The sequence below is a fragment of the Scyliorhinus torazame genome, chromosome 13 (assembly GCF_047496885.1).
Source record: "Scyliorhinus torazame isolate Kashiwa2021f chromosome 13, sScyTor2.1, whole genome shotgun sequence".
Lineage (NCBI taxonomy): Eukaryota > Metazoa > Chordata > Chondrichthyes > Carcharhiniformes > Scyliorhinidae > Scyliorhinus > Scyliorhinus torazame.
Genome location: NC_092719.1, coordinates 81265431 through 81409609, shown reverse-complemented (window position 1 = coordinate 81409609; position 144179 = coordinate 81265431). Strand labels below are relative to the sequence as shown.

The following is a 144179-nucleotide window of genomic DNA, read 5'->3' as shown; positions in this document are numbered from 1 at the left end:
GATTGAGGGAGAACTATGGAATAAGGCCAGTATGGCTCTGAGTAAGAGCAGACGGAGATGTTGCTGAAAACAGCGGGACCAGTGGCCTGAAGTGCATATGTTTTAATGCAAGAAGTATAACAGGTAAGGCAGATGAACTTAGAGCTTGGATTAGTACTTGGAACTATGATGTTGTTGCCATTACAGAGACTTGGTTGAGGGAAGGACAGGATTGGCAGCTAAACGTTCCAGGATTTAGATGTCTCAGGCGGGTTAGAGGGGGATGTAAAAGGGGTGGAGGAGTTTCGCTACTGGTTAGGGAGAATATCACAGCTGTACTGCAGGAGGACACCTCAGAGGGCAGCGAGGCTTCATGGGTAGAGATCAGGAATAAGAAGGGTGCAGTCACAATGTTGGGGGCTTACTACAGGCCACCCACCAGCCAGCGGGGGATAGAGGAGCAGATAGGTAGACAGATTTTGGAAAGGAGTAATAGCAACAGGGGGCGAGATTCTCCGACCCCCCCGCCGGGTCGGAGAATCGCCGGGGGCTGGCGTGACTCCCGCCCTCGCCGGTTGCCGAATTCTCCGACACTGGAGATTCGGCGGGGGCGGGAATCGCGCCGCGCCGGTTGGCGGCCCCCCCCACCCCCGCGATTCTCCGGCCCAGAAGGGCCGAAGTCCCGCTGCTAGGATGCCTGTCCCGCCGGCGTGGATTAACCAGGACAAGGCGGCACGGGCAGGCTCCGGCGAGGCAATCTGGTCCCAGGGGGGTGCCCCCACGGTGGCCTGGCCCGCGATCGGGGCCCACCGATCCGCGGGCGGGCCTGTGCCGTGGGGGCACTCTTTTCCTTCCGCCTTCGCCGCGGTCTCCACCATGGCGAAGGCGGAAGTGACTCCTTCCACAGCGCATGCGCGGGGATGCCGTGAGCGGCCGCTAACGCTCCCGCGCATGTGCCGGCCGGCAATGTCATTTCTGCGCCAGCTGGCGGGGCACTTCCGCCAGCTGGCGGGGCGGAAATCAGTCCGGCGCGGCCTAGCCCCTCAAGGTTAGGACGCGCCGGTCAAGGGGCGGAGGATTCTGCACCTTTGGGGCGGCGCGATGCCGGATGGATTTGCACCGTTTTTGGCGCCGGTCGGCGGACATCGCGCCGATACCGGAGAATTTCGCCCAGGGTTGTTGTGATGGGAGACTTTAACTTCCCCAATATTGACTTGGACTCACTGAGTGCTCGGGGCTTGGGTGGGGCAGAGATTGTAAGGAGCATCCAGGAGGGCTTCTTAAAACAATTTGTAGACAGTCCAACTAGGGAAGGGCTGTACTGGACCTGGTATTGGGGAATGAGCCCGGCCAGGTGGTAGAAGTTTCAGTAGGGGAGCATTTCGGGAACACTGACCACAATTCAGTAAGTTTTAAAGTGCTGGTGGACAAGGATAAGAGTGGTCCTAGGGTGAATGTGCTAAATTGGGGGAAGGCTGATTATAACAATATTAGGCGGGAACTGAAGAACCTAAATTGGGGGCGGATGTTGAGGGTAAATCATCTGACATGTGGGAGGCTTTCCAATGTCAGTTGAAAGGAATTCAGGACCGGCATGTTCCTGTGAGGAAGAAGGATAAATACAGCAAATTTTGGGAACCTTGAATAACGAGAGATATTGTGGGCCTCGTCAAAAAGAAAAAGGAGGCATTTGTCAGGGCTAGAAGGCTGGGAACAGACAAAGCCTGTGTGGAATATAAGGAAAGTAGGAAGGAACTTAAGCAAGGAGTCAGGAGGGCTAAAACGGGTCACAAAAAGTTATTGGCAAAAAGGTTAAGGAAAATCCCAAGGCTTTTTACACGTACATAAAAAGGAAGAGGATAGCCAGGGAAAGGGTTGGCCCACTGAAGGACAGGGGAGGGAATCTATGTGTGGAGCCAGAGGAAATGGGCAAGGTACTAAATGAATACTTTACATCAGTATTCAACAAAGAGAAGGAATTGGTGGATGGTGAGTTTGGAGAAGGATGTGTAGATAGCCTGGGTCACATTGAGATCCAAAAAGACGAGGTGTTGGCCTTCTTGAGAAATGTCTCTCTCTCTCTCTCTCTCCCCCCCCCCCCCCCCCCCCCCCTTGTGCCTGTCTCTCTCCCCGTCTCTCTCTCTCTCTCTCTCCTCCTCCACAACAATCGATCCATTTGAATGGGACCCATTGTTTGCAGTTCGGGCCCAGATTTGGTGTTGGGCTTCTTGAAAAATATTAAGGTAATAAGTCCCCAGGGCCTGATGGGCTCTACCCCAGAATACTGAAGGAGGCTAGAGAGGAAATTGCTGAGGCCTTGACGGAAATCTTTGGATTCTCACTGTCTTCAGGTGATGTCCCGGAGGACTGGCGAATAGCCAATGTTGTTCCCTTGTTTAAGAAGGGTAGCAAGGATAATCCAGGGAACTACAGGCCGGTGAGCCCTACGTCAGTGGTAGGGAAATTATTGGAGAGAATTCTTCGAGACAGGATCTACTCCGATTTGGAAGTAAGCGGACGTATTAGCGAGGGGCAGCACGGTTTTGTGAAGGGGAGGTCATGTCTCACTAACTTGATAGAGTCTCGAGGAGGTCACAAAAATGATTGATGCAGGTAGGGCAGTGGATATTGTCTATATGAACTTCAGTAAGTCCTTTGACAAGGTCCCTCATGGCAGACTGGTACAAAAGGTGAAGTCACACGATTTCAGAGGTGAGCTGGCAAGATGGATACAGAACTGGCTAGGTCATAGAAGGCAGAGAGTAGCAATGGAAGGGTGCTTTTCTGATTGGAAGGCTGTGTCTAGTGGTGTCCCGCAGGGATCAGTGCTGGGACCTTTGCTGTTCGTAGTATATATAAATGATTTGGAGGCAAATGTTACTAGTCTGATTAGTAAGTTTGCGGATGACACCAAGGTTGGTGGAGTTGCGGATAGCGATGAGGACTGTCCGAGGATACAGCAGTATTTAGATAATCTGGAGACTTGGGCGGAGAGATGGCAGATGGAGTTTAATCCGGACAAATGTGAGGTAATGCATTTTAGAAGGTCTAATACAGGTAGGGAATATACAGTGAATGGTAGAACCCTCAAGAGTATTGACAGTCAGAGAGATCTAGGTGTACAGGTCCACAGATCACTGAAAGGGGCAACACAGGTGGGGAAGGTAGTCAAGAAGGTATACGGCATGCTTGCCTTTATTGGCCGCGGCATTGAGTATAAAAATTGGCAAGTCATGTTGCAGCTGTATAGAACCTTAGTTAGGCCACACTTGGAGTATAGTGTTCAATTCTGGTCGCCACACTACCAGAAGGATGTGGAGTCTTTAGAGAGGGTGCAGAAGAGATTTACCAGCATGTTGCCTGGTATGGAGGGCATTAGTTATGAGGAGAGGTTGAATAAATTTGGTTTGTTCTCACTGGAACAACGGAGGTTGACGGGCGACCTGATAGAGGTCTACAAAATTATGAGGGGCATAGACAAGGTGGATAGTCAGAGACTTTTTCCCAGGGTAAAGGGGTTAATTACTAGGGGGCATATGTTTAAGGTGCGAGGGGCAAGGTTTTTACAGAGGGTAGTGGGTGCCTGGAACTCGCTGCCGGAGGAGGTGGTTGAAGCAGGGACAATAGTGACATTTAAGGGGCATCTTGACAAATACATGAATAGGATGGGAATAGAGGGATACGGACACCGGAAGTGTAGAAGATTTTAGTTTAGACGGGCAGCATGGTCGGCGCAGGCCGAAGGGCATAATGGCCAGTTCCTGTGCTGTACTTTCTTTGTTCTTTGTTCACACCCCAATATACAAACAAACAGCCAAAAGGAGAACAGATACCCTTAACCTCTTCCCCCTTACACCAAACCCCAAACAAACAAGAACAAAAGTCCTAAACTCATTACTTAAAACTACCCTAAAATAATGAGCTGCAGATACCCCCACTACTCTGCTCCCATTAATTAACTCAACCGCTAGCAGGGTGACCCCTGCTGCTCGGAGTTAAAACAGAAAAATGCTCATGCCGACAACCAGGCCCCCGCCCACATCCAACTTTAATACACGAAGAGTGGGAAAAAAACCAGCCCATCCCACAAACAACCACATAAATACAAACACCAAACCTGACCAGGAAAAACCCCAGCAAATCCCCATAATCAAATGTCCTCCCCCACAATACCAATATCTCACACTAAATACAGATACAAATGCACATAACAGTTAACAATTAATTCGCTCCCAGCCCATATTTTTTTACAAACCTGTCTGCATCCTCCGGCGCTTCAAAATAATAGTCTTTCTTCTTATAAGTCACTCAAAGGCGTGTAGGGTACACCATCTGAAAACAACCACCGCTTTTGTACAACTTGGCCTTGTTGAACACCGCACATCTCCTAACCAATTCTGCTCCCACACCGTAATATATCATGATGACGTGGCCCTCCCTTCTGTCGTCTCGATGGTCCTTCATCCACCTCAGGACTCGTTCCTTCTCCTGGTTACTGTGGAACCTGGCCATGATCACCAGTGGTGGTTCCCCAAATCGGGGTTACTGCCTGGGCGACCAATAGGTCCGGTCCAACTCGGGAGGGGATGGCAATAATCCCTCCCCCACCATCTTCCCAAACATCTTGGACATATAGGGCACTCAAGCGTAATGAGGCTGGTGAATAGCGGGAGAGGCCAAAAACGGGAACCGCGCCAGGCGCCACACAGTTTGCGATGCAACCGTTCTGCTCTTGTAGGCAAATTTGGAATCCTGACAAGAACCAATTATCACCATTTAAATCCCATTTCCATACAATTATCGAGAGCCACCTGTCATCCAAAGGCCTACTGTCATTTACCGGCCTCCCCAGCATATGCTGGCGCCGATTGTTACTCCTTTTTAAAAACGTGAACCTGGCGGAAGGGCTTCTGTGGGGAGCCGAGGAGGGGGGTAGTAATCTTTGCGCACAGGCAAAGATACCGGGGGCGCTGGACTTGCCATCCCAGTGTTTGCTGGCGGTCCCTCCCCGGGAGTTTGCTGCCATGGGAGGGTGGGGAGGGAGGCGCTGGGGGGCACCATTGTGCCAACCCTTGGTTCCCAGCCCCATGCCGGGGCCAACCCTTGTCCCTGCCCGTCTACCCCACCAATCACCCGTAACCCCCACTGACTGCTGACGCCTCTAGCTGTGCGGCTGAAGGCTATGGCTAATAGGGAATTGGCAATCATGGTTAAGTGAGCTCTTGACACATGCCAAATGGGTTCCTGTTGGTAGACGGGCCATGTAGCATGCGGGAGCCATTGCCTAACATTCCAGTCAAACCTTGATGCCTGGACACTGTGTGGGAGTCAACACCACACACGCTGCAGCCAACATCCGAACACCCAGGTGATGGGCCACAGCTCCCCGGACATGACCACCGCCGAAGGATGGGTGGGTGCCAGGGGGAGGGGAGGTTGCCTGGAGAGACAGGCAAAGAGTCCGGGGATAAGCCTGCATTGCGGAAGAATGTGACAAGAGGCATCATAATGGTTGTGTAAAAAGTTGTTTAATGTGCTGTACAATACCTTATTCCCGATAATGCCCCCCATTCCCCCCCCACGTCATCCCCTCCCCACCCCCTACCTAACCCTTACCCCAGTGCCCTCAGTGATGCTCAACGTGCCTGGCCCTAATAGATCTACCACAATGTCTTGGTGTTTCCCCAGGATGCACATCTGAGCTGGGGGCGGCAAGCTGCTTACCTCGTCCCATGGCCGTCCATGTCCCTGGCGGGTATCCTCTGGGGCTTCTGATTCTCTTGGCAAGACAGGCACTGGCTCACCATGTTCTTGATGTCCGTGTAAAATCTGGGGCACCAGGCGTAGCTGCTTGCAAGCATCTTCATTTTTGAAACTCCTGGGTGGTTGCTATGTAGCTCTTGTAATATTGGGCGCTGACTGGAGCACGGGCCGATCACTCCAGCTCCCCACAGGATAATGCTGTCTTCCACACTTAATTCCTGCTGTCTTGTGAGCAGGGGTTTTAAGTCCTCTGTGGGTGTCTTTGTCGTCCACCGCGTAGGACAACGTAGCGTAAATTTGTCAGTGTAGGGTCCTTTTGGGTTCAATTTTGGATCATGTGGCAAATAGCGGAAGGGTGTCCCATGAAATTTAGAGTCATAATGACTTCGTCCATCACTGTTTGCAGAGGAGGGGGGGAGCGACAGGCTCTTGGGGAGTGGTCGGCGACCCAGGCCATCTGCATTTTTGTGCTCCTGGGTGATGCTCAAAAGTATACACATGCGCCGTCAATAACAGTGCCTCATATTGGATCGCGGCCAAGGCATGGGAGGGATTGCCTTGTCCTCTTTAAAGAACCCCAATAGAAGTTTGAGGTCTGTGATGGTGATAAAGTGTCATTTGTAGACATATTGCTGAAGCTTCTTTACTGCGCATATCACCTTTTTCAATCTGTGCATATCTCCTTTTTGCATCTGCCAGGAGCCTGGATGCCTAAGCGATTGGCCACTCGGTGCCATCGTCCCATCGATGATCGCACATTAATATGAGTAGTCTTGTGGGGTCATAATGTATCAATATGTTAGATGACAGTAATTGCTTCTTCACCCTCACAAAAGTTTGTTTGCCATGACCACTTCTGATTCTTTTATAACAGTGTGTGCAGGGGTGCCAGCGAGGTGGCTAGATTAGGTATGAATTTCCCATAATAATTTATGAGACCTATGAATGACTATAGTTCAGTTGTGGTTCTTGGTGTCGAGCTCCTTTTGTGGCCTTTACCTTGTCTTCTGTGGGGTGTAGGCTGTCCTTGTAGACATTGTGCCCTAGATACGTTACTTTGTTTGCCTGAAACGCCCATTTTTCTCTTTTAGGCAGACACCAGCGTTAGAGAAGCGCTGTAAAACTTCCTCCAAATTTTCCAGGTGTTCCTTCTCGGTGGCTCCTGAGATTAATACATCATCTGGTATATTACCACCCTTGTCAATCCTTGAAAGATATTTTCCATCACTCTCTGGAAAATACGCATGCCGATGATACTCCGAAAGGTAGGCGAGTATATTCATATAACCCCTTGTGGGTATTAATAGTGATGTATTTTCTAGATGCCACATCAAGCTCCAGCTGGAGGCATGCATAACTAATATCTAGTTTTGTAAATATGTCGCCTCCAGCCAGTTTTAAATATCGGTCCTCGATGTGAGGCATGGGGTACCAGTCGAGGCAGGAGGATCTGTTAACAGTCATCTTAAGGCAGACCGACTTGTCAGACTTCAATACTGGGGCCACTGGTGCAGCCCATTCTATGAATTGTACTGGTTCTTGCCTAGGTTCACCAGTCGCGTCAATTCGGTGTCTACTTTGGAGGTTAGGGTGTAGGAAACTGGACGTGCCCTGAAGTACTTGGGTACGGCCTCTGGGTTGACACATATTTTCACCCTAGCACCTTTAATTTTTCCACAGCTGTCGTGGAATACCTCAGGATACTTCCCTATAACTTCATATAAATTGCCGGTGCCCATCTTAAAAATCTGTTGCCAATCCAGGCAGATGTTTTCAACCAGTCTCTTCCCAGAAAGTCGGGTCCTGGTCATTGAACTACTGTTAAGGCCGTCTGCTGCCCATGTATGGATGGGGTCACTATTGTTCCTAAGATGCATAATGGCTCCCCTGTATACATGGCCAACCTGGCCCTGGTATCTCATAGTCCCAGGGGCACATTGCCCACTCAGAGTCACCTGAAAGTCTGTTCCCCTATAATGGAGATGGCAGCTCCTGTGTCTACTTCCATTTCCAGGGGACCATTGACCTGGAGTTTGATCCGGATTGGGGACACTTTGGGAGCAATGATGCAAGTCAATTCAATTGTATTAGCTCTTGCTGTTTGGGCTGGTTGATTTGTGAAGTCCTGGCCTGAGTTGACTTTGTCTTCTGGCCTAGGTGGTACCCATTCTGCCAATTCAACATTCGGTGCGTCAACTCTGCAATTGCTCCTTGTGGTCCGCCGGGAAGGTTTCCATTTGTTTCTGGGGCCTTTAACCCCTCTTCTTATATATTATGCCTAGTTGGTGACTTGGTGGTGGGTCGGTCATATGAGTACTGTCCATGAGGAACCGCTTCTCATGTATGGGTGCCGCTGGACGCTGTAATCCATGGAACCCTGGGCCAATATTTTGGCGTTTTTGCGAGGCAGTGCCAATTCTATGGCTCTTTTAAGGTGCAGTGTAGGTTCCACCAGCAGTTTCCTCTGGGTTGTGACATTATTTATCCCACAAACTAGTTGCTCCCAAAGCATCTCGGGGAGAAATGTACACAGTGTTCCGCCAGTTTCCAAAGTCTTGTCAGGAATTCTGTTACTGATTCTCCGGGGATTCTTCCGGCTGTGTTGATTCTATAATGTTGCAGTATCACAGATGGTTTAGGGTCATAGTGGTTTGCCACTCGATTCATCAGTTCATTGAAGGACTTCAAGTTCGGGGCTTCCAAGTAGGTCAGGCTTTTAATGATGCCGAACATTGGGGCAAGTGGTCAGGAAAATCGCCTTCTTTCTGTAATTACCTTCTGTACCATTTGCCCGAAAGAAGAATCACATTCTTTCAGCTTACTGGGGCCAATCTTCCCACATCATATGGCTCTATTTTACCCAATATTGGCATTTTTGGATTCTCTTCACCTTTTTCTTACCGCAATCATTTGACTTTGGAAAGGCTGTTCAGAATCTTGGGCGAAATTCTCCGTTATCGGCGGAAACTCCGCCGATCGGCGCAAAAAACGGCGCAAATCCCACTTGCATCACGTCATAAAAATGGGCCGATAGTCTGCGGCCCGAAATGGGCTAGCAGCGACGTAACGGGATCCGCGCTTGCGCAGTGGTTCACGCCGTGCAGCGTCATACGCGCTGCACGGCGTGACGGCTCATAAGGCCGCGCAGCTCCCCCCCACCCGACCGGAACAGCCGACCGCAACACCCGACTTGATGGCTGGCCGTCGCTCAGCCCCGAGGTTCGAGTCACGCGATGTGGAGGCGCTCCTGGATGCGGTGGAGCAGAGGAGGGACGCCCTGTATCCCGGGCACGGCCGCAGAGTTGCCCCACGCCACAGCCGGCGTCTGTGGAGGGAGGTGGCAGAGGCCGTCACCGCTGTGGCCCTAACACCACGGACAGGCACCCAGTGCCACAAGAAGGTGAACGACCTCGTCAGAGCAGGCAGGGTGAGCCTCCCCATATCCCCCATATCCCCTCTCCCCCAAATCCCCCCCTCCCCCATATCCCCCCTCCCCATATCCCCCCTCCCCCATATCCCCCATATCCCCCCTCCCCCATATCCCCCCTCCCCCATATCCCCCCTCCCCCATATCCCCCCTCCCCCATATCCCCCATATCCCCCCTCCCCCATATCCCCCACTCCCCCATATTCCCCATATCCTCCATATCCCCCATATCCCCCCTCCCCATATCCCCCATATTCCCCCCTCCCCCATATCCCCCCTCCCCCATATCCCCCATATCCCCCCTCCCCCATATCCCCCCCTCCCCCATATCCCCCCTCCCCCATATCCCCCATATTCCCCCCTCCCCCATATCCCCCCTCCCCCATATCCCCCCCTCCCCCATATCCCCCCTCCCCCATATCCCCCATATTCCCCCCTCCCCCATATCCCCCCTCCCCCATATCCCCCATATCCCCCCTCCCCCATATCCCCCATATTCCCCCCTCCCCCATATCCCCCCTCCCCCATATCCCCCATATCCCCCCTCCCCCATATCCCCCCCTCCCCCATATCCCCCATATCCCCCCTCCCCCATATCCCCCATATTCCCCCCTCCTCCATATCCCCCCTCCCCCATATCCCCCATATCCCCCCTCCCCCATATTCCCCATATCCCCCCTCCCCCATATCCCCCCTCCCACATATCCCCCCTCCCCCATATCCCCCATATCCCCCCTCCCCCATATCCCCCATATCCCCCCTCCCCCATATCCCCCCTCCCCATATCCCCCATATTCCCCCCTCCCCCATATCCCCTCCCCCATATTCCCCATATCCCCCCCATATCCCCCTCCCACATATCCCCCCTCCCCCATATCCCCCATATCCCCCCTCCCCCATATCCCCCCCTCCCCCATATCCCCCCTCCCCCATATCCCCCATATCCCCCCTCCACCATATCCCCCATATTCCCCCCTCCCCCATATCCCCATATCCCCCCTCCCCCATATCCCCCCTCCCCCATATCCCCCCTCCCCCATATCCCCCATATCCCCAAGTGAATCCAGCCCTAACCTTAACCTCTGCAATGCACGCGCAACCGATGGCGTGCATTCATATACCTGCCTAACACTGTTGCCTTTTACCCCTGCCACCCCCCCCCCCCCCCAGGAGAAGCGCGCACACAACAATAGGGAGCATGTGAGGACTGGAGGAGGGCCCGCTGATGAGAGGCCACTGACCGTACACGAGGAAAGGGCCCTGGAACTGGCTGGCGGACCTGAGGACCGGGAGGTTGCTGATGCAGAGCAAGTGAGCCACCAACAGCCCGTCCCCATATCCCCCCTCCCCTATATCCCCCTCTCCCGTATCACCTGATCACTGACCATGCATGCTTCATTGTGTATCGCAGGACCAAACGTCCAGGCACCCATCCCCGCAGATGCAGACCGCCCGCAGGATGCCCCTCGGAGACCACGGGAGACGGAGAGACCCGCACCCTCCAGCATGCGACGCCCGCAGGATGCCCCTCGGAGACCACGGGAGACGGAGAGACCCGAACCCTCCAGCATGCGACGCCCGCAGGATGCCCCTCGGAGACCACGGGAGACGGAGAGACCCGAACCCTCCAGCATGCGATGCCCGCAGGATGCCCCTCGGAGACCACGGGAGACGGAGAGACCTGGAGCAACAGGGAGACGACACCCCCGTCACGTGCGGGAGCGACCACCCAGCGATGAGGGGGGCAGCCACAGGCCCCCGTCACATCCGAGCCAGGACACCACTACCCAGGACACCACTATCCAGGACACCCCTACCCGGGACACCACTACCCAGGACACCCCTACCCGGGACACCACTACCCGGGACAGCACTACCCGGGACAGCACTACCCGGGACAGCACTACCCGGGACAGCACTACCCAGGACACCCCTACCCGGGAAGACGAAATACCGGACAGTGACTCAGAGTGGATGGGTGGAGACGAACCCCCACCCCAAAGTGCCATGGACTCAGAGTGGGACGAAGAGCACGACACAACGCCACTGCTGTCACCAACACCCTCCACCATCGCAGAAACACTCACCACGGTTGGGCACTTTAGTGATGAGGCGTCTGGTACACTCACTGGTGCGCACAACACAGCCGTCCCGGTACAGCAGGTGGAGGTAGGAGCAGCAGAGGGACCGGGCGGTCGGAGGGCAGCCCAGGCCAAGCGAACATCTGCCGCCCAGATGGATCCCGGGTTCCTGCAGTTACCACACCCACACATAGATCCGATGCAACCACCGACACGGAGACGAGCGAATAGGGTGACGGGTGGCTTGCGGCGGCTGCGGTCGCAGGTGGAGGAGTCCACCCGCGTCCAGGAGCTGGGAGTGGTCCCGGTCATGCGTGCCACCCAGGCTGACACCGCACGGGTGGCGTCCGCGGTGGAGGCAATGGGTGCGACGGTGTCAGACATGGGGAACGGTTTGCGAGGCCTGGGGCCTTCCGTGCAGGCGGCGTCTGTGGCCCAGGAAATGGCTGCCCTCTCACAGGAGGCCATGAGCCAGTGCCAGCGCCAGATGGCAGAGGCGCTCAACGCCATAGCCCAGTCTCAGCAGGCCATGGCCCAGTCTCAGCAGGCCATAGCCCAGTCTCTGCAGGCCATGGCCCAGTCTCTGCAGGCCATGGCTCAGTCTCAGCAGGCCATCGCTGAGGGCATCGGCGCCAGTGGCCATGTGCGAGCTGGCGTCGCACTGTCGCAGACAGGGTTCGACAACCCCCTGGGCTCCATGGCTGCAAACCTGCAGACCCCTGTCGATACCAGCACGGGCCTCCAGGACTGGCAGCGCCAGATGTCGGGGGCGCGTCGGATGGCCAGTCCGTTCGCATCCCCCACCCATGTAGAGGCCTGGGGGCCATCGGGCACCCCGAGGGAGGAGGAGGTGGTGTGGTCCGTCCCGGCTCCCTCTGTAGGGGAGGTCCCGGTACACCGCGACACCTCGGACTCCCCCCCTTCCGTCCCAGGTGCATCGGGTGGGCAACGGGCAGGACAGGCTGGCAGCTCGCCATCCCAGTCGCCCGGGCCGCAGCCTGGCCCATCTAGGCCAGGACGCCCCAGGAAACGGCCGCCAAAGGGATCCAGTGTCAGAGGGCAGGAATCACAGGAGTCCACCTCCAGTTCTGCTGTACCGTCTGGGGAACCACGTAGACGTAGTCAAAGGGCCCGTAAGGCCAAACAATTAGACACTGAGTAAGTTGGCACGGGTGCAGGGCACAGATGAGTTTTAGGCGCTAGGGCACGTGCATGAACTCCTTTGGTTATTAAAGTCAATGTTACACCTACCGAAGCTGCCTTTGTGCTCTGTCCAAAGTGTGCGGGGGTGTCATGTACGTTGAGCGCAAGTGTGTGTGTGAGGGGTGGTCTTACCTCAGCCCCAGGTGAGTCTGCCCCCTTCCCCCTGGGCCGCCATCAACATCCCCCGGGCAGAGGACGGGACCGTGCGCTGCAGTGTCACAGCCGCATGCAGGGATGGTCCGGGTGGATGGTGGTACTGTGGCCATGGGTCAGACATAGTCCAACGATGTAGAGCCAGGAGCTCATCGGAGGCGGGTTGTCATCATTCTCCATGGCCTGCGATAGACACGCGTCCACCCGCAACTGGGTGAGCCCGGCCCGTTGTGCCGCCGGTGGATCGGCAATTGGGAGTGGGGGGGTGGTGTGCATGCGGGTGGGGTGTGTGGGGTTGGGGAGGGGGGTGAGGGTGCTGGGTGGGTGGATGGGTGGGGGGTGTGGGTGGTCGGCTGTTGTCATGGTGTGCGGTCTGTGGCCATACTACCCGATTCCCACGCCCATCTAGTCAGTGAAGCGGGCGTCTATCAGTCTGTCCCGTGCCCGCTGGGCCAGCCGGTAACGGTGGACAGCCACCCGTCTGTGTCTACCCCGTCTGCCCTGACCATTGCCCCCATCCCCCTCATCTGGGGAGGACTGGGCCTCTTCCTGCTGCTCCTCCACTCCGCCCTCCTCTGCCTGCGGCACATCGCCCCTCTGCTGGGCTATGTTGTGCAGGACGCAGCACACCACAATGATGCGGCCGACCCTATCTGACCGATACTGGAGGGCGCCCCCAGAGAGGTCCAGGCACCTGAAACGCATCTTCAGCACGCCAAAGCACCTCTCGATCACTCCCCTTGTCGCTACATGGGCATCATTGTAGCGGTTCTCCGCCTCATTGCGTGGCCTCCGTATAGGCGTCATCAGCCACGATCGCAATGGGTAGCCCCTGTCGCCCAGCAACCAGCCCCTCAGCCGGGGATGGCGTCCCTCGTACATGCCGGGGATGGATGACCGCGACAACACGAATGAGTCGTGTACACTGCCTGGGTGACGGGCGCAGACGTGCAGGATCATCATGCGGTGGTCGCAGACCGCCTGTACGTTCATCGAATAGGTCCCCTTCCTATTAGTGAACACGGCCCTGTTATCTGCAGGTGGCCGCACGGCGACGTGCATCCCATCGATCGCGCCCTGGACCATGGGGAACCCGGCCACGGCAGAGAAGCCCACGGCCCGGGCATCTTGGCTGGCCCGGTCCACGGGGAAGCGGATGTAGCGGTGCGCCATGGCATAAAGGGCATCTGTCACTGCCCGGATGCACCGATGCACCGATGTCTGCGATATGCCGGACAGGTCCCCACTCGGTGCCTGGAATGACCCCGTTGCATAAAAGTTCAGGGCCACCGTAACCTTGACGGACACGGGGAGAGGGTGTCCCCCGCCAGTGCCACGCGGTGACAGGTGTGCCAGCAGGTGGCAGATGTGTGCCACGGTTTCCCGGCTCATCCGGAGTCTCCTCCTGCATTCCCGGTCCGTGAGGTCCTGGTATGACTGCCGGGGCCGGTGCACACGGGGCGCCCTCGGGTGCCTCCGTTGCCGTGGGGCCGCGAAGTCCTCCTCCCCCTCCTCGTCCTGTCGGTCAGGTGTCCCTCCAGCCTGGGCGGCTGCCGCCTGCCCCTCTGCGGCAGCCTGCGCCGCCTCTCTGGCACGCTCCTCCTCCTCCTCCTCCTCCTCCTCATCCAGGGCAACATAGACATGAGCGGCTGCCACCATGGCGGCCAACATCGCTGGATGGTCTGAAAACATGAAGGCCTGGTGGGGGGGAGGGGAACGACGACATGTCATCATTGCCCATATCCCCTCCTCCCCCCAGCCAGGTGGCATGGACCGCATGGGTCCAACTGTTGGAGGCTGGCACCTGGCCAGGTGGACCAACTCATTTGCCCTCCCATCACCCACCCCGGCACGGACCCCCCCCCCCCCCCCCAACCTCCACCCCAGCACGGACCCCCCCCCAACCTCCACCCCGGCACGGACCCCCTCCACAACCTCCACCCCGGCACGGACCCCCTCCACAACCCCCAACCTCCACCCCGGCACGGACCCCCTCCCCAACCTCCACCCCGGCATGGACCCCCTCCCCAACCTCCACCCCGGCACGGACCCCCTCCACAACCCCCAACCTCCACCCCGGCACGGACCCCCCCCAACCTCCACCCCGGCACGGACCCCCTCCACAACCCCCAACCTCCACCCCGGCACGGACCCCCTCCCCAACCTCCACCCCGGCACGGACCCCCTCCACAACCCCCAACCTCCACCCCGGCACGGACCCCCTCCCCAACCCCCAACCTCCACCCCAGCACGGACCCCCCCCCCCAACCTCCACCCCGGCACAGACCCCCTTCACAACCCCCAACCTCCACCCTGGCACGGACCCCCCCCCCAACCTCCACCCTAGCACGGACCCCCCCCAACCTCCACCCCGGCACGGACCCCCTCCCCAACCTCCACCCCGGCACGGACCCCCTCCCCAACCTCCACCCCGGCACGGACCCCCTCCCCAACCTCCACCCCGGCACGGACCCCCTCCCCAACCTCCACCCCGGCACGGACCCCCTCCCCAACCCCCAACCTCCACCCCAGCACGGACCCCCCCCCAACCTCCACCCCAGCACGGACCCCCCCCCAACCTCCACCCCGGCACGGACCCCCTCCCCAACCCCCAACCTCCACCCCGGCACGGACCCCCTCCCCAACCCCCAACCTCCACCCCAGCACGGACCCCCCCCCCCCAACCTCCACCCCGGCACGGACCCCCTCCACAACCCCCAACCTCCACCCCGGCACGGACCCCCCCCCAACCTCCACCCCAGCACGGACCCCCCCCCAACCTCCACCCCGGCACGGACCCCCTCCCCAACCCCCAACCTCCACCCCGGCACGGACCCCCTCCCCAACCCCCAACCTCCACCCCAGCACGGACCCCCCCCCAACCTCCACCCCGGCACGGACCCCCTCCACAACCCCCAACCTCCACCCCGGCACGGACCCCCTCCCCAACCTCCACCCCGGCACGGACCCCCTCCCCAACCTCCACCCCGGCACGGACCCCCTCCCCAACCTCCATCCCGGCACGGACCCCCTCCCCAACCCCCAACCTCCACCCCAGCACGGACCCCCCCCCTAACCTCCACCCCGGCACGGACCCCCTCCACAACCCCCAACCTCCACCCCGGCACGGACCCCCTTCCGGCACTCCCCCGGAGCCCAGCCTACTCTAACCACCCCCCCCCCCCGCCGCACACACACACAAGCCGAGACACACCTCTCCTCAGGCAATCAGTCTGCGGCCACGCCATTTCCTGCCCAGAGCCAACCCCCCAGGCCGTCACTCACCTCCTCGCTGGTCGGCGTGAGCCTGGAGCACCGGGTCACGCCGATGAAAAGGAGGTTTGATTCACGTCGACGTGAACGGTCATCACGTCGACGGGACTTCGGCCCATCCGGAAGGGAGACTATCGGCAGGCCGAAAATCGGCTGCCTTGCGCAGACCCGTGACATTCTCCGCGGCAGCGGCGCCATTAACGCCCCGCCGACTTTTCTCCCTTCGGAGACTTCGGCGGGGGCGGGGGCGGGATTCACGGCGGCCAACGGCCATTCTCCGACCCGGCGGGGGGTCGGAGAATGACGCCCCTTTTTCTTGCTCCTTGTCGCTATTGTGATAATCCAGGATCCATGAGCAGGAAGGCTGATGTAGTTTATTTACAATACAAAACTAAAGCTGTTACTGCGGGGTACAGCAATAGAGTCCCAATCCAGGAGTAGCAGAACTCCCGGTCCAGGATAGGGCCGGCATTTAAAGGGCTCAGTTAACGAGTCCCAAATTGGTGGGCCTCCACCTGCTACCAGGGAAACCCATATTCCACGAGTCCCACAAGAAGATCTATTAGTGATCCCCGTGCTCCTCATGGGGGTTATCACAGGTGGTTTCACAATTTCTGCAAATGTTCTGTGGGACAACACCCCAACACTGGTATCGTTCCTCCAATTTCTCCACAATCATGTCACTGTTCTGACATTTCTCATATGAGAGTACCTTTAAGAAATGGATGTTTAAGCAATGTACCTTTAAGAAATGGAGCTGATCATATTACTAAAGTGATGTCAGAGGGTGGGGGGAGCTGAGCTCACTTCTGCTTTTGGTTTCAGTTTGAGGAGGCAGCTGGGAGTGTCTGTGTGTTTTGCTGAGAGCTGCAGGAAGAAACAGAGCTGGTCTGTTGATGTCTGCAAATCCAAAGGCTATAAATATATTGAATGTAATCTCATGTCTATTTTTGAAGGCTTGAAGTGTTTTGGATGTTTAAAGGAACAGTTTGAAGGATTATTTAGTGTTGTAGTCTTTTGGGGTTATCTTTGAAATAATGGGTGTTAAGATATTCAATGGTTGTTTTTAAAAGGTTAAATTGAGTTCATAGAATAAACATTGTTTTGTTTTAAAAACCATTTTGTCCATAATTGCTGTTTCACACCTGGAGAGTACGCCGTGTGTTCCCACACCACAATCTGTTAAAAGTTGTGGGTCGGTTGAACTCCATGAAACACTTTTGGGTTCTGTAAACCCGGACCCATAACAATTGGGGGCTCGAGGGGGATAAAAGTCTATGTATTGGATTGGCTTAGTGAACTTAAGGAGGTGAAAAAATCCATCTTAGGTGCATATGAACGAGTGCCTGAAGCCTACAGACAAAGGTTTAGAAATTTAAGGAAAGAATTTGGTAAAACATACATGGAGTTTGAAAGGCTGAAGATTGAACTCCATGAAACACTTTGGGGTTCTGTCGGCCCGGACCCATAACACATTTCATTCATTTTTATTTAAATTATTTCTCAATACAATCCTTTTTTAAAATATTTTTATTAAAGTTTTCATTTTCTAAACACAAAACAAACAAATCCATACAAGCAAAATACTATTTACCCTTTAAAAAAAACAGCCATAAACCCCACCCCCCGCCAACCCACTGACTGTGACCAATTCCTGAAGATAAAAGACAAAGGTTGACACCTCAGGGCTATATGATGTGGGTGTGGAAGATTGGCCACAGTTTGCTGAAAGAATGCAATACTTCTTTCGGGAAAACGGTATAGAAGGTGATGACCGAAAGAAGGCAATTCTCCGGATCACTTAAAAGCCTGACCAACTTGGAAACCTCAAACTCGAAGTTCTCCGACCGGGCCCAGGACACACCCAAAACAGCCACAACCCCACCCCTAGGAAGAGTCACATAAAAGCCCTTCGTCCCAGTCAAATGCCCAGTTGCCCTACCACCCCCCCTCCCCCCAGATGCCCAGTCTCTCCACCCCCCCCCCCCCCCCCCCACCAATCACCTGAAAAAACTTTCCAGAAAAACTACTCCCTCCTTTCTCCCCACCAGACAAATACGCGAGGCTCACTGAACCTTGCTCAAGCAGGCCCAACAAGCTGCAGCCCCTCCCCCACCTCACTCCTGTTTGCTAGCTGAAACTTTACAGCCAGCAACGGTAACTCTCCACCCAGGATGTATGCTCAAAGAACAAAGAAAATTATGCGCCCCAATCCATATCGGCTATGGAAGAGTAACCAAAGCCCAGCACACTTACAATATTTAAACTGCCCCAGAGCCCATATATCCCCTATTACATTGCCCTGACCACAATCCCCCGACAGCCATAGCACCCTCAATTCCAAAATTACAACAGATACAAACTACAACTCCCCTCAAACCAACCAGTCACAATTGAGCACACTGGGCTAAATCGCTGGCTTTTAAAGCAGACCAAGGCAGGCCAGCAGCACGGTTCAATTCCCGTACCAGCCTCCCCGAACAGGCGCCGGAATGTGGTGACTAGGGGCTTTTCACAGTAACTTCATTTGAAGCCTACTTGTGACAATAAGCGATTTTCATTTCATTTCATTTCATCAATTATGACGAGATGAGAGTAGAGAGTAATCGAGGCTTTATTACGCAGAGATGTGTGGCCTCCTACAGCTGCTGCCGAAATGGCTGCCGTTCGGAGAGCACACACATTTATACTTTGCCTATTGGGCGGAGCCAGCAGGCAAGGATCTACCCCCGTGCCTGCAGTACAGGGGCCTTACCGTAATACGCTCGTATGCAGTGCAGTATATACAATATAATACCACATTCACCCCCTGTTAAAAATGAGTCCAGCGGGGGTGGTGGAAAACTATTTACATACAGGTTGTCATTAAAATTTCAGACAAGATTACAAATTTAGACAGTCGGGCACATTGATCCGTCGTTGAGAGCGCCGCAGTGCTGGTGGTGAGTCAGGCGTTGGCTTGGTCGTCGGTGACTCCGGGAGCGTGTCGACATCCTCTTCATCCCCGGGTGGGACCAAGGAGAGGACGGATTGTCCTGGAGTGGGGGCTGTGGTGGGGTGTGCCTGCGGAAGGCAGGGGGGTGCCGGGGCAGAGGGCGGGGGGGGGGGGGGCGGGGGACCCAGCTGGTACCAGATCCCTGAGGGAGACTGTGTCTTGGCGGCCTCAGGGTACGCTACGTAGGCGTACTGCGGGTTTGCATAGAGTAGCTGTACCCTCTCAACCAATGGGTCCGCCTTGTGGAGCCGCACGTGCTTGCGGAGGAGAACGGGTCCTGCAGCTGCCAGTCACGTTGTGAGCGAAACCCCGGAGGTGGACTTCCTGGGGAAGGCAAAGAGACGTTCATGGGGGGTTTCGTTAGTCGCCGTGCACAGGAGCGACCGAATGGAGTGAAGTGCGTCGGGGAGGACCTCCTGCCAGCGGGAGGCCGGGGGATTTCTGGACCGTAGGGCCAGCTGGACGGCCTTCCAGACCATACCATTCTCCCGCTCCACCTGCCCGTTTCCCCGGGGGTTGTAGCTGGTCGTCCTGCTCGAGGCAATGCCCCTATTGAGCAGGAACTGATACAGCTCATCACTCATTAATGAGGATCCCCGGTCGCTGTGGGCATATGCGGGGAAACCGAACAGAGCGAAGATGGTGTTGAGGGCTTTGATGACGGTGGCAGACGTCATATCGGGACATGGGACGGCGAAGGGGAAACTCGTCGACCACATTAAGAAAGTACATGTTGCGGTCGGTGGAGGGGAGGGGCCCTTTGAAGCCCACGCTGAGGCGTTCAAAGGGGCGGGAGGCCTTCACCAGACGCGCACGGTCTGGCCGGTCGAAGTGCGGTATACACTCCGCGCAGACCTGGCAGTCTCTGGTGACAGCCCTGACTTCCTCGATGGCGCAGTGCAGATTGCGGGCCTTAATGAAGTCGTAAAAGCGGGTGACCCCCGGGTGACAGAGGTCGTCGTGCAGGGTCCGGAGTTGGTCCACTTGTGCGCTGGCACATGTACCTCATGACAGGGCATCGGGGGGCTCGTTGAGCTTACCGGGCGATACAAAATCTCGTAATTGTAGGTGGAGATCACGATTCTCCACCTCAAGATTTTATCGTTTTTGATCTTACCCCGCTGTGTGTTAAACATGAAGGCAACCGACCGTTGGTCAGTGAGGAGAGTGAATCTCCTGCCGGCCAGGTAATGCCTCCAGAGCCGCACAGCTTCCACTATGGCTTGGGCCTCCTTTTTGACGGAGGAGTGTCGGATTTCGGATGTATGGAGGGTGCGGGAAAAGAATGCCACGGGCCTGTCTGCCTGATTGAAGGTGGCGGCCAGAGCGATGTCTGATGCATCACTCTCGACTTGGAAGGGGAGCGTCTCATCGACCGCGTGCATCGCGGCCGTGGTGATGTCGGCCTTGATACGGTTGAAGGCCTGGTGAGCCTCGATCGTCATTGGGAAAGCGGTGGATTGAATGAGTGGGCGGGCCTTGTACGCATAGTTTGGGACCCACTAGGCATAATACAAAAAGAACCCCAGGCATCGTTTGAGGGCGTTGGGGCAGTGCAGGAGGGGGATTTCCATGAGGGGGCGCATGCGATCAGGGTCGGGCCCTAGAACTCCGTTCTGAACCACATAGCCGAGGATGGCTAATTGGTTGGTGCTGGACACGCACTTCTCCTTGTTGTAAGTTAGGTTGAGGAGTGTGGCGGTGTGGAGAAATTTGGAAAGGTTAACGTCGTGGTCCTGCTGGTCGTGGCCGCAGATGGTGACGTTGTACAGGTACAGGAACGTGGCCCGCAGCCCGTACCGGTCAACCATTCGGTCCATCTCCCGTTGGAAGACCGAGACTACGTTGGTGACGCCGAAGGGAACCCTAAGTAAATGGTAAAGGCGGCCGTCTGCTTCAAACGCAGTGTATGGGCGGTCCGCCTTACGGATGGGGAGCTGGTGGTAGGCAGATTTCGGGTCCACTGTCGAGAAGACCCGGTACTGTGCAATCTGATTGACCATATCAGATATGCGTGGGAGGGGGTACGCGTCGAGCTGCGTGTACCGATTGAAGGTCTGACTGTAGTCAACGACCATCCTGTTTTTCTCCGCGGTTTTCACCACTACCACTTGGGCTCTCCAGGGGCTGTTGCTGGCCTCGATGATACCTTCCCGCAGCAGCCGCTGGACCTCAGGCCTGATGAAGGCCCTGTCCTGGACGCTGTACCGTCTGCTCCTGGTGGCGACGGGTTTGCAATCCGGGGTGAGGTTTGCAAACAGGGAAGGCAGGTCGACCTTAAGGGTCGCGAGGCCGCAAACATTAAGGGATTGTAGGGGCCCACCAAATTTCAGAGTTAGGCTCTGGAGGTTGCACTGGACATCCAGGCCGAGTAGCAAGGCAGCGCAGAGGTTGGGGAGGACGTAGAGCCGAAAGCCGCTGAACACTATGCCCTGGACGGTGAGGGAGGCGATGCAGTACCCCCGGATCGCCACGGAGTGGGATCCGGAGGCCAGGGAGATTCTTTGGTTAGCGGGGTGTACCGCGAGGGAGCAGCGCCTTACCGTATCGGGGTGGATGAAACTCTAGGTGCTCCCGGAGTCCAGAAGGCAGGATACCTCGTGCCCGTTGACCTTTACCTTTGCCGAAGCGGTCGTGAGGTTGTGCGGTCGAGACTGGTCGATCGTGACCGAGGCGAGATGCGGCTGGTCGGCGGCGGTTGCAGGTGATGAGCGGCCCGCTGAGGTGCCCGACGGGCAGGGGTCCTGAGGCGGGTAAGATGGCGCGCCCACGGGCCGCACGTGTCCTGGGGCAGGCAAGATGGTGGCACCCTCGGGCCGCACGTGTCCTGGGGCAGGCAAGATGGCGGCACCCTCGGGCCGCACGTGTCCTGGTGCAGGCAAGATGGCAATGCCCATTGGTTCTGAGGCAAGCAAGATGGCGGCGCCCACGGGCTGCACGTTGTCATAATATACACCAGTATATCTTGGTGCAGACACACACTGATGGACACCGCAGCCAATCACCAGTGAGAGCACACGCCCTATAAAGACAGGGGGCATCAGAGTTCCCGCTCATTTGAGTAGCAGCTAGCTAGGAGCACAGAGCTCACAGCCTGCAACACAGACATTCACCATGTGCTGAGATCTTTAGTTAAAGCTGGTATCGTATTTACCCACAGTTCAAGTATGTTTAAATAGTTAACCTTTTAATAAAATAGTGTTGCACTACTTCAAGTGTTGGTGACCTGTACGTGATCCAGAACACCCAACACAATACACGTGTTGTGAGTGGAGCAAGATGGCGGCGCCCACGGGCGGCACGTGGTCTGAGGAGAGGAAGGTGGCGGCACCCACTGGCCGCACGTGGGGTGGTGCCAGGACAATAGCGGCGATTGAGCGGGCCTGGCACAGTGCAGCAAAATGTCCCTTCTTGCCACAGGCCTTGCAGAGCGAGCTCCGTGCCGGGCAGCGCTGCTGGGCGTGTTTTGTCTGTCCGCAGAAGTAGCACATGTGTCCCCCGGGGTTGGTTGTCTGCCGTGCGGTGCAGGCGTGGGGTTGGCTGAGGGCGGTCGCTGATGGGGTCCACGATGGGGTGGCAGCTGGCAAAATGGCTGCTGGCTGGAGGACACGCATATTTATACAGGCAGGGACTACCGGCGAACCTGTAGTACAGGTCCTACCGTACATCACCTAATACAGGTGCAACGGTGATTTACCACATTCATCCGCTGTTAAAAATTGAGTCCGGCGGGGGTGGTGGATAACTATATACAACGATGAGTTAATATTTACAAGAATTGAGCAAACAAATGTCCTTTGATGTCCGGTGGAGCGGTCAGAGGTTTAGCCGGTCCGGGGCCTTGATGTTCCTCTGGGAGCGACGCAGTGGTGACGGCGATGTTGGTGCTGGTCTGGTCAATGGTGGCTGTGGGAACGTGCAAAAATTCTCTTCATCGTCGGGCGTGGGCAGGGGGGGGACGGATGGTCCTGGGGGGGGGGGGGGCTGCTGTTGGGAGCAACGAGAGAGGGGAGGGTGGTGCCGGGGGCGGAGGGGGTGTGGGTGTGGAACCTGCTGGTGCCAGGTCCCTGAAGGAGACCGTATCCTGGCGGCCGTCGGGGAATGCCACGAAGGCATACTGGGGGTTTGCGTGGAGCCAGTGCACCCTCTCCACCAACGGGTCCGCCTTGTGGATTCGGATGTGCCTACGGAGATGCACGGTTCCCGGATCTGCGAGCCAAGTCGGGAGCGACACCCCGGATGTGGACTCCCTGGGGAAGGCGAAAAGATGTTCATGCGGTGTATTGTTCGTGGCAGTGCAGAGTAACAAGCGAATGGAGTGTCGTGCATCAGGGAGGACCTCCTGCCAGCAGGAGGTTGGGAGGTTTCTGGTCCATAGGGCCAGCTGGATGGCCCTCCATACCGTCCCATTCTCCCTTTCTACCTGTCCATTTCCCCGGGGGTTCTGGCTTGTTGTTCTGCTGGAGGCGATACCCCTGCTGAGCAGGAACTGACGCAGCTCATCGTTCATGAATGAGGATCCCCTGTCACTGTGGATGTAGGCGGGGAAACTGAACAGAGTGAAGATTGTGTTGAGGGCTTTAATGGCGGTGGCAGGCGTCATGTCGGGGCATGGGATGGCAAAGGGGAATCTGGAGTATTCGTCGATCACACTGAGAAAATATGTGTGACGATCGGAGGAGGGGAGGGGGCCTTTGAAGTCCACGCTGAGGCGTTCTTAGGGGCGGGAGGCCTTCACCAGGCACACGCGGTCCGGCCGGTAGAAGTGCGGCTTGCACTCCGCACAGACCTGGCAGTCCCTGGTGATTGTCCTTACTTCCTCGACGGAGTAGGGCAGATTTTGTGCCTTATTGAAGTGGTACAACCGTGTGGCTCCTGGGTGACAAAGGCTGTTGTGCAGGGCCCGGAGTCGGTCTACCTGTGCGCTGGCACATGTACCTCGGGATAGGGCGTCTGGGGGCTCGTTGAGCTTACCGGGGCGATACATAATCTCGTAATTATAGGTGGAGAGCTCAATTCTCCACCGCAAGATTTTATCATTTTTGATCTTGCCCCGCTGTGTGTTGTTGAACATGAAGGCTACCGACCGTTGGTCAGTGAGGAGAGTGAATCTCCTGCTGGCCAGGTAATGCCTCCAATGTCGCACAGCTTCAACGATAGCTTGGGCCTCCTTTTCGACGGATGAGTGCCGGATTTCTGAGGCATGTGGTGTATGGGAAAAGGATGCCACGGGCTTGCCTGCCTGATTGAGGATGGCGGCAAGGGCGACGTCTGATGCGTCGCTTTCTACTTGGAAGGGCAGTGTCTCATCCACAGCGAGCATCACGGCCTTGACAATATCAGCTCTGATCCGGGCGAAGGCCTGTTGGGCCTTGGCCGTCAGGGGAAACTGGGTGGACTGTATGAGTGGGTGGACCTTGTCCGCATAGTTTGGGACTCACTGAGCGTAGTACAAAAAGAACCCAAGGCAGCGTTTGAGGGCCTAGAGGCTGTGGGGGAGGGGGGACTCCATGAGGGGGCGCATGCGGTCGGGATCGGGCCCCAGAAAGCCAAGGATGGCTAAGCGGTTTGTGCTGAACACGCACTTCTCCTTGTTGTAAGTGAGGTTTAGGAAAGTAGCGGTGTGGAGAAATTTAGCAAGTTTGGTGCCGTTGTCCTGCTGATCATGGCCGCAGAGGGTGACGTTGTCTAGGTACGGAAAGGTGGCCCGCAACCTGTACCGGTCGACCCCTCGGTCCATCTCCCTTTGGAAGACCGAGACTCCGTTTGTGACGCCGAAGAGGACCCTAAGGAAGTGGTGGCCGTCTGCCTCGAAGGTGGTGTATGGACGGTCCGATTTATGGATGGGGAGCTGGTGGTAAGCGGATTTCAGGTCCACCGTTGAGAAGACCCGGTACTGCGCAATCTGGTTAACCATGTCAGATATGCATGGGAGAGGGTATGCGTCGAGCTGTGTGTACCGGTTGATGGTCTGGCTGTAGTCCACGACCATTCGGTGTTTCTCCCCAGTTTTAACTACTACCACTTGAGCTCTCCTGGGGCTGTTGCTGGCCTCAATGATGTCTTCCCGAAGCAGCCGCTGGACTTCGGACCTGATGAAGGTCTTGTCCTGGGTGCTGTACTGTCTGCTCCTGGTGACGATGGGTTTACAATCTGGAGTTAGTTTCGCAAAGAGGGAAGGTGGGTCGACCTTTAGAGTCGCGAGGCCGCACACAGTAAGGGGTGGTAGGAGCCCGCCGAATTTCGGAGTTAGGCTCTGGAGGTTGCACTGGTAGTCCAGGCCGAGGATTAGTGCAGCGCAGAGGTTAGGGAGGACGTAGAGGCGGAAGCCGCTGAATTCTACACCCTGGACCGTGAGCGTGACCGTACAGTACCCCCGGATTGCTATTCAATGGGATCCGGAGGCCAGGGAGATATTTTTGGTTGGCAGGGTGTATCGTGAGGGAGCAGCGTCTTACCGTATCTGGGTGTATGAAGCTTTCGGTGCTCCCGGAGTCCAGCAGGCAGGACGTTACATGTCCGTCGACTTTCACGCTGGTGGATGCGTTGGTCAGGTTATGCGGACGAGATTGGTCGATTGACATGGAGGCGAGTCTTGGTCGGTCGTTGGGTAATGGGGCGGCTGGTGAGCCCGGGCCCTGGAACGCCCAAATAGCGAAAGCTCCTCTTCACCATCTTAAGCGGTAGCTCTCCCAGTCTCTTTTCCTGGCACCTCGCATGGATCACAAAAAGCTCTCTTTTCCCGACATTCAACTTGTACCCCGAAAAGTTCCCGAAATCTTTAAGGATCTGCATGACCTTCCCCCATCCCCTCCACCGGATCCAAAATGTACAGGAGCAGGTCATCCGCATACAGTGAAACCCGATGCTTCCCGCCCCCCCCCCCCCCCCGCCCCCCCCTCCCCCCGAATCAGCCCCCTCCAGTTTCTAGACTCCCTCAACGCCATGGCCAGCGGCTCAATCGCCAGGGCAAACAGCAGGGGGGACAGGGGGCACCCCTGCCTCGTTCCTTGATGTAGCCTAAAGTACTCCGACCGCAGCCGGTTCGTCGATACACTCGCTATAGGGGCCTGATACAGCAATTTGACCCACCCTATGAATTCCTCGCCAAATCCAAATCTGCCGAACATTTCCCACAGGTACTCCCACTCCACCCGATCGAAGGCTTTTTCCGCATCCATTGCCACTACCACTTCTGCATCCCCTCCTTCCGAGGGCATCATGATCACATTCAGGAGCCTCCGCACATTCGTATTCAACTGCCTGCCCTTCACAAACCCCGTCTGATCCTCATTAATCACTCCCGGGACACGGTCCTCAATTCTGGTGGCCAGGATCTTGGCCAACAGTTTGTCATCTACATTAAGGAGCGATATCGGCCTGTAGGAGCCACATTGCAACGTCCTTATCTCACTTAAGGATGAGCGAGATCAGGGCCTGCAACATCGTCGGGGGAAGGGTTCCCTTTTCCTTAGCCTCGTTGAAGGTTCTCAACAATAACGGGCCCAACAGCTCTGAGAATTTCCTGTAAAATTCTATGGGATATCCGTCCTGTCCCGGGGCCTTGCCCGACTGCATACCCTCCAAACCCTTAACCAATTCCTCCATCTCAATCGGGAGCCCTAATCCCTCTACCCGCCCCTCCTCCACCTGAGGGAACCTCAGTTGGTCCAAGAATCGCTTCATTCCCTCCCCCCTCTCTGGGGGTTCTGACTCATACAGTTTACCATAGAAGTCCTTGAAGACCTCATTGATCCTTGCCGAGCTCAGCACCGTGTTACCCCCTGTCCCTAAATCCCCCAATTTTCCGGGCCGCCTCTCTCTTCCGCAGTTGGTGTGCCAGCATCATGTTTGCCTTCTTCCCATACTCTTTTTTTTTTAAAATATGTTTATTAAAGTTTTTTAACACAATTTTTCACCCTTACAAACAATAAACCCCCCCCTTGTAAGAAAATAGAAAGAAAAACGCACAAAGCAAGATATATACATGATAAAACGATATGTTACATAGCCTTGTACACTGGCTCCCTCCTGTACATGCCAGTTCCCCAAGTCTTTCATGAGTTCTCTTGCTCAAACACTCCCTAGGCAAACCCCCCTCCCCCCCCCCCCCCCCCCCCTCCACCACCCCCGGGTTGCTGCTGCTGACCGACCTTCCTCTAACGCTCCGCGATATGGTCTAGGAACGGTTGCCACCGCCTGTAGAACCCCTGCGCAGACCCTCTCCTGGCAAACTTTATCCTCTCCAGCTTAATGAACCCAGCCATGTCATTTATCCAGTCCTCCACGCTGGGGGGCTTCGCCTCCTTCCACATTAGTAAGATCCTTCGCCGGGCTACTAGGGACGCAAAGGCCAGAATGCCGGCCTCTTTCGCCTCCTGCACTCCTGGCTCGTCCACTACTCCAAATATTGCTAGCCCCCAGCTTGGCTTGACCCGGACTTTCACCACCTGAGATACTGTTCCCGCCATTCCTCTCCAGAACCCCTCCAGTGCCAGGCATGACCAAAGCATATGGACATGGTTCGCCGGACTCTCTGAGCAGCTTCCACATCTGTCCTCTACCCCAAAAAACCTACTCAACCTTGCCCCCGTCAAATGCGCTCTGTGAACCACCTTAAATTGTATCAGGCTGAGCCTGGCACACGAGGAGGAGGAATTAACCCTACCTAGGGCATCAGCCCATAGCCCCTCCTCAATCTCCTCCCCCAGCTCCTCCTCCCATTTACCCTTCAGCTCCTCTACCAACGCCTCCCCCTCTTCTTTCATCTCCTGGTATATCGCCGACACCTTGTCCTCCCCGACCCATACACCCGCGATCACCCTGTCTTGAATTTCTTGTGCCGGGAGCAACGGGAATTCCCTCACCTGCCGCCTCACAAACGCCCTCACTTGCATGTATCTGAAAGCATTTCCCGGGGGTATCTCAAACTTCTCCTCTAGTGCCCCTAGGCTCGCAAACGTCCCATCAATGAACAGGTCCCCCATTCTTCTAATCCCCGCCCGATGCCAGCTCTGAAACCCCCCGTCCATCCTCCCCGGGACAAACCGATGGTTACCCCTGATCGGGGACCACACCGAGGCTCCCATCGCTCCCCTGTGCCACCTCCACTGGCCCCAGATCTTTGGCGTTGCCGCCACCACCGGACTCGTGGTGTACTTTGACGGCGGGAGCGGCAGCGGTACCGTCACCAGCGCCCCCAAGCTCGTTCCTTTACAGGACGCCATTTCCAACCTCTTCCATGCCGCCCCCTCTCCCTCCATAACCCACTTACGGATCATCGCCACATTTGCTGCCCAGTAGTAGCTCCCTAGGTTCGGCAGTGCCAACCCTCCTCGGTCCCTGCTGCGTTCCAGAAACCCCCTCCTTACCCTCGGGGTCTTATTCGCCCACACAAACCCCATAATACTCCGGCCTACTCTCTTAAAAAAGGCCTTGGTGATCACGATGGGAAGGCACTGAAACAAAGAAACCTCGGAAGGACCACCATTTTGACCGACTGCACTCTACCCGTTAGCGAGAGCGGTAACATGTCCCATTTTTTGAAGTCCTCCTCCATTTGCTCCACCAACCTCGTCAGATTCAGTTTTTGTAGGGCCCCCCAACTCCTGGCTATCTGGATCCCCAGGTACCAAAAGCTCCCCTCCGCCCTCCTCAGCGGTAGATCGCCTATCCCCCTTTCTTGGTCCCCTGCCTGTAATACAAAAAGCTCACTCTTCCCTACATTGAGCTTATAGCCCGACAAATCCCCAAACTCCCTTAAAGTCTGCATGACCTCCACCATCCCCTCCACTGGATCCGCCACATACAGCAACAGGTCATCCGCATAAAGCGACACTCGATGCTCTTCTCCCCCTCGGACCACCCCCCTCCACTTCCTAGACTCCCTCAATGATATGGCCAAGGGTTCAATCGCCAATGCAAACAACAGGGGGGGACAGGGGGCACCCCTGTCTCGTCCCACGGTACAGCCAAAAATATTCTGACCTCCGCCGATTCGTCACCACACTCGCCACCGGGGCTCTGTAAAGGAGCTTAACCCAACTAATAAACCCTCCCCCGAACCCAAACCTACGCAGCACTTCCCAGAGGTTACTCCACTCTACTCGGTCAAAGGCCTTCTCCGCGTCCATAGCTGCCACTATCTCCGCCTCTCCCTCCACCGATGGCATCATTATCACGTTTAAGAGCCGCCGCACATTGGTGTTTAGCTGCCTGCCCTTTACAAATCCCGTCTGGTCCTCGTGGATCACCCCCGGGACACAGCCCTCAATTCTCGTAGCCAGCACTTTTGCCAGCAACTTAGCATCCACGTTGAGGAGCGAGATCGGCCTGTACGATCCACATTGCAGTGGGTCCTTGTCCCGCTTTAGGATCAGAGAAATCGTCGCCTCCGACATTGTCGGGGGCAGGGTCCCTTCCTCCCTTGCCTCATTAAAGGTCCTCACTAGTAGCGGGGCCAACAGGTCTACGTACTTCCTGTAGAACTCCACCGGGAACCCATCCGGTCCCGGGGCCTTCCCTGCCTGCATACTCCCAAACCCTTGCTCAGCTCCTCCAACCCAATTGGTGCCCCCAAACCAGCCACCTCTTGCTCCTCCACCCTCGGGAACCTCAATTGGTCTAAGAATCGTCTCATTCCCTCTTCCCCCGCTGGGGGCTGGGATCTGTACAGCTCCTCATAGTAGGCCTTGAATGCCTCATTTATTTTCATCGCACTCCGCACTGTGGCTCCCCTTCCATCCTTGACTCCCCCTATTTCCCTCACTGCCATCCTCTTACGGAGCTGGTGTGCCTGCATCCGACTCGCCTTCTCCCCATACTCGTAGGTCGCCCCCTGCGCCTTCCTCCACTGTGCCTCTGCCTTCCCTGTGGTCAACAGATCAAACTCCGCCTGGAGACGTCGCCTTTCCCCAAGTAATCCCTCCTCAGGGGCCTCTGCGTATCTCCTGTCCACTCTTAAAATCTCCCCCACTAACCTCTCCCTTTCCATGCCCTCTATCTTCTCCCTATGGGCCCTAATGGAGATTAGTTCTCCCCTGACCACCGCCTTCAGCGCCTCCCATACCACCCCCACCCGCACCTCCCCGTTGTCGTTGACCTCCAGGTACCTTTCGATGCACCCCCTCACCTTCCCACACACCACCTCATCTGCCAGCAGTCCCACATCCAACCGCCACAGCGGGCGTTGGTCCCTCTCCTCCCCCAGCTCTAGCTCCACCCAATGCGGGGCGTGGTCTGAAATGGCTATGGCCGAATACTCCGTTCCCTGCACTTTCGGGATCAGCGCCCTGCCCAGAACAAAACAATCTATCCGGGAGTAGGCTTTGTGGACATGGGAGAAAAAAGAAAATTCCCTGGCCTGCGGCCTGGCAAACCTCCACGGGTCCACTCCCCCCATCTGATCCATAAACCCCCTGAGCACCTTGGCCGCCGCCGGCCTCTTTCCAGTCCTCGATCTGGAGCGGTCCACCGCTGGGTCCAACACCATATTGAAATCCCGCCCATTATCAGGCCTCCTACCTCCAGGTCCGGAATGCGCCCCAACACGCACTTCATGAATCCAGCATCATCCCAGTTCGGGGCGTATACATTTACCAGTACCACCCACGTCCCCTGCAACTTACCGCTCACCATCACATATCGCCCTCCGTTGTTCACTACGATATTCTTGGCCTCAAACGACACCCGCTTTCCCACCAATATTGCCACCCCTCTATTCTTTGCGTCTAGCCCCAAATGGAATACCTGTCCTACCCACCCCTTTCTTAACCTGACCTGATCCGCCACCTTCAAATGTGTCTCTTGGAGCATGACCACGTCTGCCTTCAGTCCCTTTAAGTGCGCGAACACTCGGGCCCTCTTTACCGGCCCATTCAGGCCCCTCACATTCCACGTTATCAGCCGGATTTTCCCCCATCGCAATCCCCCTCTCTCCCCCAGCCCATGTAACATTTCCTGCGTGTGCGAATCACCCTTTCTACAACAACCATCAAACATCGAACATCCCCCCCCCCACCCTCACAAACCCTCAGTTTGAGTCCAACTTTTCGGCTTGTACAAAGGTCCACGCCTCTTCAGGCGTTTCAAAATAATGGTGCTGATCTTTGTATGTGACCCACAATCGCGCTGGCTGCAGCATTCCAAATCTCACTCCTTTCCGATGCAACACCGCCTTGGCCCGGTTGAAACCCGCTCTCCTCTTTGCAACCTCCGTGCTCCAGTCCGGGTATATTCGGATCTCCGCATTGTCCCATCTGCTGCTCCGCTCCTTCTTGGCCCATTTCAAGACCCTCTCTCTGTCCGTGAAACGGTGAAACCTCACCACAATCGCCCTTGGCGGCTCATTAGCCTTGGGCCTCCTCGCCAGCACCCGGTGTGCCCCATCCAGCTCCAGAGGCCTCGAAGGGGCCTCCGCGCCCATCATCGCCTCGAGCATCATGCTCGCATATGCCCCGGCATCGCTCCCTCCACTCCTTCAGGGAGACCCAGGATCCGCAGATTCTTTCTCCTCGACCTGTACTCCAGGTCTTCGAATCTTCCCGCCCACCTCTTGTGCAGCGCCTCATGCTCCTCCACTCTCACCGCCAGGCCTAAGATATCGTCCTCATTCTCACTGACTCTTTTCTGCACCTCCTGGATCTTTACCTCGTGGGCCTTCTGGGTCATCCCTAGTCCATCAATTGCCGAAAGCAGAGGCGCCAGCATTTCCTTGCGCAGCTCCTCGAAGCAGCGCTTGATGAACTCCTGCAGCTCCGGCCCGCATTCCGCTTTGTCCCCGGCCACCGCCATTTTGGTTTTTTTCCCTCGCTTCTCCCGCTGCTCCAATGCCGTTTTTTTGCCTGTTTCACTTCTAGTCCGGTCCATAAAAGGTGAAGGGGGACCTTGCTCTTCCCTTCCCCACGGATCGTCGTGAAAAAAATTCCCGTTGGGGCTCCTCTAAAGAGCCCAAAAGTCCATGATAGCGGGAGCTGCCGAATCGTGCGGCTTAGCTCCGCGTAGCCGCAACCGGAAGTCCTTCTCCCATACTCATACACCGCTCCTTGTACCTTCCTCAACTGAGCCTTCCCTGTGGTAAGCAAGTCAAACTCCGCCTGCAGACTCCGGCGCTCTTTTAACAACCCCTCCTCGGGGGATTCCGCGTACCTCCTGTCCACTCTACGTATCTCCCCCACCAACCTCTCCCTCTCCATCCTGTCCCTCTTCCCCCTGTGGGCCCTGATTGAAATTAGCTCCCCTCTGACAACTGCCTTCAGCGCCTCCCAGACCACGCTCACTGAAACCTCCCCAGTATCGTTGGTCACCACATAACTTTGGATACTCCTCCGAATCCGCCCACAGACCTCCTCATCCGCCAGTAGTCCTACGTCCAGCCTCCACAGAGGGCGTTGGTCTTTCTCCTCCCCCAGCCCCAACTCCACCCAGTGTGGGGCGTGGTCCGAGATCGCAATGGCTGAGTACTCTACCCCCTCCATTCTCGGGATTAGCGCCCTACTCACCACGAAAAAGTCAATCCGCGAGTACGTCTTGTGAACATGGGAGAAGAAAGAAAACTCCTTCGCCCTTGGCCTAGCGAATCTCCACGGATCCACTCCCCCCATTTGGCCCATGAACCCCCTCAGGACCTTGGCCGCTGCCGGCCTCTTACCTGATCTAGACCTAGACCGATACAGTGCCGGGTCCAGGACCGTATTGAAGTCCCCCCCCATTACCAGACTGCTTGACTCCAAATCCGGAATCTTACTCAACATCTGCTTCATGAACCCTGCATCGTCCCAGTTCAGAGTATACACATTCATTAACACCATCCGGGCCCCCTGCAGCTTGCCACTCACCATAATATATCTACCCCCTTTATCCGCCACAATACCCCCCTCAAATGCCACCCGCTTGCTCACCAAGATTGCGACCCCCCTGGTCTTCGCATCCAGCCCTGAGTGGAAGACCTGCCCCATCCATCCCTTCGTCAGCCTGGTTTGATCTGCAACCTTCAGATGCGTCTCTCGTAGCATGGCTACGACTGCCTTTAACCCCCTTAAGTGCGAAAACACACGGACCCTCTTGACCGGCCCATTCAGGCCCCTCACGTTCCACGTGATCAGTTTGGTCGGGGAGTTAGCTAACCCCCCCCCACCCCCCCTGCCGACTAGCCATCTCCTTTTTTAGGCCAGCCAGGTGCCCGCACCTCCCGCACACTCCAGCCCCCCAGCCGGAGGCTCCCTGCCCCGACTCTCCCCTTTACTCCAAAAATTGATTCCCCTCCAGTCAGCAAAGCAGCATCCCAGCCCCCCCCCCCCCCCCCACCTCAAACCCCCCCATTGCACTACCGCAAGTCAGCCGACTCACGCTGACCCCGGCCGCTCCGGCCTCTACTTCCAATCCCCTTGTTGGCTTACTCTACAGGTCTCCAACCAACCCCCCCTCCCTCAGCTAAGTGAGGTAAAGAGAGTCCCCCCCCCCCTACATCCCGTGTGTACAGAGAAAAACACAACTCTCTCAAACAAACAAACTTCAGGTGCTACCCCCAACGTTGAGCGAATAAACTGCTCTCACTGTCTGGCCCGACCCTATCACCTGTAACGCAGCTCTTCCCCAACTGCGACCCAACCCAGAACCGCGAGGGCCCAGGGCCAAGGGGGCAACAAAAACAAAAGAGAACATGGGAAAAAAAACCAACATAACACCGCCCCCCTCCCCCACCAGCATGCCCAACAACATACTGCAGTCCATTAGTTCGAGTCCAGCTTCTCGTTCTTTATAAAAGTGCACGCCTCATCCGGCGTATCGAAATAGTGGTCCTGATATGTAACCCACAGCCTCGCCGGTTGTAACAGCCTGAACTTCACCCCCTTTCCGTGGAGGACCGCCTTGGCCCGGTTGAATCCCGCACGCCTCTTGGCCAGCTCTGCACCCTAGTCCTGGTAAATACGAATCTCACAGTTCTCCCACCTGCTACTTCGCTCCTTCTTCGCCCATCGCAGGACACACTCCTTCGGTGAAGAGGTGGAATCTTACCACCATAGCTCTCGGTGGCTATTTCGCCCTAGGCCTCCTTGCCAGGACTCTGTGCGCCCCATCCAGTTCCAGGGGTCGCGGGAAAGCCCCCGCGCCCATCAGCGTACTCAGCATCGTGGCCACATATGCACCAGCATCCGACCCCTCCACGCCTTCAGGGAGACCCAGAATCTGCCTCTTTGACCTGTTCTCAAGGTCTTACAGCCTCTCCTGCCATTTTTTGTGCAGATAGACTCTAGAGAAACTCCTGCTGCTCCCGTGACCACTGGGCCCACGCTGCCTGATCCCCGCCGGCCGACATCTTGTTTTTTCACGCCCGTTCTCCTCTCTTCTCCAAAGCCGTTTTTTTTGATCACCCCACTCCTGGTCCACTCCACACAGCACTGGGGGACCCTCACTGTTTCCTTCCCACACCGGGAATCGTCGTCCAAGTGCCGTTGGAGCTCCGTAAAAGGGCCCAAAAGTCCGTTCTCGGCGGGAGCTGCCGACCGTGCGACCTACCTAGGCATAGCCGCAACCGGAAGTCGAAAGAAGAACTATAATATTGCGTGGAGTTTGCACTTTCTCCATGTGTGTACGTGGGTTTCCTCCGGATGTTCCGGTGTTCTCCTACAGTCCAAAGATCTGCAGGTTGGGTGGATTGGCCGTGCTAAATTGCCCCTTGGTATTTAAAAGGTTAGGTAGAGTTACGGGGATAGGGTGGAGGTGTGAGCTTAACTAAGGTGTTCTTTCCTAGGACCGGTGCAGACTCGATGGGCCGATTGGCCTCCTTCAGCACTGTAGGGATTCTATTCTATGATTCTAATTGAACTGGGCTTATAAATTGAGTTTTAAGCTTTTAAGTCTTACTTTTTTTTCTCTTAAATTTCAATTGTAATCTAATAACTAGAGACATGGCAGGGCACCTCATTACCTGTTAAATGCACAGCCTGTTCCATGTGGAAACTCCAGGAACGGTTGTGTCCGAAGAACCACTTGTACAGGAATTGTCATCACTGGAGAAGCTCAAGCTCCAGTTTTCAGAGTTTGAACAGCAGCTGGCATCACTGCGGTGCATCTGTGATGCTCAGAGCTACATGTATAAAGTTAAGAAAGGCAATGTAATCTCGAAGGTGGTGCACGTGAGACTCGAACCAGGTTCCCTAGAAGCCATATTCAGCATGTCAGATCAGCCGGTGTTGGAAGCAGGTGGGCAGATGTCTTAGCCTTCGCCTCGCTGATTGCCCGAAGGCGGTTCCTGTTGAGGTGGAGGTCAGCTTCTCCACCCTGTGCCTTGGCCTGGCGGATGGATCTGCTGGAGTTCTTAACACTCGAGAAAGTGAAGTTCGAGATGGGGGGAAGGATGGAAGGGTTCTACAACTCATGGGCTTTGTTTATCATGCATTTTCAAGAATTGGATGACATCGAACATTGGCGGGGGTGGGGTTGGAATGTACAGGTTATTGATGACTATGTGTGGAGTGGTGGTGGATCCCTGATTCTTTATCTTTGATGTTTTATATTTGAAATGTTGGGGGTGGGTGGAATAAAGGGATTGTTGGCCAGAGGGTTGCCACTGTACTTGTTATTGTTGATTATTTGTTGGTGGGTGTAAATTTGATGAAAATGTGAAAAAAGGAGGAGAATAAAACTATTTAAAAGAAAGAAAGGCAATATAAAAGAAAGAATGCAATTGCAAAGTGGTTGCAGAGCAGAGGGACATGGGGGCATAAGTGCAGGAATCATTGAAGGTGACCGAGCAAGTTAAGAAAACAGTTAATAAAGCATTTGGACCCTAGGTTTTATACAGGGGGTACCGAGCACAGAAGCAAAAAACTTGTGAGAAATCTGAAAAGCACTGGTTCAGTCTTAGCTAGGGTATTGTGGCCAATTCTGGGCACCACATTTTAGGATGGAAATAAAGGTTTCAGGGACTCACAAAAACAGTTTCAGGAATGAGGAACTTCAGATATTCGGATAGATTGGAGAAGCTGCAGCTGTTCTCTCTGTAGAAAGGAAGGTTGAGATGAGATTTGGTAGAGGTGTTCAAAGTCATGAGGGATCCAGACAAAATAGACACAGAGGAACTATTTCCATTAGCAAAAGGTTGAGAACCAGAGGACACAGATTTAAAGTAATTGGTAAAAGAAGCAATGGTGACATGAGGAAATACCAATTTTAGGCAACGAGTGATTAGAATCTGGAATTCACTGCCTGAGAGTGTGGTGAAGGCAGATTCAAATTTGGTTTTGAAAAGAGAATAGGATCAAAATCTGAAGAGAAAAGAATTGCAGGGCTATGGGAAAAAGGCAGGAAGGGGGACCCATTGAGTGGTTCTTGCAGAGAGCTGGCATATGTGACAGATTTCCTTCTGCTTTGTAATCATTGGATGTAATCATGGATGGGAACCTGCCTCCCATCCATTGACTCCATCTACACCTCCCGCTGCCTGGGGAAAGCGGGCAGTATAATCAAAGATCCCTCCCACCCGGCTTACTCACTCTTCCAACTTCTTCCATCGGGCAGGAGATACAGAAGTCTGAGAACACGCACGAACAGACTCAAAAACAGCTTCTTCCCCACTGTCACCAGACTCCTAAATGACCCTCTTATGGACTGACCTCATTAACACTACACCCTGTATGCTTCAACCGATGCCAGTGCTTTTGTAGTTACATTGTATATGTTGTGTTGCCCTATTATGTATTTTCTTTTATTCCCTTTTCTTCCCATGTACTTAATGATCTGTTGAGCTGCTCGCAGAAAAATACTTTTCACTGTACCTCGGTACACGTGACAATAAACAAATCGAATCCAATTCAATCCAATCCAATCATTCTATGATTCAGTGGTCATATTTATTATGCAAACCGTCTCCCACTTTTATTGTGGTATCAGTAAGGTTTTGAATCTCAACCATCAGATCCCAGATATGACAAACATGTATGGAGGTTGATATACCTTTCGAACATTCCAGAGCATTATGTTTAAGGTTCAAAGGTCCTTTGGGCTTTGTCCTTGTCAATTACTCACGAATGTGCTCAGTATTTCATGCTGCACCCATTTTCATATTCATGAGTGTTCATTCACTCTCAATCTGAAAGTGTCAATTAAATGTCATTGACAGTTTATTGCTGTGGCTCTGTAAAACTTTCCCTGAATAAATAAAACCTGCATCTTTATAGCACCTTTCATGACTTCAGAATGCCCCAAGTGCTTTATGGATAATTAAATGCTTTTGAAAGTACAGTCACCATTGGTATGTAGGAAGTAATGTTTTGTTGATGTGTTAGCTAAGATTCCTTTGCTAGATGTTCGAATTTGCATTGTTGTACCAGCCTATTGCATCTCAAAACAAGTATGAAATATCTCCTAAACAACTTTGATATCAGTTACTGATAGCATTACTCGAACAACAATTAGTTAATTCTGGGGCTAATTTCTGCCTCGGGATCATTCCAGTGCTTGAGCAGGGACTTGTGTGGCATCTCGAGCTGCAGCACACAAGTAATAATAATATTAATAGTAATCTAGAAGTCACGAATGCCCTGTTTACCCAGGCAGCGAACTACATAAACTTTGACATGGACCAGGATCAACAGGATGCCCGGGCAGCAGGATTCTCCGCCATCGACTAGACGCCCCAGGTCCAGGGGCTAATAGGTGGCATGCATGTCATGTTGCACTCACTGGGGCATCTGGGAGTGCCCTACATCAACAGGAAGGGGCTCCACTCCCTGAATATCCAGCTCCCTGTGTGACCACCGCATGGATCATGCACATGTGTGCATACTCCCCACGGAGTGTGCAGGACAGCTACATCCTGGGGCAGTCGGACATCCCCGGCCTCTTCGAGGACCACCCCAGGTGGCCGGTTGGCCCTTGGGGGATAAAGGGTACCCCTGCGGACCTGGTTAATGACGCAAGTATGAAGGCCAGTGACTGATGCGGCGACCTGAAACAACGAGGCCAATGCGTCCACCCGGTCTGTCATTGAGCAGTGCATCGGACTACAGGAAGGGGGTGTATTTTATGTTTGCCCTATGTATTTTCTTTTCATGTGCGGAATGATCTGTCTGAGCTGCACGCAGAACAATACTTTTCACCGTACCTCAGTACTCATGACAATAAACAAATCCAATCCAATCCAATGTGCTGGCCTTGGAAAGGGTCCAGACAATGTTCATAAGAATGTTCCTTGGAATGAAGAGCTTGTCAGATGAGGAGCGGTTGAGGACTCTGTGTCTGTACTCGTTGGAGTTTATAAGGATGAGGGGGATCTTATTGAAACTTACAGGATACTGAGAGGTCTACATAGAGTGGACACGGAGAGGATGTTTCCACTTGTAGGAAAAACTAGAACCAGAGGGTACAACCTCAGACTGAAGGTACAATCCTTTAAAACAGAGATGAGGAGGAATTTCTTCAGCCAGAGGGTGGTGAATCTATGGAACTCTTTGCCGCAGAAGGCTGTGGAGGCCAAATCACCGAATGACTGTTTCAAAGATAGAGATAGATATGTTCTTGATTAATAAGGGGATCAGGGGTTATGGAGAGAAGGCAGGAGACTGGGATGAGAAACATATCAGCCATGATTGAATGGGCCGAATGCTCTAATTTTGCTCCGATATCTTATGGACTGCTCAAAATGTGTTTCCAATGCCTTAACCGCTCTGGTGGTGCTTTCCAGTTCACCTCCCAGAGGATCACTTGCTTTGTGGTGGTCCGCTGTACCCTCCACAACCTGGCACAGTAGCGGGACGACGTGGTGGAGGGGGAGGAATATGTGGCCATCTCTGAGGAGGACGAGGACAGGGAGGGGCTGGACCAGAAGGGGCTGGAGGAAGTGCCCGGGGAGGATCTGCGGGACCTCCAGGCTGCAGCGGCGAGGCTCCTGCAAGCCAGGGAGGCCCTCCTCCTCACCCGCTTCACGTAGGACATGGCCTCACCCGTCAATCTCCCTCTCAAGGTCCGCGTAACATCTCTCCAGGGACTGTGTTGGCGCTGTCAGCGGGTCACTGTCGAGGGACGGGGCGGGGGGGATGATAACCTGCTGAGCGCTGGTGCTCCTCAATCTATGCGATAGTCTGACCCCTGCATGTCTGCTGAGTGCTCGCTCACACCCATCACCTGCACGTGGTGTGCTGGGTGGGGGAGGGGAGTGGCAGGAGTCCAGGACCCCTGTCAGGGTTGGTGAGGCATGGAATTAGTGCTCAGCCCGCTTAGCGGAAGAAAGTGCTATCGGTGTCTTATTGGTCGAGGTCGAGATATTTTAATGGGTTTCAGAGTGTCCACCACTGCCCACTCTCCCAATGGTATCGCCCCCTTCCCCACCCCTCCCACAACCTCCCCCTACCCCCAATGCACACTCTTTTCCCACCCCCAACAGTCAGATGCTTACCACATCCCTGGCAGGCGTCCGCTGGGGCCAGAGGACCCAGGCGCACTTGCCAGCAGCACATGCCTCACTGTGCCACACTGTACCGGGTGTTGACTGCGAGACGCCGCGTTGTCAGAGGGGTGGAGCAGGTGTCTGCCATCGCCACTCCATGAGACGGGTCTGGGTTGGCATCCAGTGCCCCAGTCAGTGCCCACAGGGCCCTGCGGTTCACCTCGGGACAGAGGGGCAGCTGGTTCGAACTCCGCCTATCCCTGCATCACCTGGCTCTGCCAACCCTGGCGGCTCCTCAATGTCTGCAGCATGCTGTCGATGCCCTCGGCGATGCTTCTCAGTGACTGAGACATGCTCTGCAGTGCCTCGCCAATGCCCACCAGCGACTGGGACAAGCTTCACAGTGCCCTGTCTACTACTTTCACCCACCGAGGTGTTTGTCTCTACGCTGGTGGAGGGTGGGGATGACAGCTGGGCCGCAAATAGGGTGATTGCATCCTCTAGGCTCTCTTCTGAGGATTTCTCATGGGAGGGGGGAAGGGACGGGGGGTGGGGCGCCCTGGCTGGAGGTCCTGTGGGAGGATGGACATGTGTTCAGTGGGAGGGATGGGTCAGTCTGTCTGGCATTAACAACTCACATTTGACAGTTCCTCTGGGTGAGCTGGTGGAGTCTCATCTCTGTGCCGTGCACTGACCTCCACGATGGTCCTCACCCACCCCCGCGACCTCCAGGGTTCCTTATAGGAGGTGAGGACTCTAATGCCCAGTACCTAGCTGCCCATCTGGACCCTCTCCCGTTAGCTGTGGGCCAACTTCTCCTCGGGTCACAAGAGGGGGCATCGTTAGCCGCACATGGGACAAGAGCTGAGGGGTTGTGGGAGGGGACTTGGGGGTGGGCCGTTTGGGGGGAGGGGGGGGGGGGGTGGAGGGGGGTATCGGGAGTCCGGTGCGAACTCACCCGAGCAGCTCGGTAGAGGTCTTTGACCTTCTTGTGGAACTGGATGCTGGTCCTCCTGGTCACACTCCCCGAACAGACAGCCGCTGCCACTTCCTCCCAGGCGGTGGTGGCTGCCCTGTGGCTGACTGTCCTGGACCCTTGGGAAACAGGGCATATTCTCTGGCCTCCACCGCATCCAACAGTCATCCCAGGTCGGCATCACCAAAGCGTGGGGCTGGTCTCCGTGGCAGCATTGCTGCGAGCAGAGTGGGATTAGCTATGCAGAAACGGTTTAAGTGTAGCTGGGGGGGCTGGCAAACTCAGTACGGGCAAATCAGCCAGCGAACCATGATTTGCGGCGTGAATCCAGTGGCAGCTTGTGGGTCCCCCACCCATGGGTAATATCACCCCCCACACCCATGGGCATTACCCCATCACCCCAAGTGAGGTCACCCCACTATAGGGTCCCTGGGAGCCCCCCCCTCTTCAGAGCCACCCAAACCCCCTCCCAGAGACACCAGCCACAGGGTAGCCACCGCCGCCTGGGCCAGCGTCTGCCTCGGAGAGTGTCATCAGGAGGACCGGCACCCAGTTCCCCAAGAAGGTCAAAGACCTCTACAGGCCCCTCCCTTCCAGGACCCCAAACCGTCAAACCTCCAACCCATAGGCTCCCTTCTTACCTGCCCTGCACCCCACCCACCCTTCATACACCCCTCCTCTCTCCTTTCACCGGGAATGGTCCCCCCTTGGCCCTCACCCATGGCAGTGCCACCCTGGCACCTGGGAACCTTTGCACTCGCACCCTGGCAGTGCTGTTACCGGCTTGGCAGTGCCACCCAGGTTCCCTGGCGTTGCCAGCATGGCAGTGCCAAGCTGCCAGCCTGGCAGTGCCAAGGTGCCCGCGTTCCAGGGGAAGGGCCCGGGGACCATCCTGCACTATCCCTGGCCACCCAGGGGCTGCTGATGCCCTTCGAGACTCCCGGGTGCCATTCCACCTGGTCCAACTTTGTGTGGACCAGTCGTGACGGCACCCGGCTGCGGTCTCCCTGAGGAGGCTGGTAGAACTTGGAAGGCCGATAGATACCGGATAAGTAGGCCATAAGTGGGTTTAAAGCCTACCTACGCGAGCATGACTTAGTCCCGACCATTGTGGGCGGGTTCCTGATCCCGATGCCTTGCGGGAAATGAGTAGATCCTGTGAGACCTCCATTCTCTGCCCCGGGCCAAACACTGTCGAAGCCAGGCCCGGTGTTCCGGGACCACGTTGAGCAGACAAGATATCTCCCCTGAATCTGCGACCCCAGTTGATACGGGACATGTGGTCGCAGAAGCCGGCGGGAGCGAAAACCGCAGCCCAACCACTAGGTATGCCGCCCCACCCGAGGCAGAGGCTGGCCCAGAGCCCGAACGTTTCATTTGGATCAACCCGATGATGAAGGATGCATGCAGCTGAACTGCAGAGCGCAGAGCTGCTCCCATCGGATTACCGTGCAAGTGAAAGTCATCCCCTGAAGATGGAACTGGACATGGGTCTTCGAGAAACAAATGTTCAAATTAAATCGTGTGGAATGGTTAAGCTTGTGGGATACGGAAGCAAGGCTGGTGACGGGCACAGGGGAAGCACTCACCATAGCGGGAATGACGTCCTTGGTGACCTATGGGCAGCAGTCAGTTCGGCTGCTATTGATCGTCGTTAAAGGTCTCGGTCCGAGATTACTAGGCTGTGACTGGCTACAACGCTTCCGCCTGGATTGATCGCGGATTTTTCAGATGAGCTCCGGAGGCCTCTGTGTCGTGTCGGGGAAACATCCCAAAGTTTTTCAAACTGCTTTAGGAAGGATCAAGGGCGCCATGGCTAGACGACTTCCGTGAGGGGGATGTGCTGAGCGGACGCAAGGAAGGTGACTCGCCAGGAACAGGGTGGAGGGGAGGTAGAATGCTGGCTACGACAGGTCGCACATGGTGGCAGCGAAAACAGTGACACCAAGAACTTGATGGACCCCGAAGCAAAGGGAAACCTCGGACTGCAGGGGCTTAGCCACATGGAGTGAATGGCAAAGATAGCCATCTTGGATAGCCCCTGGACAAAGGGAAACCCCGGAGCGCAGGGACGCTGACACATGGAACGTACGGCCACCTTGGATGGCCCCCAAACAAAGGGAAACCCCAGAGTGCAGGGCGCATCCAAGTGGTAAGTATGGTTGATCCCACAGGAGGGCGGGTGCAGAAACCACCCATTAGAATAGTCACCTGAAACATCAGTGGACTTAACGGCCCAGTGAAAAGTTTGAGAGTTTTCGCCCACCTGAAAAATCTGAGGGCTGATGTTATCTTCCTCCAGGAGGTACACCCGAGGAAGAAAGAATGACTGTGGGTAAGGAAGAGCTGGGTGGGTCAGACGTACCAATCGTGTTACGGGACAAGGACTAGAGGGGTGTCCATGCTACTGAACAAGAGGGCAGCCTTCACGGCGACAAAGACGGTCACGGACTGAGGGGGACAGTATTTCATGGTTAGTGGTGTCTTGGAAAGAACATCAGTGGTTCTGGTAATTGTGTAGGCTCCCAACTGGGACGGCACAGATGGCATAAGGAAAACCACGGCAGAAATCCCCAACATAGACACACACAGACTCACCATGGGGAGGTCTTTAACCGCGTACAGGACCCATGGATGGACAGATCCAACCCCAAATCAGGGAAACTAATAAATATGGGAATGGAACTGAACACCTTTAAGGAGCAAATGGGGCAGTGGACCCTTGGAGGTTCACGCACCCAGGGGAGAGAAAGTTCTCCTCCCAGGTCCACAGGGTCAACCCGAGGATTGGCTTCATTGTAGTGGGAAATCGGTGCTTCCAGGGGTACTGGGAGCGGAATACTCTGCAATTGTAATCTCCGACCACGCTCCACACTACGTGGATGTGAGGCTGGAGACAGCCCGGCTCAACGCCCCCCCCCATGGAGGCTGGACACGACCCTCCTTGCCGGCAAGGCATTTTGCAATCGGGTATCACAGGCCATAGATGGTATGTAACCAATAACCAGAATGGGGAGGTCTCACCGTTCACATTCTGGAAGGCGGTGATCAGGGGGGAAATTATTGCATTCAAGGCTCAGAAAGACGAGGGGAGAGAGCAGCCAGGCAACAGCAGGCCGACCCCATACTGAAGGTGGATTGGCGATACTCCACGGTCCCAACGTGGAAGTCTGGCGGGAGGAAGAAATTGCAAATGCACTTCAACCTGCTCTCCACCGGAAAGGCAGTGCACCAGCTCCACTAGACACGAGCATGGAGACGAAGCCGGCCGCCTGCTGGGTCACCACCTGAGGATATAGGTAGCCATGAGGGAAATAGCTCAGGTTAAAGACAGACATGGCAGGCTAGTTGCAGCACCAAAAAAGATCAACAAAGCCTTCGCAACTTTCTGCCGAGGACTATACACTTCCGAGCCCCCAGAGGGCGACTTGAAGATGAAGCAGCTCCTCGGCGGACTGGACATGCTGGTTGTGGGAGGGGATAGGAGATGGGTCCTGGAGGCACCACTAGTAGTGGGGGAAGTCATGGAGAGTATCAATACCATGCAGGCAGGGAAAGCGCCAGGGCCAAATGAATTCCCAGCGGACTTCGACAAAACATTTGCACCAGCACTGGCTCCGCACCTGCGGGAGTTGTTCACAGACTCGCTAATAAGGGGCACCCTGCCAACAACACTGCCCTAAGCCTCAATATCGCTCATACCCAAAAGGGACAAAGACCCGAAGGAGTGTGGATCCTACAGGTCTATCTCAGCACTTAATCACAGAATAATACAGTGTAGAAGAGGCCCTTCGGCCTGTCACGTCTGCACCGATGCATGTAAAACACCTGACCTGTCTACCTAATCCTTCTTGCCAGCACCTGACCTGTAGCCTTGAATGTTACGACATGGCAAGTGCTCATCCAGATGCTTTTTAAAGGATGTGAGGCAACCTGCCTCTACCACCCTCTCAGGCAGTGCATTCCAGACCGTCACCATTCTCCTTTGTTCCTTCAATAACCCTTAAACCTCCTGCCCCTCACTTTGAACTTGTGCCCCCTCGAAACTGACACTTTAACTAAAGAGAACAGCTGCTCCCTATCCACCCTGTCCATAGCCCCCATAATCTTGTACACCTCAATCAGGTTGCCCCTCAGTCTTCTCTGCTCCAACAAAAACAACCCAAGCCAAGCGGAGTTGGGAGAGGAGATCAATTGGGGAGCATGGAGTGAGGCACTGCGTAGGGTAAATGGGACCTCCACATGTGCAGGATGAGCCTGATACAGTTTAAGGTGGTGCACAGGGTGCATATGACGCGGGCGAGAATGAGTCAGATCTTTCAGGGGGTAACAGATGAGTGTGAGAGGTGTGGGCGGGGGCCAGCGAATCACGCGGACATATTTTGGGGTTGCGAAAAATTGGGAAGATTCTGGGCGGGAGTGTTCGCAGTCTTAGCCAGGGTAGTGGAGGAGGAGGTGGACCTTTTGTGGCGATATTTGGGTTTCAGAGAAGCCGGAGCTCATGGAGAGGCGGAAGGCCGATGTCTTGGCCTTCGCCTCTCTGATTGTACGGCGGTGAATTTCGTTGGAGTGGCGGTTGGCATCACCACCGTGGGTAGCGGCTTGGTTGGGTGACCTGTATGACTTCCTGCGATTAGAGAAGATAAAGTATGAGTTAAGGGGCTCTTCAGCGGGGTTTGAGGAAAGGTGGGGGATGTTTGTGACCGTGTTTGAGGGGCTGTTCGTCGCGGGGGTGGGGGGTGAAAAAGAGGGAAAGTCAGTACAGACTGTATAGTTGATTGTTGGGAAGCATGTTTCCCGGGGTGTTAATTCGCTGTAACATGTTTTGATACATGTTTGTAATAAAATACATTTTTTTAAAAAAGAAAACAACCCAAGCCTATCCGACCTCTCTTCATAATGTAACTATTCAACATCTTGGTGAATCGCCTCTGCACTCCCTCCAGTGCAGTCACATCCTTCCTATAAGGTGGCAACCAGAATTGCACACAGTACTCCAGCTGTGGCCTCACCAAAGGTCTATACAACTCCAACATGACCCTTCCTGCATTTGTAATCTACGCCTCGATTGATGTCCCAGATGCCTTTTTCACCACCCTATTAACCTTCCCTTCTGCCTTCATATCTATGCACAAACACTCCAAGGTCCCTTTGTTGCCCAGAACTTTCCAGTGCCAGGCCATTCATTGAATACTTCCTTGTCACCCCATTACTCCTTCCAAAGTATATAACTTTACACTTTTCAGGGTCAAATTCCATCTGCCACTTTCCTGCCCATTTGACCATCCCGTCTATATCTTCCTGTAACCCAAGACACTCAACCTCACTGTTAACCACCCGGCCAATCTTTGTGCCATTCACAAGCTTACTGATGCTACCCCCACCCCATAGTCATCTATGTTGTTTCTGTAAATGACAAGCAATAGGGGTCCCAGCCCAGATCCCTGTGGTACGCCACTGGACATTGGCGTCAAATCACTAAAGCAGCTGTCTGTCATCACCCTGTGACTCCTACAGCTAGGCCAATTTTTAATCCACCGTACCAAGTTACCCTGTATCCCATGTGCAGTTGCCTTCTTTACAAGTTTCCCATGTAGGACCTTGTCAAAGGCTTTGCTGAAATCCATGTAAATTACATCAACTGCACTACCCTCATCCACACACCTGGTTACATGTTCAAAAAATTCAATCAAATTTGTTTGGCAGACCTCCCTCTGACAAAGCCATGCTGACTATTCCCGATTAAACCTTACTTCTCCAAGAGGAGATAGATTCTCTCCTTCCGAATTTTCTCCAATAGTTTCTCTACCACTGACGTGAGACTCACTGGTCTGTAGTTCCCTGGCTTATCTCTACAATCTTTCTTAAATAGTGGGACCACATTAGCTGTTTTTCAGTCCTCTGGAACCTCCCCCGTGGCCAGAGAAGCAAGGTGGCACAGTGGTTAGCACTGCTGCCTCACAGCTCCAAAGTCCCAAGTTCAATTACGGCCTAGGGTGACTATCTGTCGAGAGTTTGCACTTTCTCCCCTTCCTCCGGGTGTTCCAGTTTCCTCCCACAGTCCAAAGATGTGCAGGTTGGGTGGATTGGCCATGCTAAATTTCCCATTAGGTTAGGTTGGGTTACTGGATTACGGGGGTACGGTGGAAGCCTGGTTTAAGGGTGCTCTTTCCAAGGGCAGATGCAGACTCAAAAGGGCCGAATGTCCTCCTTCTGCACTGTAAATTCTATGATTCTCTAAACATTTGGGTCAGAGCCCCTGGAATCTTCTCCCTCACCTCCCACAGCATCCTGCGTGTCAGGTAGTCGCAGAGGACCAGGTGGGCTTTGTCAAGGGCAAGCAGTTAATATCAAATATCAGGCACCTGCTGAACGTGATAATGACCCCATCCAGGGAGAGAACACAAGAAGTGATCACCTCCCTGGCGCAGAAAAAGCCTTCAACAGAGTCGAATGGAAGTACCTCATAGAGGTACTGGCACGATTTGGACTTGGATCAGGGATCACCGCCTGGGCGAAATTACTGTACAGCGTCCTATAGCGAGCGTAAAGACAAACATACCAGCTCCAGGTACTTCCGGCTTCACAGAGGCACAAGGCAGGGATGCCCTCTTTCCCTGCTGCTGTTTACTCTGGCTATTGAGCCACTGGCGATCGCCCTGAGGGCGGCAAAGGGGTGGAGAGATATTCAAAGGGGAAAGAGAGAGCAAAGAGTCTCACTCTATGTGGATGACCTGCTTCTCTACATCTCGAACCCCCAGACCAGCATGGAAAGGATAATGAAACCCCTAAAGGAGTTTGGAACCTCCTCAGGTTACACGCCTAACCTGAGCAAGAGCGAGATCTTCCCTATAAATCTGCAGGGGGGAGGGACAGAGCTGGAGGGTCTGCCATTTAAGCAGGTCCAGACCAAATTCCGCTACCTGGGGATAGCCCACAAATGAAACCTGCCAAGTCTGGTGGAGAAAGTAAAAAAGGACCTGCCGAGGTGGGGCCCACTCCCACTCTCCCTCGCAGGGAGAATACAGACGATCAAAAAGAACGTACTGCCTAGGTTCCTCTTTCTGTTCAGATCCCTCCCAATCTGCATCACTAAGGCCTTTTTCAATACAGTCGACAGGCTAGTCATGGTACATTTGTGTGTGTGTGTATGGGGGGGAAGAGCCTGAGGGTCCAAAAGAATGTGCTGCAAAGGGGGAAAAATGTGGGTGGCCTGACCCTTCTGAACCTTCAGTTCTACCACTGGGTAGCCACTGCAGAAAGAGTACGTGGATGGGTCAAGGAACCAGTAGCAGAATGGGTGAGGATGGAGGAGAGTTCCTGCACAGGGACATCCCTCCGAGCCATAGTCCCAACACCCCCCCCCGCAGCTAAATACTCAAGGAGCCCAGTGGTAGTAGCTGCGGACATGGTACCAAATGAGGCAACACTTTGGCCTAACCGAAATGACCACCATGGCCCCCATCTGCAAGAACTGTAGGCTCATTGCCGCAATAATGGATGCCACCTTAAAAAGGTGGAAACAGAACGTGTATCTGACGGTGTTTAGATACATGTACACGGATGATAGAGCATCGATCAGTGGGGAACTCATGGAGAAGTTTCAGCTACCAAGAGGAAATGACCTGAGATACAGTCAGGTCAAAAACGTCATTCGCAAAGAAACAACAATGTACCCCGGGATACCAGGACACTTGTTAGTAGAACTGCTGGAGGTGGGCGACCTGGGTGAGTGGAACTGCGCGGACATGTACGGGTGACTGTTGAAGGAGTTTTGCTTCCCCCGGATGAGGCAAGAGAAAAATGGGAGGAGGAACTAGGCAAAGAGATAGGGGGAGGACTCTGGATCGAAGCATTGCACGGCGAACTTTACCTCCATGTGAGCCTAATGCACCTAAAGGTGGTGCACAGAGCGCACCTAACCAGAACACAGATGAGCTGGTTCTTCACAGAGATAGAGGGCAAATGCAAATGGTTCCAGGGAGGCCTGGCCAACCACACCCACATGGTCTGGGCTTGCTGCAGACTTGTCGTGTATTGGACAACCTTCTTTGAGGCCATTCCAGGGTCAGAAGAAACCTTCAACAGGATGTGGACAAAATTCACCAACTTGTTTCAAGACCTTTTCGTAGCCAGCAGCTTGTAGAGTAAGGGGGGTGGGGGAGGCATGGGCATGCCACAGGGTAGAGAGAAAAAGGAAAGGGGTGAAAGGGAAAAGGACAGGGGGAGAGGAAGGTGGGGTGGCTACAGCATGTACAAGAAACGCGAGGGAAAAGCAGGAGGGACAAATCTGCAAGGCACTGGTTCAATGGCAAGCTAAGGCCCAAGCCAAATTGTATAGAAATGCCTGTAAATATGTGTTTGGCCATATTGGGGAATGTAAAATATGTATGCCGGTTAAAGGGGGGGTCAAGGCCAAAGTTGGTGTTGTGAAGATGCTCACTTGTGAATATATGTATTGGTTTATGTGGAGTTTTGTAATTCATAAATTGTTGGATATAAAAGATGAAAATTTAAAAAAAAACATTTTCAAATTAAAAAGGGTGCCTTGGCTAACATTCAAGTAGACCCTGAGGTGCAGCCCCACTATTTTCGAGCCCAGTGTGTCCCCTACGTGTTACTGATGAAGGTCGAGGTGGAGCATGGCCAGCTGGAGAGTCTTGGAATCATCAGGCCAGTAGGATTCGCCGATTGGGCGGCACCGGTAGTCCGGATACTGAAACCGGATAACATTGTTCAACATTGCGATGACTGTAAATTAACATTGAATAGGGCATACCAAGTGAAGGTATCCATTGCCGCTGATCGAAGGTTTGTATGCAAAATTGGCTGGAGATCATTCGTTTGCAAAACTTGACATGAGCCACGCATTTCTCCAACTAATTTTGGACCCTGAGTCCTAGCAATATATGACTATAAATACCTACAGGATTACCATTTGAAGTGCCATCGGGCAGCACGGTAGCATTGTGGATAGCACAATTGCTTCACAGCTCCAGGGTCCCAGGTTCGATTCCGGCTTTGGTCACTGTCTGTGCGGAGTCTGCACATCCTCCCCGTGTGTGCGTGGGTTTCCTCCGGGTGCTCCGGTTTCCTCCCACAGTCCAAAGATGTGCAGGTTAGGTGATTGGCCGTGATAAATTGCCCTCAGTGTCCAAAATTGCCCTTAGTGTTGGGTGGAGTTACTGGGTTATGGGGATAGGGTGGAGGTGTTGACCTAGGGTAGGGTACTCTTTCCAAGAGCCGGTGCAGATTCGATGGGCCAAATGGCCTCCTTCTGCACTGTAAATTCTATGATAATCTATGATCAGCTTGCACCATCTTTCAGCATGTCATGGAAAACATTCTGAGGGGACTGTGGCGGGTGGCGGTTTACATGGACAACTTCTGGTCAAGGGAGCCACGGAGCGCGAACAGTTGAGCAACCAAGAGGAAGTCCTCCGCTATTTTTCAGAGACAGGCATCTGCCTAAACAGGAAAAAGTGTATCTTCCAAGCCAGAGAGGTTGACTACTTAGGGTACCGCATAGACCGGGACGGCCTGCATCTGATGAAAAAGAAGGCGTGAGCGATTGGCCAAGCCTCCACTTCGGGAAAGACGATGGAAGTGCACTCTTTTCTGGAGTTCGTGAATTATTACGGAAAGGTCATCCCAGGCCTTGCGATCATACTCAGTCCTCTGCATACCCTGCTAAAAAAAAACAGGAGTGGGCATGGAGAGCACCTAAGAAGGTGGCGTTTGCTTGGGTAAAGAGGCAATTAACGTCGGCTGGCCTGTTGACACACTACGATCCTGCTAAACCGCTGGTGGCCACATGTGGTGTACCCCGCATGGCATTGGCACTGTATTGTCACACCATATGGACGACGAGAAGGAACGACCAATCACATTCACATCCAGGACGTTGGCCGCGATGGAGCAAAACTACCCGCATATTGAAAAAAAAGGGCTGGCCATGGTATTCGCGGTCAAAAACGTCCATCAGTATGTATATAGGTGTCATTTTACTATCCTGACAGACCACAAGCTGTTATTGGACCTGTTTAAAAAACAAGGAGGTCTCGCTGATAGCATCCGCCAGGATCCACGGATGGGCCCTATTACTGGCGGCGAATGAGTATACATTTGAAGATCAGCCAGGCACTCAAATTGTGAATGCCGACATGTTGACTCCCTCTGCCGACGCACCCACCGTCTCCCCCAATGGCTGACCAAGTTGTCACAACATTAAATTTCTTGGATATATCACCAGTTACTGCGGCCCAAATCCGTGAGTAGACACAGACACCCTTTGTCAAAGGTTCGCCACTTCGTGCTGTACTGAGGTCAGCATTGGATGTTGCCTGAGGAATTACAGGCCTTCTTGACCAAGATATTAGAATTCAGTGCTGAGGGTGGCATCCTCCTGTGGGGAACTCGAGTCGTGGTCCCTCGCCAGGACCAGGACCCCATACTACGGGATCTGCACAATGAGCATCCAGGGGTTTTGAACATGAAAATGCTCGCCATTAGTTGCATCTGGTGGTCAGACCTAGATGGAGACATAGAGAGACTGGCTCAACAATGCAGTATCTGCCAGGAGCAACATAAACTTCCACCCACTGCGCCTCTCCACCCATGGGAGTGGCTGGGCCGATTTGGATGCAGTTCCATGCCGACTTTACAGGCCCCTTTCTGGGATGCATGTTTCTGATCATCATCAATGCTCAGTCAAAGTGCCTCGAGGTACACAAGATGACGTCCACTACATTGAGGGAAATGATCGAGAAGCTTTGGCTCTCATTCAGTACTCATGACATTCCAGAAGAGCTGGTCATGGATATCGGCATGCCCTTTACCTGCGAGGAGTTTGGGGTTGTATGAAAGCCAACGGGATGTGGCATCTCCGCACACTCGTACCACCCAACCTGAAGGGCGGCACAGACTTTAAAACAAGGTCTTGTCATGTGAGAGTACCTTTAAGAAATGGGTGTTTATAAAAGGGTGTGTATATAAGTATCTGTAGTGAGAGTACCTTTAAGAAATGGGTGTTTATTACTGCAGTGATGTCAGAGAGTGGGTGGAGCTGGGCTGTCTGTCAGCTTTTTACTTTTGTTTTAGGCTGTTTGCTGCAGGGTGTGTTTTAGTTTCGTTTTCCGTGTTGGAGCTGAAGCCAGACCAAGCAGGGGTACTGCTGTTCTCTCTGCCATCAAAAGACTATCTCTTGATCATTTGGTGAATTCAGAATTATCAATGTTCTCAGTAGTGAATGTAAACCTGATGTGCTTCTGGTAAAAGGTGTTTTAAGTCTTATGGATGTTAAAAGGGAAGCTTAAAGGATTACTTAATGTTGTATTCTTTGGGGGTTGTATTTGAATTAATGGTTGCTAAGATGTTCACTGTATGTTTTAAAAAGGTTAACTTGAGTTCATAGAATAAACATTGTTTTGCTTTCAAAAATACTTTTCCATTTCTGCTGTATCACACCTGTAGAGTGGGATGTGTGCTCCCCATACCACAATCTATTAAAAGTTGTGGGTCAGGTGAACTCCATGATACACTTTGGGGTTCTCTAAACCCTGGCCCATAACAGCCTAAATAAGTAGACCTCAGGGGCTGGCTAGGATTCTATTTTGCTACCGCATCAACCCAGACGCAATGACCGGTGTAGCACCAGAAGAACTTTTGAAGGGCATGCAGCTCCAGACCCGCCTCAGCGTCATATTGACTGGAACGTATGGTGCAATCAGGAGAAACGGGGGCGGGGGAAGCGTGAGAAGACTGCCCGTGGGGTAGCACGGTAGCATTGTGGATAGCACAATTGCTTCACAGCTCCAAGGTCTCAGGTTCGATTCCGGCTTGGGTCACTGTCTGTGCGGAGTCTGCACATCCTCCCCGTGTGTGCGTGGGTTTCCTCCGGGTGCTCCGGTTTCCTCCCACAGTCCAAAGATGTGCAGGTTAGGTGGATTGGCCATGATAAATTGTCCTTAGTGTCCAAAATTACCCTTAGTGTTGGGTGGGGTTACTGGGTTATGGGGATAGGGTGGAGGTGTTGACCTTGGATAGGGTGCTCTTTCCAAGAGCCGGTGCAGCCTCGATGGGCCGAATGGCCTACTTCTGCACTGTAAATTCTATGAGTCTGGTGATGCAATTTATATTCGGAACTTGGGCAATGGCACCAAGTTGGTTCCTAGGATGACAATACAGCAGACAGGTTCTGTGTCATACCGAGTCCGAGCACAAGACAGAATAATGAAGAAGCATGTGGACCACCTCAAGGAGAGGACACCAGCATTTACTCCAAACTCCTCCGTAGCAGCCAGCACAACACAGAGATGCCAGAAGTTGTCGACTCTGCCCAGGCGTCGGAAGGTTCAGACTGTGAACAGTTGCCTGTGATGGTGCCTCCTAGGAAATAAGCAAGGACAGCATTCCCCGACATGATACATGCCCTCTGAGTCAGCCCTCCAGACACAGGAAGAGCAGCTGTCGGCAATGAAGAACAGGTGCCCTCCTGTTCCACCTTCCTCGGAGCGGAGGGATGTTATGACTTGCACAAGACCTACGGGGACTGACCGATTAGCTTCCCCGTGAGCCTTGTGGAATACGAGCTTTCCCGATGAGAGGTAATGGACTCTAACATAAAAGCCAGCCCAGATGGGAGCCGGCCTAGAGAGGTCCCGGCAGAGACCTGTTTATTGGTTGCTTAAAACAAATCATTTTACTTCATGTTCTCAAATCTGACTCCTCTGTGACCATAAAACATCCTAATTTTGTTTGCTTGGCTTAGAACCCGACCATCCATTATTCATGTTGACACACCTATGCCCCAGGGAAAACATTGCTTGGTTGCCGGCTTTGGTTCTCTGATCTCTGCTGTCAGTTTCACAATATTTATTTACACAAGGTTAAGTGGCTCCAAGGATTTGTGGTTTCTGTTGATACTTTAAAGGATCTGGGTGATTGACATTTATTGCCTTGTGAAATTACTTTATTTAATATAGCGGAAAGAAATTAATTAATTACTTCTTAAGGTTTAACATGTCCTACTGTCACCATAAGGTCCATTGGTTCTTTACAGTGCATAGTAGGTCAATGGGCAGAGGAGTGCAATAGCTTAGCATGAGTGGCCATGTGGATGGAGAGGCATAGTTTGGTATAGGCAGTAAGGGGCTGGGGGGGCTTATCTTGGCATTGAGAGACACGAGGGGACACCTGTGGAGAGGATTCTCATGCAGATTGGATTCAGAACTCCTCTGAGGTGCCGTGAACCATGACTTTTTGGAAAACCTAGCCCGACCCCATGAAATTGCAGAAAGGTAGGACATACCTAACTCCACAGTGGAGCCAACCAGATCAGGAGTGTCAGGTGCGGTCTTATGACAGTAGCCAGTCCGCACCCTTTAAAGGCACTCCTAAAAATCGGACATCCCAGGATTGCGGTTAGGAATCCCAGAATGAGAACCTGCCTGCCAGTTTCAAAGGGCTCTTGAGTCTTCCCAACTGGGAGAAGATTCATGCCATTGCCTCTGAATAAATGCTTATAAAAGTGTGTTATGTTTGGTTCCAGCTCTATCCTTCACTACTTGTTTTCCTTGAGTATAACAAGGGGTATTGAATGGACTGCTCCTTTTCCTAATGTTTCTGAACAGCGTTCTACATAGAATCCCTACAGAAGAAGGTAATTCGGCTCATTGAGTCTGCACCAAGCCTTTCAAAGAGCACCCTACCCAGGTCCACTCACCCGTCCATCCTGCCCTATCCCCGTAACCCCATAACCTAACCTGCACATTCCTAGACATGAAGGGGCAATTTGGCATGGCCAATCCACTTAATCAACACATCTTTGGACTGTGAGGGGAAACTGGAACACTCGGAGGAATCCCATGCAGACAGGGGGAGAATGTACAAATTCCACATAGACAGTGACCCAAGGCCAGAATTGAACCTGGGTCCCTGTCGCTGTGAGGCAGCAGTGCTAGCCACGTTGCCATCCTAAAGGAGTGTGTGCCATAACGTTTGGGAGGTTGTTTGTTGAGGTGGTTGACTGACAATGCAGCTAAGATTTGATCAGGGGATTGAAAATCAGAAACCTGTCAAAGGCTAGTTAAAGGTACTGTACTGTGAAATTGAAGAATGCTAGGCATTTCAAAAGATCTGAGGGGATTTCAAGGCTTTTCCAGTGTTGTGGGCTTTCTAAGAAGGCTCTGACACTTCAAAAGCAGCAGTTTTAAAAGCATAGGGCTGAGGGAGCAGATGTCAGGAAAGGGAAAATCCCTGGCTTGAATTTTCAATGAATTTTCTGATCTGCTCATCAGCTGTCAGGCAGAGCAGTTCAGAGTGAGAAGGTCACTTCAGAGTTTAAACAGGTCAGACCAGGATGAATAATTTTGACAGAGGGCTGCCTGAGACAGCTTACCCAGGGCTGGAAGGGGCAGTCCAGATAGGACCCCCATCCCAGGGGACGGTCCTGGGGTCAACCCCTTATCCAAAGCCCAAGCACACCCAACTCCTTGGACCCTTGGGAACCCTCTCCCCGCAGCCTGGCAATGGCAGAGGGACACATTAGCAAGGGGTAGACCCCTTGATCCCTCTCGGGGTCCATCGTGCCAGGAAAGCACTTGACAATACTTGCACCAAAGCCTGCCTAGTGGAGTTCCTGCTGTGGGGGTTAAAGCATAATAGTGGGAGGGTTGGGTAGATTCCGGCTTCCAGCCCGTTAATTCATTCTAGTGAATGTAAATCAGCTGTTTGCATTTTTCCGCGGGGCGGGAAGCCTTCTACCGCTGGTGGGGTAGGACTGGGGACGAGTCTGCTGCCCGGTGTCGATCCGTTTTGGGGCCAATGCGGGATTCTCCACCCATTTGGGATTCCCAATCTTAGCAGCAGAGAACAGAGAATCCCGGCTGATATTTCTGCATTTTTGAACATTTGAGTTACATACATAAGCCAACACTTTCTCAGTACTAATGAATAGTTGCCAGCAATTTTGTTGGAAGTCATTGTGCCTTGTGTAGCCAAGATTGGGAATACTCACACCACTGCAGATGGCCACTTTCTATTCTACCATTTCCCATAATGTTAATAGAATTTTAATCTGAATATGTTGGAAACGATGAGGATTCCTTCCGTCTGAGGTTAAGCCTTTGGTTGATTGCCACCACCTTTCGTTGACCGATACCCTGCTATGGAACCCATTCTTTCTGTCTAATGTGAATCAGTCCTCAGTGAAATGTGGAAAAACACGCATTTATGAATCAGAGGGCAAAGATTTGGGTGTGTTTGGTGGTGGTGATGCAACAAAATGTACATATTTTCATGCCTATGTGTTCCAGATGACTCATTCTGTTTACAAGAATTGTCTTAAAAGGGCAAACAACCATTGTACACCGTTACCGATTTTCCCTTCTACAGCTTCAGCAAAAGATACCGCTACACATTAAACCAAGATCCCATCTACTCTCTCAGGTAGAGATTTTTTTAAAAATTCCATTACTTGAAGAGAAGGGAAACATTCCTGATGTCTTCTCGGTCAATTATTTAGCCCTCAGGAAAAACGCTTTGCAATATTCAAAAGTTAAAAAGGTGCTACATAAATGCAGGTTCTCCTTTAAATTTTAATACAGGATTAGGACTATTTGAAAGTGATCTTTTTGCTTCCTGTACAAGATCTGAACTAGCCAGCAGTTAACTTTGCGAACTTCTTTTGTAGGGAGCTAACTGATATTAAAGGTAGATTCTTAGAATAGTTATAGCACAGAAGGCCATTCAGTCCATCAAGCCTGTTCCAGCTCTCTGCAAGAGCCAATTTAGCTAGTCTCATCCTTGCCCTTACCCTGCAAATGTTATTGACTTCCCACAATCATTACCCACATATCCACATATGTAGTGGAGAATATCTGAAGACTCCCATTTGCTGCACACATCTCCTTGTGGGGAAGGGTGGTACGGGTTTTGTTTCCCAGGCTGGTTTGGCATTGTACAGGTTTCTGCTGCCCTGATTGGTTTGTCTTTCAGTGCCCTGATTCGATCAGATTGGTTACTGAAAGAGGGCTCAGGGCAAAACACTGTTAGATCAAGATAGCTAGGATAAAGAGTAAGACATAAAAGTATGGATGAATATGACAGAATTAAGTAATTTGATACATACTTAGGTTAATTTACTGGATAAAGACTATAAAACAAACAGTAGAAAATTTATTCCCTGGGCAGAAGCACCTGTAGCAATTATTAACAATTAAATGTGTGTTCTTAAAGCATATTAATCCTTGTTAACAGTGAAATGTTCACAAGGCATAATGGGGCTTAGCCAGCAAACTTGGCCACATTCTTTAGAAAGGCAGATTCACACATGAAACAGCCTGTTCAGCAGAAACATTCCTTATCAGCAGTCCCCAGACAGCCGTTATAAATACGGACCAGGGGCGACATTCTCCGACCCCCCGCCGGGTTGGAGAATCGCCGGGGCCTGGCGTGAATCCCGCCCCCGCCGGTTGCCGAAGTCTCTGGCACCAGAGACTTGGCGGGGGCGGGAATCTGGCCGCGCCGGTTGGCGAGCCCCCCGCTCGATTCTCCGGCCCGGCTGGGCCGAAGTCCCGCCAATAAATTGCCTGTCCCGCCGGCGTAAATTAAATCACCTACCTTACCGGCGGGACAAGGCGGCGTGAGCGGGCTCCGGGGTCCTGGGGGGGGCGCGGGGCGATCTGGCCCCAGGGGGTGCCCCCACGGTGGCCTGGCCCGCGATCGGGGCCCACCGATCCGCGGGCGGGCCTGTGCCGTGGGGGCACTCTTTCCCTTCCGCCTCCGCCACGGTCTCCACCATGGCGGAGGCGGAAGAGACTCCCTCCACTGCGCATGCGTGGGAAACTGTCAGCGGCCGCTGACGCTCCCGCGCATGCGCCGGCCCGAGATGTCATTTCCGCGCCAGCTGGCGGGGCAACAAAGGCCGTTTCCGCCGGCTGGCGGGGCAGAAATTCCTCTGCCGTCGGCCTAGCCCCTCAATGTTGGGGCTCGGCCCCCAAAGATGCGGAGCATTCCGCACCTTTGGGGCGGCGCGATGCCCGTCTGATTGGCGCCGTTTTGGGTGCCAATCGGCGGACATCGCGCCGTTTCCTGAGAATTTCGCCCCAGATTAGGAACCAAGGACAGTAGGTAAGGGAGTCTGGAAAGCATCAGGAAATTATGCATAAGTCCCCAACTATCCATGAATCTGGAACTGACCCAGATTGCTCTCCCACGTATGTTGACCAAGCTTGGGAAATAAAGACCATCTTTAACCAGAGTTACTTTCTCCGCGAGCCTTTGTGTTAGCTGAGCCATAATTAAGAAGGGAAATCCCTCACATGAAAGCCAGCTTAATACTTAGTCTTGGAAAATGCTTCTACAGTTATGTGTTCACTTTGAATGCGCTCTCATATATGAGGCCTGTTGGAGTTAAATGGAATTTGCCCTTTGCTGAACTGTATGGCAATAGCTCGAAAAAAAATCAGCAACTTTGATTTGAATTCAAGATATTATGAAAGAATCCAGGGTAATGGTGGTGGAAATTCTCGACGGGTTATTTTTATCAGAGTTAACACGTTGAGAGATTGAGAGATCGAGGGAGAGACTCAGGGTGGAACAGAGTAGGAGAGAAATTGGGAAGGGGTAAAGAGAATGAAAGAGGGAAAAGGGAGAGATATCGGCTGGAATTATCCGGCCCTTCGCTGGCAGTGGGATTCTCTGGTCGTGCCGGCAGCGCACCGCCACCTGCGAGCTTCCTGGTAGCATTGGTGGCTTCAATGGGAAGTCCCATTGACAGGCGAGAGCAGAGAATCCCATCGCCAAGAAACATGTGGCTGGATAGAGTGGGATAGGGGAGCGAGAAAGAGACAGCCGGGGAGGGAGCGAGTGACAGACAGATAATGGAAAAAGGAGATGAGAAAGAAACAGAATGGAATAGGGGAGTGAGAGGGTGAGAAAGGGAGAGAGGTGGAAGAAAGATACAAAGTCAGAAACGGGGAAAGAGAGACACAGTGGAAAAGGGAAGAAAGTGAGAGAGACAGACAGAGTGGGAGGGGAGAGAGTGAGAAAGATAGAGGCCAGAATTCTCCGTCCATTCACGCCGACGGGATTCTCCTGCCCGCTGCAATGAATGGAGTCTTGGCTGAGCGCCAAATTTTCCGTTCTCACTGGCAGCGATGGCGGGGCGATCTTGGGCCAGATGATCCCGGCCAGAGAAACAGCGGGGTGGGGAGAAGAGTGACAGACAGAATAGGAAAGTTGGGAGAGTAGGCTGGAGTTAATTGCAAACTACACTGACTAATTTCAGATCAATTCATCCTGTCTCCTCACATTCCCTTATCACCTCTCACTCTCTCCTTTTTCCACTCTGTCTCTCTCACTTCTTTAGACCCCATGCAAGCATAAAAGTACATTCAAACGGAGTCTGTCCCTGGAATACCTGATTAGCCAAATGCAGGAATCTGATCAAATGACCAATCGGGGCAGTGAAAACACTGTCCAGTACCATACCAGAATGGGAAAGAACGATTTGCAGACGGGATGAGCTTTGCTGGGGTTGTGCCACAAGTTGATCTTCCACCATCTCCCAGAGCAGTTACGCTGTCAGAGAAGCCAAGGCCATTATCGCTCTGAATTATTCTACCTGTGAATCTTTAGCTCTGAATTAAACTCTGAAAACTGAGCCCGGTTAACATCTATCTCAGCATAATGAGGGGGGAGAGGAGAGTAGCTTTGGGTGGTGTGGGTGTGCAGCATGTGTTCAAGAACCTAGAAGGGATAAATCAGCAGATTCATTTTTTAAATCATTGATAGAATATGGGAATTGATGGCGAGGCTAGTATTTGAGCCCATCCCTACTTGGTCTTGAGAAGGTGAGCTGCCTTCTTGAACCTCTACCGTCCATCCGGTGCAGATCTACCTATTAGGAAGGACGTTCCTAAGAGTGAGAATTCAGAATGTCCAATTCACCTAACATCATGGGTGAAATTCTCCCTAAACGGCGCGATGTCCGCCGACTGGCACCCAAAACGGCGCCAATCAAACGGGCATCGCGCCGCCCCAATGGTGCGGAATGCTCCGCATCTTTGGGGGCCGAGCCCCAACATTGAGGGGCTAGGCCGACACCGGAGGAATTTCCGCCCCGCCAGCTGGCGGAAATGGCCTTTGTTACCCCGCCAGCTGGCGCGGAAATGACATCCCCGGGCGGCGCATGCGTGGGAGCGTCAGCGGCCGCTGACAGTTTCCCACGCGTGCGCAGTGGAGGGAGTCTCATGGTGGAGACCGTGGCGGAGGCGGAAGGGAAAGAGTGCCCCCACGGCACAGGCCCGCCCGCGGATCGGTGGGCCCCGATCGCAGGCCAGGCCACCGTGGGGGCACCCCCCGGGGACAGATCGCCCCACGCCCCCCCCAGCCCGCCCATGCCGCCTTGTCCCGCCGTTCAAAAGGTGGTTTAATCCACGCCGGCGGGACAGGCAATTTATCGGCGGGACTTCGGCCCATCCGGGCCGGAGAATCGAGCGGGGGGGCCCGCCAACTGGCGCGGCCCGATTCCCGCCCCCGCCGAATATCCGGTACCGGAGACTTCGGCAACCGGCGGGGGCGGGATTCACAGCAGCCCCCGGCGATTCTCCAACCCGGCGGGGGTTCGGAGAATGACGCCCCATGTCTTTCAGGACTCGTGGGAGGAAATTGGAGCACCCGGAGGAAACCCACGGGGAGAACGTGGAGACTCCGCACAGAAAGTGACCCAAGCTGGGAATCGAACCCGGGTCCCTGGCGCTGTGAAGCAACAGTGTTAACCACTGTGCTACCGTGCCGCCTCACTTAGAGGGGAATTTGCAGGTGGTGATGTTCCATGCATCTGCTGCCGTTGTCATTCTAGGCAGTAGAGGTTGCAGGTGTGGGAGGTGCTGTCAAAGGAATCTCAGTGAGTTGCTGCAGTGCATCTTGTAGATGGTACATACTGCTGCCACTGTGTGTCATTGGTGGAGTGAGTCAACCATGTTGCTTGAGGTGCATTCATCCAGGCAAGTGGAGGGTATTCCGTCACAATCCTGGTTTGTGTCTTCTAGATGGTGGACAGACTTTGCAGAGACAGGAGAAGTTATTTGCTGCAGAATTCCAAGCCAATGGTCTTCTCTTGTAACCACTGGCTAGTCTAGTTCAGTTTCATGTCAATGATGACTCCCAGGACAATTATGGTGCAGATTCGCTAATGGTAATTTGGTCATTAATTTTATACAGTTGTTTTCCTGCTGTCTCCCCACAAGCTTTTACACATTACTCTTCTTTCAGTTATTTAGCAATGATCACATTGAAAAGCATTCCACATTGCAATAATGCTTTACATTGAAATATTTCTTCTAATTTAACTCTTCCGATAACTGCCATTTATCATCAGATTATGTCTTTGTTTTATCTATCAATACAAATAATTTCTCAACAGTGTACTTCCTGTTTATTCCCTTATTTCCCCTTTCTTTTATTTTTGTCATCACATTTTTGATCCACGGATGATTAATGGATATGTGGCTTTAAGACAAGCAGCCTGTACCTTTAATTCAAGCAGAATTCAGAAGCCTGTACTGATTTAAACTGGAGTTGTAGATTGTCAAGCACCAGTGACCAGAGATGGGCTGGGACTCGATTTGATCGATTTGGCTGGTCGCTAATTAATTGGCCCAAAACGCTGTGCTCTGGCTGGTAGCAGGTGGTGATTGGATCTTATCCCATTGAAATGGTTCAGAGACCGAAGGAGATTTCTGTTTTGATTCTGGCAGCATGGTGAAAAGATCCATCTAGTCCTCTCCAGAGCTAGATGTTGCTAACTCTCTCCAGAAGACTATTGTAAGGACTGTCTCTCGCTCCAGAAAGCCTGTGGTGTTGGATTCCTGGAACTTCAGAGACCTGGAGACAAACCACAAACTGAAAGCAAAGTTTGAGGAAAGAGACTCTGCCTCTCCAGGAAAGTTGTAGCATGGTACATTAAAACTGCAGAAAAGACCAGTACAGGCTGCAAAACAGAGACTTTAATCCACAAGCTTACTATGACGAAAACATGCTAAGAACCATCATCTGAAGCAAATACTCTTTTCCCTTTCACTTACTTTCTTTTATCCCTTTCCACCCTATCTGAGTTTGTCTTGTGTGTGTGTGTGTGTATATATATGATATATATATGGGTGGGAGGCGAGTTAAAGTGGGATTTAGGTGTTTATTAATTGTTAACATAACATAAGCACTAGTAACAACACCGTTGCCATTCTCGCCGGCGCGATACACCAGAAGCCCGGTGGTGACGGCAGCACTGAGGGTCTGGGGTCACTGGAGGAGGCACAGGAAGGAGGAAGGGGCCTCAGTTTGGACCCTGATATGGAACAACCATAGATTTGCTCCGGGCAGGATAGATGGGGGGTTTCAAGGCTGGTATAGGGCAGGCATTAGAAGGATGGGGGACCTGTTTATAGATGGGATTTTCCCCAGCGTGCAAGCGCTGGAGGAGAAGTTCGCCCTGCCCCCGGGAAATGCTTTCAGATACCTCCAGGTTCGGGACTTTCTCAAGAAACAGGTGGGGACATTTCCGCTGTTACCCCCTTGAAGGATACAGGACAGTGTTGTGTCTGGTCTGGCATCTGGGTAGGAGAGGGGAAGGTGTCGGACATATATCAGGAGCTGCAGGAGGCGGAGGAAGCCTCAGTGGAGGAGCTGAAGGGCAAGTGGGAGAAGGAGCGGGATGAGGGCCTGTGGGCTGATGCCCTGGGCAAGGTGAATTTGTCTGCATCATGCGCCAGGCTCAGTTTGATTCAGTTTAAGGTGGTGCACTGGGCTCACATGATGACGGCAAGAATGAGCAAGTTTTTTGGGGTGGAGGACAGGTGCGCGAGATGTGCATGGAGTCCAACGAACCATGTCCATATGTTCTGGGCATGCCCGGCGCTTAAAGAATTCTGACAGGGCTTTGCGAGGGCCATGTCCAGGATTTTGGACACGCGGGTGAAGTAGAGTCGAACAATAGCGATATTTGGGGTGTTGGGAGTATCCGGGAGTGCAGGAAGCGAAAGAGGCTGAGGTGTTGGCCTTTGCCTCCCTGGTAACCCGGAGACGGATCTTGTTAATGTGGAGGGACTTGAAACCCCCGACCGTGGAGACCTGGGTTAGTGATATGGCTGGGTTCCTCAGCCTGGAGCGAATAAAGTTTGCCCTGAGAGGGTCCTTGCTGGGGTTCTCCCGGCGGTGGCAACCTTTCCTTGACTTTCTAGGGGAGCAATAACCCTCGGGGAGCAATAAAGTGTCAGCAGCAGCAGCAGCATCCTTTGGGGGGGGGGGGGGGGGGGACGCGACATGTTGATATAATGTGTTTTTTCGTTTTGTATAATGATAGCAGCCACCTTGTTTTGTTAAATATTTTTCGTTTACTGTTTTGTTTTTTTGTTATGTAAAAATCCTGGTTGAAAAAAGCTTTAATAAAAATAATTTTTTAAAAAAACATAACATAAGAACTAGGAGCAGGAGTAGGCCATCTGGCCCCTCGAGCCTGCTCCACCATTCAATGAAATCATGGCTGATCTTTTGTGGGCTCGGCTCCACTTTCCGGCCCGAACTCCATAACCCTTAATCCCTTTATTCTTCAAAAAATTTTATCTTAAAAACATTTAATGAAGGAGCCTCAACTGCTACACTGGGCAAGGAATTCCATAGATTCACAACCCTTTGGGTGAAGACGTTCCTCCTAAACTCAGTCCTAAATCGACTTCCCCTTATTTTGAGGCTATGCCCCCTAGTTCTGCTTTCACCCGCCAGTGGAAACAACCTGCCCGCATCTATCCTATCTATTCCCTTCATAATTTTATATGTTTCTATAAGATTCCCCCTCATCCTTCTAAATTCCAACGAGTACAGTCCCAGTCTACTCAACCGCTCCTCGTAATCCAACCCCTTCAGCTCTGGGATTAACATGGTGAATCTCCTCTGCACACCCTCCAGCGCCATAAGTCCTTTCTCAGGTAAGGAGACCAAAACTGAACATAATACTCCAGGTGTGGCCTCACTAACACCTTTTACAATTGCAGCCTAACCTCCCGAGTCTTAAACTCCATCCCTCGAGCAATTAAGGACAACATTCCATTTGCCTTCTTAATCACCTTTTGCACCTGTAAACCAACTTTTTGCGACTCATGCACTAGCACACCCAGGTCTCTCTGCACAGCAGCATGTTTTAATATATATTTAAATAATGGGGATTAGGTGGGGTTACTGGGTTATGGGGATAGGGTGGAGGTTTGGACCTTCAGTAGGGTGCTCTTTCCAAGAGCCGGTGCAGACTCGATGGGCCGAATGGCCTCCTTCTGCACTGTAAATTCTATGTCTATGTCTAATAATCCCTTTTGCTGTTATTCCTACCAAAATGGATAACCTCACATTTGTCAACATTGTATTCCATCTGCCAGACCCTAGCCCATTCACTTAACCTATCCAAATCTCTCTGCAGACTTCCAGTATCCTCTGCACTTTTTGCTTTACCACTCATCTTAGTGTCGTCTGCAAACTTGGACACATTCCCCTGGTCCCCAACTCCAAATCATCTATGTAAATTGTGCACAATTATGGGCCAACACTGAGCCCTGAGGGACACCACTAGCTACTGACTGCCAACCAGAGAAACACCCATTAATCCCCACTCTTTGCTTTCTATTAATTAACCAATCCTCTATCCCTGCTACTACTTTACCCTTAATGCCATGCATCTTTATCTTATGCGGCAACCTTTTGTGTGGCACCTTGTCAAAGGCTTTCTGGAAATCCAGATATACCACATCCATTGGCTCCCTGTTATCTACCGAACTGGTAATGTCCTCAAAAAATTCCACTAAATTATTTAGGCACGACCTGCCCTTTATGAACCCATGCTGCGTCTGCCCAATGGGACAATTTCCATCCCGATGCCTCGCTTTTTCTTCCTTGATGACAGATTCCAGCATCTTCCCTACTACCAAAGTTAAGCTCACTGGCCTATAATTACCTGCTTTCTGCCGACCTCCTTTTTTAAACAGTGGTGTCACGTTTCCTAATTTCCAATCCACCGGGACCACCCCAGAGTCCAGTGAATTTTGGTAAATTATTACTAGTGCATTTGCAATTTCCCTAGCCATCTCTTTTAGCACTCTGGGAGCATTCCATCAGGGCCAGGAGACCTGTCTACCTTTAGCCCCATTAGCTTGCCCATCACTACCTCCTTAGTGATAACAATCATCTCAAGGTCCTCACCTGTCATAGCCTCATTTCTATCAGTCACTGGCATGTTATTTGTGTCTTCCACTGTGAAGACCGACCCAAAAAACCTGTTCACTCCTCAACTCCCATTATTAAATCTCCCTTCTCATTCTCTAAAGGACCAATATTTACCTTAGCCACTCTTTTTTGTTTTATATATTTGTAGAAACTTTTACTATCTGTTTTTATATTCTGAGCAAGTTTACCCTCAAAATCTATCTTACTCTGCTTTATAACTTTTTTAGTAGCGTTCTGTTGCCCCTTAAAGATTTCCCAGTCCTCTAGTCTCCCACTAATCTATGCCACTTTGTATGTTTTTTCCTTCAATTTGATACTCTCCCTTATTTCCTTAGATATCCACGGTCGATTCTGCACTGTAAATTCTAAGATTCTAAGATTTTCCCTCCTTCTACTGTCCTTCCATTTTGTTGGTATAAAACTTTGCTGAGCACTGTGAAAAGTTGCTTGGAAGGTTCTCCACTGTTCCTCAACTGTTTCACCATAAAGTCTTTGCTCCCAGTCTACCTTAGCTAGTTCTTTTCTCATCCCATTGTAATCTTCTTTGTTTAAGCACAAAACACTAGTGTTTGATTTTACCTTCCCACCCTCCATCTGTATTTTAAATTCCACCATATTGTGGTCGCTCGTTCCGAGAGGATCCCTAACTAGGAGATCATTAATCAATCCTGTCTCATTACATAGGACCAGATCTAGGATCGCTTGTTCCCTCGTAGGTTCCATTACATACTGTTCTAGGAAACTAGCGCGGATACATTCTATAAACTCCTCCTCAAGGCTGCCTTGACGACCTGGTTAAACCAATAGACATGTAGATTAAAATCCCCCATGATAACTGCTGTACCATTTCTACATGCATCAGTTATTTCTTTGTTTATTGCCTGCCCCACCATAATGTCACTATTTGGTGGCCTATAGAATACTCCTACCAGTGACTTTTTCGCCTTACTATTCCTGATTTCCACCCAAATGGATTCAACCTTATCCTCCATAGCACCGATGTCATCCCTTACTATTGCCCGGATGCAATCCTTAAATAACAGAGCTACAACACCTCCCTTACCGTCCACTCTGTCCTTCCGAATAGTTTGACACCCTCGGATATTTAACTCCCAGTCGTGACCATCCTTTAACCATGTTTCAGTAATGGCCACTAAATCATAGTCATTCACGATTTGCGCCATCAACTCATTTACCTTATTCCGAATACTACGAGCATTCAGGTAAAGTACACTTATGCTCTCTTTTATACCTCTATTTTGAATCTTAACAACTCTATCATATCCTCTCCCAAGTTATATTTCCTCTTAACTTTTCTCCTAATTTTCCTTGTCGTTGAACCCATATCTTCATGTAACAACCTGCCGCGTCGCTTACCATTAATGTTTTTACTTCCCGTTTTATTCCTTTTAGTATTACTGGGCCTATTCACTGAGCTCCCCTCAGTCACTGTACCTTGTACTGTCGCCCTTTTTGACTATGGCTTCTCTGCCTTACACTTTCCCCCTTACTGCCTTTTTTTTCTGTCCCTGTTTTACTACTTTCCGACTTCCTGCATCAGTTCCCATCCCCCTGTCACATTAGTTTAAACCCTCCCCAACAGCTCTAGCAAACCCCCCCCCCCCCAACTAGGACATCGGTTCCAGTCCTGCCCAGGCGCAGACCGTCCGGTTTGTACTGGTCCCACCTCCCCAGAACCAGTTCCAATGCCCCAGGAATTTAAATCCCTCCGTCTTGCACCATCTCTCAAGCCACGCATTCATCCTATCTATCCTGACATTCCTACTCTGACTAGCTTGTGCCACTGGTAGCAATCGGAGATTACTACCTTTGAGGTCCTACTTTTTAGTTTAACTCCTAACTCCCTGAATTCACCTTGTAGGACTTCATCCTGTTTTTTACCTATATAGTTGGTGCCTATGTGCACCACAACAGCTGGCTGTTCACCCTCCCCCCCCCAGAATATCCTGCAGCCGTTCCGAGACATCCTTGCCCCTTGCACAAGGGAGGCAACATACCATCCTGGAGTCTCGATTGCGTCCACAGAACCGCCTGTCTATTCCCCTTACGATTGAGTCCCCTATCACTATAGCCCTGCCATTCTCTTTCCTGCCCTGCTGCGCAGCAGAGCCAGCCACGGTGCCATGAACCTGGCTGCTGCTGCCTTCCCCTGGTGAGCCATCTGCCTCAACAGTAATCCAAAGCGGTATATCTGTTTTGCAGGGAGATGACTGCAGGGGACACCTGCACTGCCTTCCTACACTTGCTCTGTCTTTTGGTCACCCATTCTCTATCTCCCTCAATAACTTTCACCTGCGGTGTGACCAACTCGCTAAATGTGCTATCCACAACTTCCTCAGCATCGCGGATGCTCCAAAGTGAGTCCATCTGCAGCTCCAGAGCCGTCAAGTGGTCTAACAGGAGCTGCAACTGGACAACTTCTTGCACGTGAAGCAGCCAGGGACAGTGGACGTGTCCCTGAGCTCCCACATCACAGTGGAGGAGCATGATACGGGTCTGGGATCTCCTGCCAATGTCTTAAATCTTAGGTTAACTTATACAACTACAATTCCAAAAAAACAAAGAAAAAATAAATAAATTAGACAATGAAAAGAAAAACTACTTACCAGTCACTTACCAGGGTTAAAAAGCACCTCTTCCTAACCAACTATTTTTGCTGCGTGTTTCATTATAGTTCTTGTTATAAACAGTAATTGGTGTTTATCTTACAAACCTGGTAGCTGTAATTATTGGACAGCCAAGGGCCAAAGATTTAGGATATTTTTATCAGAATTATTGGTTAATTCACTGGTGTTGTAACACAAGTTAGCCTAGATTAACCCTATCAGGTTCCCCCCAATCTTCTCAATCAGAGAGAATACAGTTTTACTTCTCCAGCCTTTCCTCATCATTCAAGGAAGTGTTGGTGAACCTTTATAAAACACTGGTTCAGCCCCAAATGGAGTATTATGTCCAAATCTGGGTACCATATTTCTGACAGGATCTGGAGACTTTAGACAGGATGCAGAAAAGATGTACGAGAATGAACCCAAGGATATGACACTTCAGTTCCATTGATACTTTGGAGAGGTTGGTGTTGTTCTTCCTAGGAGAAGTTAAGAGGAGATATGATTGAAGTATTCAAAATTATGAGGGGTCTAGATAGAGCATCTAAAGAGAAATTGTTCCCATTTGCAGAAGGATCAAGAACCAAAGACACAGATTTAAGACAAAGGAATAATAAAGCAATATGAGAACAAACATTTCTTACACAATGTATAATCACAATCTTGGAATTTCATGAAACTGGGATGGAGGTAGATTCAGGGCTACAGGGAAAATGCAGGAATAACTAAATTGCTCTTGCAGAGAACCAGTGTGGACTTGAAGGGCTAAATAGCCCCCCCCCTGCGCTGTCGCCATTCTTGGCCTCATCCCTGACATCATCCTGGGAAATGAGTATTATATTCATTTAGCCCCTTTACCCTGTAAGTTTCAACTCCATTTACCCACACTTGGTCCTCATCCCTTAATACCCTTACCCAACAAAGATCTACCAGTCTCAGTTTGGAAAAGCGTTTATTGTTGGAAATCATGGAACCTTGGTAAGTATCCCTCATTGGGATTCTTCCCATGCTTTTCAGTATTTATCACTTGCTAATATTTTCTATCCAGTAAGATTTATGATTAGATCCAAAAGAACAGGTCCAAGCTTGGTTAATGCTCAATTCTGTTACTTATGTGTAACTTTTCAAAAATGTCTTTATCCAAAGTGCTGAGAATGTGGAACTCAGTGCCACATGGAGCAGTTAAATGCACCTGCACTTTTGACCTTAAGGAAAGTACATTAGGGAGAAGGGATCAGAAGGATATTTTGATAGGCAAGATGTTCTGGAGTGGGAGAAGGCTTGTGACCAACATAACCATAATATAGACTGCTCTGCTGAAAGGTCATTGAGCTGAAACATTAACTCAGCTTCTCTCTCCACAGATGCTACCAGACTTGCTGAGTGTTTCCGGCATTTTGTTTTTAATTTCAGCATAAATGAGTTGGGTCAAATGGCCTGTTTCAGTGCCATAAAATCTATGTAATCTAAAATCCACAGTCTGTGTTGCTTCCCCATAGTTAAACTTGGTGCATTCCAGCTATCAAAGTGAAAGGGCAATTAAGTTATCCAACTTGTGTGTGTAATCACTAATCAGCTCTTAGGCAGTAATCTAGTCCCATGTCTCGAGGTACCTGGAGAACAGCCAGCCTTGTAGTGATTTCCAAGAAAGCAGCTGAAGAGCTTTTCAAGGTTATTCCTGGAAACATTCAATAGGTCACTTTCTGCAGAAGCTATTTTTTATATTTGAACTGGTGTTCTAAGGGTGCGGTTCTTGAACAGATTGTTTGCTTCACGCTACCTTGAACACACACAATTCATTTCCCAGCAGCTGTTGTGTAAACAGAGCCAATGTCACGCATGCCATCTCTCTCCATACAAGGAGAATGCCACTGTCTCCCGATTAACAATTGAGTTACAATTCCAGAGTGTTTTCAGCTGCTAAACTTGAGACAGATGTCATAGTTCCAGTTACAATAAACATATTTGCCATTTGTAAGTAAAATTTAAAAACTTGCCTGTGCCAGTTCAAGGAGCTGTGTGTCGAAGGAAGAGATTACAAAACCAGAGCTGGAGGAAGTGAGAGCAGAGATGCAGTTCACAGCACTGCTCAAGGAACCCTGAGAAACTGCCTTTGTTAAACTCCTGTCAAAGACTTTCATTGCTAGCTCTCTGGGCTGACTGGCCCATTACAATCTGCTTTTTCCCTCAATGTGTGCTTCTGCGATGCTTGGACCCATCCAAGTCTACAACTTAAATCTCTCTCTATCTATTTTTATTACTGAAGGGCTATTGAAACATAGAAAATAGAAGCAACAGAAGGCTATTCGGGCCTTTCCGCCTTCTCCACCATTCATTATGATCATGGCTGATCATCAAATTCAGTAACCTGATCCTGTCTTCTCCCCATATCCCTTGATCCCTTTAGCCCTAAGAGCTATAACTAATTCCTTCTTAAAAATTACACATTTTGGCCTTTTGAAATACACAAACATCCCTTCCTATGCTTTTCCAAGCCATCAGAGCACTGCTTTTCATTCTCTCACCATTTGGATAGTTGAGTAAGTCTCACGAAGGACAGGTGATAATTTTTTTTTTAAAGTATTATTTCATGGGATGCGGACTAGGTCAGCATTTATTACCCATCCGTAATTGCCATTGAAAAGGTAGTGGGGAGCCACATTATTAAACCATCACAGTCAGTGTACATCTACTGTTGCTGGGGTTATCCCTACATCATCCTGATGGTTACCGTTGACCAGAAACTGAGCTGAACTAGCCTTATGAATACTGTGACTACCAGACCAGGTCAAAGTTTGCAATCCTGTGGCGAGTAACTTACCTCCTGAAACCCCAAATCCTATCCACCATCTAGAAGGCACAAGTCAGGAGTGTAATGGAATACACTTGCCTGGATGAGTGCAGCTCCAATATTCAAGCTCAGCGCCATCCAGGACAAAGCAGCAGGTTTGATTGTTATCCCATCCAAACAATCACTCCCACCACCAACGAAGAAGGGTAACCGTGTGTACCATCTACAAGATGCACTGCAGAAACTCACCAAGGTTCTTTAGGCAGCACCTGCCAAACACACGACCACTACCATTTAGAAAGACAAGAGCAGCAGATACCGGGAATCCCACCAGTTGGAGGCTCCCCTCCAAGTCACTCATCATTCTGATTTGGTAATATTTTGCCATTCCTTCACTGTTACTGGGTCAAAATCATGGAATTCTCTCCCTAGCAGCACTGTGTGTATCTACACCTCAGAGACTGCAGCAGTTCAAGAAGGCAGGTCCCCACCTTCTCAAATGCAACTTGAGAAGGTGCAGCATGGTAGCATAGTGGTTTGCACAGTTGTTTCACAGCTCCAGGGTCCCAGGTTCGATTCCGGCTTGGGTCACTGTCTGTGCGGCGTCTGCACATTCTCCCAGTGTCTGCGTGGGTTCCCCCCGGGTGCTCCAGTTTCCTCCCACAGTCCAAAGATGTGCAGGTTAGATGGCCATGATAAATTGCCCTTCGTGTCCCAAAAAAAAGGTTAGGTGGGGTTGCTGGGTTACGGGGATGGGGTAGAGGCACGGGCTTAAGTGGGGTGCTCTTTCCAAAGGTCGGTGCAGACTCGATGGGCCGAATAGCCTCCTTCTGCACTGTAAATTCTATGAACTAGGGATGGGTAATAAATGATGCCCTAGCCAGTGACGCCTATATTCTGTAAACAAAAACAAATGTGAGCAGGTTCCAGGATTTTGATCCAGTGACATGAGGTGATATATTTCCAAGTTCGGAGGGCGGGCTAATTTAAACCGCCCTGATTTTCCCTCTCACCAGCTGTCCAAAAACAAAACGATATTTTGATTTCCCCCTTTTAAATGGTGGTGTATTTCCCAACTTCTTTGTTTTGGCATGATCTGATTTGTACTATTAGCCCCACAGCAAACTAGAGTTAGAATAATATCCTCCACATGGTTGCCAGGTAGCTTTCTTTTGACTCACACAATAAAAGATGAGGGAATGAAAGATTCATAAGTCAAAGTCCTCAAAATAAAGAATTACTGTTTCACATGAATCCAGAATCAAAGTCTAATGGCTGTATTCCTTTGGAGGTTGGCAGGCTTAAAGTTGATGCTGGATAATTCACTTTTCCAGTAGGGATGACTTCCACAATGAGATGAACAAGTCTTGTAGGCAATGGCATAGAAATTCCAGTAGAAACAGTGAAGATAGGGCCAGGCATTCAAACCTGTTCAGAGCCCATTTTCCATGCTGCTGCTTGGTAGATGGTAAGATGACAGACAGAGCTTGAATTTGGATTTGATTTATTGTCATATGTACCGAGGTACAGTGAAAAGTATTGTTCTGTATACAGTCCAGACAGATTGTTCCATACATGAGAAAACATAGGGCATATGATAAATACACATGGACAAAGGCATCAGATGCCATACTAGTCACTAAACAAATAAAACAAAAGTGAGCAAATTCCAGGAGTTTGATCCAGTGACAGTGAGGTGATATATTTCCAAGTTAGGATGGTGTGTAACTTGAGGGAAATTTCCCATATGTCTATTGCCCTTGTCCTTCCAGGTGGCAGAGGTCATGGGTGTGGAAGGTGCTGTTGAAGGAGCTTTGGTGAGTTCCTGCAGTACGTTTATTTGAGATAGTAGACACTGCTGCCACCATGTATCAGTAGTGAGGGAGTTAATATGGGAGTATATGGGATTCCAATCATTTGGGAGATGTGAAGAGAAGATGTATGAAGAAATTGGTTCAGTCCATAAGAGGATAATTCAGAAGCCTGGTAACAGCGGGGAAGAGGCTGTTTTTGAACCTGTTAGCGCGTGTTCTCAGATTTTTGTATCTCCTGTCTGATGGAAGAAGTTGGAACAGAGAAAGCAAATTACATGTCCCATCAGCTAGATGGAGGTTTGGGGATGAAAGCCCCAATAACTCCCACCTCTCCACTTTAGCAAAGGATATATATATCCCTTGGTCTCAGTTCCTGAGATCGTTAATGTTCCAACCATTAAGAACTCTGAAAGGAAGGTTACAGGACTCTTTGTCTTAGCAGACCTATGGGCTCCAGATGGCCCGTCTGGATTTGGAAATGCATATGACCTTGGTATAGTTCCCTTTGAACTTAGCCTCTGAAGCTCACAGGGTTGTTAGGAGTTCTTCAGAGATAACGAGGTGCGGGTTCCCCTGCTGAATTAGCTCCTCTTGTTCAAAGATCACAGACAGACATAACAGCACCCATTTTAAAAGGTCATTGTCTCCAGTTTTAAAATTTTTGAAATTGACCATGAGGATATATATATTATAAAAACATAAAGTGTGAGGTCTTAGCCCCATTATAGTTATAAGTTAGAAAATGCATTAACAAGATGCAATGGAGTATCATTACAATAAGAAGGGATTGGGGAGGTGCATAGGGTTCTGAAAATAAAGTGAAGGGTCGATTCCCGAGTGCAGAGGGAGCTCTTGGAGTGGGATAAGTCATAGAGCAATGGAAGGGCAAGAGAATGTTTGAGCCTCGGGGCCCAGGAAGGGGAGAGTGGAGGTAGCAGGCAGATGAGGATAAATTTTGAGAAATTAGTCTTGAGGGAATGAATCACAATTTTAGTAGCAATAGGGGAGGCAGGCTGCAGGCAATGGTGGGAAGATGGGCAGATGATGACAGAATGGACATTGGATAAAATGCGATATTCAGATGAGCCAAGATGGTGCACTCATGCTCAATCCATGAAATTACTCGATTATAAAAAACAGGAGCAAGAGTGGGCCATTCAGAGTGATCTGATTGTGGACTTAACTCCACTTTCCTCCCTTGACTCCTTTGTCAATCCAAAATGTGTCTGACTCAACCCTGAATATATTCAATGACCCAGCCTCCACTGCTCCGTTCCAAACATTAACAATTCCCCGAAAGGAAATTCCTCTGTATTTCCATCTTAAATGAGAGGCCCCTTATTCTGAAACTGTTGCTATAGTTCTAGATTCCCTCGCGAAAGGAAACATCCCCTCAGCATCGACCCTGATAAACGCCCTCAGAATCCTATATGTTTCAATAAGATCACCTCTTAATCTTGATAACTCCAGTGAGCAATGTGCCCAGCCTTTGCTCATAAAATAAATCCCTTCATCCCAGGAATCAGTCAAGTGAACCTTCTCTGAACTGCTTCCAATGCAAGTATTTGAATAGAGTACGGTCTAAGGCAGTCACTTGAGTCATGGCTAGGAGTATATTTTTCAAACATATGCCTGCATGATCAACGTTCACTATTATACCTTGTCAAACCAGCACCTAATAGGAGTCGGATTGCGAGTTCCCATCTTTATTTCATATGGGAACATTCCTGCCAAGGAAAAAAAAAATCAACTCATGCCCGAGCCCTGATTCAAACACAAGCACCGAACCACTGCTTACTAAATCCATGCAGCCACTCGCAAATTAAAGTTTTAAAAATACTTAACACTTTGATCAAATCTGTGCCCATATAATTTCACAGGGAATTACATAGATTTACAGCACAGAAACTGGCCATTTGTCCCAAACAATGAATGCAGTTATTGTTCCACATGAGCCTTTTCCTACCACTCTACATTTAATCCTATCTGAACTTTAAGAACAGGAGAAGTAGACCATACAATCCCTTGAGACTGTTCCGCCATTCAATATGATCATGGCTGATCTTCTGTTTCAGTTCCACTTTCCTGCCCTCTTCCCATATCCTTTGATTCCCTGAGAGACAAAATATCTGTTTATCCAAGCTTTCAATTTATTTAACACAGGGACAGCCACAGTCCTTTGATGTAGAAAATTGCAAGGATTCACAAGCTCTTGAAGAAGACATTTCTCCTCATCTCAGTCCTAAATAATTGTCCCCTTATTCTGAAACTGTGTCCCAGTGTTCGAGATTCCCCAGCCCGGGAAAATAACCTCTGTGTCTTCCTGTCAAATGCCTCAAAATCTTATGTGCTTCAATAAGATAACTACTCAGTCATCTAAATTCCAGAAAACATAGACCCATTTGCTCAGTGTGCCATCATAGGACAACTCGCTCATCCAGTATTCCAGGGGTGAGATCACAAAAAACCCGTACAATTGTAGCAAGAAACTGCACATCCCTCTAAACCTTGCTGCCTCCTGTACCTATCTAACTTACCCTTAGAGGTATTCCTGCTTTGTGATTTTAGAAAATGTTCCATTAGCCATCCATTTTTCCACTATTGACTTAACTGGTTCACCGACAATTGTGCTTGCAAATTTGTCGTGTCATGCAAAGTGGCTCAAAGTCCTAACCAGAAATATTGTATGAAATGGAGTACGGGAGGAATGGATGTAATTCTTTGAAACTCGGCCACATTTGTTTATCCCTATTTCACTTAGTTTCAAATTAGTGTTTTTAAAAAAACATTAAAAATCATCAAATTACACGACAGAAGAATTGTGCTTTTTCCATACATCCTGACCTGTTCTTTCTCAAAATAATGTCCCTCATTCCATTTGATAGACAGGAGGAGGAAAAGTGGGGTGGCATAGTGGTTAGCACTGCCACCTCACATTAGATACACAGAAGATAGGAGCAGGTGGAGGCCTTTTGACCCTTCGAACCTGCCCCTCCATTCATCACAATCATGGCTGATCATCCAACTCAATAGCCTATTCCTGCTTTCTCCCCATAGCCTTTGATCCCATTCTCCCCAAGTGCTATATCCTGCCGTCTCTTGAATATATTCAAAGTTTTAACATCAACTACTTCCTGTGGTAATGAATTCCACAGGCTCACCACTCTTTGTGTGAAGAAATGTCTCCTTATCTCTGTCCGAAATGGTTTACCCTGAATCCTCAGGCTGTGGTTCTGGACACACCCATCATTGGTCACATCTTCCCTGCATCTACCCTGTCTAGTCCTGTTAGAATTTTATCATTCTCTATGAGATCTCCCCTCATTCTTCTGAACTCCAGCGAGAACAATCCCAGCCTAGTCAATCTCTCATATGATAGTCCCACCATCCCTGGAATCAGTCTGGTTCAATTCCAGTCTTGGGTGACTGTCTGTGTGGAGTTTGCACTTTGTCCCCGTGTCTACATGGGTTTCCTCCAAGTGCACAGGTTTCCTCCCACAGTCCAAAGATGTGCAGGTTAGGTGGGTTGGCCATGCTAAACTGCCCCTTAGTGTCCAAAAGGTTAGGTGAGGTTACAGGATAGGTCGGAGGTGTGGGCCTAGGTAGGGTGCTCTTTCCAAGCGTTAGTGCAACTCGATGGGCCAAATGACCTCCTTCTGCACTGTAGGAATTCTATGATTCTAAGTCTCCTCATCGTCTCTGCATTTCAAACGGAATACTGCGTTGCACAAGGTGATGTGTTCTTGATAATTTGAGGATTAGATTGTCAATGATTTTCCTGGAATATTTTGACTATCACCCCGGGATCGGTCTCTGCTAAAATCAGACTGTCGCACAAAGTCCACACGGTTGCTCTCTTTCCTAGTCGTCGTTTCCACAGGATAAAGGCGGCCAGGATCTGTGCCTGTAGATTGTACTGGTGGTTCATTTTACATCGATAAAGATCTGAGGTCTTCAGTCCAAGATCCACCACAATTCCCTCCCACTCTGGTCCCAGATGGCTGGAAAGATGGTTTAATTGCTTGTCAGTAGGTATCCTCTTCAAGATGTGGTCTGAAATAGTCAATCGTAATTCATCTGGAAAAGAAACATTTATTAATTCTAAACTCATTTCTTCACATATATTTTGATCCAATTTATTAGCATAATCCCAGACACGCCAGCATTGAGATTCAGTTAAAATGCAAGCCCATCCCATTCCCTTTTTATAAAAATGAGAGAAATAGGAGTAGATCATTCAGCCCTTCGAGCCCACTTCACCATTCAATAAGATCATGGCTGACCTACCTCAACATCATTTTCCTGCATTATCACCATATCCCTTAATATTTTAAAAATGTACCAATCTAATAATAATAATCGCTTATTGTCACAAGGAGGCTTCAATGAAGTTACTGTGAAAAGCCTCTAGTCGCCACATTCCGCCGCCTGTTCGGGGAGGCCGGTACGGGAACTGAACCCATGCTGCTGGCCTTGTTCAGCCTTACAAGCCAGTGTTTAACCCACTGTGCTAAACCAGCCCCTGCGATCTCAGTCTTGATTATCTGTATTCAAGAAACATATTGATAGGGCCATATATGTAGTCCTCAAGTAGCATTAACCACCTGCATTTATATAGCACCTCCAGGACCTCAAGATAAACTGACCAAATATTCTGCTTTATTGATGTTGGACAAGGGATAAATATCGACCAGGGCACTAGAACAGGGTTTTTGAAACTCAGAGTCGCGACATGTGGGTGGTTCAGGGAGCGATCGGTCAGGACGTTCCCGATCAAGGGACAAAGTGCCCAATGGCCATGACTAGCTTTTAAAAATGCCGGCCACAGGCACTCTCTGATCGGCTGTGGTATTCAAGGGGGCAGGGCGGGCTGTGAGCTGGTCACCGGGGGGGGGGGGGGGGGGCTGATGGGTGGGCACATAATGCTAAAGGCGGTGGCCCCAGCTTGGAGCTCCGCTCTGGCACTCGCCCTCTGCGCACTGCTCGGCTCGCCCCCTGCCACTGATTGGCAGTATGTGACCTGTGGCTCCATGGTCAAGCTGCTCAACGGCCGGCACACAGTCCGCCTGCACTCTCACGACATGAAGTATGGGTTGGGAAATGATCAGCAGTCTGTTACTGGCATGGATGCATCTGACAATAGTAACAGCTACTAGATAGTGAAGGGGGAAGCCAGGCCAGGTTTGTCAGCAAGGAAAGCCAATCAAATGAGACCAGTCAATATGGCTGACACATTGGATGAAACCTACACAGGCATTACTTTGTATCACCGCTCTCTGGAAACCAGGACGTAAGTGCTTATGGTAAGAATGGAGAAGCAGATGACTTGGATGTTTGGACAGTGGAATGCGGTGGAACCACTAAGAAATATTGTAACATTGTGTGTTTGACAAGTTACTTCATCTCACCTAAAGTCAATAAGGTAAAAACAAGATTGTACTTTTTCAATACTTGTTTAAATTTTGAAAGAAATGGGAATATAGTTAAAACAAAGTTTGTGTGTAAATGTAAGGATGCCCATGTTCAACTGAAATTGCCTGAATTTTCATTGGTTAAAAAGTCATAAACTTGGAAAAATCAGTTACTGGAAATAAAGTTTCAAAGCAAAAAAAAAAGAATGCCTGCCGCGACCTGCTTTTAAATAAAACAATGGAGTCTTTTTGCCTGGAGCAGCGGCAGAGAGAAGGTCACGCGCTCAGCACTTATACTGGGCACGTGACGTCAGTGTGTCTCTGCTTTGGCTGCAAAATCATGGAGGAGATATTCCTCCATTTAGTAGCTGCCAGCAAGTGAGCAACAGGACTGTGTGAAGAACTGAAGATGGATTATTTTTAATGACGAAGAGAGGGCCAGAGACACAAACAGGCCAGGATCTCACAACTGAATCTGCTGGTGAGCGCTTCTGAGGAGAGTCCACAGCAGGACAAAGCAGTGCTGGTGTGAGCTGTATACAGAGCACCAGGTCCTCTGGTGAACAACCCATAAAGAAGAAACTGAAATCGGGAATAAAGCAGTTTAAAGATGATTTCTTGCGGTATGGCTTTAATTGTGTCAATGCAAATCAGAATGCAAAGCTCATGTGTGTTACATGCAGGGAAGTACTGGCAAATGAAAGTTGAAAACTTCAAAGGCATTTAGGACAGCACGGTGAGGCAGTGGTTAGCACTGCTGCCTCACGGTGTTGAGAGCCCGGGTTCGATCCTGGCCCCGGGTCACTGACCGTATGGAGTTTGCACATTCGCCCCGTGTCTGCGTGGGCCTCACACCCACAACCCAAAAGATGTGTAGGGTAGGTGGATTGGCCATGCTAAATTGCCCCTTAATTGGAAAAAAAATTGATTGGATACTCTAAATTTTAAAGATTAAAAAAAGGAAAAAGAAAACTTCAAAGGCATATGAAGACGAAACATGGTGAGTTCGTTCAAGGAAAAACATCTTGATTTTCTTTTTCAGAGGAAGCAGCGAGAACCTAAATAGTCAGCTGAAGTCCTTAGCAGAAATGTAACACAAAGCAAGTGAGATCATGAAGACCAAGCAGACTTATTTGTCGCAATAAAGGTAAGCAATAATGGTGTGTCGCAAAGGTCAGCCGGCATGGGTCGCGAAAGTCCGTCATGGGGTCATGAAGGTCTGCCGGCTGTTAAAAATGGGCCACAGGAACAAAAGGGCCACAGAAAAAAAATTTGAAAAACACTGCATTAGGATCTACTCCCCTGATCTTATACGACTAGTGCCATGGGATGCTTTACATCCAAAGAGCGCAGACTGGACCTTGCTTTAACAGCTCATCCAAATGACCAGGCCTTTGATATTTCAGAAAGCGGCCTAGATTAAGTACAAAGGTCTCTGGAACGGGGATTTCAACCCCACTGGCTTTTGATTCAGAGGTGAGAGTACAACCTTTGAATGGCCTAACTCTAATTTTAAGGTTATGTCTCTTTGTTCTGGATTCCCCCAAAGAAAATAGTGTCTCTCTCTATCTTATTTTAATTCTTTCATGGGATGTGGGCATTGCTGGCAAGGCCAGCACTTGTTGCCCATCCCTAATTACCCCTGAACTGAGTGGCTTGCTGGACATGGTAGGTCAGCAAATTTCCTTCCCTCAAGGACATTCATTAATCTGATGACACAATTGATAGTTTCATGGCTAGTTTTCAATTCCAGAATTATTAATTCATATTTAAATTCTCCAGCTGTCAGGGTGGGATTTGAGCACTGCCCTCAGAACATTAGTCTGGGCCTCTGGATGAATACTCCAGTGACATTACAACTATGCCACCATCTCCCCTTAAGAGATCCTCTTATCTACTCCAATAAATCATTCAATCATCTTAAACAACTAAATTAGATAACCCCTAACATAATATTCAAATGAATACAAGATATCAATGCAACTTGTCCTCACAAGTAAATCTTTTTAATTCTGGCGAAGCTGTGCTGGAGTGCCTCAAGGCCAATTTATCCTTCTTGAGGTACATTGCATGAGATGGAACATCGCACACCAGATGGGGTCTAGCCAGAGCTTTGCATGTACTAATATCCCTGCAAGTCTTTGATCTTGATACAAAACCACTTTCCATGTACTTCTCTCTCTATCATTATTGGAAAGAGGGAAATGTGGCCCAAAATGTCCTTACTGCAGTGACCCACATGCGTAAATGTCTAGGACTACACAAATTAACAATGTGTTTTATGTTTACTGAAGAACTTGCCAAGTAAAAGGCTTTTCAAGACTATAATGCTGATTCACTGCCAGTGTCGATAAAACAACCAGATGAATTTCATTATGATGTTAGAGATCTAGTTTTTTCCACTTGTAATTGTTATTGAAACACAATCAACTGCTTCAAGTCTCTCCAATTAGGCTTTTCTTTGAGAGGCCAGACACAATCATGTTTTCTTCCAGACGTAACCATTTTTGAACATGATGGCTACAGATAAGATCCGGAGGTCTCAAGGACAGTGTAGTCAACCTTGGCAACACTGCTGCGAGACCTCACTTACTGAGCACTGAATGCCTCGCACCCTTTGAAACTCCAAACTTATACAATTTTTCACTTTTTTTTTTCTTTTCCCTCCAGGTCCTTGTTTTCCCAAGAATTAGGTCATACAGGAAGCAGCATTTGCAATGTTCTTCCTAAGAGACCACATCTGATACATCTCAGAAGAGTCTGAAGACAAACTCTGATCATCGCACCAGATTGGCAGACACACAGGATTTGTGAAATTAATCTCTACCATGCTCTGCCTCCAAGGCAGGTCACAGCTCAGATCTCACACACAAGATTCTGAAGTCTCATTTGCTCTGGATGTGGTTTCCTGTTGACTTCTAAGTGTTTTTTATCTTCAGAATGCCTTCTCCTCGGTAATGTCAAACAAGGTAAAGGAGCCTAACCTTCCACGCATGACACGTCACCTGGAAGCAGGTACGCCCACTGGACATCAACCAGTGCCAAACTACCCTCACTGCCACTCCAAGTGTGACCAAACCCAACCCTTCACACGGTTCGAGGTTCAAATCCAACAACAGGGCTTGAGCAAAACGATCTGACATTTGAACTGAGGGAGTGTTACAATGTCGCAGGTGCTGTTTTTCATTTGAGATTTGAAAATTGAGGTCCCACATGCCCGATTGGGTAGATGTAAGATATTTCATGCTACTATTTTGAAGAAGAGCAGGGGAGTTCACCCCAAGTGTCTTGGCCAATATTCATCCCTCAATCAACATCACAAAAACAGATTATCTGTTCATTATCATCTGACTAGGCACTTGCTGGATGCATATTGGAGGCCACATTCTCTTCTTTGCAAGTGACTACTTCAAAAAGTATTTCATCAGCTGTACTGCACTTCGAGAGATGGCTGGCAGTAATGGAAAGTGCAATATAGACTTCCGGTTGCGGTGATGCCTAGCTAGCCGCACGTTTCGGCGGCTCCAGCTCCGACGGACCTTCGGGCTCTTTTAAGAGCCCCAACGGGGAATTTTTTGACGACGCAACCCGGTGTGGGGTGTGTGAGAAGGGAGTCCCCCCCCCGAAACGAAGGAGGAAAAAACCGGCGGCGGCGGCTGCAGCGCGAGGAATCGTCGACCAAAGGGTCAGAAGGAGAGAAGTACAAGATGGCGGCGGAGAAAGCGCAGGCGACATGGGGGCCTGAGCAGGATGAAATTGTGAGATGGTGCGTGGAGCTGCTGAAGAGGGAGGTGCTGACCCCGATGCTACAGGCAATTGAGGGGCTCAAGGAGACACTAAAGACCCAGGAGACAGAGCTCCGCGTGGTGGAGCAGAAGGTGACAGATATTGAGGACAAGATCCTGGGCCTGGCGGTTAAGACACAGACGCACGAGGCACTTCATAAAAAGTGTACTGAAAGGATCGAGGCCCTAGAAAACGGAGCGCGAAGGAAGAACCTTCGGATACTGGGTCTCCCTGAGGGTGTGGAAGGAGTGGACTGTTGAGCGTACGCAAGTACGATGCTGAGCTCACTGATGGGTGCTGAGGCCCCTACGGGCCCCATGGAGGTGGAGTGGGCAAATCGGATTCCGTCGAGAAGACCAAAAGCGGGAGAACCACCGAGGGCGATAATCGTGCAATTTTACCGCCTTAAGGACAGAGAAGAGGTCCTGAGATGGGCTAAAAAGGTGCGGAGTAGCAGATGGGAGAATGCTGTGGTACGGGTGTACCAGGATTGGAGTGCGGAGGTGGCGAGAAGGAGGGCGAGCTTCAACCGAGCCAAAGAGGTGTTGCATAAAAGGAAGGTGAAGTTCGGGATGCTGCAGCCGGCAAGACTATGGGTCACGTATCAGGAGAGACACCATTATTTCGAGACGGCGGAGGAAGCATGGACCTTCATCAAAGAAGAGAAATTGGATCGGAACTGAGGGACTGATGCTGCAGGAAATGTTATTGTTAATGTTATGTTTGAAGTTAATTGAGAAGTAAATTGGGAAGGGGGGAGATATTGGGAAAATGTGGGCGCCGGTGAGGGGGGAAAGACGGGACATAGTTGGAGAATGGGGAAGGGGAGGGGGAGGGGAAAGGGAGCTGCACCATAAGAGGCGGGTCAGGTAAAGGGATGTTCCCGCGCCAGAAAGAATAAGGCGGGAAGACAGGCGCAAGGCGGATGGGAGTTCCCCACACGGGGGGGTCGAGGAGTGAGCAGGAGTAGCCGGGGTCAGTTGAAGTCAGCTGACTTACGGAAGTAATATGGGGGGAGCAATCATGCTAGAAAGAGATCTAGCCGGGGGGGGGGGCAACTGGGTTGCTACTGCGGAAATCCAAAAGGAAATGGCTAAAGAGTGGGTGGGCGGGGATGGTGTGCGACGCTGGGGGAGCGAGCGGGAGCGCGGAGGCGGGATATGGGACTGGCCTAGAGAAGGTAATGGCTAGTCGACACGGGAGGGGGGCAGGTAGCCCCCTAGTGAGGCTGATCACGTGGAACGTGAGAGGCCTGAACGGACCGATAAAAAGGGCCCGAGTGCTCGCGCATTTGAAAGGACTAAGGGCAGACGTGGTTATGCTCCAAGAGACGCACCTAAAGGTGGCGGACCAAGTTAGGTTAAGGAAAGGATGGGTGGGACAGGTGTTCCACTCAGGACTGGACGCAAAGAATAGAGGGGTGGCCATTTTGGTGGGGAAACGGGTAGCATTTGAAGCAAAGAACATCGTAGCAGATAGCGGAGGTAGATATGTAATGGTGAGTGGCAGGCTGGAGGGAATGGAGGTCGTGTTGGTTAATGTGTATGCCCCAAACTGGGACGATGCGAGATTTACGAGACGGATGCTGGGGCGTATACCGGACCTGGAGGTAGGAAACTTGATTTTAGGAGGGGACTTTAATACGGTGCTGGACCCGGGGCTAGATAGATCCAGCTCAAGGACTGGAAGAAGGCCGGCAGCGGCCAAGGTACTTAAGGGGTTTATGGACCAAATGGGGGGAATGGATCCATGGCGATTTCTTAGACCTAGGGCTAGGGAGTTTTCCTTCTTCTCCCATGTCCATAAAGTGTACTCCCGGATAGATTTTTTTGTTTTGGGAAGGTCGTTGATCTCTAGGGTGGAAGAAGCGGAGTACTCAGCCATAGCGGTTTCGGATCATGCCCCACATTGGGTGGACCTGGAATTAGGAGAGGAAAGGGAGCAGAGAACACTCTGGCGATTAGATGTGGGACTGATGGCGGATGAGGGAGTGTGTGCAAGAGTGCGGGGGTGTATTGAGAGATACCTGGAGGTCAATAACGACGGCGAGGTCCCTGTGGGAGTGGTATGGGAAGCACTAAAAGCGGTGGTCAGAGGAGAGCTGATCTCCATTGGGGCCCACAAAAGGAAAACAGAGGCCAAGGAAAGGGAAAGATTACTGGGGGAGATTTTAAGGGTGGATAGGGAATTTGCAGAGACCCCGGAGGAGGAATTGTACAGGGAGAGGAGACGACTCCAGACGGAGTTTGACCTTCTGACCACCAGAAAGGCGGAGGTACTGTGGAGGAAGGCACAGGGGAGGAGGTATGAATATGGGGAAAAGGCTAGTCGCCTGTTGGCTCATCAATTGCGAAAGAGGGCAGCAGCGAGGGAGATAGGAGGAATTAGAGACGAAAGGGGAGACACGGTGCGAAGGGCAGGAAAGATAAATGAGGTGTTCAAGACCTTCTATGAGGAACTGTATAGGTCTCAACCCCCAGAGGGAGAGGAGGGGATGCGGCAGTTCCTGGACCAATTGAGGTTCCCGAAAGTGGAGGAGCAGGAGGTGGTAGGCCTGGGGGCACCGATTGGGGTGGACGAGGTTATTAAGGGACTGGGAAGCATGCAAGCAGGGAAGGCCCCGGGACCAGACGGGTTCCCGGTGGAATATTACAGAAAATACGTGGACTTGTTGGCCCCGTTGATGGTGAGGACGTTCAATGAGGCCAGGGAAGGGGGAACTCTACCCCGACGATGTCGGAGGCGACGATATCGTTAATTTTGAAGAGGGATAAAGATCCGTTGCAGTGCGGGTCCTATAGACCCATTTCATTACTGAACGTGGACGCCAAATTGTTGGCAAAGGTACTGGCATCGAGGATAGAGGACTGTGTCCCGGGGGTGGTGCACGAAGACCAGACAGGGTTCGTAAAAGGGAGACAACTGAATGTTAACGTGCGACGACTATTAGGGGTAATAATGATGCCCCCAGTTGAGGGGGAGGCAGAGATAGTGGCGGCAATGGACGCAGAGAAGGCATTTGAGAGGGTGGAGTGGGAGTATTTATGGGAAGTGTTAAGGAGGTTTGGGTTCGGGAACGGGTTTATTAGCTGGGTTAGACTTCTTTATGGGGCTCCAACGGCAAGCGTAGTTACAGGTCGACATAGATCGGAGTATTTCCGACTATATAGGGGAACAAGACAGGGATGCCCGCTGTCTCCATTGTTGTTCGCGTTGGCAATTGAACCTCTGGCCATGGCGTTGAGAGACTCCAGGAAATGGAGAGGGGTGATTAGAGGGGAGAAGAACACAGAGTCTCGTTATACGCAGATGACCTATTGTTATACGTGTCGGACCCAGCGGGGGGGATGATAGAGGTTATGCGAATTTTGAGGGGGTTCAGGGATTTCTCGGGGTATAGGCTAAACATGGGGAAGAGTGAATTATTTGTGATACATCCAGGGGACCAGAGTAGAGAGATAGAAGGCCTGCCTCTAAGGAAAGTGGAAAGAAACTTCCTATATCTGGGGATTCAGATCGCTAGGAGCTGGGGAACCTTGCACAGACTTAATCTGACACGGCTGGTAGAACAAATGGAGGAGGACTTCAAGAGGTGGGACATGCAGCCTCTATCGCTGGCGGGCAGGGTGCAAGCAATTAAGATGATGGTCCTCCCGAGGTTCTTATTTGTATTTCAATGTCTCCCTATACTAATCACCAAGACCTTTTTTAATAAAATAGACAGGAGCATCACGAGCTTTGTGTGGTCAGGGAAAGTTCCGAGAGTAAGGAGGGGGTTCCTTCAGCGTAGTAGGGACAGAGGAGGATTGGCACTACCGAACTTGGGCGATTACTATTGGGCCGCCAATGTGGCAATAATACGTAAATGAATGATGGAGGGTGAGGGAGCGGCGTGGAAAAGACTGGAGAGAAAGTCCTGTAAAGGGACGAGTTTAGAGGCGCTGGTGACGGCGCCGCTACCGTTCTCACCTAAAACGTTTACCACGAACCCGGTGGTGGCGGCAACATTGAATATCTGGGGACAGTGGAGGCGACAGAGAGGGGTGCGGGGAGCCCTGGTGGGGTCCCCAATCAGGAACAACCATAGGTTCGCCCCAGGAAGAATGGATGGAGGATTTCAGAGCTGGTACCAGTTGGGAATTAGGAGGGTGGGAGATTTATTTATAGATGGGACTTTTGCGAGCTTGGGAGCATTGGAGGAAAAGTATAAGTTGCCCCGGGGAAATTTCTTGAGATATATGCAGGCGAGGGCGTTTACTAGACAACAGGTGAGGGAATTTCCGTTGCTCCCGACACAGGGGATACAGGACAGGGTGCTTTCAGGGGTGTGGGTCGGAGAGGGCAAGGTGTCAGAGATTTACCGAAAGATGAGGGAAGAGGGGGAGGAGTCGGTGGGCGAACTAAAAGGAAAGTGGGAAGAAGAACTAGGGGAGGAGATAGAGGAGGGTATGTGGGCTGATGCCCTAAGCAGGGTAAATTCCTCTTCCTCATGCGCCAGGCTTAGCCTGATTCAATTTAAGGTGCTACATAGAGCACACATAACGGGAGCAAGATTGAGCAGGTTCTTTGGAGTGGAGGACAAATGTGGGAGGTGTGGCGGGAGCCCGGCAAACCACGCACATATGTTTTGGGCGTGCCCGGCACTGGAAGGGTATTGGAAGGGAGTGACTTCGAAGGTGGTGAAGGCCCGGGTCAAACCAGGCTGGGGGTTAGCTCTATTTGGAGTTGCGGAAGAGCCGGGAGTGCAGGAGGCGAAAGAGGCCGACGTGTGGCCTTTGCGTCCCTAGTAGCCCGGCGCAGGATCCTACTCATGTGGAAGGAGGCGAAACCCCCCGGACTGTAGGCCTGGGTAAATGATATGGCGGGGTTCATTAAACTGGAGCAGATAAAGTTTGCCCTGAGAGGATCGGCTCAAGGGTTCACCAGGCGGTGGCAGCCATTTCTCGACTACCTAGGGGAATGTTAGAGGGAAGACAGATGACCAGCAGCAGCAACCCAGGGGGGAGGGGGGGGGGTTTAGTTTAGTTTAGGTCAAAAGATAATGGGGTTTTGTTACTTGTGTATTGTTAAAAATTTCTGTATTGTTATTGTTGCGTTTGCTTTGTAAGAGGGGAAAAATTGTTGTTTGGGAAAAAAATTCAATAAAATATATTTAAAAAAAAAAAAAAAGTGCAATATAAATGCAACTCTTCCCTTTTTTTCTGATTCAGAGGCAGAAATACTTAACATGAAACACAAGTCACATCCGGATGAGAGTACCTCCCTAGATGCTACCAAGGGAGCATAATGTAGTATCCACTCACTGGGACAGTACGTAGTGGGGATTGAACCATTTAGAATAGTCATTTTCAAACTTAGGGTCACGACCCCTGGGTGGGTGTTGTGAGGCCATGCATCACGGCAGTCCCGGTTGCGGGACCATGTGTTGCGGCATTCCCGGTCGCGGGAAGAAGTGTCCAACGGTAAGCCCGGCTTTTAAAAATGCCGGCTGCGACCTGCTTTCAGAATGCCAGCTGTTCTGTGCATGCGTGCCCCGTCAGCAGTGCACAGGCCTGAAGCCTAGCGAGGCAGAACGCCTCCTGATGTCGGGGTGCTGACCCAGGGGCAGATTTTATTTTATTTTTTAAAATCGCTGGAGTCTTATTGCCTGGAGCGGCAGCAGAGAAAAGGTCATGTGCCCCTTACGCGGACGTCACGTGTTCTGGGCACGAGAGGGATTTCTCCATTTTGCAACTGCCACCAGTTTTGGTGTGAACTCCAGGGCCTCCGGTGAACAACCCATGAAGAAGCTGAAAACAGGAAAAAAGCAAGATAAATATGATTACTTGAGGTGTGGGCTTTGTTAATTGTGCCATTGCAAATCAGGATTCAAAGTTCATGTGTGTTATATGCAGGCGAGCACTAGCAAATGAAAGTTTAGAACCCTCAAAAGTTCAAAGACATTTGAAGACTAAACATGGCAAATTCGAGGATAAACCTGGATTCTTTTCAACGGATGCAGTGAGATCTTAAATCATCAGCTGAAGTCATTATCAGAAATCTAACATTGAATAACAAAGCAAGTGAGATCGTGAGGACCGAGCAGGCTCACCGGTCACATTCAAGGCAAGTGAAAATGGTGGGTTGCGAAGGTTGGCTGGCACGGGTCCCGAAGGGTGGCCGTGGTAAAAATGGGTCCCAGGCAAAAAAGTTTGAAAAACACTGCTTTAGAAGCAGGAATGGCGAAGACACACTATGTAAAGAGAGGACTGACTAACATATTCCATTCTATAAAGCACTATTATACTTTAGATCCAATCTCATATTGTTGAAATACTATTGAATGGTCCGGACTACAACAGCAGGCTTTCCCTCAGTCTGCTCCTCCTCTAGAGGGGCAATGATTGGCCACATGTACATCAGAGCTTGCTCTCCGCAGAATTTCAGTCTTTATAAGAAACAGTCCAGAGTCACTGCTGGTTTCCAATGGGTTCACTTCTCCCTTTTGCTGAGTTGTAATGTCCAGGGATAGGCAATAAATGCTGGCCGAGCCAGCAACGTCCACATCCCGTAAATTAATTAAACAAATTAAGGTCTCCCTCAGTCTTATGAGAATTCTCAAACCGACCCCCAGCAACATGGCTCACTTTGATGGTTATTCCTTCAGCCATGCCAGGACAAATCTTTTGAAGTCCTTAAATGTTTATGGAATCTGTCACTTCAACCAGAGAATGCCTCCCGACCCACACTCTGTCTTACATACAAAGAAAGAGTAGGCCAGTCAGCCCTTCAAATCTGCCCCGCCATTTAATCAGATCATAGCTGATATGATAGTAACCTCAAATCGGCAGATCATCTATCACCCCCTTGCTTACTGTTGTATTGGGTGTTCCGGTATACAGACGAACCAACACGGTTGTAGATGGTACAACTCTGTTTTATTACTCTTGATAACAACATCTGTAAACTTATGACTGTGGTTCGCACTTTACCCGTTAACCTGTGGACCTAGCCCTAACACTATCTTAGAGAGGCACTCAGCACATGGTGTATGTCTGAGTGGCACGCTGTGAGCTCTGTGCTGTCTCCTGCTGGAATGAGCGGGAACTATGGTGTTCCCCGTTTTATAGTGCGTGTGCTCTCACTGGTGATTGGCTGTAATGTTCATAGAATTTACAGTGCAGAAGGAGGCCATTCGGCCCATCAAGTCTGCACCGGCTCTTGGAAAGAGCACCCCACCCAAGGTCGACACCTCCACCCTATCCCCATAACCCAGTAACCCCACCCAACACTAAGAGCAATTTTGGACACTAAGGGCAATTTATCATGCCCAATCCACCTAACCTGCACATCTTTGGACTGTGGGAGGAAACCGGAGCACCCGGAGGAAACCCACGCACACACGGGGAGGATGTGCAGACTCCGCACAGACAATGACCCAAGCCGGAATCAAACCTGGGACCCTGGAGCTGTGAAGCAATTGTGCTATCCACAATGCTACCATGTAATGTTGCGTGTGTGTTGATTGGTCCGTCTGTCCATCAGTGTGTATGTGTGTTTGCACCAGGATATGTTTATCTGAATATCATGACATCCCCCCTTTTTACAAGAATATGTGCCTATGTGGTAATAAATATTGGTGTGTACTGAGTGCAGCTGAATAGGTGTGTGCAATATCTACAACATGTACATGAGGCTAAACTATATACATAGGAAGATGTCAGGTGCAACAGAACAACGAGGTTGTACCATAAACAAAACAAGTGCAATCATCAAACATCGAAAACGAACTCCTATAACGACAAAAAAAGAAACACATTAACACTGGACTCACTAAAGTGTTATGCCATAATGTGCAAACAGGCTCATAAGTCCAGCCTAGTAGGTGGGCGACGAATTCGGGTTGACCGCATCAAGGGTGGGTCAGGATCCACCGGCTGAGGAATGGGCCTGGCCACAGCTGATAGAGGGATAGGCATGGTGGCAGGAAGCTCCACAAAGTCCACATCAGGAACAACATGAGGGCGTGGTACCGGTGTAAGTTCCCGTAGCGAGAGTGGAAGCAGCCGAAGAGCCCGGCGATTATGCCGGCGAATGGAGCCATCAGGCATGCGAACCAGGAACGAGCGGGGAGCCACGCGGCGGAGAACTTCGGCAGTTGCTGACCAGCCACCCTCTGGTTGGTGGATACGGACGTTGTCTCCAGGCGCCAGGTCAGGAAGATCAGTTGCCCAAGTGTCATGTGCCACCTTTTGCTGAGCACGCTGCTGTCGCATACTCTGCAGTACTGGAGCATGGCCGGATTTAGGAACATGAATGGACGGTACAGTGGTCCTGAGGGCGCGACCCATCAACAGCTGGGCTGGTGAGAGGCCAGTGGACAGTGGGGCCGAGCGATAGGCCAGCAGGGCTAAACAGAAATCCGATCCGGCACCAGCAGCCTTGCAGAAGAGCTGCTTGACAATATGGACGCCCTTTTCCGCCTTGCCATTTGACTGGGAACGCAGAGGGCTGGACGTCACGTGTGTGAAGCCATACGAAGCGGCAAAAGAAGACCATTCTTGGTTCGCAAAACAGGGCCCATTGTCCGACATGACGGTAAGCGGAATGCCATGGCGAGCGAAGGTTTCCTTGCACGCCCTGATGACAGCTGACGATGTCAAATCGTGCAGGTGTACGACCTCTGGATAATTTGAAAAATAATCAATTACGATGACGTAGACCCTGCCAAGCGCATGAAAAAGGTCCACACCCACCTTCGCCCAGGGGGATGATACCAACTCATGGGGCTGAAGCGTCTCAGGGGGTTGCGCCGGCTGAAACCTTTGGCAGGTGGGGCAGTTGAGCACCATGTTGGCGATGTCGTCGCTGATGCCCGGCCAGTATACAGCTTCTCGGGCCTTCCGCCTGCACTTCTCAACCCAGAGATGGCCTTCGTGTAATTGTTCGAGGACCAACCTGCGCATGCTGTGTGGAATCACAATCCGGTCCAACTTTAGGAGGACACCGTCAATGACAGCCAAGTCGTCCCGGACATTGTAGAATTGTGGGCACTGTCCTTGAGCCACTCTTCCGTCATGTGGCGCATCACACGTTGTAGAAGGGGGTCAGCCGCAGTCTCCCGGCGAATACGGGCCAGACTTGCATCATTAGCTGGCAGATTGGCCGATGTGAAGGCCACATGCGCTTCGACCTGACATACGAACCCCCCCGATTCGGGCGGTGTGCTCACTGCTCTGGACAGGGCATCCGCGATGATGAGGTCCTTTCCCGGGGTGTAGACCAATTGGAAGTCGTACCTCCGGAGCTTGAGCAGAATGCGTTGGAGGCGAGGGGTCATCTCATTCAGGTCCTTTTGTATGATGCTGACCAGGGGGCGATGGTTGGTTTCCACAGTAAACTGAGGGAGGCCATACACGTAGTCGTGGAACTTAACAAACCCAGGCACTTCTTCTCAATCTGCACATAGCGCTGTTCTGTGGGGGTCATGGCCCGCGAGGCATAGGCGACCGGGGCCCATGATGCAGATGTCGTCCCGTTGCAGGAGTACCGCCCCAATGCCGGATTGGCTGGCATCAGTCGAGATCTTTGTGTCTCGAGAAGTGTTGAAGAATGCCAAGACCGGGGCTGTGGTGAGCTTAACCTTGAGCTCCTCCCATTCCTTCTGGTGTGTGGGCAGCCACTGGAACTCAGTAGTCCTCTTCACTAAGTAATGAAGAGCTGTTGTGTGGGAGGCAAGGTTGGGAATGAACTTCCCCAGGAAGTCAACCATACCGAGAAAGCGTAGCACTGCCTTCTTGTCTGCCGGCTGCGGCATGGCTGAAATAGCTGTCACTTTGTCTGCATCCGGACGCACTCCTGGACCGGGATAGGTGGTCCCCCAGAAACTTTAGCTCAGTTTGGCCAAAAGAACACTTGGCTCGGTTGAGGCGCAGGCCTTGTTCCCGTATCCGCGCAAAGACACGCTGGAGACGACTGATGTGCTCCTGTGGTGTGGTGGACCAGATGATGACGTCGTCAACATAGACACACACCCCTTCGATGCCCTCCACCATCTGTTCCATGATTCTGTGAAACACCTCGGATGCCGAGATGATGCCAAACGGCATCCTATTGTAGCAGAACCTGCCAAAGGGAGTGTTGAAGGTGCACAGCTTCCTGCTGGACTGGTCCAGTTGAATCTGCCAAAAACCCTTCGAGGCATCAAGCTTTGTAAAAATTTTAGCCCGGGCCATTTCGCTCGTGATCTCTTCCCGTTTGGGTATGGGGTAGTGTTCCCTCATGATGTTGTTGTTCAGGTCTTTCGGGTCGATGCAGATCCGGAGTTCGCCAGAGGGCTTTTTAACGCACACCATGGAGCTGACCCATGGCGTGGGCTCCGTGACCCGGGAAAGCACTCCTTGATCCTGGAGATCCTGCAGCTGCTGCTTTAGGCGGTCTTTGAGTGGTGCTGGGACTCTACGAGGTGCGTGAATGACCAGGGTGGCGTCCGGTTTGAGCCGTATTCTGTAAGTGTAGGGCAGTGTGCCCATGCCCTCGAAAGCCTCCTGGTTGTGGGCGAGGAGCGAGTGGAGCTGCGTCCTAAAGTCTGCATCCGAGAAGTCGGACGTGCCTTCTGGAGACAGAGTGTGTACCCGCTGAACGAGGTGGAGAACCTTGCACGCCTGTGCGCCTAGCAGGGAGTCCTTCGATGATCCAACTATCTCAAAGGACAGTGTGGCTGTGTATGCATAGTGTGTAACCTCGAGCTGGCAGGATCCCATGGCCGGAATAACATTCCCGTTGTAATCGACCATCTGACAGCGGGATGGCCGAATCGGTGGTTTGACCTTCAAGGCGTAGAAGGCTGACCATGCAAGAAGGTTGGCGGAGGCACCAGTGTCTAGACGGAATGTGATTGGTGATCAGTTGACCGTTAGGGTGGCACACCATTCATCACCCGGATTAATGCTGTTCACTGGCATCGGCTGGTAGGTCCTACTTGGGGACATCCGATTCCTGTCAATGACCGCAACGCGGAAGGCTTCCCGGTCGTCGGTATCACCGGTCTGTAAATCGTCAGGGTATGACTCGGAGTATGGAGGCTGAATGGCCCGCACGTCCCTGCGAGGCTGGCGGAATTGGGGAGCGTTGGCAGGTTGAGCTGCTTGACAGCAGGCAGCGTAGTGGCCCATCTTGCCACAGCGGAGGCATTGTCGATTCTTTGCTGGACATTGCCACTTTAAATGTGCGGATCCACAGTTGCCGCACGTCGTGACATCATGGCTTTCATTGCGCCACCGCGCATGCGCAGTTCGGTCCTGCGTAGAGCGCGCCCGTGCGTCACGTCCCTCTGCATCGAAGTCTCTTTTGGTGCGTACAAGTGCGGGAGGCCGCAGAAAGCGCGCGAAATGGCCGCCCTCGTCCGGGCCGCAGGCCAGGAGGAACTCGATCGACTGGACCCGCTCGGCCTCGAAGGACCCCTGCCATGTCGATTCGGCCGCCTGCAATTGGGAGTAGCGGCTGGTCGCGTTTTCATGGAGGACGCAGGCTTTGATGGCGGTGGCTAGGGTGAGGCTCTTAATTTTGAGGAGCTGCTGGCGTAGGGTGCCTGAGGTGACCCCAAAAACTATCTGGTCCCGAATCATGGAATCGGAGGTGGCCTGATAGCCGCAGGACTGCTCGAGGATACGGAGGTGTGTCAGGAAAGATTGAAAAGGCTCATCCTTACCCTGCAGGCGCTGCTGGAAGAGGTACCTCTCGAAGCTCTCGTTCACCTCGACACTGAAGTGTTGCTCAAGTTTTAGAAGGACCGTCTTGTACTTCGTCTTGTCCTCACCTTCCGCGAACACCAGGGAGTTGTAGATGTGGATGGCGTGTTGCCCTGCCGTGGAGAGGAGGGCGGCGATTTTCCTGGTGTCCGATGCATTCTCCCTTTCTGTGGCTTCTAGGAAGAACTGGAAGCGCTGTTTAAACAGCTTCCAGCTGACACCGAGGTTTCCAGCGATTTGGAGCGGCTGCGGTGGGCTGATGGTGTCCATGACGCAGGATGGCGGATCCCTGAAGATGTGCAGGTAGGTCTCACAGTTGCTGGGTTCCAATCCTGGTACTATGTCATGTTGGGTGTTCCGCTATACAGACGAACCAACACGGTTGTAGATGGTACAACTCTGTTTTATTACTCTTGATAACAACATCTGTAAACTTATGACTGTGGTTCGTAATTTACCCGTTAACCTGTGGACCCAGCCCTAACACTATCTTAGAGAGGCACTCAGCACATGGTGTATGTCTGAGTGGCACGCTGTGAGCTCTGTGACCTGAGCTGTCTCCTACTGGAATGATCAGGAACTGTGGTGTTCCCCGTTTTATAGTGCGTGTGCTCTCACTGGTGATTGGCTGTGATGTTGCATGTGTGTTGATTGGTCCATTGATCTGTCCATCAGTGTGTATGTGTTTCACAACCATGATATGTTTATCTGAATATCATGACACAAGAACCTATCCACCTGTGCTTTAAAAAGTCTCCACCGCCATTTCAGGAAGAGAATTCCGAAGGCTCAACCCACAGAGAATAAATTTCGCCTCATCTCCTTTTTACGTTGGTGACTCATTATCTTTAAACACTGACCCTTAGTTCTAGAATCTCCCACCAGAGGAAACATTCTCTCCACATTCACCCTGGTAGGTAGTCTTATTGCTAACAGTGAATAAAAGTCTTTATCCCCTCTGCTGATTGCAACCTGGGTACCTGATTCCCATGGTAACCGGTCACATTTGCCTCAACTCCGGACAAAACTACCAGCAGGTCACATGTCCCTTTTCATGAAACAGCCCGAAACATGATCATATACGATCTCTCATTCCAAGCAATACATAGACATGGATTCATTGCATGAGCATTTCATCTGCTGCTGGGAGTTAAAGCTCTGTAATATGGCAAATAAATGGGGCATAAATCAATCCCAACTCCGCTTGTGCACCAAGGTTCTACGAATACCACACACAATCTGTAGGTTAACATAAAACATTAACAAAAAGGAGCAGAGGGCAGCATGGTGCCGAGAACCCGGGTTCGATCCCGGCCCTGGGTCACAGTCCGTGTGGAATTTGCACATTCTCCCAGTGTCTGCGTGGGTCTCACCCCCACAACCCAAAAAGATGTGCAGGATAGGTGCATTGGCCACTCTAAAAATTGCCCTTAATTGGTAAAAAATAATTGGGCACTCTAAAATATAAAAAAACACAAAAAGGAGCAAGAGTGTTTGCCCCAGTGCCCTGGCCAATATCTATCCATCAAGCCACATCAATTTTTTTTTCATGATCGAGTCATTCATCTTGATTGCTGTATGAGGGAATGTTTTATGCATAAATTAGCTTCCTCGTGTCCTAGATTACAACAACGACTACATTTCAAAAAAGAAAACTGGCTGTGAAGGGAGTTGGGGCATTGAGGTTATGGGAGACAGTTTATAAATATAAATCTTGCTTTCCAATTATCCTGTGTGCATGATACAATTAAAGGGCGTCACAAATGTAACTTAATATTTAAGACTAATAATTACTATTGATAACAATAGTCATGGAATGCTTTCACGTCACAGTTGCCTGCTGGCTAAACGATCAACATCTCCACTAAGATAACAAAGGGAGGAACTTTGTATGAAAGAGTTAAACATTTGACTGCCAATGTTGCTAACAGTCCTATAGTCATGAGGCTTCAGTACATTAAGATACCTGATATAGAGTGTGGGCTGCATGGTGTTTTTACAATGCATATCTTACTTGGCTGGTTGTGTATCGCCAATAGTATGCCAAGGAACAGAACTTTCCAGGCTTACCTTTTGCAATTGGTTACAACTCACAAAGATTAGTTTACTTTGGCTCAAACTGCTAGCCACCATTATACTCAGGCTGAACCTTCAAACAAATATAATGTTTAAAATTAAAAGAGTGTTTCCCAACCCAGCAAGTATTTTCCACTGGAATTTTTAAAAAAAGAAAGCAACAATTAAGAAGTACATGAAGTCCTTCAACGGTGCTCTAAACTCATTGCATCAGCTGAGCATGAAAATAACTGCCTATTAGGAGACCATTTTAATGCTGTGTTGTGTTGCATTTTCCACCTTCTGTATCCCAACTTCCACGGTCCATAAGGAACAGTGTTTGAAGCTGGTTGTTACATACCAAGCAGGAAATCTCCCACAGTAACCATTCCTAAAAAGCAATCAAATTTGATATTAAAAGATCTTTGTCTCGGTAATTAAGATTCACAAACTACACTGAGCCAATTGTAATGAGTAGTGAAGCTAATTGCTACAATGCTCACATCAATTGTTTTCATTAGCTCTAACCCTTAATTATTGTCACGTAAGGGCGACACGTGGCACAAGGGCGACACGTGGCGCAGTGGTTAGCACTGGGACAACGGGCTAAGGACCCGGGTTTGAATCCCGGCCCTGGGTCACTGTCCGTGTGGAGTTTGCACATTCTCCCCGTGCTTGCGTGGGTTTCACCCCCACAACCCAAAGATGTGCTGGTTAGGTGGATTGGCCACGCTAAATTGCCCCTTGATTGGAAAATAAATAAATAATTGGGTACTCCCTAAATTTAAAAAAAATCTATTGTCAGGTGAATACATTACGTTAAATAAAATTACTCTTATTTTCAGTTTTTTCCGCTGCTTCTATCAACTTAAACATCCATGTGCTTTTTATTCTGGAGTCAGTTAGAATTAGAAGTTGCAGAATGTCCCACCGTGGAATTAAATTATGCTTAGGGTGCCAATATGACAAGGTTTCGGAGTGCCAGCTGGGGCCAAATGAGAATGGGACATCTAGGGAGGAAATCATGTCGGCCCGTTTTCAGGTCTGAAATGGGAGGCCTGAGATTCACTACAAAATTGGGCACAGGGCCACATTAATATTATTCCCCAAGCAGCTTGCATATCTTTAAGAATATTTGGAAATGGCTGTCACGAGGGGACATAATTTTAAGGTGATTGGAGGAAGGTATAGGGGGAGATGTCAGAGGTAGGTTCTTCGCACAAGAGAGTGCTGGGCGTGTGGAATGCACTGCCAGCAGAGGTGGTGGAGTCAGAGTCGTCAGGGACATTTAAGCGACTCGTAGACAGGCACATGGATAGCAGTAAATTGAAGGGGTGTCGGTTAGGTTGTTCTAAGATTAGGATAAATGGTCGGCACAACATCATGGGCTGAAGGGCCTGTACTGTGCTGTTCTATGTTCTAATATTAATATTGTGCTACTTTCCTTATGGGCAGCAACTTAAGTAAAAGTCCTAGGAGGCAAAGAGGGGACTACTGTGCAATGGAAGGAATAGTCCTGTCCCTCCTGACACCAGCACAATGATTTTTTAAAAATATTCACGGAGCTCCCTCTATGAATCAGGAATTTATTGTTTAATAATCCCACCTCTGCTATACCTATCAACTCTAGAATTGAATTACTGTCACTGTCACAGCTTCATCCCACCCATACCAAGCTTCCACCCATTCACACAGCACATTTGAAACAGCACCTCCACTGGCAAAAGCGTGTCATTACAGTGCATCATATTTACATTCAGGAATAATAATAATAATCTTTGTCACAAATAGGCTTACATTAACATTGCAATGAAGTTATTGTGAAAAGCCCCTAGTCGCCTAGCTCAATTTCAGCAAGAGGGCTTTGACAGGCAATTACCCCCCCCCCCCCCCCCTTACATTTGTAAAGGGCCTACTGCTCAAGAAATGGCCCAAACAAATGTCAGGATGTTTATCTTTCAAGTGTACTTTGTCCTCAAAATTGGTGCCCATTGCTTCAGTTTTAGGCCCATAAAAGGATGTAATACAGTCCAGTGTCTACCCTCTAAAGAGTAAAGTGCCAGTTATACCTAACTAATTAATATTGTGTGCAATTAAATACAGTAACCTCTTCTGACTGATAGTTTAAGAGAACTGTTGTTCCGGTCTCTGTATATGTTAAGTTTGACTAAATAGACCCAATAAAATCAGACAACTTATCCTTGCCTGTACTGTGGAAAGGCATGCAGGCGCTCCACTGTCACATTAGAACACACAACAGATGACTCCACACATGCAAGTAGCAGCCATATCCAATAACAAATTTAAATTGACAACTTTGTGATGCAGAGTTGAAAACATGGTGGACATTTATTTAATCTATTTAATCAAAACCAAGGACTATTTGGAAGCATTGGTTGAGGGGGGGAAATGTTGGCCAAGGAAAGGAGAGAACAGTGGGCCCCTGGAATCAGAGGTGAAAACAGCCTATTTTGTCACTAATTACAACACTGTGGAATTTTATTTTTCGTCCACAACTTTAATTATATGCAGGGAATTTAAATGATGATGAATTAACCAAGCTTAAAATTATTTCCCTTCATAATACCATCAGCAGAGAATGGAATCAATCCCCGCGCAGAAGGAAATTAGATTCTTTGATCTGCTAAAAATAAGGGGTCTCCCATTTAAGACAAAGATTAGGAGAATTGTTTCTCTCCGAGGATTGTTAGTCTGTGGAATTATATTCCCGAGAAAGCAGTAGAAGCAGGGTCATTGAATATTTTTCAGGCCACGTTAGATCGATTTTTGACTAACAAGGGAGTCAAACGTATAGGGTGTAGACAAGAAAGCGGAGGCCACAATCAAATCAGCCAAGATCTTATGGAATGGTGGAGCAGAATTGTAGGGCCAAATGGCTTAACTCCTAGTCCAAATTCATTGGTTAGCATTAGATCAGTGAAACCCAGGTTTGTATAATGCTAACCAATGAATTTGGACTAGGAGTCCCTGCACCCGACACCGAAATCGCGGCCGGCGCCAAGGCGCAGAATCCATTTCCCCGCATCGAATCGGGACCTGCGCCGGTTCCTTGATTCTGCGGGCCCCAAAAAGCAGTGTACTCCGCACTGCATAACACCTACCTGGGGCCATTGCTGGAGGCCCGCCCCACCATTCTCCGCCCCCGACCGGCCGAAGTTCCGACGGCATGGATCTAATGTGGTCCTCTGGATGGAACTATTCAACATATTGGTGAACAGTAGAATTAACACACACACAGGTACAAGGTGGTTATTCCAGAGTTGATTATTAACTTCCTTTATAACAGAAGTCATATTGTACGAAACAAGACAGTGAATGTAGACCGTCTTATTAAATCCTCTGTGTAGCCAGTCCATCACTATAGGAACAGGAGTAGGCCATTTAACCCATCAAGCCTGCTCCGCCATTTAATACAATCATTAATGCAGTCAATGCCTTTCACACCCACTGACTGGTTCTTACTTAATTTCTGGCTTGGGCCTCAACCATTTCTTAATGCTTTTGTCTGAACTTTTAATCATGCAAGTCTTTTTTGTTGTCAAGACCTCTTGAGATGGAAGGTTTTTTGTAAATCCTAACTCATTCCTTGACAGAATGGTTAGAAGAGCTGTTGATTAATCTCACTAGCACCTACAAGGCCTGGACTCCTTGCTGATTAACTCCTGCTATTTTCCAAATTGAAATTGTTTTCCCAGCGGCACGAATGCTTATTCAAGCTGATCTATGCCTGTTAGATCCTTCAAAGGCACCAGAACACATGATCAAAAGCATCAAAATAAACACTGGAACACACAAAATTAATTTACATGCAGAACATCTTAAAATAATGACAGGTGGGATAGTGGTGACACAGTAATGTCACTGAGCTAATAATCCAGGTGCCTCGACAAATGTTCTGGGTACTTGGGTTAAAATCCCAACATGGCAGCGGGTGGAATTTAAATCAATTTCAGGGATGGTGACCATGAAAACATTGTTGATTGTCATAAAAACCCATCTGGTTCACTCATGTGACCCACAACAATGTGGTTGACTCTTAAAACTTCCCTCAGAAATAGCCACTCAGTTCAGAGGCAATTAGGGATGGACAACAAATGCTGGGCCTTGGCAGCGCCATGAAAGAATAAATTAAAAGCAATCAATGATAATATGATGAGTCTAGGTTGAACACGGTCCTGGAGGCTTCATCATCTGATTTCAACAACAACTTGTATTTATATAGCACAGGAGCAATTATTAAACAAAAGCTGACACTGAGCCACAGAAGAAGATATTAGAAGAGAAAATGCTGGAAAATCTCAGCAGGTTTGGTAGCATCTGTAGGGAGAGAAAAACGCTAACGTTTCGAGTCCAGGTGACCCTTTGTCAAGGCTGGGCTTTGACAAAGGGTCATTTGGACTCAAAACATTAGCTCTTTTCTCTCCCTACAGATGCTGCCAGACTTACTGAGATTTTCCAGCATTTTCTCTTTTGGTTTCAGATCCCAGCATCTGCAGGAATTTGCTTTTATTGAGGAGATATTAGGGCAGGTGGTCAAGGAGAAACGTTTTAGGGAGCATCTTAAACTGGAAGATAGAGAGGCAGAGAGATTTAAGGAAAGAATTCTAGAGCTTAAAGCCCAGATAGATGAAAGTACAGCCTCAATCGTGGGGCGATTAAAATATGAGATACGCAAGAGGCCAGAATTGGATGCCACGGTGGTAGAGTAGTTAGCCATGCTGTCTCACAGCACCAAGGACCTGGGTTCGATTCCAGCCTTGGGTGACTGTGGAGTTTGCATGTTCACCCTGTGTCTGCGTGAGTTTCCTCTGGGTGCTCTGGTTTCCTTCCACAGTCCAAAAATGATGTGGAGATGCTGGCGTTGGACTGGGGTGAGCACAGTAAGACGTCTGACAACACCAGGTTAAAGTCCAACAGGATTATTTCAAATCACTAGCAAATCCGCACACATGAGTACGGCCTCAGCCCGGACCTTGGATTCATGTCGCATTATATTCACCCCCCACCATCTGGCCTGGGCTTGCAAAATCCTACCAACTGTCCTGACTTGAGACAATTCACACCTCTTTAACCTGGGATTACCCCCTCTCTCTGGATCTGTAAAGACTCAATTACCTGCAAATGCTCACATTCAAAGCATTGAGTTGCATCTTTGACTTTGTCTATATATATGTTTCTGGAACATACCTCTTCATTCACCCGAGGAAGGAGCAGTGCTCCGAAAGCTAGTGATTTGAAACAAACCTGTTGGACTTTAACCTGGTTGTTGTAAGACTTCTTACAGTCCAAAGATGTGCAGGTTATGTGGGGTTAAGGGGGTGGGCCAGGGGAGTGGGATGCCCTTTCAGGGGGTTGGTGAAGACAGGATGGGCCGAATGGCCTCCTTCTGCACTGTAGGGATTAAATGATTCTATGGATGAGTGTTGATGTCGCAGGGGTTTGTAGAACTGGAGGAGAAATTGGGAGGGGACAAATCCAGGGAGGGGGGAGGAGGAGATCGTAAAATATGGATGAGAATTTTAACATTGAGGCATTGGTGGATACATCAGCAAGTGCAGAGGCGAAGAGGGAATGAAATTTAGGACGTGTTAGGATGCGGGCAAGTGTTTTGCACAAGCTAAAGTTTATCTAAGGTGGAAGATGGATGGCTGACCGTGAGAATGTTGGAATTGTCAAGTCCAGAGGTAAGCAAGGCACTTCCGCAGCAGGTCAGCTAAGGTAAGGGAGGAGTCGGGTAATGTTACAGAGATGCAGGCAGGTTGTTTTAGTGATGGCACGGATGCTGACCTTGGGGTCAAATATGACACCAACAATGCAAATATGCTGGTTCAGCCTCACAGTTGCCATGGAGAGGGATGGAGTCAGTGGTAAATGAATGGAACTTGTAGCGCGGGCTGAAGACAATAGCTTTGGTCTTTGCAAGTGTTAGAAATTTCTGCTCATCCTGTACTGGGTATCAGACAAACAGCATGACAATTTAAAAACAGTGGAGTCAAGAGAGCGGATGGTGAGGTACAGCTGGGTATTGACAATGTACACATGAAAACTAGCACATTTTTGTCACATATCTCCAATTGCCTCAGACAGTCAAATAGCCTTACCCCTCCCTCCATTCCCATCTCTGATATTCTTCGAACTGAGAAACTAAACTTTCCAAAGAAAATACACTGTTTGTTTTAATGCCTTTCTGACATTTCTCCAAGGTTTACTCTCAGCCGTGTCCTGGAAATTAATATTCAATTCCTGGAGAGTGTGCTGGGCAGTCCCAGAGGGGTAACAACCCTAAACAGGGCAAGCAGAAGCCAAAAGTACCAGTCAAGACGACCAGGAAGGTACTCAGTGATGTATACTGACATTTTATCTATCAGCAGGGTCAGTAATTTCAACAGAAACTTCTGTAATGCAGTTTTGTTTATTAATCTTTTATAATCATTGATAAAACTGTGGGAACGTAATACTGAATTTCAGGGTAAGGACATTTACCTCAACCCGCCCGAGTTAGCTTCTGATAAGCCTTAAGCCACTGTCGGTTGTATGTTGGAAAAAGGCATTATCAGAAAAATGTGACTTAGCACCAGAAGACAAGTGGTTGTATTCTTTCACTAGGCCCACTGAGGAAATGTACTTTTAAAAAATATAATCTTTATTGTCACAAGTAAGCTTACATTAACACCGCAATGAAGTTACTGTTAAAAGCCCCTAGTCGCCACATTCCAGCTCCTGTTTGGGTACACAGAGGGAGAATTCAGAATGTCCAATTTAACTAACAGCGTGTCTTTTGAGACTTGTGGGTGGAAACCGGAGCACCCGGAGGAAACCCACGGAGACACAGGAAGAACGTGCAGACGCCGCACAGACAGTGACCCAAGCCGGGAAACGAACCTGGGACCCTGGTGCGGTGAAGCAATAGTGCTAACCCCTGTGCTACTGTGCAGTGTAGAACCTTATGGTACAATATACAGTTTTTAAAATATATTTACGGGATGTAGGTGTCACTGGTTGGGCCAGCATTTATTGTCCATCCCTAGTTGCCCCTCAGAAGGTGGTGATGAGTTGCTTACTTGAACCACTGCAGTCCCGGAGATGTAGGTACACCCTCTGTGCTGTTAGGCAGGGCTGGGGCCTGGGTGGTCCGTCCAGTTTTATTTCTTTTTTGTTTTTAGTGAGATAGCCAAGCTACTGAAATCATTTATACTTCAGACTTGACTTTACTTTGTCATTGAAAACGTCCAACCAAACAGCAGTATGCATTGTGCCATAATAATAAAACACTCATGTTTAAGCACAGAAAAAATATATTGGTGCCAGTTGTTAAGTGGAGTTTGCAAATCTCAAAGTCTAAATTCCTATTTAACAATAAAGTATGTTAATACTGCACTGTTCGTGTCCAGGAAAACAAACAGCCCAAGATGCTTTGTGTGTCTTATGTGCTATTTAATCTAAGGTTGTGAACTCGAATTACGGAAACGTTTCGGAGTGTGGTAGCGAGCGGGAATTGTTTGGCCCGGCGAGGCCGCTACCGCTATAAAACGTTAATTGGTCCACTTAACGAGGCCCCACAGGCTTGTCGCCGCAAATCATGTTCCCGCTGACTGATATCACCGGGAATACGCTTGTCAGCCCCCTGCTAGCAAGGGAGAGCAGCACTTAAATCATCCTTCAGGCCACCAGTCCCGCTGTTTTCAGCAACATCTCTCTGTCTGCTCTTCTTCAGAGCCATACTGGCCCTATTCCCTAGTTCTCCCTCAATTTTTTTTTGAGCTCTCCCGTGGTATTCTCATGGGAGGATGGAGTATTTGGGGGAGGATGAGAGACCTCCGAGGGTCACAGAGAGTCAGACACAGGGCAGCCAGTGCCGCCTGGGAGGAAGTGGCAGCGGCAGTCAGTTGGGGAAGTGGCAGCGGCAGTCAGCTGGGGAAGTGGCAGCGGCAGTCAGCTGGGGGAGCGAGACCTGGAGGAACGGCATCTAGTGCCGCAAGAAGGTAAACGATCTCCACCAGGTCACTTGGATGAGTTTGCACCAAAGTCCTAGGGTGAATGTGCTAAATGGGGGGAAGGCTAATTATAACAATATTAGGCGGGAACTGAAGAGAACTGGGAGGCTTTCAAATGTCAGTTGAAAGGAATTCAGGACCGGCATGTTCCTGTGCAGAAGAAGGAAATATGGCAAATTTCAGGAACCTTGGATAATGAGAGATATTGTAAGCCTCGTCAAAAAGAAAAAGGAGGCATTTGTCAGGGCTAGAAGGCTGGGAACAGACGAGGCCTGTGTGGAATATAAGGAAAGTAGGAAGGAACTTAAGCAAGGAGTCAGGAGGGCTAAAAGGGGTCACAAAAAGTCATTGGCAAATAGGGTTAAGGAAAATCCCAAATGCTTTTTACACGTACATAAAAAGCAAGAGGGTAGCCAGGGAAAGGGTTGGCCCACTGAAGGACAGGGGAGGGAATCTATGTATGGAGCCAGAGGAAATGGGCGAGGTACTAACTGAATACTTGACATCAGTATTCACCAAAGGGAAGGAATTGGTGGATGTTGAGTCTGGAGAAGGATGTGTAGATAGCTTGGGTCCATTGAGATCCAAAAAGGTGTTGGGCGTCTTGTAAAATATTAAGGTGGATAACTCCCCAGGGCCTGATGGGATCTACCCCAGAATACTGAAGGAGGCAGGAGAGGAAATTGCTGACGCCATGACAGAAATCTTTGGATCCTCACTGTCTTCAGGTGATGTCCCGGAGGACTGGAGAATAGCCAATATTGTTCCTTTGTTAAAGAAGGGTAGCAAGGATAATCCAGGGAACTACCGGCCGGTGAGCCTTACGTCAGTGTTAGGGAAATTACTGGAGAGAATTCTTCGAGACAGGATCTACTCCCATTTGGAAGCAAGTGGACGTATTAGCCAGAAGCAGCACGAGTTTGTGAAGGGGAGGTCATGTCTCACTAACTTGATAGTTTTTCGAGGAGGTCACAAAGATGATTGACGCAGGTAGGGCAGTGGATATTGTCTATATGGACGTCAGTAAGGCCTTTGACAATCATAGATTATCATAGAACTTATGGTGCAGAAGGAGGCCATTCGGCCCATCGAGTCTGCACTGGCTCTTGGAAAGAGCACCCTACCCAAGGTCAATACCTCCACCCTATCCCCATAACCCAGTAACCCAACCCAACACTAAGGGAAATTTTGGACACTACGGGCAATTTATCATGGCCAACCCACCTAACCTGCACATCTTTGGTCTGTGGGAGGAAACCGCAGCACCCGGAGGAAACCCACGCACACACGGGGAGGATGTGCAGACTCCACACAGACAGTGACCCAAGCCGGAATCAAACCTGGGACTCTGGAGCTGTGAAGCAATTGTGCTATCCACAATGCTACCGTGCTGCCTCATGGTGCCTCATGGCAGACTGGTACAAAAGTTGAAGTCACACGGGATCAGGGGTGAGCTGGCAAGATGGATACAGAACTGGCTAGGTCATAGAAGGCAGAGAGTAGCAATGGAAGGGTGCTTTTCTGATTGGAGGGCTGTGACTAGTGGTGTTCCACAGGGATCAGTGCTGGGACAGTTGTTGTTCGTAGTATATATAAATGATTTGGAGGAAAATGTAACTGGTCTGATTAGTAAGTTTGCGGACGACACCAAGGTTGGTGGAATTGCGGATAGCGATGAGGACTGTCAGAGGATACAGCAGGATTTAGATTGTTTGGAGACATGGGTGGAGAGATGGTAAATGGAGTTTAATCCGGACAAATGTGAGGTAATGCATTTTGGAAGGTCTAATACAGGTAGGGAATATACAGTGAATGGTAGAACCCTCAAGAGTATTGACAGTCAGAGAGATCTAGGTGTACAGGTCCACAGGTCACTGAAAGGGGCAACACAGGTGGAGAAGGTAGTCAAGAAGGCATACGGCATGCTTGCCTTCATTGGCCGGGGCATTGAGTATAAGAATTGGCAATCATGTTGCAGTCGTATAGAACCTTAGTTTAGTGCTCAATTCTGGTCGCCACACTACCAGAAGGATGTGGAGGCTTTAGAGAGGATGCAGAAGAGATTTACCAGGATGTTGCCTGGTATGGAGGGCATTAGCTATGATGAGAGTTTGAATAAACTTGGTTTGTTCTCACTGGAACGACAGAGGTTGAGGGGCAACCTGATAGAGGTCTACAAAATTATGAGGGGCATAGACAGAGTGGATAGTCAGAGACTTTTTCCCCAGAGTAGAGGGGTCAGTTACTAGGGGGCATAGGTTTAAAGTGTGTGGGGCAAGATTTAGAGGAAATGTACAAACCAAGTTTTTTTTCTTTTTTACACAGAGGGTAATGGGTGCCTGGAACTCGCTGCCGGAAGAGGTGGTGGAATCAGGGACGATAGTGACATTTAAGGGGCATCTTGACAAATACATGAATAGGATGGGAAGAGGGATACGGATCCCGGAAGTGTAGAAGATTTTAGTTTAGACGGGCAACATGGTTGGCGCAGGCTTGGAGGGCCGAAGGGCCTGTTCCTGTGCTGTACTTTTCTTTGTTCTTTGTATGCCACCATAATAGTCGCGACACAGTTATCATCTCGGCTCTCCACCAGCTCAGAGACACACACCTCAGTGGCCGACGGTAGCGGACAGACTTCTGGGGTACATTCTGGTAAGCACCACACAGTTGCAGATGCACATCAGGTGGAGGCAGGAACACCCAGGCTAGACAGCAGCTGGAGGTCTGCGGCATCCCAGGTCCCAGTCAGATGCCGAGCCTCTGGAACAGGTTTACCTGCAGCTGTTACAGATGATAGGGTGCGGCGTGTGATTTAGAGGGGGATGTCAGCGACATTTGAGCAGGTCCATAGATGATTCGAGGAGTCCCAGTGGCTTCGGCAATGCGTAACACCATGGCCAACACTGCTAGGGTGCCAACTGCAGTGGGGAGCCTGGTGCCCGATTACGGCAGCATGAGTGGAGGGTCTCAGCAGCATGTCCCAGTCACTGAGAGATGTCACCCAGTACCAGGTGGACCTTGATGAGGCGCTGCAGAGCATGTCCCAGTCCCAGGTGGGCGTTGCTGAGGCACTGCAAAGCATGTCCCAATCCTAGGTAGGCATAGCCGAGGTGCTGCAGAGCATGACGTCGCTGGCAGACGTGTCCCAGTCACAGGTGCGCATTGCCAGGCCGCTCCTGAAGCTGTCCAGTCACTGATGAGAATCGCCGAGGGCATTGACACAATGCTGCAGACATTGGGGAGCAGATTATGCAGGGGCAGCCAGGGCTCGATCCAGCAGCCCCTCCGTCCCTAGATGAATCCCTGGGCCCTATGGGCACCCACCAGGATGAGCGGGATGCTGGAAGTCAACCTGGAGCCATCCTACGGAGTGGCGACGGTGGCCACCAGCCCCTCCGACTTCCAAACCCTGACAACGGCACGTCTCGCAGTCACTACCCGGTGCAGTTCATGTGCCGCCGGCAAGTGCACCGGGGCCCTCCAGCCCCAGAGGATGTTCACCGGGGCATCGAAGGCCACGGGACACGGTAAGCAACACGCTACCTCCACCTCTGATGTGCATCCTGGGGACACACCTAGACACAGCAGACGAGCACGGAAAGGTGTGTGGTTGGGGGGGGGGGGGGTAGTTGATGACACTTATGTACATCATTAAAATCTGGTGAATGTGACCAATATGATGCCTCTCGCACTTTCTTCCACAATGCAGGCCGATCACCAATCGCATGCCCCATCTTCCCGGTCATGGAGGTCCTGGCTTTTCACAAACCCCCCCCCCTCCCCTCGGCACACCACGTGCAGGTGGTGGGTGCAAGCAAGCACTCAGCAGACAGGCAGGGGTCAGACTGGCATTCAATGAGGAGCTCCAACGCTCAGCTCTCTGCGGGTTACGATCACGCCCCCTGCCCTTGATCCGTTGACTGTGCTGACACAGTCCCGTCAACATAGAGTGATGTTCACAGATCATGGGAAGGTGGGAATCTGGGGAAGAGGTGAGGGGCAATGGCGGACGAGGCCACGTCCTATGTGTAGCGGTGAGGGTGAAGGCATCCCTGGCCCTCGGGGCTTGCCGGACCTTCACCGCTGCCGCCGATCCTCCATCTTCCAGCTGGTGCTCCAGCCCTTCCTGGTCTGGCCCTCCTCATCCTTGGGAGGTGGCCACAGATTCATCCCTCTCACCTCCAGTATGTCGCCCTGCTGCTGTGCCAGGTTGTGAAGGATACAACAGACCACCAAACAGGCAACCCTCTGGGGGTGCACTGCAGTATATCCACCAGAGCGGTCGAGGCATCGGAACCGCATTTTGAGGAGTCCGATGCACCGCTCGATGACAGACCGGGTGGCCTCATTGTATCGGTTTTCCGCATCGGCCACCGGCCTCCATACTGCCATCATTAGCCAAGTCCTCAGCGGGTACTCCTTATCCCCGAGGAGCTAACCGGCCATCTTGGGGTGGTCCTCAAAGAAGCCGGGGATGTCTGACTGCCCCAAGGTGTAGCTGTCGTGGACACTCCCTGGAAAGCGTGCGCACACATGCATGATCGTTAGGTGGTGGTGGCACACGAGTTGGATGGTCAGCGAGTGGAACCCTTTCCTGTTGATGTAGGGCACTCCCCGACGGCCCGGTGAGCGCAAGGCAACATGCGTGCCATCTATAAAACACTGGACCATCCCAGTAATGGTGGAGAATCTTGCAGCCCGGGCACCTTGTTGGGCCTAGCCCATGTCAAAGTTCATGGGCTGGATTCTCCGATTCTGGGGCCATGCCCCCACGCCGACATGGGAAAAGTGGCGTTTTACACCAGGAAAACTGACGCAAAACGGCCACCAATTCCCTGTTTTGCTGGGGGCGAGCATGCCGGCAGCATAGAACACCCAGCTCTAGCTGCTTATACGCCCCGGAAAATTGCCGGGTCCGGATGTGCACGGCGGCGACCTACAGCAGCCGTGCCGTGCAACATGGTAGCAGCCGCTCGCGGACCTGGCCCGCGAAATAGTCCCCCCCCCCTTCGGCTGGCTCGCGTGCCTGGACCGCCCCATAGTGCCCACAGCCGCGAATAATGCCCCCCCTGCCCGCAGATCGGCCTCCCCCGACTGTGGCGCAGCTGAACCGAGTCCACAGCTGCCACGCCGAGTTCCTGATGGGCGAGACCGCATGCAACCGACGCCGTTGGGAACTCGGCTGGTCGGAGGCAGAGCTTCGGGAGGGTGGGCCTCAGCCAATGTCCTGAAGCCATCGATACGTGGCACGTCGTACACGGAGTATGCTGCTTTGGAAGGGGCGGAGCATCGCGATAGTGGCACTGCCCCCAATCGGATCGGGGACTTGGATTCTCCGGCCGTTCGCCGAACGCTGTTTCGGTGTCGGCAACCGGAGAATCCAGCCCCATATAGTTTTCTGCCTGGGCAAACATAGAACATAGAACATATAACGATACAAAACAGTTGTAGCTTGTGAGATGCTATACAAGTTCTCACTCGAGCCCTGGAATGATCCAGAGCTGTGGAATTTCAGGGCTGCGGTGACCTTGATGGCCACCGGGCACGGGTATTCCCCTCCTCCGCGTGGTCCAAATCCGTGAGGACATGGCACAGGTGCCACACTCTCCCCTTGTTGAAATAGGGCCTCCTGCTGCCCGTCATCTGTTCGAAAGACCAGCAACGCCTTAGACCTTGGACCGTTGAGTGGTGTCCCCCAGGGTTCAGTGTTGGGGCCACAGCTGTTCTCTTTATATATTAATGATCTAGATGACGGGACTGGGGGCATTCTGGCTAAGTTTGCCAATGATACAAAAGGTAGGTGGAGGGGCAGGTAGTATTGAGGAGGTGGGGAGCCTGCAGAAAGATTTAGACAGTTTAGGAGAGTGGTCCAAGAAATGGCTGATGAAATTCAACGTGGGCAAGTGCGAGGTCTTGCACTTTGGAAAAAAGAATAGAGGCATGGACTATTTTCTAAACGGTGACAAAATTCATAATGTTGAAGTGCAAAGGGACTTGGGAGTCCTAGTCCAGGATTCTCTAAAGATAAACTTGCAGGTTGAGTCCGTAATTAAGAAAGCAAATGCAATGTTGTCATTTATCTCAAGAGGCTTGGAATATAAAAGCAGGGATGCACTTCTTAAGCTTTATAAAGCACTAGTTAGGCCCCATTGAGAATACTGTGAGCAATTTTGGGCCCCACACCTCAGGAAGGACATACTGGCACTGGAGCGGGTCCGGCGGAGATTCACACGGATGATCCCAGGAATGGTAGGTCTAACATACGATGAACGTCTGAGGATCCTGGGATTATATTCATTGGAGTTTAGGAGGTTGAGGGGAGATCGAATAGAAATTTACAAGATCATGAATGGCTTAGATAGGGTGGATGTAGGGAAGTTGTTTCCGTTAGCAGGGGAGACTAGGACCCAGGGGCACAAACTTAGAATAAAAGGGAGTCACTTTAGAACAGAGTTGAGGAGAAATTTCTTTAGCCAGAGAGTGGTGGGTCTGTGGAATTCATTGCCACAGAGGGCGGGACGTTGAGTGTCTTTAAGACAGAAGTTGATAAATTCTTGATTTCTCGAGGAATTAAGGGCTATGGAGAGAGAGCGGGTAAATGGAGTTGAAATCAGCCATGATTGAATGGTGGAGTGGACTCGATGGGCCGAATGGCCTTACTTCCGCTCCTATGTCTTATGGTCCTCCCTCCCTCAATGGCAGCCCAACCCGACCAAGGTGGCTCTCCCATTCCCCCCCCTCCAAACACTGGGACAGCAACCCCCGTGCCCCGGGCTCGTTACCTGTGAGGGGAGATGACTATTCACCTCCTCAGGTCTCCGCAGTTGCCCTCCCGCCAGCTTCCCGCTTTTAAAAAGGAGTATTAGTCGGCGCCAGGGTGGCGGGGAGGCCATTAGATAGGGGGTGGCTCCTGTTAATTGTATGGAGAATGGGCTTAAGTGGTGATTATTGGTTTCTCCCCACACTACAGCGGGATCCTGATTTCACCAATGGGAGCGGGCTGGTTAGATCACAAACAGATCGACGCCCGGCACGGTTCTCGTTTTTGGCCTCTCCCGTGATGTAATGGTCTTGTCGCGCTCTCGCTTAAACGCAACTCGACCATTAAATTGCGCCTTAAGTTTCTAAATTCTTCATTGCCGAAGTGCACCTATACATCACCTATCCCTGCCCCACCCTCAGCTCATCTACTCAAACCCTCACCATGGTATGATGTGTCAGTTCAACTTGGATGTGTGATTAGATGCTGGCGATTGAGGTTTGGATGAGCCCAAGTGAGAGGGGGAGGAGAACGGGAGGTCGGACAGAAGAGCATTAGAATCAGAGTCTGGAGTTAACAAAGACATGGGGCGCGATCTTCTGGCTTCATTACACTCGCGCTCAAGCGTAACGGGACCGGTGAATAACGGGATAGGCCAAAAACGGGAACCCCGCCAGATGCAACTGGCCCGCTCCCAGAGGTGAAATCGGGATCTCGCCGTACCGTGACGAGAAACCAATTATCATCACTTAAGCCCAATTTCCATACAATGAATGATAGTCACCCGTCATCCAATGGCGTCCTGTCATTTAGCTGCCTCCCCAGCAAGTGCTCACACTGGCGCCGATTAGTACTCCTTTTGAAAAACGTGAACCTGACGGAAGGGCTTCTTTGGGGAGACGAGGAGGTGGTGAGTAGCCATCTTTGCGCACAGGCAAAGAGCCTGGGGACGCTGGGCTTGCTGCCCCTCGTTAGGGGATGGGAGACCCTCGGTTGGGGTTGGGGAGACCCTCCGCAGGGGTGGGCTGCCATGGGAGGGTGGGCGAGTGCTTGGGGGTAACCGCCCGCTGCACCATCATGCCAATCCCTGGATTGTGTACCCGTTCTGGGAGTATCCCTTGTCCCTGCCCATCTGCCCCTGGACCACCCATAACCCCCACCGACTCCAAGGCTCTGGCCGTGCAGCTGAAGGCTATTGCTAATAGGGAATTGGCAATCGTGGTTAAGTGAGCAGTTCACAAGTGTATTCCCGTGGGTGGGTGGGCCATGTAGCATGTGGGAGTCAAAGCCGAGCATCCCAATCAGATCATGATGCCTGTACAGTATACCTGAACACTGCCAACATCTGAATGCCTAGGGGATGAGACAGTTCCGGGGACCCGGTCTGGCGGATGTTGTGAGCAGGTTTCCGGGGGTGTCCGAGGCTGCAGGTCAGGGGCGGTGGTGAGGGTCCAGCAAGCCTGGAGGGCCAGACAGACCCTCATACTGGCTTGATTCACCTAGAACGTGGCCTGGTCCAACGTCACATCCTTACCCACCCATCTCCCCCATTTCCTACCCTCCCAGGGTCTGTGCCACATCAATCCAGGGTGCTGGGATTGTGGCGGCCCCGTCAGCGGATCACTGTCGAGGGCAGGGGGGTTATGATAACCCGCAGAGAGCTGGGCGCTGGTGCTCCTCAATCTATGCCATAGTCTGACTCCTGCCTGTCTGCTGAGTGCTCGCTCACACCCATCACCTGCACGTGGTGATGCATTGCAGAAGAAAGTGACAAAGACTTCCTTTCATAAAAAATTAAAACAAGAACCTGCACTTATGCAAAAACTTGACATAATATCCAAGATAACAGCACCGACTGACTGGGTCTGTTCAATGGTGTGCTTAAAGAAACCTTCTGGGGAATTAAAGATTTGCATAGATCCAAAAGATCTCAATAAAAATATAAAGCGTGAACACTATCCAAAACCCAAGCGTGAAGAAATCACCAGCGAAATGGCGAATGCTAAACTTTTTTCCAAACTGGATGCCTCCAGAGGATTTTGGCAAATGCAGTTAGATGACACAAGCAATAAATTGTGTACGTTCAACAGACCGTTTGGTCGATACCATTTGGTATTATTTCAGCTTCGGAGATATTTCATCATGTGATGGAACAAATGACTGAAGGTATTGATGGGAGTACAGGTTTACGTGGATGATATCATTGTCTGTGTAAGCACAATGTAAGGCTGTTACAAGTCTTCCAACAGATACACAGATTTGGTTTAAAACTAAACAGAGCCAAATGCAATTTTGATATCTCAACTTTAAAGTTCCTGGGAGATCAAATTTCGGAGCGTGGTGTGTGACCTGATAATGACAAGATTGCTGCCATACAGAAAATGACAGTCCCAGAGGACAAGAAAGCAGTGTTGAGATTCCTAGGGGTTATAAACTTTCGTGGAAAGTTCATTCCAAACCTTTCTTCCAGAACTACAGCTTTGTGACATCTCATCAAAAAGTCTACTACATTTTCATGGACTGATGCTCATCAAACTGAATGGATGGATCTGAAGTCACAATTGACTACTGCACCTGTTCTTTCCTTCTTTGACCCCAACAGAAAAACTAAAATCTCAATGGATGCAAGTCAAAGTGGAATTGGAGCAGTTCTTCTACAAAGAGGTGACAATTTTTTGTGGACACCAGTTGCTTATGCTTCAAGATCAATGACACCTACTGACCAAGGTTTGCCCAGATAGAAAAGGAATGTTTAGGCTTACTAATTAGAATTCTCAAGTTCCACGACTATGCATATGGCCTACTTACATTCACGGTCAAGACTGATCACCGACCACTTGTTCACATCATTCACAAGGATTTGAATGACATGACACCGAGATTACAGTGTATCCTTATTAAGTTACGACGATACGACTTTCGACTTATCTATACTCCAGGCAAGGATTTGATAATTGCTGATGCGTTATCTCGTTCTGTCAACTCAGAAGAAAGACCACCAGAGTTCATTCAACACATTGAAGCTCAAGTGCAGCTTTGAGCTGAATCCTTACCTGCCTCAGACGACAAACTGAAACTCATCAAAGATGAGACCACCAAAGATCCAATGTTGCAACGTGTCATAGACAATGGTTGGCCTACAGGACGCTGTTCCAAATACAGAAACATACAAGCTGAACTCACAGTTGTTGATGGATTATTAATCTGTCTCGATCTCATTGTGATTCCTATGTCACTTAGACCCATGATTCTATGACAGATACATGAAGGAGATCTAGGCATAGAGAAATGCAAAAGAGCGAGCCAAGCAGTATATTGGTCAGCATCAACAAGGACATCACCAATCTTATTCGTGAGTTTGAAACATGTCAAAAACACCAACCTGCTCAATGCAAAGAAAAACTTCTACCGCATGCATTGGAGAAGACTCCATGGTCAAAAGTAGGAATCGACTTGTTTCATTTCGATGGTCGTGATTACGTGTTAATCATAGACTACTTTTTAAATTACCCTGAAGTTATCAAGTTGTCTGACTTGACTGCCAAATCCAACATCAAGGCTACAAAAGAAGTTTTGCTACACATGGTATTCCGTGCACAGTCATGACTGATAATGGACCGTGTTTTGATAGTTATGAATGGACAGAATTTGCCAAAGCATATAATTTTGCTCACACTTCAAGTCCTCTCTATCCACAATCGAATGGAAAAGTAGAGAAAGGGATTCGCATAATGAAGCAATGTTTACATAAATCCTTTGATTCTCATGCTGATATGAACCTCGCTTTACTCAACTATTGAGCAACTCCTTTTGCAACGGGTTTATCTCCTGCTCAACTGTTGATGAACAGAGAGTTATTCCATGCATTACCCTGCACATCTTTTGGGTTGTGGGGGTGAAACCCACGCAAACACGGGGAGAATGTGCAAACTCCACATGGACAGTGACCCAGAGCCGTGATCGAACTGGAGACCTCAGTGCTACCCACTGCGCCACCGTTCTGCCCTATGATTACTGTTTTTTCAAGGATATAACAAACAAGGTAGATAAATGGGAACCAGTAGATGTAGCATATTTGGAATTCCAAAGGCCAGTCGATAAGGTATAATGTAAAACGCTACTGCAGAAGATAAAATGCTCATGGTGTTGCTGGTGATATATCAGCATGGATGAAAGACTGACTAACTAAACAGGAAACGGTGAGGATAAAAGGATAATTTTTAGGTTGGTAAACTAACTAGTGTCACAGGGTTCAGAGCTAGGGCTTCAACTATTTAGATTGCCAAATTATTGCTCAACAATATTGTATCCAAATTTGCTGATTTGGATTTGTTTATTGTCACGTGTACCGAGGTACAGTGACAAGGATTTTTCTGCAAGCAGCTCAACAGATCATTAAATACATGAAAAGAAAATGGAAATAAAAGAAAATACACAAAAGGGCAACACAAGGTATACAAGGATATCAGGAAACAAATAGTCCACAAAGGAATAGAGATAGGTTAGGTGAGTGGCCACAAAATTGACAGATGGAGTGTTATGTGGGAAAATTAAAGGTTGCTCACTTAGGCAGGAAGAATAGAAAACCAGAATATTACTTAAATGGAGCAACGTTGCAAAATGCTGAATGTTCAGAGATCTGTGCGTCCTCACATATGAATCACAAAGATTAGCAGCAGGCACAGCAAGTCATTAGGAAAACAAACGGAACGTTGGCCTTTATTTCAAGGGTGTGGAGTATAAAAGTAGGGAATTATTGCTACGGTTGTACAGGGCATTGGTGAGACCATACCTGGAGTACTGTGTACAGGCTTAGTTTCCTTATTTAAGGAGAGAGATACTTTAATTGGTAGCAGTTCAAGAGAAAATTCACTAGACTGATTCTTGGGATGAAGGGGTTTTGACTTATGAGGAAGGATTGGGTAAGTTAGGCCTTGGGCGGCACAGTAGCACAATGGTTAGCACTGTTGCTTCACAGCGCCAGGGTCCCCGGTTCGATTCGCGGCTTTGGTCACTGTCTGTGCAAAGTCTGCACGTTCTCCCAGTGTCTGCGTGAGTTTCCTCCGGGTGCTCCGGTTTCAAAAGAACAAAGAACAAAGAAATGTACAGCACAGGAACAGGCCCTTCGGCCCTCCAAGCCCGTGCCGACCATACTGCCCGACTAAACTACAATCTTCTACACTTCCTGGGTCCGTATCCTTCTATTCCCATCCTATTCATATATTTGTCAAGATGCCCCTTAAATGTCCCTATCGTCCCTGCTTCCACTACCTCCTCCGGTAGCGAGTTCCAGGCACCCACTACCCTCTGCGTAAAAAACTTGCCTCGTACATCTACTCTAAACCTTGCCCCTCTCACCTTAAACCTATGCCCCCTAGTAATTGACCCCTCTACCCTGGGGAAAAGCCTCTGACTATCCACTCTGTCTATGCCCCTCATAATTTTGTATACCTCTATCAGGTCGCCCCTCAACCTCCTTCGTTCCAGTGAGAACAAACCGAGTTTATTCAATCGCTCCTCATAGCTTATGCCCTCCATACCAGGCAACATTCTGGTAAATCTCTTCTGCACCCTCTCTAAAGCCTCCACATCCTTCTGGTAGTGTGGCGACCAGAATTGAACACTATACTCCAAGTGTGGCCTAACTAAGGTTCTATACAGCTGCAACATGACTTGCCAATTCTTATACTCAATGCCCCGGCCAATGAAGGCAAGCATGCCGTATGCCTTCTTGACTACCTTCTCCACCTGTGTTGCCCCTTTCAATGACCTGTGGACCTGTACTCCTAGATCTCTTTGACTTTCAATACTCTTGAGGGTTCTACCATTCACTGTATATTCCCTACCTGCATTAGCCCTTCCAAAATGCATTACCTCACATTTGTCCGGATTAAACTCCATCTGCCATCTCTCCGCCCAAGTCTCCAGACAATCTAAATCCTGCTGTATCCTCAGACAGTCCTCATCGCTATCCGCAATTCCACCAACCTTTGTGTCGTCTGCAAACTTACTAATCAGACCAGTTACATTTTCCTCCAAATCATTTATATATACTACAAACAGCAAAGGTCCCAACACTGATCCCTGTGGAACACCACTGGTCACAGCCCTCCAATTAGAAAAGCATCCCTCCATTGCTACCCTCTGCCTTCTATGGCCTAGCCAGTTCTGTATCCACCTTGCCAGTTCACCCCTGATCCCGTGTGACTTCACCTTTTGTACTAGTCTACCATGAGGGACCTTGTCAAAGGCCTTACTGAAGTCCATATAGACAACATCTACTGCCCTACCTGCATCAATCATCTTAGTGACCTCCTCGAAAAACTCTATCAAGTTAGTGAGACACGACCTCCCCTTCACAAAACCGTGCTGCCTCTCACTAATACGTCCATTTCCTTCCACAACTCCCGAAAGATGTGCTGTTAGGTAATTTGGACATTTTGAATTCTCCCTCCGTGTATCCGAACAGGCGCCGGAATGTGGTGACTCGGAGCTTTTCACAGTAATTTCATTGCAGTGTTAATGTAAGCCTACTTGTGACAATGAAGATTATTATTATTACACTCATTGGAGTTTAGAATATGATATGATCTTATTGAAACATATAGGATTCTGTGGGTAGATACCAAGAGGATGTTTCCTCTTGTGAAGGAATCTAGAACAAGGGGGCATTGTTTAAAAATAAGGGGTTTTCCATTTAAGACAGACGAGAAGGAATTTCTCCTCTGAACGTCATTAATATTTGGAATTCTCTCCCACAATGAGCAGCGGAAGCTGGATCATCGAATTCAGACAGATTGTTGATTGGCAATGGAGTCAATGGTTCTGGGGGACATACAGGAAAGTAAAGTTATGGCCACAATCAGATCAGCCACAATCATATTAAAAGGCAGAGGAGGCTTGAGGGGCCGAGTGGCCTACTCCCCCTCTTACTTCACATGATCTTATGATGAGTTTGTTATTCAGGGGATTAAAGTAGGTTTTCTGTGGGGATTGTTGGGAGTTAAGGGGCTAAGGTGTGGGGGGCCTGGGCGAAGCTGCAGCTTAATTGAAGTTGGGGTTTCGGGAGATTTGAGGCGGTTGATCGGGCACTAATTTGTGGTTCAAGATTGGGATTTGAGATGTGGGTTGAGTCAGCGTTCAGACTGAGGTTGAGGTTTGGTGCATGGGATTGGATGTTGTCAGGTCCAGGGTGTGATTGGGGTGTATTGAAGGGTTTCAGGATGACGTGAGGGGTACAAAGTAGGACTTGAGTGTTGAAGGGGGATTGGGGGCATGTGTTGGGGGAGGATAGGAGGGCATGGGTTGGGGGTGATGGGATGGGAGGGCATGGGTTGGGGGGGGGGGGGTGAGAGGGCATGGGTTGGGGGGGGGGATGAGAGGGCATGGGTTGGGGGGGAATGGGAGGGCATGGGTTGGGGGGCAATGGGAGGGCATGGGTTGGGGGGGGGATGAGAGGGCATGGGTTGGGGGGGGATGAGAGGGCATGGGTTGGGGGGGGATGAGAGGGCATGGGTTGGGGGGGAATGGGAGGGCATGGGTTGGGGGGCAATGGGAGGGCATGGGTTGGGGGGATGGGAGGGCATGGGGTGGGGGGGATGGGAGGGCATGGGGTGGGGGGGATGGGAGGGCATGGGGTGGGGGGGATGGGAGGGCATGGGGTGGGGGGGATGGGAGGGCATGGGGTGGGGGGGATGGGAGGGCATGGGTTGGGGGGGATGGGTTGGGGGGGATGGGAGGGCATGGGTTGGGGGGGATGGGAGGGCATGGGTTGGGGGGGATGGGAGGGCATGGGTTGGGGGGGATGGGAGGGCATGGGTTGGGGGGGATGGGAGGGCAAGGGTTGGGGGGGATGGGAGGGCATGGGTTGGGGGGGATGGGAGGGCATGGGTTGGGGGGATGGGAGGGCATGGGTTGGGGGGGATGGGAGGGCATGGGTTGGGGGGGATGGAGGGCATGGGTTGGGGGGATGGAGGGCATGGGTTGGGGGGATGGAGGGCATGGGTTGGGGGGATGGAGGGCATGGGTTGGGGGGATGGAGGGCATGGGTTGGGGGGATGGAGGGCATGGGTTGGGGGGATGGAGGGCATGGGTTGGGGGGATGGAGGGCATGGGTTGGGGGGATGGAGGGCATGGGTTGGGGGGATGGAGGGCATGGGTTGGGGGGATGGAGGGCATGGGTTGGGGGGATGGAGGGCATGGGTTGGGGGGGTGGGAGGGCATGGGTTGGGGGGATGGGAGGTCATGGGTTGGGGAGGATGGGAGGGCATGGGTTGGGGGGGATGGGAGGGCATGGGTTGGGGGGGATGGGAGGGCATGGGTTGGGGGGGATGGGAGGGCATGGGTTGGGGGGGATGGGAGGGCATGGGTTGGGGGGGATGGGAGGGCATGGGTTGGGGGGGGTGGGAGGGCATGGGTTGGGGGGAAGGGAGGGCATGGGTTGGGGGGGATGGGAGGGCATGGGTTGGGGGGGATGGGAGGGCATGGGTTGGGGGGATGGGAGGGCATGGGTTGGGGGGGATGGGAGGGCATGTGTTGGGGGGGATGGGAGGGCATGGGTTGGGGGGGATGGGAGGGCATGGGTTGGGGGATGGGAGGGCATGAGTTGGGGGGGATGGGAGGGCATGGGTTGGGGGGGATGGGAGGGCATGGGTTGGGGGGGATGGGAGGGCATGGGTTGGGGGGGGTGGGGGGGCATGGGTTGGGGGATGGGAGGGTATGGGTTGGGGGGGCTGGGAGGGCATGGGTTGGGGGGGCTGGGAGGGCATGGGTTGGGGGGGATGGGAGGGCATGGGTTGGGGGGGGATGGGAGGGCATGGGTTGGGGGGGGTGGGAGGGCATGGGTTGGGGGGGTGGGAGGGCATGGGTTGGGGGGGTGGGAGGGCATGGGTTGGGGGGGGGTGGGAGGGCATGGGTTGGGGGGGGTGGGAGGGCATGGGTTGGGGGGGAATGGGAGGGCATGGGTTGGGGGGGAATGGGAGGGCATGGGTTGGGGGGGTGGGAGGGCATGGGTTGGGGGGGTGGGAGGGCATGGGTTGGGGGGGTGGGAGGGCATGGGTTGGGGGGGTGGGAGGGCATGGGTTGGGGGGGTGGGAGGGCATGGGTTGGGGGGGTGGGAGGGCATGGGTTGGGGGGGTGGGAGGGCATGGGTTGGGGGGGTGGGAGGGCATGGGTTGGGGGGGGTGGGAGGGCATGGGTTGGGGGGGTGGGAGGGCATGGGTTGGGGGGTGGGAGGGCATGGGTTGGGGGGGTGGGAGGGCATGGGTTGGGGGGGTGGGAGGGCATGGGTTGGGGGGGTGGGAGGGCATGGGTTGGGGGGGTGGGAGGGCATGGGTTGGGGGGGTGGGAAGGCATGGGTTGGGGGGGTGGGAAGGCATGGGTTGGGGGGGTGGGAGGGCATGGGTTGGGGGGGTGGGAGGGCATGGGTTGGGGGGGTGGGAGGGCATGGGTTGGGGGGGTGGGAGGGCATGGGTTGGGGGGGTGGGAGGGCATGGGTTGGGGGGGTGGGAGGGCATGGGTTGGGGGGGTGGGAGGGCATGGGTTGGGGGGGTGGGAGGGCATGGGTTGGGGGGGTGGGAGGGCATGGGTTGGGGGGTGGGAGGGCATGGGTTGGGGGGTGGGAGGGCATGGGTTGGGGGGGTGGGAGAGCATGGGTTGGGGGGGTGGGAGAGCATGGGTTGGGGGGGTGGGAGAGCATGGGTTGGGGGGGTGGGAGGGCATGGGTTGGGGGGGTGGGAGGGCATGGGTTGGGGGGGTGGGAGGGCATGGGTTGGGGGGGTGGGAGGGCATGGGTTGGGGGGGTGGGAGGGCATGGGTTGGGGGGGTGGGAGGGCATGGGTTGGGGGGGTGGGAGGGCATGGGTTGGGGGGGTGGGAGGGCATGGGTTGGGGGGGTGGGAGGGCATGGGTTGGGGGGGTGGGAGGGCATGGGTTGGGGGGGTGGGAGGGCATGGGTTGGGGGGGTGGGAGGGCATGGGTTGGGGGGGTGGGAGGGCATGGGTTGGGGGGGTGGGAGGGCATGGGTTGGGGGGGTGGGAGGGCATGGGTTGGGGGGTGGGAGGGCATGGGTTGGGGGGTGGGAGGGCATGGGTTGGGGGGGTGGGAGGGCATGGGTTGGGGGGGTGGGAGGGCATGGGTTGGGGGGTGGGAGGGCATGGGTTGGGGGGTGGGAGGGCATGGGTTGGGGGGTGGGAGGGCATGGGTTGGGGGGATGGGAGGGCATGGGTTGGGGGGGATGGGTGGACATGGGTTGGGGGGATGGGAAGGCATGGGTTGGGGGGATGGGAAGGCATGGGTTGGGGGGGATGGGAGGTCATGGGTTGGGGGGGATGGGAGGGCATGGGTTGGGGGGGATGGGAGGGCATGGGTTGGGGGGGATGGGAGGGCATGGGTTGGGGGGGATGGGAGGGCATGGGTTGGGGGGGATGGGAGGGCATGGGTTGGGGGGGATGGGAGGGCATGGGTTGGGGGGGATGGGAGGGCATGGGTTGGGGGGGATGGGAGGGCATGGGTTGGGGGGGATGGGAGGGCATGGGTTGGGGGGGATGGGAGGGCATGGGTTGGGGGGGATGGGAGGGCATGGGTTGGGGGGGATGGGAGGGCATGGGTTGGGGGGGATGGGAGGGCATGGGTTGGGGGGGATGGGAGGGCATGGGTTGGGGGGGATGGGAGGGCATGGGTTGGGGGGATGGGAGGGCATGGGTTGGGGGTTTGGGGGGAGGGGTTGGGATGTAGGGGTTGGGGGGTTTGGAGGGGGAGGTGTTGGGGGGAGGTTGGGGGGTTTGGGGGGGGAGGTTGGGGGGTTTGGGGGGGGAGGTTGGGGGGTTTGGGGGGAGGTTGGGGGGGGAGGTTGGGGGGTTTGGGGGGGAGGTTGGGGGTTTGGGGGGGAGGTTGGGGGGTTTGGGGGGGAGGTTGGGGGGTTTGGGGGGGGAGGTTGGGGGGTTTGGGGGAGGTTGGGGGGTTTGGGGGGGGAGTTTGGGGGGGAGGTTGGGGGGGGAGGTTGGGGGGGGAGGTTGGGGGGGGGAGGTTGGGGGGTTTGGGGGGGAGGTTGGGGGGTTTGGGGGGGGAGGTTGGGGGGTTTGGGGGGGGGGAGGTTGGGGGGTTTGGGGGGGAGGTTGGGGGGTTTGGTGGGGAGGTTGGGGGGTTTGGTGGGGAGGTTGGGGGGTTTGGTGGGGAGGTTGGGGGGTTTGGGGGAGGTTGGGGGGGGGGTTGGGGGGGGAGGTTGGGGGGGGGAGGTTGGGGGGTTTGGGGGGGAGGTTGGGGGGTTTGGGGGGGGAGGTTGGGGGGTTTGGAGGGGAGGGGGTTGGGGGGAGGTGTTGGGGGGGGTAGGGGTTGGGGGGTTTGGGGGGGAGGTGTTGGGGGGGGTTTGGGGGAGGTGTTGGGGGGAGGTTGGAGGGTTTGGGGGGGGGAGGTTGGAGGGTTTGGGGGGGGAGGTTGGGGGGTTTGGGGGGGAGGTTGGGGGGTTTGGGGGGGGAGGTTGGGGGGTTTGGGGGGGGGGAGGTTGGGGGGTTTTGGGGGGGGGAGGTTGGGGGGTTTTGGGGGGGGGGAGGTTGGGGGGTTTTGGGGGGGGGAGGTTGGGGGGTTTTGGGGGGGGGGAGGTTGGGGGGTTTTGGGGGGGGGGGAGGTTGGGGGGTTTTGGGGGGGGGAGGTTGGGGGGTTTTGGGGGGGGGAGGTTGGGGGGTTTTGGGGGGAGGTTGGGGGGTTTTGGGGGGAGGTTGGGGGGTTTTGGGGGGGAGGTTGGGGGGTTTTGGGGGGGGAGGTTGGGGGGTTTTGGGGGGGAGGTTGGGGGGTTTTGGGGGGAGGTTGGGGGGTTTGGGGGGGAGGTTGGGGGGGTTTTGGGGGGAGAGGTTGGGGGGTTGGGGGGGGAAGAGGTTGGGGGGTTTGGGGGGGAGGTTGGGGGGTTTGGGGGGTTTGGGGGGGGAGGTTGGAGGGGGGGGAGGTTGGGGGGGAGGTTGGGGGGTTTGGGGGGAGGTTGGGGGGTTTGGGGGAGGTTGGGGGGTTTGGGGGGAGGTTGGGGGGTTTGTGGGGGGGAGGTTGGGGGGGTTTGGTGGGGGGTTTGGGGGGGGGAGGTTGGGGGGGTTTGGTGGGTGGGGGGTTTGGTGGGGGTTTGGGGGGAGGTTGGGGGGAGGTTGGGGGGTTTGGGGGGGGGGAGGTTGGGGGGTTTGGGGGGGGGAGGTTGGGGGGTTTGGGGGGGAGGTTGGGGGGTTTGGGGGGGGGGAGGTTGGGGGGTTTGGGGGGGGGAGGTTGGGGGGTTTGGGGGGAGGTTGGGGGGTTTGGGGGGGAGGTTGGGGGGTTTGGGGTGGGGAAGGTTGGGGGGGAGGTTGGGGGGTTTGGGGGGGAGGTTGGGGGGTTTGGGGGGGGGAGGTTGGGGGGTTTGGGGGGGGGGAGGTTGGGGGGTTTGGGGGGGGGAGGTTGGGGGGTTTGGGGGGGGGAGGTTGGGGGGTTTGGGGGGAGTTTGGGGGGTTTGGGGGGAGGGAGGTTGGGGGGTTTGGGGGGAGGGAGGTTGGGGGGTTTGGGGGGAGGGAGGTTGGGGGGTTTGGGGGGAGGGAGGTTGGGGGGTTTGGGGGGGGGAGGTTGGGGGGTTTGGGGGAGTTTGGGGGGTTTGGGGGGGGGGAGGTTGGGGGTTTGGGGGGGGGGAGGTTGGGGGGTTTGGGGGGGGAGGTTGGGGGGTTTGGGGTGGGGAAGGTTGGGGGGGGGAGGTTGGGGGGTTTGGGGGGGGGAGGTTGGGGGGTTTGGGGGGGGGGAGGTTGGGGGGTTTGGGGGGGGGGAGGTTGGGGGGTTTGGGGGGGGGAAGGTTGGGGGGTTTGGGGGGGAGGTTGGGGGGTTTGGGGGGGGGGAGGTTGGGGGGGTGGGAGGTTGGGGGGTTTGGGGGTTTGGGGGGGGGAGGTTGGGGGGGGGAGGTTGGGGGGTTTGGGGGGGGGGAGGTTGGGGGGGGGAGGTTGGGGGGGGGAGGTTGGGGGGTTTGGGGGGGGGGTTTGGGGGGGGGGGGGGTTTGGGAGGGGGGGGGGGAGGTTGGGGGGTTTGGGGGGGGTGGAGGTTCTGACCTGCCGGCTCTCTGGGCTCCTCCTCCTCCTCCTCCTCCGCTCGCTCTTCCTCCTCCAGCCGCCGGCGCAGCCAGGGAAATTCGTCCCGGAGAGAGTCGGCGAAAGCGGGGAAAGCCCGGGCTCCGCGGCTCGGCAGGTAATCCAGGAGCTTGAGGGCCTTGCGGACACTGGCCGGCTCTGCCCGGACCTCCTCCAGGAAACTCTGACCCAGGAGCCGCTCCTGGTACAAATACTCAACCACCATATCCACCCTGAGCTGGCTGGCCAGCTCCAAGCGCAACCTGCGCAAGATCCAGATCCGCCGATGCTTCTCCTCCATTGCGCCGCTCCTTGCGCGGCGGATCCTGCATGCGGAAAGTTGCCCTGATCTGAGCAACAGTGAAATGAGTCCCAGTCATCCCAACACAAATACTTCGCCTTCCAACCAAACTCCTGGGGGTTTAATTCTCTCACCAGCTTTTGGCATTTTTCATTTTTGGAAACGATTATCACATTTCCCTCTCCTTGTCTCTGATGCCAACACACAAAGGAAGGGACTAACAATTGTTTTAATCTCTCTGCCTCCACTTCCTGCAACACATTGTAAATAATCAGTGCTGGTGGACACACTGCAGAGAGATGAATACTCTTAACGAAGGTGTTATAAATGATAAAAGGATTCTCTGGGATAGAATCTATTCCCTATGGTGAGGGTGTTCAGAACAAGGGGACCGAACTTTTAAATTAGAGGGAGGAGAAATCAGAATCCCACATTAAGTGTGGTAGAAATCTGGACCCCACCTTCCAGAAGCAATTATGCTGAGGGGGTCTATTAAAAATGTTAACACTGGTGGTAATGCAGTGGTTAGCACGGCGGTCTCACGGCGCCGAGGTCCCAGGTTCGATCACGGCTCTGGGTCACTGTCCGTGTGGAGTTTGCACATTCTCCCCGTGTTTGCGTGGGTTTCGCCCCCACAACACAAAGATGTGCAAGATAGGTGGACTGAACATGCTGAATTGACCTTTATTTGGAAAAAATGAATTGGGTCCTCTAAATTTTAAAAAATGTTAACATTGAGAGCTGGATTCTTCCGCCCCGCCGGCCGCAAGAACGCCACGGGCGAGCCGCGGACATTGGAAAAGTACATTGACCTCAGGGCGGAATTTGCCGGGCGGACGCGGCAGGAGAATCCAGCCCTGAGGTTTTTATTGGGACAAAGCATTTGGAGTTATAGAACCAGTGCTGATAAGTGAAGTTGAGGTACAGATCAGCCATGATTAGATTGGATGACAGAATGCGCTCGAGGGACTGAATGGCCTCCTCCTGTTCCTATTATGCAACTGTGAGTTTCCTGCCCACTTCCAGTTTCACTCTGGTCTGGCCTCTTTCACAGTTGCAGTAAAGCCCACCAATCGATTGGAGACCTTATTACCTCCCACCCACGTCAGCCCATTTTGCTCACTCCTGGGCTAGAATGCATGTGGTTTGGTGGGTAGTACACTGGTTAGCATTGCTGCCTCACAGGGCAAGGGACTCAGGTTCAATTCTAGCCTCTGGTGACTGTGTGGAGTTTGCACTTTCTCCCCCTGTCTGCATGGGCTTCCTCCAGGTGCTTTGGTCCAAAGATATGCAGTTTAGGTGGATTGACCATGCTAAATTGCCCCTTCGTGTCCAAAGGTTAGGTGCAGTTACTGGGTTACGGGGTTAGGGCAGGGGATTGGACCTAAATAGGTTGCTCTTCCCAAGGGTCGGTGCAGACTAGATGGGTCGAATGGCCTCCTTCTGCACTGTAGGGTTTCTATGATCTCCACCTTCAACCATCCTTCATACATTAACACTGATTATCTGGTCATTATCTCATTGTGGGAGTTTGCTGTATGAAAATTGGCTGCCAAGTTCACTTACATCACTTCTCATGTGCGTGAATAACTTCAGTACAGAAGTCCCCAGTCAACTGTAAATGCCTCAGGACTAGACTGCAAATATTCCTGTTTACATGGAAAAGGTTATTTCACTGACAGGTGCAGGATATTGTTGAAGAATGTGGGGCAGACTGTACAAATTTTAAATAACTTGTAATATACATGGTGTTGATTCTGACTGAGGGAGTTTAACAATAAGAAGAAACTGGTACTATTGTGCTACTTCCTATTACAATGGGGGGGAAATCCACAGTTATTGATTATTTTAATTATCTCTACACCGAGGAGCTATATCCAGTGATTGCATCAGTCTGTTCATGCCAGGAGGAACCTATTTACTCTAGAACATTTTCATCTCAGGATTTATTTAAAAGCTGCACATGTGAGACAGGAAGTGGAGAGGGCCAAAGGAGGCAGGCTATAAGCAGACAGCTGCAACAGTGAGTGCAATAGTAATGTTACAGGCATCAGCCAGTCTGTCAAGTATTCCTCTGTAGAATTCTGGCTAGTTATGTTGTTACATATATTTGAGAAATAGTTATTGACAAGCTTGACTACTTTATACATAGTCCTTGCCCTGATAGATTGCAAGGCAGCCAATGGTTTGTTTTTTTCATCATACTTACTGCATACACATGTGTAAAAGTTGAATTTTGGAGACCAGTTTTTAGGCTAAAAGTCACAGGGTTGACTTTTACACTTGAGCTGTTTTCCAACGGTTGACACATTAACTTGATTTGGGCCTAAGTGAAATCCCAAAAAGATGGAATAAAGTAAAAACCGACAATACTGAAGATTTGCAAGAATTATTGTAAGTAATTATTTAGCACAACATAGTTTGTCCTTCATAATCTGCTCACCTTAATCATTTGAATAAATAAAAACAAGACTTTAATGTATAAATGTTTTAAGCATTTACTTGCACTACTTTTTATTAATATAGTTACAATGAAATTGAATCATTGTAACGTCTCCAGGAGTATGCTTTGGTTCTGACATTTGTGGGCTTGGATTCCCTAAAAAACGGGTTGGCGTTTACCTGAGGCATACGAAAAATTATGTATTACTTCGACCAAAAATCATGAGGTCGACTTGCACAAGTATATTTACTTTCTGTGATGGCCAAAAGCACCAATCAGGTAACAGGCTGCAGAAAATGCGATCAATTCATAAAGGCAGTTTAATAATTTTCATGTATATAGCGTTGTTCACAACTTCAGGGTGTCTCTTAGCAATTTACAATCTAATTAAGTAAGTTTTGAAATGACACTGTTGTAATGAAAGAGGAGGCAGCTGATTTGCACATGCCGAGATCCCACAATTAGTAATTTAAATACATTTTCAGTGATGTTGGTTGACAGATAATTGTTAGATGGGCATACGATTTTACATCTCAGCTAAATGATGGCAGCTCCGACAGTGCAGCACTCCCTCAGTACTGCATTGGGAGTGTCAGCCTCAATAATGTACTCAAGGGGATTTGCCACTGATATAATAACACCTTCAATGCAGGAAAACATCCCAAGGTGCTTCTCACAGGCACAATCAGACACTGAGCTAAAGAAGGGGATATTAAGAGAGGTAACTGAAAGCTTGATTAAGAGGTAAAATTTTATGTGAAATTGCTCCATGTCTCGATAACTCTAGGTGATATTTATCTCCTGAAGTCATGTGGATAATTCTCAAAATCAGTAATAATAACAGCTAAAAGAAGATACTCACAGAACCTGTGACATTTTGAGACATTCAACCACCCTTATGATGTGTAAATTAGTGTGCAAATACAGCATCAGGCACAGAAACAGATCCAAGTTGACTCTGACTGTGTTTGCATCCTGCAGAAGCTTCTTCCCACTCTAATTCCCGCTATGAACCCTGCCATCCCCATCTCTCCATTCCCTTTCCTCATGTGTACATCAAGCTTCCCGTTAAATGAATCAGTGCCCTCCACTTCACCTGGTGGCTTTGACCGGTGCAGGGTGTGTGGTTAGGATTCTGGAGGCTGCCTGTAGATTTGCTTGTTTGCCACTGGCCTATTGAATTACTTCGAAAGTACTGAGGTTCATTTTGAGAGGAACAGAATAAGAAAACAGCGAGGTCATGTTTAATATATATACTTCGGGTTGACCACGCTTGGAGCACTGTGTGCAGTTCTGCTCTCCATATTACAAAAAAATATTGAAGCACTGAAGAAAATACAGAAATAATTTACAAGCGGGTTAGTTGAATTGAGAGGTTATCAGTGTCAGGAAAGTCTGAACAGACTACAATAAGGTAAGGCTGAGAGGAGTCATGAGACAAGTCTTCAAGTTGATGAAAGGGTTGGGTAGAGTAGGCACAGAGAGGTATTGGGTGAGTCCAGAACAAGGGGGCATAACATATAAATTAGTCCCAAATAGAGCAAGTAAAGAATTTGGGAGGAATTTTCTTACACAAAATGGAACTCACTGTCACTTGGAGTGGATGAAGCAGTGGGTATTGATGCGTTTAAGAGGAAATTTAATGTATCCATGGATAAGGGAATCAAGGCATTCAGGAGTAAGGTGGGAACAGGTGATGAGATTGGGAGGAGATATATCGGGAATATAAACACTGACATGGAGCAGATGGGCCGACTGGCCTTTTTCTGTGCTGCAAATGCTATGTAAGCATCAGCTGTGGACTTACTGGATCGCAAGCTATTGGAGCCATGGTGTAGTGAGTATAGTGTGTGCCCATGCCATGGCAGGGGTGATGATGATAATAAACATGCACATGTTGTGGTGTATCATGCTGTTCTCTTAACAAGATCTCAAACCCTTGCTTAAGGGTTTAGGAAAGTCTAGCAATGACTCTTCCTTGAGGGGTGGAGCTGGCTGAGGGGAGGGGGAAATGGGATGGGAATCATGGCTAGAATTCCATTGCTCATCTCCAGACAACCCTGCAAACTGAAGCCCTGGCATAGAGTGGTCCCAGTTACATTAACAATTGTGGCTCAATGGGAAACACTCCCCTTTGAGTGAGCTCGATTCAGGCTCCAACTTAATACATCCATCAACCAGGAAATGCTGCACTGCTGAAGGAATTATCCTTACGATCGGAAGTTAAACCAGAGCCCCCTTAGCCCTCTCAGGTGGGCATAAAGGATCCCCCAACACTATTCAAAGTGGAGTAAGGGAATTCTCTCTCAAACTTGCCCCATGACCAACATCACTAAAACAAATTAATCCTGGCTGTGATTCCACTTTATGGGATCTTGCTGCGTGCAGATTGGCTGCCAAGTTTCCTATATTACAACAGGTGTCTACACTTCAAAAGTGCTCCACCGCGCTTTGGGGTGTTCCAGAGGTCATGAAAGATGCTATATGAATGCAAGCAATTTCTTAACAATCTTGGCTAGACTGAATGGCCCCCTGAATTGTAGGAATTCTGTGGTTCTATTCTATCATGATTAACATCCCCCATGAACAGCTGTGTAACTTTTTAAAATCTGATAATATGTGTGTTCGCAACACAAAAGAGAAATGTAACTAGGTCACTACAGTACCTCAGGAAAGGAGACCTTTATCTGTCTAGCATGCATGTGACTACTGTCCACACTACATGATTGTCTCTTAATGTCCTCTGAAGTGGCCGAGCAAGCCAGTCAATTGTAAACTGAATAACTACTGGAAGGTTCGCCATTGCCTTCTCTGGGCAACTAGGAGCAGATAATAAATTGTGTTTGACAGCAATGCCCAAGTCCTGAGAAGAAATAGGTTGGTTAGCACAGGGAAGCTTGTTTGTGCCAGTTTTACTTGGTTAACCACTGGTCACCGCATTACAAACAGCTGGGGCTTCACAAGTCCTGAAATGGAAATATTTATAGAGCTATGGAGATAGACTAGGGAAGTAGGACTGATTGGAAAGTACTTTCAAAGAGCCCACACAAACAATGGGCTGAATGGCCTCATTCTGAACTATATTATTCTATGTATAGATCTATCTCACCAGTTTGGTTACAGGTAAAGAGTGAAACCTAATAAGGCAAATACAACATAGACTGTAAACCTGAAACAAAAGGATATAAATCTGTTGGAAGCAGTTCAGAGAAAGTTTACCAGACCAATACCTTGAATGGGTGGGTTGTTTTATGGGGAACGGTTGGGCAGGTTAGGCTTGAATCCACTGGAGTTTAGAAGAATGAGAGGTGACTTGATTAAAACCTTTAAGATTCTGAGGGGTCTTGACAGGATGGATACGAACATAACAAACGAGTAGGAGTAGGCACCTTGGTCCCTTGAGCCTGCACCATTCAATAAGATCATGGCTGAGATGATTGTAACCTCAAACCCACATTCCTGCCCACCTCCAACAACCTTCCATCCCCTTGTTAATCAACAACCTATCTATCTCTGCCTTAAAAATATTCAAAGATTCTTCTTCAACTGCCTTTAGAGAAAGAGATTTATGACCCTCAGAGAGCGAAAAATTCTCCTAATTTCTGTCTTAAATATGTGACCTCATATTTTTAAACAGTGACCCTGTGTTCTAGATTCTCCCACAAGAGGAAACATCCATTCCACATCACCCTGTCAATACCCCTCAGGGGCTTAAAGGTTTTGATCAAGTCACCTCTTACTCTTCTAAACTCAAGTGGATACAAACCTAATCTCTCCAACCTTTCCTCATAAGATAACCCACCCATTCCTGATATTATTCTAGTAAACCTTCTCTGAACTCTCTAATCCATTTACATCTTTCCTTAAATAAGACCAATGCTGTACCAAATACTCCAGATGTGATCTCACCAATGCTCTGTAAGGGCGATGTGATGCAGTGGTTAGCACTAGGACTGGGGCGCTGAGGACCCGGGTTCCAATCCCGGCCCTGGGTCACTGTCCGTGTGGAGTTTGCACATTCTCATGTCTGCATGGGTTTCACCCCCACAACCCAAAGATGTGCTGGTTAGGTCTGTATATAGGGGGTCAATCACGCGCAGGAAATGTTACATGGGCTGGGGTAGAGAGACAAGGCCGCGACAGGAGCTGCGCCAGAGGGGGCGGAGCGGGCTTTGGAAAGCGCGGGGTGTTTTCCCACGCGCGGGAAGAAAGGCGGGAAGGGGAACGAAGGAATGCATATGGATTGGGAGACTCCCACGCGGGGAGGTCAATGGGACGGCGGGGGAAGCCGGGGTCAGCAGGCGTCATCTGACTTACGGGAGTGACATAGGGGAGCAAAAAAGCTAGACAGGGGTCTAGTGGGAGAGGGGAGGGTTGCTGCTGCACTGGCCGAAAGTGAATGGGACACAGAAGAGGTGGTCGGGACGGGGGTCCCCCCTCTGGGGGACTGGAGGGTGAGGGAGGCGTGGACACGGGACTGGCCCAGAAAAGGAGATGGCTAGTCGGCGGGGCGTGGGGGGGTGAGAGCCCTCCAATCCGGCTGATAACGTGGAATGTGAGGGGCCTGAATGGGCCGGTGAAGAGGGCTCGAGTGTTCGCGCACTTAAAGGGACTGAAGGCGGACGTGGCCATGCTCCAAGAGACACACCTGAAGGTGGCGGACCAGGTCAGGCTAAGAAAGGGATGGGTAGGACAGGTATTCCACTCGGGACTGGACGCGAAGAATAGAGGGGTGGCAATATTGGTGGGAAAGCGGGTGTCATTTGAGGCCAGGACTATTGTAGCGGACAATGGAGGGCGATGTGTAATGGTGAGCGGTAGGCTGCAAAGGACGTGGGTGGTGTTGGTAAACGTATGCGCCCCGAACTGGGATGATGCAGGATTCATGAAGCGCATGTTGGGGCGCATTCCGGACCTGGAGATAGGAGGCCTGATAATGGGAGGGGACTTCAATACAGTGTTGGATCCAGCACTGGACCGCTCCAAATCAAGGACTGGAAAGAGGCCGGCGGCGGCCAAGGTACTTAGGGGGTTTATGGATCAGGTTTATGGGGGAGTGGACCCATGGCGGTTTGCAAGGCCGCAGGCCAGGGAATTTTCTTTCTTCTCCCATGTACACAAAGCCTACTCCCGGATAGATTTTTTCGTTCTGGGCAGGGAGCTCATCCCGAGGGTGGTGGGGACGGAGTATTCGGCCATAGCCGTTTCGGACCATGCCTCGCACTGGGTGGAACTGGAGCTGGGAGAGGAGAGGGACCAACGCCCGTTGTGGCGGCTGGATGTGGGACTGCTGGCGGATGAGGTGGTGTGTGGGAAGGTGAGAGGGTGTATCGAAAGGTACTTGGAGGCCAACGACAATGGGGAGGTGTGGGTGGGGGTGGTATGGGAGGCGTTGAAGGCGGTGATCAGGGGAGAGCTAATCTCCATTAGGGCTGATAGGGAGAAGACAGAGGGGATGGAAAGGGAGAGGTTAGTGGGGGAGATTTTGAGAGTGGACAGGAGATACGCAGAGGCCCCAGAGGAAATATTACTTGGGGAACGACGACGGCTCCAGGCGGAGTTTGACCTGTTGACCACAGGGAAGGTGGAGGCACAGTGGAGGAAAGCGCAGGGGGCGACCTACGAGTATGGGGAAAAGGCTAGTCGGATGCTAGCACACCAGCTCCGTAAGAGGATGGCAGCGAGGGAAATAGGGGGAGTCAAAGATGGAAGGGGATCCACGGTTCGGAGTGCGACGAAAATAAACGAGTTATTTAAGCCCTTTTATGAAGAGTTGTACAGATCCCAGCCCCCAGCGGGGGAAGAGTGGATGAGACGATTCCTAGATCAGCTGAGATTCCCGAGGGTGGAGAAGCAAGAGGTGGCTGGTTTGGGGGCACCAATTGGGTTGGAAGAGCTGAGCAAGGGTTTGGGGAGCATGCAGGCGGGGAAGGCCCCGGGACCAGACGGATTCCTGGTGGAGTTCTACAGGAAGTACGCAGACCTGTTGGCCCCGCTACTGGTGAGGACCTTTAATGAGGCAAGAGAGGAGGGGACCCTGCCCCCGACAATGTCGGAAGCGACAATTTCTTTGATCCTAAAGCGGGACAAGGACCCACTGCAATGTGGATCGTACAGGCCGATCTCGCTCCTCAATGTGGATGCAAAGTTGCTGGCAAAAGGGCTGGCCACGAGGATCGAGGACTGTGTCCCGGGGTAATCCACGAGGACCAGACGGGATTTGTAAAGGGCAGGCAACGAAACACCAATGTGCGGTGGCTCTTAAACGTGATAATGATGCCATTGGAGGAGGGAGAGGCGGAGATAGTGGCAGCTATGGACGCGGAGAAGGCCTTTGACCGAGTAGAGTGGGAGTACCTCTGGGAGGTGCTGCGTAGGTTTGGGTTCGGGGGAGGGTTTATCAGTTGGGTTAAGCTCCTTTACAGAGCCCCGATGGCGAGTGTAGTGACGAACCGGCGGAGGTCGGAGTACTTTCGACTGTACTGAGGGACGAGGCAGGGGTGCCCCCTGTCCCCCCTGTTGTTCGCATTGGCGATCAAACCATTGGCCATGTCATTGAGGGAGTCTAATAAATGGAGGGGGGTGGGCCGAGGGGGAGAAGAGCATCGGGTGTCGCTATATGCGGATGACCTGTTGCTGTACGTGGCGGATCCAATGGAGGGGATGGTGGAGGTCATGCAGACTCTAAGGGAGTTTGGGGAGTTTTCGGGCTATAAGCTCAATGTAGGGAAGAGTGAGCTCTTTGTATTACAGGCGGGGGACCAAGAAAGAGGGATAGGGGACATACCGCTGAGGAAGGCGGAGGGGAGCTTTCGGTATCTGGGGATCCAGATAGCCAGGAGTTGGGGGACCCTACATAAACTGAATCTGACGAGGTTGGTGGAGCAAATGGAGGAGGATTTCAAAAGATGGGACATGTTACCGCTCTCGCTGGCGGGTAGAGTGCAGTCGGTCAAAATGGTGGTCCTTCCGAGGTTTCTGTTTGTGTTTCAGTGCCTTCCCATCGTGATCACTAAGGCCTTTTTTAGGAGAGTGGGCAGGAGTATTATGGGGTTTGTGTGGGCGAATAAGACCCCGAGAGTAAGGAGAGGGTTCCTGGAACGCAGTAAGGACCGAGGAGGGTTGGCGCTGCCAAACCTGGGGAGCTACTACTAGGCAGCAAATGTGGCGATGATCCACAAGTGGGTTATGGAGGGAGAGGGGGCGGCATGGAAGAGGATGGAGATGGCGTCCTGTAAAGGAACGAGCCTGGGGGCGTTGGTGACGGCACCGCTGCCGCTCTCGCCGACAAGGTAAACCACGAGCCCGGTGGTGGCGGCAACGCTAAGGATCTGGGGCCAGTGGAGACGGCACCGGGGTGCAATGGGAGCATCGGTGTGGTCCCCGATCAGGGGTAACCACCGGTTTGTCCCGGGGAAGATGGACGGGGGTTCCAGAGCTGGCATCGGGCGGGGATTGGAAGAATGGGGACCTGTTCATCGACGGGACGTTTGCGAGCCTAGGGGCACTGGAGGAGAGGTTCAAGTTAACCCCGGGAAATGCCTTTAGATATATGCAGGTGAGGGCTTTTGTGAGGCGACAGGTGAGGGAATTCCCGTTGCTCCTGGCACAAGAAGTTCAAGATAGGGTGATCTCGGGTGTATGGGTCGGGGAATGCAAGGTGTCGGAAATACACCAGGAGTTGAAAGAAGAGGGGGAAGCGCTGGTAGAAGAGTTGAAGGGTAAATGGGAGGAGGAGCTGGGGGAGGAGATCGAGGAAGGTTTGTGGGCTGATGCCCTAGGTAGGGTTAATTCCTCCTTCTCGTGTGCCAGGCTCAGCCTGATACAATTTAAGGTGGTCCACAGAGCGCACTTGACGGGGGCGAGGTTGAGTAGGTTCTTTGGGGTGGAGGACAGATGTGGAAGGTGCTCAGGGAGCCCGGCAAACCATGTCCATATGTTTTGGTCATGCCCGGCACTGGAGGGGTTCTGGAGAGGAGTGGCGGGAGCAATATCTCAGGTGGTGAAAGTACGGGTCAAGCCAAGCTGGGGGCTAGCATTATTTGGAGTAGTGGACGAACCGGGAGTGCAGGAGGCGAAAGAGGCCGGCATTCTGGCCTTTGCGTCCCTAGTAGCCCGGCGAAGGATCTTGCTAATGTGGAAGGAGGCGAAGCCCCCCAGCCTGGAGGCCTGGATAAATGATATGGCTGGGTTCATAAAGTTGGAGAGGATTAAGTTCGCCTTGAGAGCGTCTGCGCAGGGGTTCTACAGGCGGTGGCAACCGTTCCTCGACTATCTCGCGGAGCGTTAGAGGAAGGTCGGTCAGCAGCCGCAGCAACCTTGGGGGGGGGGGGGGGGGTGGAGGGCTGGTGGGGACGTCCTGGGAGGGGGGGTGGAGGGGGGACTGTCTGGGAGGGTGGATGAGCAAGAGATAACATGAAGGGTTGGGGAAACTGGCACGTACGGGTGAGGGCCAGTGTACAAAGCTGTGTAAATGTATCATTTTGCCATGTATATATCTTGCTCTGTGCGATTTCTCGTTTTTTTTTTGTTACGAGGGGGGCGGGGTTATTGTTTGTAAGGGAGAAAAATTGTGTTAAAAAACTTTAATAAATATTTTTTTTTAAAAGAGAGAGTGATTGTCAGAATGAGAGAGTGAGTTACTGATTGAGAGAGCGATTGTCAGAGTGAGGGAGTGAGTTACTGATTGAGAGTGATTGTCAGAGTGAGGGAGTGAGTTACTGATTGAGAGAGTGATTGTCAGAGTGAGGGAGTGAGTTACTGATTGAGCGAGTGATTGTCAGAGTGAGGGAGTGAGTTACTGATTGAGAGAGTGATTGTCAGAGTGAGGGAGTGAGTTACTGATTGAGCGAGTGATTGTCAGAGTGAGGGAGTGAGTTACTGATTGAGAGAGCGATTGTCAGAGTGAGGGAGTGAGTTACTGATTGAGAGAGTGATTGTCAGAGTGAGGGAGTGAGTTACTGATTGAGCGAGTGATTGTCAGAGTGAGGGAGTGAGTTACTGATTGAGAGAGTGATTGTCAGAGTGAGGGAGTGAGTTACTGATTGAGAGAGAGATTGTCAGAGTGAGGGAGTGAGTTACTGATTGAGAGAGTGATTGTCAGAGTGAGGGAGTGAGTTACTGATTGAGCGAGTGATTGTCAGAGTGAGGGAGTGAGTTACTGATTGAGAGAGTGATTGTCAGAGTGAGGGAGTGAGTTACTGATTGAGCGAGTGATTGTCAGAGTGAGGGAGTGAGTTACTGATTGAGAGTGATTGTCAGAGTGAGGGAGTGAGTTACTGATTGAGCGAGTGACTGTCAGAGTGAGGGAGTGAGTTACTGATTGAGAAAGTGATTGTCAGAGTGAGGGAGTGAGTTACTGATTGAGAGAGTGATTGTCAGAGTGAGGGAGTGAGTTACTGATTGAGCGAGTGATTGTCAGAGTGAGGGAGTGAGTTACTGATTGAGAGAGTGATTGTCAGAGTGAGGGAGTGAGTTACTGATTGAGCAAGTGATTGTCAGAGTGAGGGAGTGAGTTACTGATTGAGAGTGATTGTCAGAGTGAGGGAGTGAGTTACTGATTGAGCGAGTGATTGTCAGAGTGAGGGAGTGAGTTACTGATTGAGAGAGTGATTGTCAGAGTGAGGGAGTGAGTTACTGATTGAGAGAGTGATTGTCAGAGTGAGGGAGTGAGTTACTGATTGAGCGAGTGATTGTCAGAGTGAGGGAGTGAGTTACTGATTAAGAGAGTGATTGTCAGAGTGAGGGAGTGAGTTACTGATTGAGAGAGTGATTGTCAGAGTGAGGGAGTGAGTTACTGATTGAGCGAGTGATTGTCAGAGTGAGGGAGTGAGTTACTGATTGAGCGAGTGATTGTCAGAGTGAGGAAGTGAGTTACTGATTAAGAGAGTGATTGTCAGAGTGAGGGAGTGAGTTACTGATTGAGAGAGTGATTGTCAGAGAGAGGGAGTGAGTTACTGATTGAGCGAGTGATTGTCAGAGTGAGGGAGTGAGTTACTGATTGAGAGAGTGATTGTCAGAGTGAGGGAGTGAGTTACTGATTGAGCGAGGGATTGTCAGAGAGAGGGAGTGAGTTACTGATTGAGCGAGTGATTGTCAGAGTGAGGGAGTGAGTTACTGATTGAGAGAGTGATTGTCAGAGTGAGGGTGTGAGTTACTGATTGAGAGAGTGATTGTCAGAGTGAGGGAGTGAGTTACTGATTGAGCGAGTGATTGTCAGAGTGAGGGAGTGAGTTACTGATTGAGCGAGTGATTGTCAGAGTGAGGGAGTGAGTTACTGATTGAGAGAGTGATTGTCAGAGTGAGGGAGTGAGTTACTGATTGAGCGAGTGATTGTCAGAGTGAGGGAGTGAGTTACTGATTGAGCGAGTGACTGTCAGAGTGAGGTAGTGAGTTACTGATTGAGCGAGTGATTGTCAGAGTGAGGGAGTGAGTTACTGATTGAGAGAGCGATTGTCAGAGTGAGGGAGTGAGTTACTGATTGAGAGAGTGATTGTCAGAGTGAGGGAGTGAGTTACTGATTGAGCGAGTGATTGTCAGAGTGAGGGAGTGAGTTACTGATTGAGAGAGTGATTGTCAGAGTGAGGGAGTGAGTTACTGATTGAGCGAGTGATTGTCAGAGTGAGGGAGTGAGTTACTGATTGAGCGAGTGATTGTCAGAGTGAGGGAGTGAGTTACTGATTGAGAGTGATTGTCAGAGTGAGGGAGTGAGTTACTGATTGAGCGAGTGATTGTTAGAGTGAGGGAGTGAGTTACTGATTGAGAGAGTGATTGTCAGAGTGAGGGAGTGAGTTACTGATTGAGAGAGTGATTGTCAGAGTGAGGGAGTGAGTTACTGATTGAGCGAGTGATTGTCAGGTGAGGGAGTGAGTTACTGATTGAGAGTGATTGTCAGAGTGAGGGAGTGAGTTACTGATTGAGAGTGATTGTCAGAGTGAGGGAGTGAGTTACTGATTGAGAGAGTGATTGTCAGAGTGAGGGAGTGAGTTACTGATTGAGAGTGATTGTCAGAGTGAGGGAGTGAGTTACTGATTGAGCGAGTGATTGTCAGAGTGAGGGAGTGAGTTACTGATTGAGAGTGATTGTCAGAGTGAGGGAGTGAGTTACTGATTGAGAGTGATTGTCAGAGTGAGGGAGTGAGTTACTGATTGAGAGAGTGATTGTCAGAGTGAGGGAGTGAGTTACTGATTGAGAGTGATTGTCAGAGTGAGGGAGTGAGTTACTGATTGAGCGAGTGATTGTCAGAGTGAGGGAGTGAGTTACTGATTGAGAGTGATTGTCAGAGTGAGGGAGTGAGTTACTGATTGAGCGAGTGATTGTCAGAGTGAGGGAGTGAGTTGCTGATTGAGAGAGTGATTGTCAGAGTGAGGGAGTGAGTTACTGATTGAGAGAGTGATTGTCAGAGTGAGGGAGTGAGTTACTAATTGAGAGAGTGATTGTCAGAGTGAGGGAGTGAGTTACTGATTGAGCGAGTGATTGTCAGAGTGAGGGAGTGAGTTACTGATTGAGCGAGTGATTGTCAGAGTGAGGGAGTGAGTTACTGATTGAGAGAGTGATTGTCAGAGTGAGGGAGTGAGTTACTGATTGAGAGAGTGATTGTCAGAGTGAGGGAGTGAGTTACTGATTGAGCGAGTGATTGTCAGAGTGAGGGAGTGAGTTACTGATTGAGCGAGTGATTGTCAGTTAGGGAGTGAGTTACTGATTGAGCGAGTGATTGTCAGAGTGAGGGAGTGAGTTACTGATTGAGAGAGTGATTGTCAGAGTGAGGGAGTGAGTTACTGATTGAGAGTGATTGTCAGAGTGAGGGAGTGAGTTACTGATTGAGCGAATGATTGTCAGAGTGAGGGAGTGAGTTACTGATTGAGAGAGTGATTGTCAGAGTGAGGGAGTGAGTTACTGATTGAGAGAGTGATTGTCAGAGTGAGGGAGTGAGTTACTGATTGAGCGAGTGATTGTCAGAGTGAGGGAGTGAGTTACTGATTGAGAGAGTGATTGTCAGAGTGAGGGAGTGAGTTACTGATTGAGCGAGTGATTGTCAGAGTGAGGGAGTGAGTTACTGATTGAGAGAGTGATTGTCAGAGTGAGGGAGTGAGTTACTGATTAAGAGAGTGATTGTCAGAGTGAGGGAGTGAGTTACTGATTGAGCGAGTGATTGTCAGAGTGAGGGAGTGAGTTACTGATTGAGCCAGTGATTGTCAGAGTGAGGGAGTGAGTTACTGATTGAGAGAGTGATTGTCAGAGTGAGGGAGTGAGTTACTGATTGAGAGAGTGATTGTCAGAGTGAGGGAGTGAGTTACTGATTGAGCGAGTGATTGTCAGAGTGAGGGAGTGAGTTACTGATTGAGCGAGTGATTGTCAGAGTGAGGGAGTGAGTTACTGATTGAGAGAGTGATTGTCAGAGTGAGGGAGTGAGTTACTGATTGAGCGAGTGATTGTCAGAGTGAGGGAGTGAGTTACTGATTGAGCGAGTGATTGTCAGAGTGAGGGAGTGAGTTACTGATTAAGAGAGTGATTGTCAGAGTGAGGGAGTGAGTTACTGATTGAGCGAGTGATTGTCAGAGTGAGGGAGTGAGTTACTGATTGAGCGAGTGATTGTCAGAGTGAGGGAGTGAGTTACTGATTGAGAGAGTGATTGTCAGAGTGAGGGAGTGAGTTACTGATTGAGAGAGTGATTGTCAGAGTGAGGGAGTGAGTTACTGATTGAGAGAGTGATTGTCAGAGTGAGGGAGTGAGTTACTGATTGAGCGAGTGATTGTCAGAGTGAGGGAGTGAGTTACTGATTAAGAGAGTGATTGTCAGAGTGAGGGAGTGAGTTACTGATTGAGCGAGTGATTGTCAGAGTGAGGGAGTGAGTTACTGATTGAGCAAGTGATTGTCAGAGTGAGGGAGTGAGTTACTGATTGAGCGAGTGATTGTCAGAGTGAGGGAGTGAGTTACTGATTGAGCGAGTGATTGTCGACTTCCAGTGGCGGCCATGGAGGGGTAGGTTGCACATTTGATAGCTCCCGCCTGTAACGGACTGTTGGACCTTTTCCCCCCTTTTTGTTCGGATTTTATGGGATAAAGCAGTGAAGAGTGAGACAGTGAGGAGAAATCCCCCTCCGGTGTATGGAGAATTGGACCAGAAGTGGCCGTGTGAGACGACAAATGCCTATAAGGGCGACGCAAGCAGAGCTGGTAACACAGTACAGCATGGCGAAGGGCAAGGGCCACAGGGAGACGACACAGTTGACGATTTAGTACCTGGTGAAGTTTTTCGAGAATTGCTTTGCCAAGCTGAAGAAGGACACGCTGGACCCGATTAAGGTTGCGATTGATCAAGTGGTTCAGAATCAGGAAACCCACGGGAGAGCGATCCAGGAGGTGGAGCAAAAGTTGTCCGAGCAAGAGGCGTATATAACCGTGCTGGAAAGCAAGGTGGGGATGATGAACGACCGCCAGAAAAGAATGCAGGAGAAGCTGGAGGACCTGGAGAATAGGTCCAGGAGGCAGAATCTCAGAATTGTTGGCCTCCCTGAAGGCAGTGAGGGATCGGATGTGAGGGCCTATGTGACGGACTATGTTGCAGACGTTGATGGGGCTGGGGCGTTCCCTCAGCCCCTGGAATTGGACAGAGCGCACAGAGCCCTCGTGAGGAAGCCCAGAGCGAACGAACCGCCGAGGGCCATGGTGGTACGTTTTCACCGTTTCATGGACAAGGAACACGTTTTACGGTGGGCCAAGAAAGAACGGAGCAGCAAGTGGGAGAACTGTGAGTTGCGCATTTATCAGGACTTGGGAGCGGATTTGGCCAAGAGGCAAGCTGGGTTCAGTCGGCAAAAACGACCCTCTTCAGGAAGCGGGTGAAGTTTGGGATGCTGTACCCAGCCCGCCTGTGGGTCACACATGAGGAACGGGACTTCTACTTTGAAACGCCAGACGCCGGACCTTTATTAAAGAAAGGAAGCTGGAGGCGAATTAAAAGAAACTTAAGCTTTGGAGAAGTTCTGTGGCAGCGATTTGTGGTGCTGGATTGTAAAAATTTAAGTAGCTCTATGTGAAACTTACCTTCCAGGAACAGAGAGGAGCGGACCTGCACGGGACACTGCTGCAGGGGAGAGGCTAAAGGCAGCGCCAGGCTCGAGGCCTTCACTTACCTTCCGGGAGCAGAGAGGAGCGGACCTGCACGGGACACTGCTGCAGGGGAGAGGCTAAAGGCAGCGCCAGGCTCGAGGCCGTCACTTACCTTCCGGGAGCAGAGTGGAGCGGACCTGCGCAGGTGATGCACGATCAATAGCACAAACACTAAAGTTGGGTACAACTGTGACTTTATTACAGTCAGATGCGAGGCCTCCTGCTGCAGCTGGCGAAATGGCAGGGCACTGGAGGTCATGCATATTTAAACAGTTCTCCCTGGGTGGAGCCAGCCGGAAGGAGCTACCGGCAAACATGTAGTGCAGGTCCAACCTTACATCTCCAATTACAGTGAATCACCACATTCACCCCCTGTTAAGAACATCATAACATAAGAACTAGGAACAGGAGTAGGCCATCTGGCCCCTCGGGTCTGCTCCGCCATTTAATGAGATCATGGCTGATCTTTGTGGACTCAGCTCCACGCTCCAGCCCGTACACCATATCCCCGAATCCCTTTATTCTTTAGAAAAATGAGTCCGGCAGGGGTGACGTGAAACTATATACAATTAGTGGAATTATGTACAATGGTAGGGAAAGAAAAGTCCATGTTGACGGTCCGGAGTCCGTCAAAGGTTCAGCCGGTCCGGTACTTTGGTGCTTCGTTGGGATCGGCGTAACGGTGGCGGCAAAGTTGGTGCTGGCGGTGGTGGAGGTGGCCCGATGGCGGTGGTGGCGGTTCTGATGCTGGCCAGTCATCGGGGAACTCCGGGAGCGTGCAGAAGTCCTCTTGTGCGGAAAAGGGGAGGGAGGGGGGGGGGGGGGGTAGGGTTAGGGTTAACCCTAACTCTGTTGGGGTCAATATTGGCGGCGCGGTGGGAGGTGGCGCATTGGTGGGGGGTGTTGGGGTGGAACCTGACGGTGCCAGGTCCCTGAGTGAGACAGTATCTTGGCGGCCGTCGGGGAACTCAACGTAGGCATATTGAGGGTTGGCGTGGGGTCCGCATTGTGGAGTCGGACGTGCCTACGGAGAAGGGCCGGTCCTGGAGCAGCGAGCCAAGTCGGGAGCGACACACCGGATGCGGACTTCCTGGGGAAGGTAAAAACACGTTCATGGGGCGTATTATTAGTGGCGGTGCACAATAGTGACCGGATGGAGTGCAGAACGTCAGGGAGGACCTCCTGCCAGCGAGAGGCTGGGAGGTTCCTGGACCGTAGGGCCAGCTGGACGGCCCTACAAACCGTCCCATTCTCCCGTTCTACTTGCCCGTTTCCCCGGGGGTTGTAGCTGCTGTCATCCTGCTGGAGGCTATACCCCTGCTGAGCAGGAACTGATGCAGCTCATCGCTCATGAATGAGGATCCCCTGTCACTGTGGATGTAGGCGGGGAAACCGAACAGACGGAAGATGGTGCTGAGGGCCTTGATGACGGTGGCAGACGTCATATCGGGGCATGGGATGACGGAGGGGAATCTGGAGTACTCATCGATCACACTGAGAATGTACGTGTTACGGTCGGTGGAGGGGAGGGGCCCTTTGAAATCCACGCTGAGGCGTTCAAAAGGGTTGGAAGCCTTCACCTGCCGCGCACGGTGTGGCCAGTAGAAGTGCGGCTTGCACTCTGCACAGACCTGGCAGTCCCTGGTGACTGTCCTTACTTCCTCGACGGAGTAGGGCAGATTGCGAGCTTTGACCAGATGGTACAATCGAGTGACCCCCGGGAGACAAAGGCTGTCGTGTGGGGCCCGGAGTTGGTCCACTTATGCGCTGGCACATGTACCTCGGGAGAGGGCGTCTGGGGGCTCATTGAGTTTACCGGGGCGATACAAGATCTCGTAATTCTAGGTGGAGAGCTCGATTCTCCACCGCAAGATTTTATCACTTTTGATCTTGCCCCGCTGTGTGTTATTGAACATGAAGGCTACCGACCGTTGGTCCGTAAGGAGAGTGAATCTCTTACCGGCCAGGTAATGCCTCCAATGCCGCACAGCTTCAACGATAGCGTGAGCCTCCTTCTCGACGGATGAGTGTCGAATTTCAGAGGCATGAAAGGTGCGGGAAAAGAATGCCACGGGTCTGCCTGCCTGGTTTAGAGTGGCGGCAAGGGTGACGTCTGAAGCGTCGCTTTCTACTTGGAAAGGCAGTGACTCGTCCACTGCGCGCATCCCGGCCTTGGCGATGTCTGCTCTGATGCGGGCGAAAGCATGTTGTGCCTTGGCCGCAAGTGGGAATTGGGTGGACTGAATGAGTGGGCGGGCCTTGTCCGCATAGTTTGGGACCCACTGGGCGTAGTATAAAAAGAACCCCAGGCAGCGTTTGACGGCTTTGGGGCAGTGGGGAAGGGGAAGTTCCATGAGGGGGCGCATGCGGTCGGGGTCGGGCCCGAGAAGGCCATTTTGGACTACATAGCCGAGGATGGCTAACCAGGTCGTGCTGAACACACACTTCTCTTTGTTGTAGGTCAGGTTGAGAAGGGTGGCAGTGCGGAGGAATTTATCGAGGTTGGCATCGTGGTCCTGCTGGTCATGGCCGCAGATGGTGACATTATCTAAGTACGGAAAGGTGGCCTGCAAACCGTACTGGTCGACCATTCGGTCCATCTGTCTTTGGAAGACCGAGACCCCATTTGTGACACCGAAAGGGACCCTAAGGAAGTGGTAGAGGCGACCGTCCGCCTCGAAGGCCGTGTATGGATGGTCCGACTTCCGGATGGGGAGCTGGTGGTAGGCGAATTTCAGGTCAATTGTTGAGAAGACCCGGTACTGCGCAATCTGATTGACCACATCAGATATGCGTGGGAGGGGGTACGCGTCGAGCTGCGTGTACCGATTGATGGTCTGGCTGTAGTCCACGACTATCCTGTGTTTCTCCCCAGTTTTAACCACTACCACTTGGGCTCTCCAGGGGCTGTTGCTGGCCTCGATAATGCCCTCCTTAAGCAGCCGCTGGACTTCGGTCCTGATTAAGGTCTTGTCCTGGGTGCTGTACTGTCTGCTCCTCGTGGCAACGGGCTTGCAATCCGCAGTTAGGTTTGCAAAAAGGGAGGGGGGATCGACCTTGAGGGTCGCGAGGCCGCAAATGGTAGGGGGGGGGGGGTAAGGGCCCAACAGGAGTGCAGCGCAGAGATTAGGAAGGACATAGAGGCGGAAGTTACTAAATTCTACGCCCTGGACCTTGAGGGTGACTGTACAAAAGCCTCGGATCGGGACGGAGTGGGATCCAGAGGCTAGGGAGATCCTTTGATTGGCAGGGTGGACCGCGAGGGAGCAGCACCTTACCGTATCTGGGTGAACGAAGCTTTCGGTGCTCCCTGAGTCCAGCAGGCACGAGGTCGCGTGGCCGTTGATTTTAACCGTCGTCGACGCGGTGGCCAGGTTGTGCGGGCGATATTGGTCCAGCGTCATCGAAGCGAGCTGCGGGTAGCCATCGGATGCTTCGGGTGGCGAGCATGTGCAGTTGCGATGTCGGGATGTCCGGGGACCCTGTGGGGAACAAGATGGCGGCGCCCATGGGGGCGCACATGGACCCGGGAGGAGAAGATGGCAGCTCCCATTGTGCGTCTAGCATGGGGGAGGAGGCGATAGCGGGCGCGATCGCAGCGACTGAGCGGGCCTGGCACACAGCCGCGAAGTGGCCCTTTTTACTGCAGGCTTTACAAACTGCAGTGCGGCCCGGGCAGTGTTGGCGGGAGTGCCTCTGCTGACCGCAGAAGTAGCAGCGGGGACCCTCGTGGTGCGCGGATCGGTGTGCGGCCCAGGCGTATTGCAAAGGCAGGGCCCCGGCTGAGGAGGTCGGCAGCGGGGTCCAGGAGGGGTAGGAAGGGGTAGAAGGATGGGCAGCACGGCGGGAGAGGTACGATTGTACGTTACGGGATGCGACTATCCTGGAAAGCGCCAAGGTTTTCGTCTCCACCAGTTCGAGCGTGGCCCCTTCCAGCAATCGTTCTCGGATGCAGTCCGACGCAATCCCCGTCATGAACGTATCGCACATGAGGAGATTCACGTGTTCGGCAGCCGTGACGGCCTGACAGTCACAGTTCCGGACAAGTGGAATTAGGGCCCGCCAGAAGTCTTCGATGGACTCACCAGGTAATTGCGAGCGGGTGGCAAGTACATGCCTGGCGAAGAGCTTGTTCGCCTTCTGCGCGTAGTGTTCTTTGAGGAGTTCCATCGTTTTTGTGTAAGTCGTGGCGTCTTGGATCAACGGGAACACGCTGGAGCTCAGTCTGGAGTACAGGACGTTTATCTTCTGAGCCTCCGTTGGCGTGGGGTCCGCCGCGTTGATGTAGGCCTCGAAACATGCTAGCCAGTGAGTAAAGTCTTTCCTGGCTTCGGGCGAGTGAGGATCCAGCTGCAGGCGATCGGGCTTAATTCGGATAACCATTCTGTGGTAAATCTGACTGTAATAAATTGATGCACGATCAATAGCACAAACACTAAAGTTGGGTACAACTGTGGCTTTATTACAGTCAGATGCGAGGCCTCCTGCTGCAGCTGGCGAAATGGCAGGGCACTGGAGGTCATGCATATTTATACAGTTCTCCCTGGGCGGAGCCAGCCGGCAGGAGCTACCGGCGAACCTGTAGTGCAGGTCCTACCTTACATCTCCAATTACAGTGGATCACCACAGCAGGACACTGCTGCAGGGCAGCGGATAAAGGCACCGCCAGGCTCGAGGCCTTCACTTACCTTCCTGGAGCAGGGAGGAGCGGACCTGCATGGGACACTGCTGCAGGGTAGAGGATAAAGGCAGCGCCAGGCTTGAGGCTT

At 51.4% G+C, this 144179-nt stretch overlaps 1 protein-coding gene and 1 long non-coding RNA gene across 2 annotated transcripts; one reads left to right on the top strand and one right to left on the bottom strand.

Annotated features, from left to right (window-relative positions):
• Window positions 1-55175: 55175 nt before the first annotated feature.
• Window positions 55176-80354, top strand: LOC140388153 (uncharacterized). Its single transcript, XR_011934111.1, has 3 exons — window positions 55176-55683; window positions 78192-78296; window positions 79820-80354. It is a non-coding gene; the product is annotated as an uncharacterized lncRNA (long non-coding RNA).
• cradd (CASP2 and RIPK1 domain containing adaptor with death domain) lies at window positions 71412-123051 on the bottom strand. Its single transcript, XM_072471870.1, has 2 exons — window positions 122537-123051; window positions 71412-75815 (listed from the first exon to the last, which is right to left on the bottom strand). The coding sequence occupies exons 1-2, from the start codon at window positions 122853-122855 to the stop codon at window positions 75505-75507; spliced, it is 630 nt and encodes a 209-aa protein (XP_072327971.1). The 5' UTR covers window positions 122856-123051; the 3' UTR covers window positions 71412-75504.
• Between the last annotated feature and the right edge of the window lie 21128 nt (window positions 123052-144179).

Coding starts and splice junctions, on each gene's coding strand:
- cradd (XM_072471870.1), bottom strand. CDS start 122,855: ATGGAGGAGAAGCATCGGCGGATCTGGATCTTGCGCAGGTTGCGCTTG. Junction 75,816..122,536: donor GGAGCCCAGAGAGCCGGCAG/GTCAGAACCTCC, acceptor TTTCTTTTCCAG/ATGAATTACGATTGACTATT.